This window comes from Rhamphochromis sp. 'chilingali' (assembly GCF_963969265.1).
Source record: "Rhamphochromis sp. 'chilingali' genome assembly, chromosome: 10".
In the NCBI taxonomy this organism is placed as follows: Eukaryota; Metazoa; Chordata; class Actinopteri; order Cichliformes; family Cichlidae; genus Rhamphochromis; species Rhamphochromis sp. 'chilingali'.
In genome coordinates, this window is record NC_137937.1 from 26,630,446 (window position 1) to 26,755,671 (window position 125,226).

Sequence of the window (125,226 nt, forward strand, 5' to 3'; positions counted from 1 at the left end):
GGAGGGGAGCACGGTGTCTGACATGCAGCTGACCACGCTGGACGAGCTGGAGGACCACATTGCCGACATGCCAGAGGACGACTTGAAGGAGCTGAAAGTGGACATTCACAACTTCCTGGACTACTGGCCCCATAACAGCAAACAGCACACAATTGATGATATCTCACACATATTTGGAGTGGTGCGTTTAAATGACTAAAACATATATTTGTTAGTTTTTTTTAAAGTAAAGTCTTTAGTAGGAAAACCTGATTCATAAATAAGACAGTTCACCTGAGACAACACTGTTTCTGCACTTAATGCCTTGATTCACAGCTGCCATGCAGCCTTGAATATTTACATTTGTTTTATTTACCTGTAGCAGTCTTATATGGACAACATGTATGCAAGTTCACATCAAAGATTGCCTTTTTTTCCAGATCAACTGTAACGGCTTCAGTGTGAGTGACCAGAGGGGTCTCCAGGCAGTAGGAGTTGGTCTTTTCCCCAACTTGTGTCTAGTGAACCATGACTGCTGGCCCAACTGCACCGTAATCCTCAACCACGGCAAGTAAGTTAACAAAAAATACTCTTCATGACAACTCATTGTTATCTACAGCTCCAAATTCCTCAAAATTGATTAAAAAGTGAAAAATACTTAACGTTTTCAGAGCTTCTGTGCACGTTTATGTGCTGTTACGTGTGAATGTGTGTGTGTTGGGTGTCACTTGGTGTAAAACTGCTTCCTGTTTGTCTTTCAGTCAATCGGCTGTGAATACTATGTTTCATTCTCAACGGAGGTGCGTTGCCTCATCCTGAGCCTTTGAAGTTTATTATTAGAGCACCCTTTAGACTCTGTCATTAAACAAATCATTACACTTAACAATCTGTTGTAAAAATTTTTTTTATCAGCGAGCAGTGTTCTGTGGTGAGCACTGCATGTTTGATGTGACTCGAATATCACCTCAATACATGTTCACATGTGCTACTTGAATGCTCTAACCCTTTAAATGGCTTGTTTAGTGTAACAAAAGGCTGCTAACTTTTTCTTATCTCACATTTCTTCGCCCGAAAAAACCTTTGTCGTGTCCACACAAAGTTTTATTCGAATGCAGCTGGTGTGTCACTTTGTGCGTCTGTCCGTCACACCAACACAGATTGCCGTGTGTGAGTGTAGTAGTAGCTTCTACCTTTTATACCACATTTTCCTTATTGTTTCACCTTTAACTCAGCATAACACCAAAGTAAAATAAGACAAAAAGAGCATTTTCATATAAATACAACCTTTTTGTTAGATAAAACCGATTATTACCGTTTTGCATGTTATGCAAGGAGACTGAAATTGAAACTAACTTTACAACAAATTAAAGAAAATGAACCAGATATACGTGAAATGTTTTGCCACTTAAGTGCTGTGTGAAATGGTAAATGGCCTGCATTTGTATAGCGCTTTTCTAGTCCATAGGACCCCAAAGCGCTTTACACTACATTCAGTCATTCACCCATTCACACACACATTCACACACTGGTGATAGCAAGCTACATTGTAGCCACAGCTGCCCTGGGGCGCACTGACAGAGGCGAGGCTGGCGCCACCGGCCCTCTGACCACCACCAGTAGGCAAACACGGGGTTAGTATCTTGCCCAAGGATATTTGGCATGCAGCCAGGATGCAGCCTGGGATCGAACCACCGACCTTCTGATTAGGGGCTGACCTGCTCTGCCACCTGAGCTACAGCCACCCAGAAATAAACCGACACTCACTAATATCTCACTCAGTTGAAGGATCAGTCCTTCAACTGGACTGAAAGCCACGCTGTGGAACAGGATTTCACCATCGCAAACTCAATCACAAAGCATGTGTTTCCACATCTCTGCTCGTGTTTGACTGTGATTCTCATCCCCAGGATCGAGCTGCGTGCTTTGGGTAAGATTGCAGAAGGCGAGGAGCTGACAGTCGCCTATGTGGACTTCTTGAATCTGTCAGAGGAGCGACAGAGGCTGCTGAAAACACAATATTTCTTTGACTGCACGTGTGAGGACTGCAAGAACCGAATTAAAGATGACATGAAGATTGGGGGAAGGGAAGAGGACGGAGTCAAGGTTAGTGTTCGCTTGTCTCCAGTTTAACCAAACACCCCCCACTGCGTTTAGAACTGATAAGAACAGGCGAGAAACATGAGAAGCAGTCACACAGAGACTATTTTAAGCAAAGATAAGTCTCAAGTGGATTCAGTCTTCTGTGCATTCAAACCTGCTTTTGAGAAACAGCTATTAGAAGAAATAACCAATTTCAACTTGATTTGCTGATTAATTTTAATTACTTACTTTCTTTTCTGTTTTATTTTTTAATAAAGTTTATATCCAGCTTTCAGTGCCAAATACACATAAATGTTTGTCACATCACTGAAAGTCTCAGAAGTGAGAGACACTGCTAGATGTAATCTGAATCTATGTACTGCTGTTGTAACACTAATGTGCTCTGTGTGCTTTTATAGACTATACACGGGTGTGTCACAAGTTATAAATAACTTGCCAGTAGCTATTAGCACAAAAAAATGTTTAAGGAGTTTCTGTGTTTAACAGGATAAGTCTGAAAAACTGGCCACATCTATTTTGAAGCGCCAGATTGGCTACCTAATAATAATAATGTGGAAACGTAATTAAAATTCTAACAAAGTAAATCTTGTTTGTTGTAATCAAACATCCTGTGTGTGTCACCAGCAGGTCAAAGGTCCTTTTAGGGATAAAAATAACCAGACTTTCTGTTTTATAATTCTAGAAAGTCTTACCTGCAGTCTTACCTAAATAACTCTGAAACATTTTTTTTCCACACATTTCTTTGTCACTTTTTAATACTTGACCCAAAATCTGTCCAATGTTTTAGCCTTCAGAGGAACAAGTGAAAGAGGCAACAGATTATTGCTTTCAGATGCTAGAGAAGATGGAAAAGGCTCGATTAAATGGTGACTACCATGAGGTATTGTATCAAATCACTTAAATGAAAAAAAAAAGTTTTTTTTTTGATACTGTGTAATCTTTCTTATTGCGGTTCGTCTCTTCAGGTTGTGAAAATCTGCAGGGAGTGCATTGAGAAGACAGAGCCGGTTCTGGCAGACACTCACATCTACCTGTTGAGGATGTGGAGCACAATGAGCGAGGTTCAAGCTTACCTGCAGTACTTTGATGATGCTGCAGATTACGCCCGGAAGATGGTGGAGGGATACATGTAAGTGTGAAAATACAGAGGATTTTCCTGTTATACCCATGAGCATAATTTATCTAATGTTGATAGAAAGAACAGGTTGTCAGCTTGAAAAGGTTAAAAACACAACACAAATCGAGTCTCATCCCTCTAACAGGAAGCTGTACCACCCGAACAATGCTGCTCTTGGTATGGCTGCCATGAGAGCAGGAGTGACCCACTGGCAGGCTGGGCAGATTGAGGTTGCACATGGGATGATCTGCAAGGCCTACGCCATTCTCATGGTTACCCATGGTCCAACACATCCCATCACTAAGGACCTTGATGTAAGCGTCACCTTAAAATTATTCAAATTAGGTCTCCTTAAACTTTTTAATAGAAATAAAAATTTTCCTGGCCCACTGAGTGCTGATGTTTCTGTTCTGATTTCTTCACAGGCGATGCGCATTCAGACAGAGATGGAGCTGAGGATGTTCAAACAGAATGAGTATGTTTATCACAGTATGAGAGAGGCAGCTCTGAAGAACAAACCCATGACCATGATGCACGAGCCCAAGTCTGTGGAGGAGGGAATCAAAAATCTCTTCCACCGGAGGAAGTGATCACATGACAGCAATCAGGAGAGCCCCACCCTGTTGTTTACTGTTAACAGCTTTCAGAGTGTTGATGTTAGCCTAGCCATTTAGTCACATGACCATTTTCTGCATCACTTAGTTTTTCAGGGAAACATGTCTTTTCATTAAAAAAGATGTCTTGACCTTGTGAGTTTGCTTTGAAGATGCAAAATCCAACCACAGGAGTGAATTATAAAGTAAAAAGCACTACTATCTCTGCCCTCATAAAACTTAAAAAAACAAAAACAAAACAGGCTTAAGTTAGTGCACCTGTACATCAAATAGACCCACATCCTTTGGTGTTTGCTGTGACACTACATAAGGTCAAAAGATAGAGTACAAGAAATGCAATGACAGTATGTCGCACTTTAACCCAGTGTAAAGTTTTACATTACCAGAAGATGTTGCTAGCTTAACTGATCTTTGACTGCACAGATAAAGATGCACACTGATGTTTTGATAGTTTTATTTTATAAAAATTAAAAAAAAATCTAACTGTCTTGCAGATCCTGGGCTAATCACCAACGTAAGCTGGATGCCAAATTTGGTATAAGGGCTTTAACTAAGTTCCTGTCTGTAAGCTGTAAATATTTACAGTGCAGCTTCAAAGTGCCTCAAAGTCTCCTAAATCTCCATTTTTGACAAAGCCAGACATTCTAGTGTTGTGCCAGCATTCAGCTAGATTCAAGCAAGGTCTTTGAGTATCCCGGGTTACATTCATCAAGTTATTTGTTACCACTCACTAGGAAGTAGACATCGTCAATGAAAGCATCTTTTATACTTAACTCTTCACAGCCTCCACATTTTGCAGGAAAGTCTGACAAAGTCGCAAAAATGTCACAATCGCATCAACTTTCACCTTTGCCCCAACAAATTAGAAATACACTTCAAGTCCATGTACTTTAAGCCTCATATATTACATAAGGCGTGGAAATTATTAGACAAATACTGCATTATCATTTAAACGAAATACGTTTTCTGCACAGGATTTTTTGTAAAGGTTTAAACTAATTTTTGACTGTTCTTGTCAATTTCAGGTTATTATGTTATTTTTTTTCCTTTGATTTTTCCACTTCACCTCTTGGTATTATGTATTCCCCACACTTTGTTTACCTTTTTCAACTGGGAACCTATTACCGTTACCATGTTACTGCTTATATTTGTTTAAATAAAGTTTTTTTTAATTTTTTTTTTATTAAAACCCACAAGCAAGCGAAATTTCTGAAACCAAAAGCCCCCAAATTAACTAGTTGGGAGTATTTTTTAAACCAGCTGAGGAACTGGAGCTTGTTCAGTGTAAACCCAAATGAAGCATTTAACAACAGCCTGCTGAACACATACAAGTCAAACCATGACACAGTTGCTTTTTTTCACCCTCCTTTTATTATCATGTATAGAAAGTTACATGCGTTTGCTTGTCGTCTTGTGTACAATGTTTCCAAGAGTCAGTGTCTACAAGGAGAAGAACAAAATGCATTAAATACCAGCTAGTTAATCAACAAGGAAGACTTTAAAGAAAAGAAAGTCAGAAAAACTACTTACTGAAACGAGTGTGTTTGCATCCACCAGTTCCGTGACAGACAGAATGTTCTTCAGGGTGGTCTTCAGCTTATTGCCTTCACGCTGAACCACTCCCTTCAACAAGCATGATAAATGAAGATTAAGCTCAGTGATCAACTATAACATTTAATGCAGACCAAATGCGTTATAAGTGTTTTAGTTGTCATAATTGTGTTTCCTGTAGAATTAAGTTAAGTATCTTGGCTTACCTTGACTTTCTCTCCAGTGGGTGACAGTAGTTCAGCCTCCTGTCCGATAGTGAAATTGCTGACGATGGCATTTGCGCCAGTTGTGAATGTCACTTTGAAGGTGTCACCATTCTCCTCGATCTCAGAGGTGCTCTTAAGATCTTTGATTTTCTGAATGATCTCATCAGACAAACCTGTGGCAGAAAGCAAAAAGTTTGGAAAGCATTGGTCAGATAAATTGTTATTTCAGTTCATTCAGTGCAGGAAGCTTATTAGTTTTGCACAACTCTTACCAACAGCCTTCATGAAAGGCTCGAAGTTCTCCCGTGACTCAAGCTGGTATTTTCCAGAGAAAGACATGTTGGCAGGCAGTGAAGGTAAAGAAAGAGGCGAGTATCTGCCTCTTTTATATTCTCAAGCTACAGCGGATCAATCTTTAACCTCAGGTGCCTGAAATTAAGGAAAGTCCCTACTTCACTACTTCCAGCTTGCTCGCAAAAGATGGGCGGGCAGAGAGATAAAAGACAAAAGTCTTCAGCATGCTGTGTTTATTTGTTTACTGCTTTGTTGCATGCTCTGTGCCCTTCTATGCATGCCCATAGAAGGACACAGAGAACCAAAGTGGACTGACTGCAAAGTTAACCGAAACAAAATTGGATCAAAGGTGAACAGCCTATGAGATAATAGTCCCAACTGTTGCAACAGGGATATTGTGTCACCAGAATTGCCACAAAAACACACACACACCATCATGTGGGGATCATTTGAATTTGCCAGAGATACTTTGGAGGATTATCTGAAAGATAAAGACTCTTGTGGGCTTTGTATATTTGTTTGCCAAACACAATGCCCTAATACGGTTCAAGCTGTCTTATAAGGAAAAGTATTTGGAAGGTTTGAAATACTGTAATTTTACACACAAGACTTAATCAGGTCAGGGAAAACGACAGCACTTTATACTCTCTTCAAACTTTATTTCAACATGCAGATAACAGGATGACCACAACAAGTATTCACCCCTAATTTCATACATAAAAATAGGCTATATTGACAAAGGCACTCTACAGAAGTACTGCAGGGGAAAAGAGCAAAACCAGCATCATGACAACAAACATAAAAACACAACTATGTGAACTACAAGTCCCATTTAATCCCTACAGCTCGAGAGCTTGCAGTGAGACCTTGACGTCAAGAGCAGCTCATTGGTGGACTCGATGAGGAGAACTGTGGCCAGCCAAATGCAGGAGCCTGAGGATGATGTCACCGGGGTCGCTGCCATTGAACTGGCTGGTTTGTTCATCTCCTTCCTCCTCGATAAGGCAGGATTGATCTGTGGTGCAGCTCTCTGAGGCAGGGTTAAGAACAAATCAGAAGGAGTTATTACCAAAAATGGTCATCGTCTACACTTTATGATCTGTTGTTATCAGTCTTTGTGACCTGTATTCATGGACCCTTAAAGAGCAGGGTAGGGTAAATTAGGTAAATCATCATGACCAAAGTAGTATACTAAAGCATGCAGAGCTCTATTAGGAATAAGATTTATAATTCTTGCATTATTCCTTACATTATATAAAACAACAAAAAAACAACAATGATTACAACTTCAGGTTTGGATGAAAGTCATCATGTTTACACTAGAGAATCTTTGACTTCTGCAGGTTTAGCTATGCTGAACCTTGGACCGGAATAGAGACTGCACAATTTCATGAATCAATCAAGTGCTTGTACCTGATAACCCCCACTAAAGTTTTTCAATGTTATAGCACTTTATAATTGTACTTCACTACATTTTAGAGGAAAATTTATACTTTTTACTTCATGTTGTTTACTCTAGATACTGTGCCTTTATCAAGTCAGATGTAATTAGCTTATAAAATAGGATGTATGCTTACACAGAACAAGCCACCCAGCTGTAAATATAATAATTACAATCCGCTTGACTGATCAGCTTAAACTATAAACTTTGCTGTCTTGTACTTTAAGCAAATATTGCTAATATAGTACTTCTCTGCTATTTGCTTTAGTTTGCAGGATTATTCTGCAAATAGTAGTGGTATTAATTACTTCAATAAAGGACTAAAATACTCCTTTTACTACTGCTTATATTTACATCAGGATTTTCTGACCTGCATCACAGCAGAGTCCTGAAGCAGCACAGCGTCCTCCTTCAGAACCACAGGGTCGTCCTCCTGCCTGGCAGGGGGTGAGCAGGTAGTTCTCCTCCACACAGTGAGCTGTTTCCGGGGAGCCGAGCAGGCAACCAAGACCTTCCCCGCAGCAGATACTTGGCCCGAAGCAGCGGCCTCTGTCTCCGGGGCCACACGACATGCACTAGAGGTTGAAACAGATGATTATTTTTGGTGTTGCTTTGAACGTCACCATAATTTACTACCTTATAAAGCATTTTTAGGCTTTCTCAGTTTGTATTTTCTTTCTGATGGTTTTGGCCCCTGACCCAAGTTTTTCACATGCATGTCACCTAAATCTCTCTTTAGGCTTTGCATTATCTGAATAAATGAATGAAGAGAAACATGTGCCAGTTTGCTAATAATATTGTCAGAAGCTTCAAAAGCTGCAAAGTTAAAGACCTATTGACTGACTGATTGAGCTTACCTTGCGCAGTGGTGCATCCATTATGGACCTTTTTCCTCCGATAGGGCAGTTGGAGATGTAACACGCTGAACATACAGACAGGAGAAAAAGCAGGCACACAGACACAGCAGCTCCGGTCATTTCTGCTAAGAATGGAAGAGAAAAACAGAGAAAAAAACACTTAGTAAGGCTGACCACAAAATCCACGCTTCACGGAGAGCAAATGTACACACTTGTTAGCTCAAGTTCCTCTTTAGGTTGCTCTTGGATGACTGCTGACTTCTCTGTCTAATACGGTGTTGCTGGTGTGTCTTATATACTTCCAAAGCACCTTTTGAGAGTGACACAGAAACTTAAAAGCCACTTAGAAATCCTTAATGAGGCCTTTTTAATCACCTTAGCAGATGAAGCTGACCACTGTGTGGGCCAGGTCAAAGGGCCTGGTAATTGTGTGGCCTGGTTTGCTTCTTCCTATTGGAGATCATTAGTTAAGGGCTCCTGCTGCGTGACCGTGCATGTTAGAGATGTTAGGAAAGTCAGAGAGGTCAAGAAGAGCAGGCAGCGATGAAATTATTCAAAGCAGGACGGGACAAGAGGGTAGCACCAGTTTAATTTTTTTTTAAAGAACAAAAAAAAGTTAATTTTAAGGATTCAACTTTTTATTACTACCCCTGGGAGGTCAGGAGAGAGTGAAAAAGCTGGTTTTAAAGGTTGACAGAACATTTCTGGCCTGCTGAGCCACCATGTCGGTAAGCAATGCTTCTTGCAGAGCTTGTAAACAAACTCGACAACAAAGCAAGAAACACACATACCCACAAACGTATATACACACATATGCACACCTGAAAATTTCCCTTTCTATTAATAAAGTCCTTAATTCCTCAGAGGAATTGATGCACACATTGTCCAGGGCCGAGGTTAATTGGTCTCATGAGCTAATTAACACAGCTAATGATTGGCCACATCTCATAAAAGACAGTTTCACCGTTTCAATGATATGAGCTCAATTACTGCAGCTCCCTCCTGATTTACTAACTGCCACCTCATCTCAATTAAAAAGCGGCTAACATCGTCATTGTTCAAAAACTTCTGTGCCAACAGAGACGCGTGGGATGTTAATTTACTCAGATTTCACAACCAGAGACAGGTAGCTACAAACGCTATATGATGACAAACAGGACAATAAAGTGGCACTGTAGACAGATAGGCCACTCCTGCCTCCTAGTGGCTGTGCTGACGCATGTCATCTATTTGTACATTTTTCATTGCTGCTGTTTCCATCTGCCACGTGTTTTGTGGGAAGTGGAGAAAATAATGGGAAAACTGATTAAGGTGATCCTGCAATTGATTACCAGAGCAACACACACAATGCATGAAAAAATACAATTTCAAAAGAAAAAAGAAAAAAGAAAATAAAACACATCATGTCTCACATGTTTTTTCTCCTGTAATGTGATATATTACACATTGCAGTGTCTCCCTGGCAATCTGTGATGAACATGTACATAACAATCAAGAACCTTTGACAATATTTATTTCATAAGCTCAAGAAATGTTCTATTTTATCTATTTAAAAAAAGATACTTATTTGCTTATAAATATGAAAACAGCCAGTTTTAAGATACATCTCATTGAGCTGGATTAATGGAAAGCATTGCTATCTTCCATCATGATATGTCACTTTGCAGCTATTAAACCTAGAAATTGTGCTGTTTTCAAGTGAAACATCAGCACCCTCCTCCCCACATTCCTCCAAAGGCTATGCAAATCCCTATTTCATAGAGAAATAGAGATGTCTATCTAGTGTTTCCTTATTTTTCTGCAGGAAGGCACTAGGCTTGTTGACTTCCTCTCCCCTCCCTTCCTTCCTTCTCTCCGAAGGTACTCATCTGAAAAATGAGAACAAAGTGATTGTTCCTGTTCTCTTTCTTAAGTCAGTTCAAATGCTATCCGTGGACAGGCGGCTCATTGTCAGGAGAGTTGCAGTGCGAGCAGGAGGGAGAGAAGAGAGGCACAGGTACAGCAGCAGCTACTGCAGCAGCACTTCAGCCCCAGCATCACAGAGAAAATACACACACACACACACACACACACACACTCTGCTACACTCAACTGGTAAGTTACACACGCAGACATATGCTGCAACCGCACACAGCACACACTTACATGGCACTGACTGGCACATGAGGAGGGGCTTCGGGTCTAATGGATTGTTTGGAATGCGTGGTGTGGCGAGGACAGGCTGGGGTCTCTGCACAGAGCAACTTAACTAAGAGTAGTGAAGAGGATAAAAGAGCAGGACAATGTCCAGGAGAGACCCAAAACTTCAGCAGGCGTCTAGGGCTCTTTGAAAATCCTGGAAAGAGGCAGAAAAATCCAGTTTTTGCATTTGGCATCTTGTTGTTGTTGTTGTTTTTTTTATTCCTGTAGATTGATTTTTATGAATTTCCATCCATGTATCTGAGAAAGGGAAATTTACTGGTAGAAATGTGTCATTTTAATGTTTTTCCAGAAGTAAAATGCTAATTATTTGTTGAGGTGGATTTAAATGTCAAAGTTTCACTGGTTTTCATTTCATCGTCACATTAGCTTTTATGACGTTTGTGTTGTAAGAATGCATGCAAAGCTGGATGCAGATGTTGAGCTGAAATACTTAGAAAGCTGATCCTTGATTTGAGATCAACATTTGCTTTCAATTCATCAGTTAAAATGTTTGTCAAGCAAAAATGCCAAAATGTGATGGAATTACAACCTCCACATTACGAGCTTTTGCTATTTTTTTCTTTGACTTGCGTTTCTACAATTTTTTTAGTTTTTGCCAGAAAAAATGAGAAAATGTAAGACGTCTCCTTAAATTTCTGGAAACTGTAGCAGGTGTTTTCTTAAAATTTGATACTCATAAATTGAAGCCTTGGGTATTTTTAAAATGTTTACATTTTAAAAGCCAACAGGTATGTAACCTGTGACAGACATGAAGTGGAAACTGTAGTCATGCAAGCAGTGGACTGGTACAGGTCTCAGCAGTTTCTCACTGATAAGCACTACAGTGTTAACAGGAATAGAATTAATCTGCACCACTATTTTAAATGTCATGCAGAAGTAAGATAGTTCCCCTCTGACTATCTTCATCTTTACATCCATTACAATCATCTATTCTATATTTCTATATCATACAGATGCAAACTGCAGTTTTGTGATTTTGCTTAAGTGAACTCCAGTAAAGTTTTGGCTATCAGTCCAAAAAAGAAAAAGAAAAAAAAGAAGGATGAAGAGCACAGAGAAAAAGAGATGGAGAAGCGAAAAGGGGCCAGGAGGTAGAGGCGAACTTCTCACAGATAACTTCCTAATTTCAGACAAGGAGAAGATCTGTGAGAAACGAAGAAGTGAAAGGTTTCAGGTTGAAACCTGAAAGGTGTGGGTGTCAACGCCACACCGTGCATGCGCGTGTGTGTCCGCTTGCATTCCTTTCCTCAGGAATCTTCAGAGAAGTGGTTTCATGTCATAAATAGAAACAGGACACAGTTTCATTTGATGCACTTTTGTCAAGTCTTTCTCCAAATGTTACAACTGGAAATATATGTAAGCAGTGGTGGAAAGTAAACACATGCAAGAACTGAACTTGAAAGCAAATGTAAGGTATTTATAGTTTATTTACTTCCTTATTTGTATAGATTTTATTTGACAGCTACTTGCTATTTTTCAAATTAAGAATTAAAATAAATGCATATGATGGAAAGTATATTACTGATTTTCAAACCAGTCATTCACAGTGTATTATTTTGCAAAATGGCAATGCCCCTCATAGATATGAGTTCCTGCTTAAGATTTCTGAGGTTTAACCAGCTTGTTTTTGCACCACGTTGTTTTTTGCTAAATCCTTTCTTCACCTTTATGATGTTTTCCCCCATCAATGTCAAGAAAGCATGATAAGATGGATGCATTTTTTGTGTAGTCAGTAGCAGTTATTTCTGATTGTGTCATTCTTATAAAGAGTGTATAAAGAGTCCCATTAAATACGTGTTAATGTGTGAAACATTTAAAACTAGTGGATACTGGGGACAAATGTAATATATATTTTTTAAAAACATTTTCCTCACAGGCTAATTGAAATACACTTGTCATCTCCTGATAAACAAAACACAAATGTGCACCAACTAATAGTACAACTGATATCTTGTCAATAATGGGAACAGGGCTAAAATACCTATTTTAATGCAAGAAACCAGAGTTTTACAACTGAGCCCTTGATGGGGGAAATAGTAACAGAAGAGGGTGGAAAATGTAACACTGAAAAAATACATCATACTAACTGGGTAAATCTCAAACAGAAGCAATCTTCAAAGTAATCACCTTACTAACTAAAAATGTTCAGCCTTTGTACTTTCAAATTTATTTTGATATCAGGCAATCTGTGCATTCAAGGCAAACATCTCTTTTGATTTTCCCAGCAACATTGGCGACTATTCCAGAACCAACTAGATTTTGATTCTGTGAACTGAGTTAAAAGTACATTTAACTCAAATGCACAGACGATACGATGACAGAACAATTTCTAACCTGACATACATTAATAGACATCATAGATATTAATAGATCCTACCAATAATAACACAAAAGGATCATGTGAAGAACATATTAATATATTTATTTAAAAGGACCAGAAGTGAAATATATAAAAAATGTATGTGTATGATATAATGCATGACACATGTATTGCACAAACAAACTGACACTTTCTTTCTGTCAGTAGTTCGACTAATATTGTCATTTTAAATGTAGTTTAGTCAAATATTTCTATTTTCTCATCACCCTTGTCATCACCACAGACAGACATAGTGCCTGCAATTGTAAATGTTACAAGTATCACTGATGTCACACCAATGTTGCTGACTTGCATTCTACTGTGGTTGGCGACATTGATATTAGTACTGGTTGTTCGTGTTAGTTTCTAAGATATAGCGAGGACAGAACAGATGCAAGTCTAAATGCACATTATTTGAAGGCAGCAGAAGAAAATACATGTGTAACGGTGGACCCAAGAAATACCAGCCGGAGCGACTTTGCCAATGCAGAAACCTTTTATTAAACTCGGGGTAACGTGGACACATATACTCCGCGCTCTCTTTCTCTGCTGTCACCTCCGTCTCCGTCTGTCACTGCCAACACATAAAGAGACACAATCACTGTCAGATCCCAGCACACCTGTTCACCCCGCCCCTGCGCCGCCCCGGGAGCTCACTGCGTCACGCCTCCTCTGCAGCTGGCCAAGGACCACACCCACGCCACAACATGTAATCACTCGAAGATGGTTCTGGTTTCAGGACTTGCTTCGTGTTACTGTTACTCTTCTTTAAACCAGTCAATTCCTGACTTTTACTCTTGTAAATTCCTGAAAGAAAATTCATTTTATACTGGATAAAGTATTGGGATAGTTTTTGATGCTTCAGTTTTTCTGTGTGATTATGATGAAACTGTCAGGCTCACTCAAAAGTTAAAAGGAAAACTTCAAAGATCCACATTTTATATGAAGAACTAAAAAGCCCTTTATTTTTATGTCATGTCTTGCTTGCCTTCTGCATCATCAAGTGAGCTTTGTAAGCTCACAAGTAGTTTTAACAGACTCCCTCTAGTAAAAGATTTGATTAAATACTTTCTTCCCTGTTGTTACTGGAGATATTTAACAACTTCTTTTCCTTTTTCATGCAGAAAGAAGATGGAAAAAGATAGAGTAAGCATCTCACCGCGAAGAAGTCCTCCCCTCCGAGAAGAGCTAAGACAAACATCTCAGCGCAGTTTCTACCTAAGCCCAGCTCCGCTCTTTATTCAGCCCCCCAAATTTTCTCCAGCTAGATATCCCAGCATATCACCCACCAGAGATGCCTACAGTGCTTTTAGTCCACCTCTTTTCTTTCCCATGCTTGGCCCCAGTTACACCCTCAAAGAAGGATCCCAAAAACGCAAAAGGACTCCCTTAAAAGTAGATGGCCATGAGGGAGGTGAATCTCCTGAGAAGGAGGCAGAAGAGGCAGAAGAAAGCCGCAGTAAGAAGACAGTGGACCTGCCACACATTCCCTTTTCCCTCCCACCTCGTCCGTTTCCGTCTCCATCTCCAAAACCCATCCCTGGCATGATCGAGCTCAACAGCCTGCAGCTTCAACACAGACCTCCAGATGTGAATTTTCCTGTGCAGGTAAAACAGGAGCCACTCAGTCCTTCCCCCATCTGGCCACCCTCTCCTCTGCTTCTTCACCCGCCCTACTTCCCACCTCTCCACCACAGCCTTCTCCCTTACCCCTTCTTTATGCCTGGCCCTATCATGCACCACCCCCCTGGTGGTTTCTACCCCAGAGAGGACCTCCGCCCCAGTCATAGCGCCCGTGAAGGAGCTCCTCGAAGTGGTACGAGCAGCGCTGAGAAGCTCGGTCTCAATGTTCACGTAGATGACAGCTACTATGTGGACGTTGGCGGAGACCAGAAGAGATGGAAGTGTCGAATGTGTGAGAAGTCCTACACATCCAAGTATAACCTGGTCACACACATCCTGGGTCACAACGGCATCAAACCACACGGATGTCACCTGTGTGGGAAGCTATTTAAGCAGCTGAGCCACCTGCATACACACCTACTCACACACCAGGGAATGAGGCCCCACAAGTGCCAGGTGTGCCACAAGGCCTTCACCCAGACCAGCCACCTGAAGAGACACATGATGCAGCACAGTGACGTGAAGCCATACAGGTAAATTATTTTTACATACAATATGTCAAAGAGGTAGCCATCGTGATGTTGAGTATCTTGGCAGTCACCATCTTGGTGTTCTGAAGCTGGAGGTAATGAATAAGGGGTGAAACCAAACAGATGTCGATCGCAAGCTAACCCAAATCACCTTAGCAGTTGAGTTCCCTTCCCCTTAGACTTCCATACAGTTGGACTATTTGTCAGCCTGTGGAGTGGCCTCCTGTGTAGAATTAGGCTTATAATCTACTTTTTACCAGCTTTACACCAGTTTTACTTTCATTTCCACTCATTCCAATATATTGCATAGAGTTTCTGCTGTTTAATGCCTAGATTTCCTGCTCATTCACACTTTTTCTGCACCTCCAGCTGCAGTGTGTGTGGTCGAGGTTTCGCTTATCCCAGCGAGCTTCGAGCCCACGAGCTGAAGCATGAAAAAGGTCAAGAGAATGTATGTGTGGAGTGTGGTCTAGACTTCCCCACACTGGCACAGCTAAAGAGGCACCTGACCGTCCACCGAGGTCCCACATTGTACAGGTGAGCTCATTTCCTTCCTTTCATATTCTTATGTTCATATTCTTGTTATTGTTTAAAGTAAGCAGTTAGTTGGCTTAGCACAGCAGCTCAAGCTCCACCCATTGGGGACATCCACTAATTCTTTCCAAGAAATAGATTTTTTTTTTTTTTAATTTTAAATGAGGCTAACCTCTTGCTGGCTATGGCCTCAGATTTTCTGCGCAATATTAATTATTCGTGGAACTCCTGGCACAAAAGTGTATTTTTATATATGCATTTCCCACATTGTTGAGACATTCCAGCAGGCTAACTGCAAATGTTGGTTGCTGTGTGTGCAGGTGTACAGAGTGCCAGAAGACTTTCCAGTATCCCAGTCAGCTTCAGAACCACATGATGAAACACAAAGACATCAGACCGTATATCTGCAGTGAGTGTGGGATGGAGTTCATCCAGTCGCACCACCTGAAACAGCACACGCTCACTCATAAAGTAGGTGGTTTATGAGGATTAAAAAATGAAATTTGAAAGTTTTTTTTCTCTCTTGTTTTTTAATGGCATCCAAGAATTATCAGCTTGCCCAGTTTACATTTTGGATAGTAAAAATGTCAGCCATGAAGCAGTTTCCTCTTGAATTTTGACTGAAGCTACTTTTAACTGCTTAACATCCAGTTTTTATTCTTTAGTAGCATTAGAGTTTAGACAAACCACCTTTATACACGTCCTGTATTAGCATGCCCAAGCTCTAAAATGCACAACTTATTGTTTATACCATTATATTTACAACTGTAGCAGCGATAGTTTCATCAAATAGATATTTTATATTTCGTAAATAAATGTAAATGCATTTCCACTGGCACTGCCTGGCATATTTGTTATCAGGGGACGATCTGGCCTCTCTAAAGCAAACCAGAAGAATGACTCGTCTTTCTCACACCACTACTTCCACGTTATCTTGTTCTTCAGGGGGTGAAGGAGCACAAGTGTCGCATCTGTGGTCGTGAATTCACCCTGTTGGCCAACATGAAGCGTCACGTCCTCATCCACACCAACATTCGGGCCTACCAGTGCCACATGTGCTTTAAGAGTTTCGTCCAGAAACAGACTCTAAAGGCTCACATGATCGTCCACTCGGACATCAAGCCCTATAAATGCAAGGTTGGTCGAGTTTGGCATGTGAGATGTGGCTCTTTCTTTTGGCCTTCTGTACAGCAAATTTCCCAAAGGTTCACGTGTTCGAATGACAAAGCACGTTAGTGGCCTCAGTAAGTATGACTCATGTCTGCGCTGTCAGGTGATCTCATTATGGAGTGACAAAGTCCATAGGAGAAGAAGAATATAAATTTGTAATTTAACTTACATGACATGACATCTCCCTGGCCTGTCAAAACCTGCTCTGTATTCAGTTAGTAACTGGAGGTGTTGGAGGTCAGTATGGCACATTTTGTGTCCATATGTGCGTCCATGAAGTCGGAATCAATTATTTCATTTAAATGAGATCTTTTAATTATAGAGATACTCTTATTTTTTCCTGAAGTATAGAAAAATTACCCACAGAAAAAAGTCACTCCCCTCAGCAGGAAAACCACAGAACTGGCAACCCAAGTGAAGACAGGATTATCAGTATGACAAAAAACTAGCCCTTTCCTGCCCTATCACAACAAAATCGAGCCACAGTGTTTCTACACCATATGACTGAGCTAGTTTCCAGCAGTGTTCCTCTAAAGGGCAAACTGGTAAAAGTGTAACATCACATTTGTAGGATATCATTATGAAATTGCTGTTAGCAACCACTAAACCACAGTTTAAGCCTCCAACAAAAAGAGAAAATGAAGCAAAACAGTTTGCCAGGTATGTCTGAAAGCAGTAAAATCCATCTACTGTGACTTATAAAGTTTAATATTTATCTTATCACACTGAAATGTAATCCCATGTAGCAAAGGGCTTGATGTGGAACATTTTTGGGGGGTAGAGTGAGGATAGCTATTTCCACTCTTCTTGCTAAGCTAAGTTAATGAGCTAGACACGTGTGTAATGGACAAAATGTTATTTTATTATTACATTTACAGCAATACACAAATCATGACATCATAAATGGGCCTTAAAAACATAAAACAGCTGTTAGAAAAATGCAAGCTGTAAAACATATATATTTATTTACATATGAAGCAAATACATACTTTCACTGGTAATCAGTAGAAGGCACGAACTGTAGTAAGATGAGAAGCAGCAGGTCATTGTTAGCTACAGGTCTGGTTGCTATTTCAGTTTCATTTTATGCCTTTAATACTCAGTTATTTTACTATAAGGAGTAAATAAAGGCATCTAAAATGCAAGTGTCTCCCTTTTTGCAAGCTACACAAACCAAGTCTTGATAATCACAGCCAGGAACTAGGCTTGTAATTTGTAGTGGCAGCTGCTGTTAAAGAATTTGTCTGTTTTGACCTTGGTTTTTGGTACAACTTGAGGACTGAGACGATGACCAGATAGCAGAGAGGCTTATGGGAGTGGGAGCCTCCTTGTCCATAGGAAGGATATCGCCGCACAAACTGCCTCTCTAACAATGGCCCGTTGGCCTCCCCGGAGAACAAGCCCCGCAAATAGATTTCATCTCGCTTTCTCTGCTGCTGGAGGCAGCTTCCTGTTTTCTCACGGTCCTCTTGGACAGTTTACAGTCCCTCTCTCCTCCTGAAGGAAAGGACCACCCTTATAAAAAAGAATGCAGAGGAAGGACAGCACAGGAGTTGCCCTTCCCTGTTCTCCTCCTGGCCCTGTCTCAGTGTTGCTTCCTCTCTCTCTCTCTCTCTCTCTCTCTCTCTGTCTTTTTCTTTCTGTTTTTCTTGTGTGTGTGTGTCCTTGCTTGTGTGTGAGGGGGGAAGACAGAGAGGAAATGAGGAAAATAACTATAGAAGGAGGGAGAAAGAATGTGTGTATGTATGCATGTCTGAAAGACTTCGCATTCATTCATGATTACGTGTAAACTCTGCAACTCAGCATCTGAGAAAATTAGTCATCTAACAAAGGAGATCTGGTAGAGAGAAAAATAACAGGTAATTAGGGCTTGCCTGTTATTGTTGGATGTGGACACAGTGTTTACTCACTGATGAAAAGCTAGAGTATCACCTTTAATACTCGATTCTTACACTTTGAATTTGAATCTGAGAAATATGCTTTGTTTTTAATCACTCCATTCATCTGACCACTGCAGCTGTTACAAATGAGCTTAAAATATTATTTTTATTGCAGATAGTTTATAAGGTTTGTAAGGTATTAATGCTTGTGTGTGTTTATATTATTCAAATTGTAGCAAAAATTCGAATTCAGAATTTTACATTGTATTGATAACATGTAAATTTTAATACAAAAATATCTTGGCCTTTTCACTTTTCAAGCCAGAAAATTGGCAACTGGATGGGTTGTTAACATAATATTCACTTATTTTTTTTAATGACTTGAAATAAAAGCAAGAGATTAAAATGTACTTACCTGAGAAACCTTGCGAATGATTCAGGATGCATAGCCTATGCATCACTGTTAATAATGTGTCAAATTAAACCCGAGGTCTTAATGAGTTCCTAATATCTGGACATGTATTCTCTCTCTTCTCTTTCAGCTTTGTGGGAAAGAATTCAACAGGATGCACAACCTAATGGGCCACATGCATCTCCACTCAGACAGCAAACCCTTCAAATGCCTATACTGCCAGAGCAAGTTCACACTGAAGGGGAACCTCACCAGACATATGAAGGTTAAACATGGTGTCATGGACAGAGGCCTGGATGAGAGACGTAAGTGTGCACACACTGCTGATGATGTATATTGTTTATGTATTTTAGTAAAATTTGTTGTGAAATGTAACTTTTTTTTCTCCCTGTGATTTCAGTATTTAGGCAAAGAGGGCGTTTCTGTCTGACCACCCCGATGGACCTCCTCACCCACTTCAGCCAAGAGAAACCGTTTGACCTCTCCCAGAAACCCCCGGGTCTGCCCAGCCTCCGTCTCTCCCAGTCTGATGGTGAGAGCGTCCCGGGAAGCTCCTGTCAGGAGGAGGAGGATGAGGAGAGTTTGTACAGAAGGAGCCAGTACAGCCCTGAAGTAGACCACCACGAGGAAGCAGGTGCTCAGTACATCCCTGAGCTGGAGGAAAGAAGGCAGGGATCCCCTGGTGAACCGAGGGAAGGCAAGAGACAGAAACAGCAGAAGTACCAGGAAAGTTTAGAGGATGAGACGTTTGAGAGGGAGTCAGTAGCAGAAGGTCAATCTAAAGTTCCCAGAGGTAACAAGGTGCAGCTATTGGAGTCCGAGACATCCTATGAATCAGATGCAGAATTAGGTGAGCAGGTGTGCCGCCAAAAAATGGTCCGTAGACAGTCATATGAATATGACTCAGAAGAAGAAGAAGCACATCAGCTAGAGCTAGATGAACCAAAACAAAGAAAAGAAAAGTTGGATAACTTTCACAAGGCCATCGATGTGGAAGAGACAAACAAATACGAGCGCATTGCTCAAAGAGTTTACGGGTCAAACGGTGAAGAAGACAAACATGAAGAAAAGTGAGTCAAAGACTCAGAAGATAATTAAATGTGTAGCATTGTTTCTTGTTTAAAACTAAGTGGTTGTTTTGGAGGGCAACGACAATATGCATGCTTCCAAACATCTCTGATTAGGGAAGGGTGGTGAGTAGCAGCGAATGAACTTGTTGTTTATTACCAGAGCAAAAAAATCAAGAATAACTACAAGCTGTGAAGAATATTGCATGTAAAAAACATATCAAATTATCATTAATAGTGACTGACAGAAGCTTTGGCTGGAAACGTGCGATGTAAATAAAATGCAAACAGATATTTAATGTTTTAGTTTTTTACAAATCATTTTGAAATGTTGCTTAAATATGTAACTCTGGTTTGACTCAGAATCTAATCTGTGATATTAAAATTTTAAGTGTTACTGATCACACCATTGTACATGCTCTACTCTTGTTTGTGTGATATTGTTCTAAAAGTCAGCAAAAAACTGGATGAAAAATGTTTTTGACAGACACAATTGAAAAAAAAAAGCTAAAATGATTTTGTTTTTTTACATTCTATGTCTCGATTGTTTTTTATGCACATGCTCTTTTTTGGAGATATTTCTGTGTTTTATTGCAATGTTGGTGATCTGAATATGATTCTGATGAATAAATACTGAAATAAAAGCTTGAATACACAAACTTGATGCTTTTTCTCACTAAATGCCTTATAAACATCGCTGCAAATGTCTTTACAGCATATGAGCCTAGATGCTAAATTTCAATTCTCTCCGTCTCGCACATACCGAGCGAGAAATGATTGCTGCGAGTTTCAGAAAGCTTGCCTCTATCCTCCTGCTTCTCTTTCAAAGCAGAGGAAGAGGAAGAGAAAACACCTCTCCCCTTCTCTCTTTTAGGTTGTGATCAAACAGCAGTGACGGACACAGTGGGTGTCCCAGACAAAGGCTTCATATGTCTGTATGACTCAGAATAAAGCATTGTTTCTCCTCGTTGCAGAAGTCTCACTGAAAATAGAAATACTACATGAAAAAATGTTGTACAATGCGCTGTGTGGGATAACTCGCACTTAAGATTGCTGGATTATAAAGAAATGAGCAAAATGTGACTATAAACATTACTTACTATGCTTCAGTCCACAGTATGTGCTGTGGGCTACATCTCATATAATCATGCCAGTTCAGGTAAACAGTCATTTCTTGTCAGATGAAATGCAGAACAGCAGCTTCTCTATTTTGACCAGCGACGACCACCGTGTCCAAAAGAGCGAAACTGCAAACAGTTTGAGGAAGTTCTCACATCCTCCTCTTCTTTCCTTTCCTCACCTACATGTTTCAGTCCCAGCCACTTGCCTGAAGAGAAACCACAGAGAGTCGGCCGTATCACCATCTCCTGTTCACAGTTAGCTCCTCTTTATCTAATCTCCTCTGAAAAAGCATGTTGATCACGTTGAGTCCATCACTTTTTCGTGAACTGAAACTTGAGAGACAATGAGAAGCCAAAGATGAATCAGACACAGGGGAGAACAGGTAAATACGTCTCGGGTGGGAAAATGAATCTCGTGGTTAAAAACAAAAAAACAGCTCGAGCTCTGTGAAAACACTGACCATAAGCATCATGCCATCAGTGGTTACTCAGAGACATTCAAATCACACAACCTTTGTGCTATGCTCTATAAACTGAAGAAGAAAGTAGTTGACCAACAGGAATAACCCTCTAAACCAGGGATGGCAAACTCATTTTAGCTTGAGGGTTGCATTCAGCCTACTTCTGTTGCGGGCTGGAAGAGTGAAACTGCACTTCCTGTCAGTGTTCAGTGTTCACGTCTCAGTTTTTCTACAAGACAAATGTGTAAAATTATATAATAGAATTTAAGTGTTTTCGCAGGTCTTTGCAATCAGGGAACAAAGAAAATATTCATTCTAATTAATACACATAGAAAATTATTCAGGGCAGCGCTGTGGTCCGGCACTATCACCTCCCAGCAAGAAGGTCCTGAGTTTGACTCCACCACCAGGCCGGGGCCTTTCTGTGTGGACTTTGCATGTTTTTGTCTGGGTACTCTGGCTTCCTCTCACAGTCTGAAGGCATGCAGTTAGTGGGGTTAGGTTAATTTGTGATTCTAATGCACTCATAGGTGTGAATGTGAGTGCAAATGGTTATCTTTCTCTCTGTGTTAGCCAGGCTAACTGTCCAGGGTGGACACCGCCTCTCAGCCTATGGTAGTTGGGATAGGCTGCAGTGCTCCCCTCCCCCCATGACCCTGATAAGGATAATCCTATTCCCATTTTTCCAAAACGCTGCTTTACCCAAACCATACTGTAGGTTGTGCTAGGGTTGTCATCTGTCTTAAGTCCAATAAATTATTGTTATGATGTTTTCTGTTTCATAATACTGTGATTAAAAAGTTGAGTCAAGGACTGTTTCGGAAAACATTTTGTAACTCAAATGGCTGATAATGACAACAGTTTAAAAGTCTTGGAAAGAAAATTCAACTAAACTTGTGAAAAAATAGGAGTCACAACACTTGGCTGGAAAGTTGGGCTGTATATTACAGCGCGGTTCATGTCCTGCTATCCTGTTTCATCCGGAATGTATTTGAATACTGTTATATAAGCAGGCAAATTACAGCAAGCCGTTTTGGTTTTTTTTGTAGGGTTTTTTTACACAATAAATGTTTTCGAAATCATGCACATTCAAGAAGGAACTCAGGATGAGTTGATAACCAGACTGAGGATTGGTATCTTGTAACTTTTTATAATGTGGCTAAAATTGTTTCTCCTTTTAGAGATTCTTATAATTGTCTCATTGTGTAATGTACATTTATTTAATGTCTTAAATACAAATTAAATAAAATTCAGACTATCACGCTGCTCATCCTAGCTATCCTTATATGATAAATTTATCCATTATATTTTGCAGACACATACTATTGGTCAAGCATGCATGTGTTCAATGACAGTTCACATCTATTGCATAAAAAGCCTCCCTACAAAATGCTTTGTCATTCCCTGTATAATGCAGTTCTTTTATCACATCGCACCAACCTGCACCAACGTCCTCTAACACTATGGATGAGAAATAAAAAAGGGAAGCAGCAAGGGGCTGCCCGTAAGCAAGATCCTGAAAACAAATACTTCTGATTTTTTTTTCATCTCTAAACCACAAACATACCTTTTTTTAACATGATGAGAGAAGTGTGGGTTTTAAAACGTGATTTTCAATAAAGGTTCTGTAGACTTTGTATGGCCTTTTGCATAATGGCAAAACAGAAAGGCACAAGATGATATCAGAAATCCCAGTAATGGAACTGAATGGTACACTTCTTGTTTACTTGTAGTGACTACACTGTAATGCATCTCAGGTACAAATTTCCTGTTTTGCTGGTCACTGAGAAAATGAGATGGTGCTAAAATTCTTCCATGTTTTGTTTAACAGAGTGGTCCCACCCTAGTCTCAACCTGTCACCTCCTTTGACCCACAGCCAAGGAGCTAACTGTAATAATAGCTGAGGGCTGTCCTCCTGCAGCTGAACAAAAATACTGGCTGACAAACACAGAGGTGACGGGGGCAACAGCTTTTTACGGACAAATTAATGCACATTTAGGTAAACAAAGTGAGACAACTCAACTCCACATTTATGTCCAACTTCCTGCTTAATTTTGGTGGTTTGCTAGTATTTTTGGGGCTGCCTGCAGTCTAATGAACATGAGAGGACAGATCTAGTAAGCCCTATTGAAAAGCTTGATGAAGCAGTGGTGCTCAATAACTAGCAATGGACCTCTTCATGGCTTTATGTGCAACACAGCATGGCAAAGTGAAGCTCCTTCACTTTGCCATGCTGTGTGTGTTTTCCTGTTCTGTCTCTTTCTTATATGAACAGTGCCCTCTATTGTCAAAGAGCAGGTTCTTCTCAAGTATTTCACTCTCGCTTGCAACATAGAATATTATTTATGTTTAACAGATTTTGGGAGTGACCAAAAGTAGCTTCTCTTTCATTTTGATGTGACTTTAATTACCAAAGCCAATCAAGAAATATGTAAACAAATGAATCCAAAAAATCCCAAAAATGTCAAAAATAGAATATAAACTAATATTAATGAATTACACATACATCACACCAAATGTAACAAGCTGCAAAGTATTATAGTTTATTATTTAAAGATAGATAGATAGATAGATAGATAGATAGATAGATAGATAGATAGATAGATAGATAGATAGATAGATAGATAGATAGATAGATAGATAGATCAACTATTTGTTGGTTAAATAAAAACGTTTTCAAGTTATTTTGATCAGAAAATGTTTATCGCTTTTCATCTACACGTAGAAGCTGATACCAAAGTGGAAGTTAGCAACCTTGTGGTGAAACTTGTGGTTAGTAGGCTGGAAGTGTGTATTCTCTACATTATCTGCAAGTCATTCCTGATAAATTTCAGGAAATCAAAACATTTCCTGTAAATTATTTTGTTGCTTGGTGCACACAGCAAGGTAGAACAGTAAAAATTATTAGATTAAGTTAAATTAAATATCAATAATATCTCATTTTAACTTCATTAATAATTCATTGACTCATAAACATGTACGAATTGTGTTTATAAATAAGTTTTAAGTTTTAATTTGTTTTTATAGGTAGCAACAAAAAACAAAACAAACAACAACAACAAAAACCAAACCAAAAACTTTTCTGCTTTCCTGTTGTCACTTTTGGTATAATCCACTTTTGCCGGTCATCAAACTCCCCCGGCGCCTGCCACGACATGGTATCGTCTAATATGGCAGCCTCCGTGTTGAAGCGATGTGCGACTGCTGCTGTCAAAGTTAAAAGTTTATCTCCGTCTCTTTCAGGTAGACACATCATGCATTTGGTTAAGACTCAATATAGAGTATGATTTAATTTTAGTTTCATGTTTAACGTCTATTTTTTGTTTTTTTTTACGGTCAATATTTGAATGTTCATAGAGGTGGAGCTAAATGCCCTCAGTTCATGGTAACGTTAGCTAACAACATGAAGCTAAACTAACCGGCATTTGAGTTTTCCTGTAATTTTAAAGCCATGAGCAACTCATTTTCCCAAATATTTGACTGATGTGTGCATTTCTCTTCACAGCCCGACGATGGTTGCTTTCAGCGGCTTACACAGACAGCAAAATGTGGGAGGCGAGAGAGAAAGATCCTCAGAACCTGGGTAAGAGTTAAATCTCCACATTACACAGTACATAATGAAAAGACAAGCAAACAAAGGGCTTGTCAAGATTTGGATCATTATCCAGGGAAACGTAACATTTTTCCACCAAGTCAAGAAGTGTCAAACTAATATAGCAATACGACTGACTATAATGCCCTTAATTCCAAATAATTATTAAAGCATTAATAGTTTATTACCTTTAATAAACTGTTTAAAAAACAGATCATAAGCAGCCTGAGATGTGTAAAGAAACGTAAGTGCCACTTCCACTAAACATGGCACTACATTCAGTTTACTGCACTTACAGTGCAGTGGTTGTTATTATTGTTTATTTATTTTTTCGACCCCTACACATTCACACATGCTCACTCTCAATTGGGGCAGCTTGAGGTTCAGTATCTTGCCCAAGGTTTCTTCAATGTGAATGGAGGAGTTATGAAGTCAGCCACTGACCTTCCAGTTAGAGTGGGTAGAGTGTGTAGGATACTATCTTCTGTGGCTCAGGAGCAGGTTGGCTTCAATATGGATGGACAGGATTAGAAATGAGTACATCAGAGAGACAACTCCAATCAAGCAGTTTAGAGACTTTGGGTTGGATATGTAAAAAGAGTAGATAGTGAATATATTAGACACATGATGTTGAGGAAGGAGCTGCCAGGCAGGAGAAAAAGTGCAGACCCCAGAGAAGGTTGATGGGTGTAGTGATGGAGGGCAATCAGAGGGTTGGTGTGACAGAGGAGGAAGTTAAGTATAGGGTGAGTTAAGTATAAGTATAGGGTGAGATGAAGGCAGATTATCCATTGTTGTGGCCCCCAAAGGGAACACCAGAAAATCCCCCCCCCCCCCCCCCCCCCCATCCATCCAGTAACCCATAGTTGTACAAATATAGAATATTATTCTAGTACAGTAAATTAGTTTGTCTTGGGAGAATTATTAAAAAAGAGAATTTTTTTTCTGGAAATATTTACACCATTTGATGCTCATTGCAGAAGTCCAGCATCAAATACTACTGTGTTTACACTTCATCAACACAGGGTGGCAGTGTAGCACTGCAGCCTCATGGTGTTACAGACGAAATTTACCTGCTTCACAAAGTGTACATAATTTATACTCGTAGTTTAACAAAGTTTAAATACAATTTAATTAGATATTACCGAAGTTGTGAAAAGTTGTAAATCACCATAATAAAACTCATATATTAAAAAAACAAAAACCAAAAACGTGTCAGCAATTTATTCTACTCTGGAAAGCTTATTCTCTAGTTTATTTTACTATAATTCTGGTATTTTTTTTAAATCCTTCTTAAACTTGCAGCTGTACTCGCCAACACTATGGACAGGACATATGACAGGAATCTCCCTGTTAGCTCTCTGATTATGTCACGGGTAAGCTGCATCTACATTAAATGGACCATATTTAGTTTTTTTATTTATTTGCTGTAAACTTGATTTTTCATGGCACACTGTTTTCTGTTTCAGTTTGTGGACAACATATCATCCCGGGAAGAAATTGATCAAGCAGAGTACTACCTTTATAAGTAATCAGATATCATTTTTACATCTCCTGCATCTGTGCCAAATGTCTGCTGCTGCTTTTGGTTTTTGTGGTACCAGTCTGTGTGTTTTTGTTGGACTGAACTGTCTGTTTGGTTTGTCTGTTTTGGTTTATATTCAGTCACATGCTCTTCTTTGTTCGGGGCAACTCCAGACCTTTCCTGTTTACTCCTTCCTCTGGAATCTGCACCCATTCTTGTGATGGCAAGATTTAGTGTGTTTCCCAACTGCACTCTAGTTCAGGGCACATTCATTTTCATAATCGGGAAACACTGAACGAATTTAGATGTGCTTCTGCTGATATATTCTTATTCCTATCTCTGATTTCCAGGATAAAGTTGTGGTTCAGCAGCTGAAACTGTTTACTGTATATTTGTCATGTGATTTCCTCTCTTCCTCTTGTTGTTGTGTTTGTATCTATTTCTATTTTAAAGCATGTGAAAGAACTTTTTTTTCCGTAAATTTCTTTAAGGTTTCGTCACAGTCCAAACTGTTGGTACCTGCGAGACTGGACCATTCACGGCTGGATCAGACAGTGTCTAAAACATGGGGCTAGAGATAAGGCCTTGCACACACTTAAAAACAAGGTACACTATAATATTCACTCAGTTTATTCTTTGGGAAATAAACTACGCTGAGAGCACTGTTTGGGTCTTGCATATGAACCTTATCTCAATGATCGGAGAGGAAATCTGATCAAGGCTGTCATCATGAGACAGCACAGACTCATTGTGAAGCACTGAGGCGTGTTTTCAAACCGATCTGACCAGCACAAATAATGTTAAACGGTTAAATGGTTGACATTTTCAGCCCAGCGCTTTTTTTCAGTTCCTGAATGCGTTATAGTATCTGAGCATCCCTGAATTACTCCAGAAACAGATGTCAGGTAGCCAGTGACGCGTTTACAGTGAGGTAAAAGCGATCACGGCTGTAGTTGTTTTGATTGGCGGCATACAACTCTGACGCAAGAGCTTTCATTGTCACTAATGCACTGAGAAGCAGTCTTATTGCTGCATGTGATATACACCTTCATCATTAAATAATGTAGAAAAAAATTGATGTTTTTCCATGATGCCAATATTTTGATATCTCTGTGTGCAGATCCAGTATGGAATATTCCCAGATGACTTCACCTTCAATCTCCTCATGGATTCCTTCATTAAGGATGCAGACTTTAAAAGTAAGACTTAGTTTAAAAATCATTTTTCATTTAATCTTTGGGAAGCATAAGCACCACACAGACTGCAAGGCCAACCCCTTGCAGGTTTCCAAGCACATTCTTGTTTGCTTGAAATGTTCAAATCACCAAAATCTGATTTCAACATTTCTTTCCTTGTTTGTAAAAGACGGGGGTAAAGGGAAGCTTGTTGTTTCTATTTATTTATGTTTTCTATAATAACATTAGACCGTAAATAATTGTCTTGCAGAGCCGCTGTTTCAGTTGAATGTGAAAGTTTTGATTCCATTCGCTAAAAGTGCTTATATGCTGCAAAGTTTCAAAACAGTAGCTCAGATCTGATGTTGCTGAATTACTTTTTAGGTTTCGTCTGTTAGTTTCCTTTATTAGTGGTTTACAAATGTCGCTATTGTGACGTAGCTCAACAGTTTACAGCCTTGCCAGATGAACTCTCAATGCCCCGTCATGTTTTGTACAACAAGTGATTTGGATTAAAACCGGGTGGGCGCATAGAACTAATTTTGGGTGGTTTTGGATCTTTTGCCATTAAAAGAAAATTACAGTGTCCTTAATTATATACTCATCCACGACACTCCAGTTGATGGTTGGCACATTCTATGTAAAGGACTATATAGTGAGCTAATGGCCAGCCAAGATTTAACTTAGTTAACAGTGCCTAGAAAAAGAATTTGCACAATAAAACACAACGCATCAAAAATCAGCTAAAAGAATCAATGTCCTGCGAATATGCTGAGTGTAATTAATAAATAGTAGTTAATAAATACTTTGGGGAACTTCATGTTTCAATACATTGCTGTCATACACCTTGCTTTCATTTTGCAAGTTGTATGACACCTTGTTTGTGTCATTTAGCTTTATGCACAGTTTACAATATACTATAGACCACTGGTTTTATGCTCCTTTTTCTGGGATACCAGGATTCTCTGCTATACAGGACATAATCATAGTGCAGATTTGGACACCATTGTAAAATGGTGAACTCACCAAATACTGGTAGTTTATCATACAGCTTCTTCTCACTTCCAAGAGTTTATGGCGCAGAGTATGGCAGCCTCATCGCGAGCTCCCCCAAGCAACAGCTGGTTTTAGTGTTTAATTTTCCTTTTCCTTTATTTTTTCTCCCATTCTTATATTTTGCTTGTTCTTATGTTATTGTATTGTATTTTGCTCACCCCTGTTGCTTGTGAAGCTTGGACACAAGACTTTCACTCGCATGTGCTGTACCAGTGTACCCGCACATGTGATGTGACAATAAAAGTATCATTTATTTAACAAAAACTAAGTGCAGTGTAAGTTTTAGATTTCTCCTAGCAACCCAAACAACTCAAACTTATTTTTTCTTGTTTTTTGTACTTAACTTGTCATGAACATTAACATTTAGCATGCTGAGGCCTGCAGATTCTGAGATGTAGCTCTTGGGTTTCTCTGAGCATTGCACAGTGTTCGCTTGGGGTGAGGCTCCTGAGAAGTTTGGCACCTGTCTTGACGGTTTTTCACAAGTAATTAATCTTTTGTGTGAACTGGCAGAGTTCAGATTGTTTGGAAATGGCCATATAAGCCTTCTCAGATTGATGGACAACAGCAAGTCTTCTCTGAGATCAGTGCTGATGTCTTTTCTGTGTGGCATTCTGTTAACACATATCTGAATGAACTGCCAAATCCTCTTTTTTTTTTCATCTCTAGACCAAAAAATATAGAGGCGGTCACACATATAATCAAATAGTTGTGTGCATTTGATTATGAGTACCTGGCTGCTACTTATCCCCTTAGTTCTTATGTAAGCAGTAAGAGTTTACTCAGTTTTTCACACACAAGCTTACTCCTATCCAGATTATGAAACTTCTGTAATATAAAAAATGTTTGTCATATAGAGATATTGGGAAATGTTATCTGAGAATGTTTGTTTGTTTTTTATAATTGTTCAGGTGCGTGTTCTGTGGTTGAAGAGGTGATGCTTCAGGAGGCTTTTGATCTTCCCTCCACTCAGATCCTGTCTCTGTATGCTCTGGGCAGTTACCTAGCAACCAGACCACAACTTGCTGTGAGTGAATCAGCAGCTCTGAAGGTGTTTAGGACAGCTGATGACTCTAGAATATTCTTATGACTGGAAATTGCAAAATCAATTTCCTGTGATTCAAAAAGGGGCATCTTAGGGGGTTTCATTCTAAACTTTTATACATTTTTGTAAAAAGAGATGCCCGATGCTAATTAACATGTTGCAGTAGAAGTAATAAAACACTTGTTCTTTGCTGCGATCAGGTGTCAGAAGAACGGGCTCTGGGGGCATCGCTGCTTATCTGTGGACAGAAGCAAGACAACACCATTGGCCTCAGTGCTCAGCTGCTTGGCAATGCTTTCCTCGGTAAGTGCTTGAGTTTCTTTTCTTGCATTATTTTAAGTAATTTTTTTTGCTGTGATTGATAGTTTTGTTTTTTCTCCTGTAGCCTTTCATTATGCCACTTGTCTCATTTGTTTTCCTCCTTCTTCATCATCCAGGCAAGGTAGAAAATTTAAAGGGCATACATGCCGTCTTCAAAGGGATGCCTCTCTTCTGGGGTCGAGGATATCTGGGCAGAGCGCTGGCCATTATGGAGAGAGTGGCTGCTGCTTCTAGTGATGTCAAACTGTCCAAAGATACAGTAAGGGCAAACAAATCGTGCTTCATTTTGTGTGTTTTGTGTTAGGGTTGAACAACAAATTCCATTTTTTCCTGACTGGTGTTTCTTAGTATATTCACAGAAAAGTTTGTGCAGCTTGTTTTGGAAGAGACTTTAAAACCACAGATGATAGAAAGAAGTGAGATGAAGGACACATTGCAGCCTCTTATTGTACAGATTTGTACCTGAGCAGCAAAACATAAGGTGCACAGCTGACACCAACTCATAACTAAAGCAAATCTCCTTTTTTTTCAGTTTCTCTGTGCAAGTGGCAAGTTAAGTCCAAAAATACCAAATGCTATTTCCTTTGAGCACAAGGCCCAAAAAAGGAACTGAAATGGACTTGATGAGTTGATGACAACTGATTTAGTTGTTCAGTTGCCTAACCCTTGTACGTATCCTGTCTTACATAAGTATATCCTCAGACTAGAGACGCTTTCCTGCAGTATTGACATGGTGCAACTTCTTTATTTTAAAGATCTTCTTCATTTATACAGTTAATTTCACAATTTAATTGGGTATTAATAGGGCTTGTGCAGTTCAGTTCAGCACATCTAAATTAATTACTGGCGCTTTTCTGGCCCTCATAGAAATTGGGAGCAGAGGATGTGGTGTTTTTATTGTTTTTCTCTGGGAGTTCTGGTTTCTCCCACCTTCAAAAATAAGCTAGGTCCATGCTGATAATGTCATCTGAGGACACTCTTCTTTTTATGTCAAAGTTGTATCGATCCCTGAATTGGTGTCTGAGCCAGCACTCACCTCATTAAGCGTCTCAGGGTAACGCACAATTTGCAAACATATTTAAATATCAAAATCAGTAATGAGAGAGCAAAAACATTGAACATTGCAACCCCAGATATCCTTGATTATGTCCCATGTGTCTCTGATTAACTTTACAAAAGGTACCAATGATGGCATACATTATTCTTTCATATAGGCAGAAAAATATCAGTAAGACAACTGCTGCGTAATACAACACAAACGTTCTGTGCTCAAGCAAATGCACAATATGCTAGAACTGTTTATAGTTATATAGTTCATAACAAACAACTATCCGAGCCGTACCAGACAGCATTGCTCTTTGTTCTCATTTGGGCGCCTGATATCAGCCCCCTAACTGTGGGTTTGATGTCAAACGGATGTATTTCTTAACGTGTTCATTTGCTGTTGTAAAATGAGCGTGGATTAAACTGCGTGCAGCATTGCAAATAGTCCACAGGCTGCTTATTACTTTCCAGGTAGGCTGCTTGGCACAGACAGCATTGTGTGACACACACGCTGTCATGATTTTGCAATTTTTACATATATGCGCAGGCTGTAGCATCTCTAATCCGCTCTCTGCTGTCCAGTTCAATAGTACAGCTTTGTCTGCATCTAATGAGATTTTGAAGAGCCTGGAGCTCTGAGGTTGTCTTTGACAATCACTGCAACAGAAAGTGAACAGCCTGCGTCACACAGCAGCACAGCAATAACGTAGACAGAGAAGATAACGCCATAGGACAGAGAGGAAGTATTACATCTCAATGAAGGTGCTGCTGCCTCAGGTCACAGTTAATCTTACTTCTTCCTAAGATTAAGAGGTGACTTGTCAAGTAAGGTGTATAACCCTGCGTCATTAAATGTCTGGCCTGTTTTCATTCCAGTAAGAGACTTTACTTGCATAATGTAATTTTCAGCAAAAAGACCAGAAAACAGTTGTTTCAGAACATGCTTCATTACAAAATTTTATCTTTCTGCATAAATAACATTAATTTTTGTGATTATTTTTCAGCTGGGATATGTGAATGACTTGCTCCACGACCTGCCTTTGACCTCAGAGTCAGACTCTTCTGGAGAAGAGTCAGGAGGTGAAGAGGACAAGAAAGAAAACACTGTAGATGAAGACGATCAGGCCGAAGCTGCTAAGCTACCCGAGTATGTCAAGAAATTCAAGGTCGGTCTTTGTTTGTACTTAAAGCTCAAATTTGCATCAAATGTAATTATAGGGGCATGCTGGTAAAAACGAGGTTATAACTTAGAAGTCAAGCTGCTGTGAGCAGCATGCTTTGTTTTTTTTAAGGGACAGATTAAAATATAATTCTAAGGCAAGAGGTGGGGCGGAAGTATGTTTTCCCTCCCATTTGTCCATCTTTCAGCAAGATTACACAACAACCACCAAGCTGAAACCTGATGGAAAGGTGTAGCCTAGACAAAGGAAAGACCCATTAAAAATTTGATGTGGATCCAAAAATGCAAAATACGCTGTTGGGTTATAGGATACGCTTTCTGACTGCGCTCTAGTTTAAAAAGTTTCCCCTTTGCAAACAGCATAAGATGGGTTTTTTTTTGACTGTCAGAAGTGCTTTTCTCCATTCTGCCTACTGTCTTGTATTACCACTGAACTGATAATAAAATAAAAATAATAAAATTATTATTTTCCACTTATTTTTGAATAAGTGGACTGTTAATTAGGGATTCTTACATTTGTAGTTACGTTGTTGATTCTCTAAACGATAATTTATATATATATATTTTTCTCTTTAAATTAAAGCAAAGCTTCTGTTTGCATTTGTCGTTGCTCACTAAGGTGTAGTGGGCATGTTCTTGAGACCATGCTGAAAACATTTCCTTCCTCATAGAACATTTTCTTCCAAATTTTCCCAGCTGGCATTCTTCTTCTTCTTTCCTGGCTTTGTAGATCCATTAACGTTCCTGAAACATAGCTACCACCTGTAGATCAGCGGACCAGTGTAAAAGCCTTAGCTGGGATGTGGATTTTATCAGCTGCGTGCATCAGGGTTTATAATGCTTCCTGGTGCACCTACAGGAGAACAAAGAAAACAGAGTCCAGTTTGCTGTAAAGGGGTGGTCAGAGCTTCTTTTTGCAAATCCAGATGTTGAGCTTTGACTTTCAGTACATTCTGATATCAAATGCTGTAGAATATGTGCACACACATAATTACTATTGGATACATGAAATATCTGCACCTGCCAGTGTTTTTATCAAATAGCTGAATCTGAATCATTATTGAATTCATTTTCTGCACTATGCATCCTGACATGCGCTGTATGTATCCACATAAAACCAGGTTTAATTTTTCAGTCTTTATTTTCTATTTATTTTAAACTCATAGATGTCAAATTATTGTTGTGTGTGTAGTAATGATGCAAATGGATATGCACTTATACCACAATCATAAATGATTGACCTTCTGAATAAAAGTAGGTAGGCTTACAGAGAAACTTTGATCCCAATACATATGGCATTATTGCCACAGGGTAAAGATAAATTTCACTGGCTGACAGGCCAGGTGCCCCCTATAGGCATGTGTGTGGCTGCATCCAGAGGGGGATTTCCCCTCATGGCCAAAATGTTTGCTGGATGAAAATTTGGAACAAAATAGCTGCAACTGTTTATTTGACGTATGCGCATCATAAAAAAACAAACTACATTTGGTCATAGATTTAAGGGATATTTCAGACCACGAAGCTAAGATAATAAACACTGGAATTATTGGAAAGTCCGGTTGTTCTTGAATGCATCATATCTTGACTGTTTTTCTGTGCAGCCATGATTCTCGGTGTGCGTCACATATTGGAAGTGACTTTTCTGGGTCACAGGGTTTCACCCAAGTCATTTAAATGAAGTGATGAGATCATTCCTTTGTGCTTTCAACTTTTTTTGTTGCCCTGCCTCTCCAGGAATTGAGCAGTCAGCTGGAGTCTCAGGGTAAAGTAGAGTCAACCTCTTTCCAGGATTTAGTGACCGCTCTGGCCCAGCAGAACCTGGCTGCTGCCGAGACACCGGACCTCGAGCAGTATGAGAGCCGGGTGCAGGCCTGGGAGGCCGAGAAGAGGCAGCTGATCCAGAGAGAGAAGGAGATGAGGGAAAAGGCTGAGCAGGAGAAACAGGAGCGATTAGCTGCCATGGCTGCAGCTCAGCAGGTGTAGAAACTTTTTACATGGAGCCAACTGTGACTCACTGAACTGTCCGTCGAGTACGTACTTTAAAATGTGTATACTTGTGAGTGTATTATTATCATTGCACCGGATTCTGTCACTTATTACTTTTGTATATATCAGTTATTGTGTTTGTGGCTCTGTTTTTATATAATAGAGCTAATATAAATAGGCTGTCAAAATAAAACACACTTTCAGTTCTATCACATATTTGTATTTCACATTTATTGTTTGTCTGTCGTGGACTATGGGATGATATCATCACTGGAACTTATGCTCACATCAATTGTTCAGCCCGATCGTAGGGTGACCTCATGTAAGCAAAAAGATGGAAAAGCTAGGGAAAGATCATCCCATCACATCCTCCCACTCCTTTTCCTCTTTGCCTGCAGTCGTCTTTGTCACATGTTTGTGTGTTTTCTGTGTGCGCACGTCTGTCAAAAGCATCTTGGGGAGTTTTTTCTCATGGGCCACATTACACAAGATATTTGCTGATAGCAAATCTAGAGAAAAACAAATTATTTGCCTAGAAAGGAATGCAGTTTTGACCAGAAACCTTTCCGTTCACATGAAAAAGCCAATAATGTTGTATAGCTCCTGATAAATGTAAGACCAGACAAAGTGCACATCAGGCTAAATTATTAGGAAACTATCTTCATAAAAGTTCAATGTCAGCTAATACAGAAATATCACTCTAATAGCAACGACACGTTAACTAACAAATGAAGTTTGGACTCTGCACAAAAGATAAGATAATAGATCTTTGGGGGGGGGGAAATGCTGTTGTGGTAGTGCAGATAATGCATTCATTCTACATTATGCTGCAGCTATTCAGTATTCAGAGCACGAGCTTGGGAAACAGCCTGGTATGCAGTCCAGGATGAATGAGCAGCACAAAACGCTGAAACAAGAACCATTGTGATCCCGAGGCACCTCACTAACAGTTCTCAGAGTGGCCCTGCATTCATAGTTGGTGTTTGCTTAATAGTGTTATTGCATAAATTGGACCGCCTAGAGAAATATTAAAGCACGCAGGTGTTGAGTCACACTTTCAGCTCTGGCTCCACTTACTGGTTTATAACTGATTATGAATTAAGACTTTGCGTTCTTAAAAGAAAAGGGTTACTAAATCAAGATTTTACAGTTTTGTGGTGTAAATGTTTGCACCACCTGATGAGGTGAGGGGACTCAGTGGAGATTTATAAACTTAAAGAGGTGGATTCACTGACTTTTTACTTGAATATCTCCTTTTATTTACATTGCACTTGTTATCATTAAGTAGAGTATATTGTATAAAGAGGGGTGGTAGATATACTGAAGAAAGGATGTTGAATGCGGAGATGCAGACCACAGAAAGGGTTCATGATATATACACATATAGCTCTTGCAGAGTGTTAGCGAATGCAACACAGTGTATATGAACCATCTTCATCAGTCTGACAGTTGGCTTTCATTCCTGCTACGCTTAGACCACCTTGACAGATGAATTTTCGGTCACATTCAAAGTCGCTTAAATCGCCTTTCTTCCTCTCTCTGATGATCGATTTAAACCTCAGCAGAATGTCTTAATATTTGGATAAAGAACTACCTGAATAGGTGCACCTAATAACCTGGCAGTTGAGTGTACACTACAGGAGAAATTCAGCTGATTCTTGGATGCCTGCACAAAGTCGCACAGTGGTGAAATATGTGCCACTAAAGTGTAATTACCATAAAGAAAAGTGCTAGTGTCCTTCTTCCAGCTTATCAGTGAAGTCTTTCTTCTTTGTACAGTCACAGATTATTTCCACAGATTCAGGCCTTTTTTTCTGTGTGTGATGCTTATCTCACAGCGATAAAGCTGTTGAAAATATATTAGCTCTAATCCTCATTTAAAAAAATTAAAAAAAGGTGGCCATCAGTCATTCTTTGGCAGGTTAAACATTGCTGGTTAACAGCAGTGACAGGAGTATTTACTTTCTCTGCTGTTGTCCCAGAAGCCTTTTTCAGGTGTTTGAGCACCGCTGATCAAGTCAAACAGGTGAGATGTCAGGAAGTTTGACATTCATGTCACTGGTTATCCGATGCCCAGAGCCTTTTAAGTGTGTTAAAACACCCATGTCTGTTTTCTTGGAGGAGAGGAGGACGTTGGCTAGCTATGATGTCATGGTTTATTTGAGATGTAAATATTAATCTCAAAGAGAAAAGCGTGTGCATTAGACATTATCAGAGCTGGGCTTGGATACAGAGGACTTGCTTCTATTTAAACCTTTTCTTATATAAAGAAACCTCCCATGCCTTTGTTGGTCAGTAAATTTGTAAACAAGTCAACACGTTCTTATTTAATCTTTTAGGTTTAGTACGTGCTATCTCTGAACACCATGTTCTAATTGTATCTACGTTTGGGAGAGTTTTATCTTCCTGCAGATGCATTTTCCTTGTTGCATGCCCCCCCCCCCCCCTTCTTTTATATTTTGCTCCTTTTATTGATTAAGTTTGATATAAACATCTATAATTCTCCAAGGTGGGAGGGCACAGGTTGGTCCTTCTCTTGTAAAGCAGAAAAGATGCAAGATAAGATGGGTTATTATTAAAGACTTCTCACTGAATCTCCAGAGAAAGATGTTTATTAATCTTTCGTTATTCATCAGGGTCACTCGCTTCATATTTAACACTTTAAAAAGATAAGTGAAAACAAATAATGTTTAATTCATCTGTCCATTTGTTTAGAGGGCATGCATGGCTTTTATGTGTCCTGACGCTGGCGCATTGTTCCTATATTAAACGAATAAATTAAGGTGATGTGCAACGGCAATTAGACATTGGATTTATCTGCTGTCTGATTTATTTGCCTGTTATTTTGACACCGTGAGCTGAAATATATGACCTTATAAGCCAATTAAAATGCAATCAAAATAATGTTTTGCTCTCAGCCATTAGCTACAGTTACATGGTAACTTTAAAATAATACTTTCTGACTTTGAACACCAGACTTTGACAGTGTGTAAGTTGGGTCTTAGTTAAACAACGCGAAATTTCCATCTCAGTAAGTAACAAGCAGGATTAAGCAAGTGACCAACGAAGCAGCAACCTTCAGCGCTGCAGTTACTCAAAATGAGACCGGCCTCTAAAGCAAGTCAGTTCCCATAGAGGCTCATGGTTAAATTCCCAGCTTCACAGTAGAAATAAGCACGTTTACAGCGTGTTACGACACACCTGTACAGGTAATACAGTTTTGTATAACCCACCTCTGCAAATCTATTCACTTGGCTTTAATTTGAATCATTAAGATGATAATTTTTTCCTAAAATTGCTTTGAGAGGATGGGAGTAGGGGATTTTTTAAATTGCTGCTTTAAGGCTTAAATTTATGCATAATTAAAGGCACCCTGCTCCAAGTGATGCGTGGGTGCCCTGTGATCTCGTCCAATGCTTGATTGTGTTTAATTTGTCCAACAAGTAGGCTGTTTTTAGGTTTTAAGACAGCTTTTCACTGCTCAAATTTTGCATCCTGTTTAACAGTCAGACAGGGTTAGGATGATACAACTTGCTAATCAAACTAGCTGCAGGATAGTGCTTACTTTAGTTCTTAACTTCTGATCTTTTGTGTAAACATGGTAACTTCCAGTTTCAAAAGAAGAAAGACCAATGGCTAAAGCAGTAAACAAAAGGCTTTAAGACCAGAGTTAATACAGTACTTTATTAAATTAATGCTTAACATTGAAATTTGAAAAGTCATGGATAACGGTAATTATATTTTTGCATAAAAATGCATAATTTCATGCTTGCACATAAAGGAGTAACCATTACAGAAAGATAAGCTGGTTGTAGCTGTTAACTGTGGTACCCATCTTTCATTAGGTGGTAATCTAGTATATTTGTTTGTAATGAATATGCTCTTGCACCTTTGTAAGTAGTCTCAAAATCCAGATTTGAATATCTGGATTTTTATTAAGCTGCTTGAATGGGAAATTTTTTATTTTAAATATCAGATGTAGCTGCACTTGAACTTATGTTTTCCTTTTATCTACGTCTAAATTGTTGATGTTTGTGAAAATCGTCATGCGTCCTGTTCAAAGACACCAATGACATCAGTGCAACGGAAATGATCTAAGTTATTCAGCAATCACGTGACATGACAGGGTAAACACGAGTTGTGTCGTAAAATCATTACAATTACAAATTATAAACCAAATAAAGTCATATTCATTTCTCCACAATAGAGACAAATGATGAATACTTGTTATTTATAAGGACTGTTGTTGCTAGGTATTCCTGTGTCTGATCACAGGCGGCCAAAACATTTAATCAACAAAGCTTTTTAGAGTCACATTGACCAAGCAGAGGTGGATGAACCGCATCTGAGCGTTCAGTGATGACATGACTATTTGGCAAGATGTCTCACAGCTGTCCCACTGAACTGATAAGCATGAAGAAGCGCAGTGGCTACAGCCATGATGTTGAAGCAAAAATAGAAGCAGCGGGATGTTTTGATATGAATCAATCCTCAAATACTGGAAAGAAATCTCACGTGCTCCCACTTCCTGTGACAGGACCATGTGAGGATAGCTGGCAAAAGTTTTCAGCAAACGTTATTCAAAGCCAAATGAAAAAATAGAATAAAATTAGAAAAAATAAAATTGTGTGTGTATATATATATATATATATATATATATATATATATATATATATATATATATATATATATATATATATATATATATATATACACACACACACACACATGTTATATATATATATATATATATATATATATATATATATATATATATATATATATATATAACATGTGTGTGTGTGTGTGTGTGTGTATGTTATGTAATATAATATAAGTATTATATATATAGATAGATAGATAGATATCTGAATGATTTGATAAAGCTGCTTCTTAATGGCGTAAGCATCAGTAATTTGAATGGAAGGTTTCCATTCAGTTACCTGCATTTCAAAGAAATGACACAGCAGGAGCTCACAAACAACATCCAGCATGTCCAAAACTATTTCGTAGACTCAGGGATTGGAATATAAATAAGCTAATTAAACGGTGTTCCTCATTTGTCTTGCTTTTGCCCTTTGGCTATAAGTTTGCTCCATCAGCAATACAGCTTCCTGCAGACTTTTTCCACTGTGCTCTAGTGGCCAAATATAGTCATCCGGTCATTTAAAGATTAGCAGAAAAAGTCCTTAATGTCTCTTTGGTTTGCTTTCCTTGCTAATGATTACCATCATAATGTCTTATGCGCAGCTTAAGAGAAGTAAGAGCTACAGTTTTTCCCAGGAATATCAATTAGCTGGATTAACGCTTCAACTTACCAGAATGTTGTTGTCTGACTGTTGCTACGATGAGTCACATCTACTTTGGAGAAAAACTTTCTGGAAGGAGAAGTGCTGTGTAACGTGTAAAACACAGACTCTTATTTGTCATTTTTATAAACTAGAGTGAGCCTCCTTCTCTGGTGTGGTGCGTACCAGCTGAGGAATAAATCACCCTATGAAGAGATATGTTCACTTTAGATGGATGTTTTAGTCTCGAATCTGACTGAAGGTCATGCTTGCAGGAACTGTGAATGAATATTTTTATAAGGTACACGTGATTAATTATGACAACTTCATCGACAGTCTAAACAAACTGGCAGAATCTGATCTAAAAAAACAAATCTTCAAGAAAAGGGACTTGTTTCTGTTTGCAAGTTGGCAATTCAGTGCCAGTTCAAACAGTTTACATGTGATTCTCTGCGCCGTGGCTTTGTTATGCTGAAGGAGATCGCATACGGATGTTATCTATAAATCAACCAGACCTCAAGATAAACACATCCTTGCTATTTCTAAACTTTACATTTAAAAACAAGCTGCAGGCAGAATGTCCTCAAGGACAACAATCCCGTCCACCTGGGCTTATTCCTGGAGATGCTGGGAATCTTTCGTCTGGTTTAAAGTAACTGTAAACTGCTCTGTTTAGAGCTACCAGGTCAGCCCCTTAAGCTCTGTGCTATTTGTTGATACATTATTGGGGGGAAAAATCATAAAGTAATTCAATAAGAGTTCCAGAACTTCAAGGCCAAATTGTCTGCCTAACCAAGACTGTAAAGCGGAGAGTAAACTGCAGTCTTATAACTGTTATTCTGCCCTCGGTTGCAACCCAAACACGTCTGATTCAGCAGAAAAGAATCGCAACGAACAGATCGTGAAATGATAAAATGTTTTTGAATGTTTAACACAAGCACTGCTGAGTCATAAGCATTAGTGCTGACTGTTTGTGGGTTTGTTTGGCTTTTTTTATTTTCCATATATGGTTTTTGTACTCCTCCCTATGACATTGCTGTATGGTAAACAGATTAAAACAGTTCTCAGTTTAGGAACAAGTTGACTCAACTTTTAAATGACTAATTAGAAATCTGGGGAATTATTTTGTCAGAGAAACCCATTCTTACCTCCTGTTCTATTTAATTAGTGAGATTTCCACCCAGAGGTCAAGAAACAAGTTGATACAAAAAAAAAAAGGTATGCAGTGGCCTGCAACCTGCAAAAAATATTGATTGAAGTTTAATTTCAAATATTCCCTGCAAGCATTTGTGTTAAATTCACAAACAGATCTGCAATTGTAGGAACAGTGTTTGGACATTTTGACACATTAACTGCTCGTTATTCAAATTAATTTAACTCTTTTTGTGAAGACTTCTGTGATGCGTGAAAGTATTCCAAAATAATCAAAAATATTATACTTGAAGTTCATTTTCACTTCAGCAATAAATCCACTCAGTGTTTAAATAGTTTGGCAATTTGAGAAATAGGTTCTGTCCCTTATTCATCGAGTTGGAATGAAATTAACAATACTCTCTGAAGCCCAGAGCTTAACGATGCACAAAGTCCAGGCCTTGCCGCGTTTTTTGATGATTATCTTACAATAGCTCCCAGCTAAAGTTTTTTCATACAGATTTAACAACAAGAGATAACATGTTTAACATGAGCGAGCATTAAAAGGCTGCTGAATGGATTTAGTTACCTTTAGAAAGAGTAGCACAGAGTACTCTCTCACTCCAACTCAAACATAAACTTACAGCTGTTAGTTATGGCACATCTGAGAACCTGTCAAAACCTTTTCAAAATGGTGAACAAGCACATTATTACAAATTGCTGAGCTTTTCATGTGAGGCAGTGTGAGAGAGAGAGACAAAAGTGAGAGGTTACATATTTTTAAGCAAACATCTGCCTCTCCAAAGCTCTAGAGCAACATTTGTCAGTTATGAAACTGGTGGGCGTGTAGGCAGCTCATCCCTGCGTACAGGGAATTAAATAAGGAATGAAGACAGTTTTCTTTGACCCATCCCCCGAGCTATCAAATCTGTCTCTACCTGTCCTCAGTGATCATGCCGCTCTACGGGTAGCAGTCATAATCTTAGAGCCAGCCTAACAGTAAACCAAAACACAGGAGCATTGTTGCAAGGGAAATAATCCAGAGCAACGCCTACTGTAAATGCTGTAGCAAATACAGAGTGCCACACACCTGTAATAGCAGTTTTTCTTCTCTATAAATGACTGTTCTGGGAAACAAAACCATGGGAGAAAAATGTGCATTCCCTCACCCGTAAATTATAATACTTTGAGGACATAGGAATCTATAAATCCTTTCCACAACACAATGTAGTAATTGTTTGGCACAGGAATTAAAGCAAGAAGAAATGCTTTTGGGAAGTAGGGTTTTTTTTGTGTGTGATTTGCTTTCTTTAGACAGTACAGCTCACACAAAAACAAACGTACAAATAGAAAAGCCCATGCAAAAACCACATTGTGCAATGGTCTATCTACAATAACTATCTACAGAATTGTTTTTAGAGGAAAATTGATTATTTCAGTAGTGTTGGTGGTTATTACTCTAAGTTACAGTGCAGCTATGCTGCAGGTTATCTGACTTCAATACACAAATCCAGGAAAAGCACATTCATGTGAAGCCTAATCTTTCCAATCTACTTACAGCACATTCGGATAGCCCTGAAACTAAACATAACTTCAGAGAAACAAACAACTGGAAGTTGTAGGGTATGAGTATGTTCACGCACACAGCTGTGTTTTCTGGTCGGGCTGACGTGTTAAGGCCAATTATGTAATACGGACTACATATGAATGCAATGCTAAAACAAACAAAAAAAAAAACATTTTCAAGGCTGTAAAATGTCTGTAACTTTGACAGCAACAGATTGTGTTTTGATGGGGTCACTATAACAGGATGACGTCAGATAAGGGGACTCAAGGTCTCAAGAGTTCAACGTGTTCTGTCACAGTCTAGTTAAAAAGAAGCAGTAGCCAGAAGTTGTGGACTCTCCCCGTGTGTGTATGTGTGTGTGCTTTTTTTAAAGGCTTGCACATTCACAGTAATCTTTACTTATTAACTTAAAACAAAAACAAACACCTTCCATGCAGACAATTTGTCCGTGCTGGTTTTGCACAGGTGACAGGTAGCTCAGGGTTAAGCACAGCACAGGCGACAGTCCGGCTGCATCTACAAGTGCGCCCGCACACTGACTGACCCCACCCACCGAAGCTAAGTGGCAGAAACTGTTTGTTTGTCAACAGTCCTTTATAATCATTCCTTGCCCTCACATGCAGTGCTGGGAAAAGGTATTTTCCCGCCTTCTGGTTTTTTGCATATATGTCCTAGTTACGTGTTTCAGATCATAGAACTAATTTCTGTATTAGACAAAGACAACCTGAGTACACCCAAAATGTGAAACTAAAAAATTTAGAAAGATTCGATTTATTAAACTTTGAAGTTTAAATAATTAAAACTACCGTAGCTAAAGTGACCTAGCCCCTTGTTAAATCATGGATTAACTGCTGTTAAAGAAATCTTTTGAAAAGCTGAGCTCAGTTTTTCTGGCCACGCCCAGGCCCAGATTACAGGCAGACTTGCTGTATCAGCAGTGTAGGTTAGTTGTCATTTACTTCAAGTTCAAGTGAACACCAGTGATTTCCAACACATTGTCCTGACTCAGGTTATGTAAGTGTATCATGGAAATACAGTGTTGAGGTCGGTACCTAAAAAAAGTAATGTATTACACATTACTTGTTCCTTTTCTTGAAAGTAATCCAGTAGCATTCTTAAAGTTGGGTGGATAAAGTGATTCATAACACTCTTTATGTGACTTTCTCATTACTCTGCAAAATGAACTGAAAGGCTTTGTCACATAATTACCAGTTAAAAACATAAACCTTAGCTACAGTCCCACACACCACCACAAATCCCCATCTACAGGACACACATAGAACATAAAGCCAAAAACACAATGCAAAGATGAAAGAGATTTCAAAGCAATCGCTGCCATACCGACGCTCTTCTACTTTGAGCCACTGAAGTTTTGAGTGCAGCACATTAGGATCAGTTGTAACTTATCGCACAATAGCAAATATACATAGAAAAATGTGTGACTGAAACACACACCCTTAGTAATTTAATCTAACAGTATTTTTGCTGACTGAATGGTACGACAATAACTAACTATGAGTAGCATGCGATTAGATGTGCATCTGACTAGTTTTTAAGTTGTTGCTATAAATACTCCAAAAATATATATACATTGTTGTGCTCACACTCATAGTAGGTATAAAAGATGAATGCACTGCTTGGGGAATTCACGCTATGAAGCCTCAAGCCGAGCATTTTGCAGTAAAAATCCTCATATTAAAAAAAACTGATGTGACAAGTGAACTGTGAACCAAGGGGACTCTGCATGCTCATTGGCTGACGACTTCTGTTTGACAAATCATTAGCCAGTTAGCATACTCTAGAAAATTACTCTAATACCAACCATAATTTAACTTCACGTACTGTTCAGTATGACCTAAAATTAGCAACTCAGCTTATAAAGCCATCACAGAGTATTTACTGAGGTGGCACGTGAAGGAGGCCGGGATTATTATCCCATAGATTTCTGTACAGCTGATTGTTTGAAACCAAGACTCACCCCCTGCTGGCCATTAAGTAGAATGCTGGTAGAATCCTACATTCATCTACTGACAGTGATCAAACCTGTTTGATTTTTCCAGTACAGATGACAACATTTTGATTTTTCTGTTATTTCAAGTAAAGAAAAGGCTACCAAACTGGCCTACTGTTGCCATTTATGCCTACAGTATATAGTCAGCTAAATCAAAACATGTAGAATTCTTTTCCAAGATAAGGTAAGATAAAGATTCCTTTATTGCCGCTGTACATAGACATTGTACACTTCAGCTGGCATTTACTCGCCAGCTGAGGTTTGACATAGCAGCAGGTTGAAGGCTGAATTGCATGTGATTGTGGATTGTGTTCCAGTGTATCAAGTAGTAGTATTAAGTCACAGAAAACAAACATAAAAATTGCATAAATATTGGTTCTCCTAAACTGGAAGAACTTTCACAGATCGTGATGGACTCACAGACATTTTCATCTTGAGAAATGAAGAATCGGTTTGTGTGGCTCATCTGATAAATTTCAGAAACTCCGGAAACCCTTTGTAGACTGGTAAAACTTAGCTATGACTAACACTTTCCACTATTTATATGTATTATATATACCTGACGTTCTTAGACAACTAACTACCTCACTAATTCATCTCTACAGATTAACTACCATGTACATCTGCTGGTTTGTTTAAATGTCACTTTTGTTTTGATGTGTTTTGTGTTTTTTGACAATTATTGAAAGGAATTAAATAAAAAGAAGACTACTGCTCTCACCTTACCATCGTGTTTATGTACTCCACAGTGAAAATGATGGGTGCTTGTTTTGCCTTTAATTGAAACAAAATGTGTTTGGCGGCTGAATTTTAAGTTACTAATAAACTGTTCTCATTAAAATATGATCATAGGAACAGAAAGTTTTGTTACAGCCTTATTCAAAGAGGCTGTTTGTTTGACATTTTATGACACTCTTATAAACATATGTGATCAGAATTAGACTGGAGACTAACTGATGTCACTGGAGCCTTTTCACATTTTGTTGATTTTTATCAGTACCTAAGGAACAAAAAGACCCTTGAACCAGTAAGCAAAATATGAAATGGTTGTAAGGAAGTCAGATTATCAAAGTATAACCTTTAGTTGAATTATTGTCTTATTTCCCATCACCTAATCTTGCGTGTTTTCATGTGAATCGTTTGGTTAATCTTTGCGATCAATCATTTCTCAAAGTAGAATCCACCCTAACAGATCAAAATGTAAGAAAAATATAGATTTTTTCCTTTTCTTCCTCCCTCCCTCTCTCTGTCCTGAAGTGGAAACTTTGAGAGCAAAAAACTACACTTTTATTTTTCAGACTCACTTTTGTTTTGTCCTTTTCCCCCTACCTAATAATGTTATACCATGGTGTAAAGAAATTGCTGTGAGTTGTGGTTAATCTCTGTGTTACAAAATGTGACCTTTTTCCTGAACTGCTGATTAGGGCTGTGAAGTAAAATGAAGGGGAGGGGCTGAGCCCAGCAAGACGCCAGAAGGCAGAGCCTCATTTCAATGAAGTCACTGGTGTTGCTTGCTTTATCTCTCTGGCGTGGTGAGTGAAATCTGCTTCTGTCTTGCACAGCTAGCTGAGGATCTGATAAGAAAGCACCACGGAGTTGTTGGTTACCACAGAGGCGGCATGCGGAGGATGCTTTGGGGGATTTTGTAAGTTTTTTAAAGGTTAGTTTTCAGATAAGAAAAAACTACTTTCTTATTTTGAAAATGCTGCCCAGGCTTCTTTCACTTGTAGGTAAGTTTCTTGCTCTGGACTGGAAATACAGGCGATAAAACGAGTTGCTTCACTTGTCTTGAAGTGCGTTTGGACTTCACAATGAATAATCAAACCACAGGGAGGACCATGGTCCCCACCATTCCGTCCATTATGTTCATTTTCGGGGTGGTTGGAAACCTCATCGCCATCGTGGTCCTTTGTAAATCTCGGAAAGAACAGAAAGAAACTACGTTTTACACGCTGGTGTGTGGCCTGGCGATCACGGACCTGCTTGGCACGCTGCTGGCCAGTCCGGTCACCATCGCCATTTATGTGAAAGGCGCGTGGCCCGGAGAGGACCCGCTGTGCCAGTACTTTGGATTCACCATGCTTTTCTTCTCGCTGGCAGGGCTCAGCATCATATGTGCCATGTCGGTAGAGAGATACATTGCTATAAACCATGCCTATTTCTACAACGACTACGTGGACCAAAAACTGGCGGGACTGACTCTAGTAGCGATCTACATCTCAAATGCTTTTTTCTGCGCCCTGCCAATTATGGGCTTTGGGCAGGTGAAGAAACAGTACCCACAAACGTGGTGTTTTTTAGAGTGGAGGAGCAACAAGACCAGCGATGCCGCCTACTCCTACATGTATGCTGGTTTCAGCTCTCTTCTTATTCTCTCCACTGTCATCTGTAATGTGTTGGTGTGTGTGGCTTTGATCCGGATGCATCGACGCTTTGTGCGTAGGATGTCGCTTGGCACCGATGTGGGACGCAGCGTGGACCCGCGAAGAAGAGCACGCAGCTTTGGTCGTCTGGCCGGTGCAGAGATTCAGATGGTTATTCTACTCATAGGCACATCGGTAGTAGTCCTCATCTGCTCTATACCACTTGTTGTAAGTTTAATTTTTTTTTCGGTTGCATGTTACCATTACGCACGCTTTACGCATGGTTCTTTTTCACACAAAAATGTTTTTTAAGTGCAGAAAACTGTTTAGTTAGGTTAAAAAAAATGTGAAAAAGAATAACTTTTCCTTTTACCTTTTCAGCCACAACACTTACAGTCCAGATTAATCACACTTACTCAGCACAGCTGCTGTATGCAGGATTATGTAAAAGTGTAAAACAGTTTACATTAGAGGTGAACTGACTCTCTTCCCTTTCATGTTTATATTAGTGGCCTCTCAAACATACGCATCCATATCTTTTCATTCAGTCACTATTCTCCTCTCCCCTGCAGGCTCAGGTGTTTTTAAACCAGCTTTATAAGACTCCAGTGGAGGTGCGGCTGGACAAAAACCCTGATCTACGGGCAATACGTTTTGCCTCTTTTAACCCTATCTTTGACCCCTGGATCTACATCCTGCTCCGCAAGGCTGTTCTCATCAAGCTCATTGAGAAAATCAAGTGCCTGTTCTGTAAAATGGGAGCAAGGAGGCAACAGAGACAGGGAAACTTCCCCTGTATTGATGCCTATCAGCTCTCCTCTGTGATCTCTAACAGGGACTCTAACTCCTTGGTGTCTAGTGACCAACGAGATAGCAACAGCACCTGTCAAACCTTCCTCTACTATAAAGATAAAACTGAGATGTGCACTGAAAAATGTCCTAAGTCAAACAAACTCTCTGCTTCACAACCACCTTCAGCAAGAAATTCACAAGCTTCTTACTCATCCCAAGAGGGCAGCGCTGAGGATCAGACCAGAGACGAGACAAATGCAATCACAGATCATCCATCATCTCCATGCCCTAAAGATCCAGCACTTCAGGTCACGCTGAACACCGAGACAGTAAAGGAGAAATGCATCTGACCCAACCAGAGAAATACCGTTTTATTTCTCTACAACAGACCTTTTGAAGAACTCAAAAATGGAAGTAGCACATAAATAATAAGTAACTCTTCTATCTAGTAGAGCCCATGCAGTGGGAAAGAGATAAGTGCTGTGAGTGATATCGTCCCGTTGTTTGTTTCAGCACCCAGCAATCTCTGTGATGACTGACTGTGTGAGCAGATTTTGCCATTTTGCCTAAGAAAGATGTTATGGTAAATGGTCTGTATTTGTATAGCGCTTTATTTGGTCCTAACACAATCATATACCCATTCACACACATGGGTGTGTTAGCTGTGGGCACTGACAGAGGCGAGGCTGCTGGACACTGGCGCAACCAGGCCCTCTGACCACCACCAGTAGGCAACAGGTGAGGTGTCTTGCCCAAGGACACAACAACACAATGACCGAGACTGTCAGAGCCGGGGCTCGAACCGGCAACCTTCCGATTACAAGACAAACGCCCAACTCTTGAGCCACGGTCGCCCCTATATATGTTCGCGCGATCGCCCCTATATATGTTCGCGCGATCGCCCCTATGTTAGACACATAACATTGATGAAAAAACTTATCATTCTCAATTTCATTTACTTTGTTCAACCATTGTGGAAACCTTTACTGTAAAGCTCTATTTACTGTCTCCAAACTGTGCTGACTACAAGCTTGTGGTCAGTGTAGTAAATGAAATAGTCCTGATTGTGCTTCTTGTGAGTAGTCACTATGAGTATTCACATAGTTATTGTTAGGACTGATTCATTTGGAAACTCTACTGTACAGTGAGTTTTGAAGGGCACAGTCATGTTAGCTCCATGACTAATGTAGAGTAGAGTTTATAAGGTTGTGAAAACAGACGTTTTTCTTCTATAGCCCGGAAAACACACAAAGATACTGTCTCAAATTATTAAAAAAACAAAACAAAACACAGCGAGGGCACAGAGGCTCTTGTTCCACAGTAGACTGGGAAATTTCTGCATAATTTCCACAGCTACAGAAAATGTTCTATAAATCAGTGGATAGATGCTGATTAATGAGATGCATTAAGCGGTCAGCTTGAGAAGAATCAAGTTCTAAATGAGCGATCTTGTGTAAAATATTTTTTTTGTGATATATAACTATTCTTCTCTAAGAGAAGGTCAAAATGAATAAATTCCAGGTCCAAAAGGATTACTCGTCCAAAAGACATATTTATGCGCAGTTATAAATTGTATCAGTCATGCAGTTTGATCAGTATTTACACTCACAAATTGTTGTCTTTCAACATCACTATCTATAAAGTCAGGACTCAAAATATCAAAGAACCTATTGAAAAATGTTTTGTATTAGTTAGGACTGAAGCTAAAGGTTAAGTTTAGGAGTAACACTTCTCTTTGAGTGTAATGTTTAAAGTGAGATGTTCAGTTTTGCAGGAAACCAAAGTTTTTGTTGTCAAAGACATGCTGTTTACAGTGAAACAAAATCAGGAAAAGTCTGATGATGCTCACATTTAAAAAGATGGTACCAGCACCTTTTTCCTCCTTGAAAATCACCAGATACCACCCAATATCAGATCTAATATGAATTATCCAAGATCACAAGTCTAGATTTAAATATTATTCTCAAGTTTCATGTGAGTATACAGCGTAATCCTCCTCTCTGTTGCATTTATAAGGCAAATTCTCCATTTTAATATTAAAAGTTAAACCTTCTGGTATTCTAACACTATACAGACTGAACTTTTGAACTACTGCTGGTTTGAAGTTTTTCACTCAGATTTTCTTTTTGTCTGAGTTTGAACATGAACATTGTAAACATTGTACAGTGAGGGCAAAAGTTAGGGATTGACATACTAGTTGAAAACTTTTAATTTATTTTGAGTCATTAAATTATGCACTTTATGCTCAGTTGTGGTTCATATTGTATTGCAGAGTGAAATTTGTGTACATGCATATACTGTATGAGCTTTGAATTTATTTGCTGTGGTAATATATTATATCTGTAAATATGACTTGATGTACAAGAAAAAAACTGAGTGGAAATGACTGAGAACTCCTGTCTGATAAGAAATATATATGTCTACATTTATGATGCAGTTGTAAATGAACACTAACTGTTTCAGAGCAAACATCGCCTTTGACATGTTGTCATATTTTATTACCATAAAGCAGAACTGCTTAATACGAGCTTTCTTTCTCACAGTCACATTTTCCTTGTTTATATTTAGTGAGACCATCTCATGACCCCCATTAATTCAGACAAATGACCCTGAGAAAAGCGTGCTACCACTTTCCCGACGTTTATAGATAAATAAACACAAATGTGATTATTGCTAGTCTACAACAATCTTACTGAATCTTGATTGTGTGAAAGACACACACACACACACACACACACACACACACACACACACACACACACACACACACACACACACACACACACACACACACACACAATAAGAGGAAATCAGAGGTCTTTGCTCTGATGGAAAAGAAAAATCAGGGGTCTCTGGAAGTAGAGGTGCCCCAGAGCACTTCTCTCCTGAAACAATAAACACAATTGAAAGCTCCAGTTCACTGCAATTAAGCTTAAACAAGCATTGCAGTGGCTTAAGCAAACACCGGAGTGTGAGAGGATCCTCCAGTCTCTGGGAACAAGACGCGTTAATTTAATTAAACTGTGAAAATCAGGATTGTACCATAGCGGGAGATGGTGATACGTGGAACATTCATGAAGATTCTCAGTAATTTGATCATCTTTGTTCACCAGAGTCTGCAATACCCAATTAAATGTATTAATGGAAAAGCAACAAGACTGATATCTACCATCTGGGTGAACAGGTGCACAAGCACAGCCTGCACAAATGTTCAGGATTGCTTCAATAACCCCAAACAGGCAAACAAGTAAGTGGTGACGTCTTGATGCATTCTCAATCATCCAGATAAGTAAATCTCCAAAAATTGATTCTGTTCATCTGGACGTTTTCAGTGGGAGAAACGTTTCGTCACTCATCCAAGTGACTTCTTCAGTCTCAGCTCAGCTGACTGCAGGTTTCCTCAATCGGTCATTATGGAAGTGTACTGTTTATAAGACAGAATCAAATTTTGGAGAAGTAAGTGGTGAGACCATCAGCTTTAAATTTCAGCTGTGAAAGAATATCTCTGTGATGCTCAGAGAATTTGATCTCATGTGTTGCACAACTTGACATGTTGTGTAAGTGGCAAAGCTGTGATGCTGCTTTATGTCAGCGGGGTCCTCTAGTGACAGTCTGCACACTGTCACCTCTGTGCTCATTGATAAACAACAGAAAGCACCTGTTGCTCAACAGTGTCTGCTGTCGCCCTCGGTTAAGGAGGAAATTAAACAAGACGAGTCTGAAAATATGTCAGAGCCAAAGCGGAGCTGAAGCAAGTCTTAGTGCAGGCGCTTCATCCCTCGGGTGATGGTGAAAAGAGAAATTAAATGTAATTCAAAGGGAAAATATGATCCTCTGTAGTGTGTTTGGAGCCATTCTTTTCACATCAGTGTGACAACCATCCTTTCTCCATGTGACATCAGTGAAGCCACACAAGCTAAGTGCTAATCTCCTCTTTTGTTACAGCAATTACATTTTTTAAATAAAGTTAAACATACAAATGCAAATAGATTAAACAAACAAATGGTATAAAAAAATTAAAATATGCTATTGTAAAACAATATTTTGATGAGGTAAAAATTAACCCAACATCAAAATATGGACAATAAAATAAAAGACATACAAATTGAAACATAGACATAAAGTTACAATATAATATACAACAATTAAAATATTTTAATTTCAACATAATTTTAAATGGCTTACTAAAAAAAATACAAAAATATATTTTAACAAAGTACTGCGGTCTGCATTACCTTAGGCTATAGCCCAATGTCAGCTCCTATATAACTCTGAGACCCCTTTGGGTCTCAGAGTTATATAGGAATTTCTTGAATGTAAATTTTTTTGTCTAACGATTGCTTGTTTACATTTTATTTATTTTATGCTGAGAGCACCACAACCAGAATCTGTTATGATGCCGATCATTTGCAGGCTGTATTATAATATCTAAGTTAATAAGAACAGCTGACGCAAAAATTTTCCCGTTGTGGGATCAATAAAGTCTTATCTTATCTTATCTCTTATCTTTGATGTGGAAATTGAAAGACATACTGGAGGTGTTGGATCATCAGTCCAAAATTATTAGCAACTGAAAGCAACTTGACAACTTTCAGTCTTCAGAATTTTTTGTGTCAGTTTTGATTGAGTAGGTTTTTAGCTTTGGTTAGCTAATACTACAACACAACATTTTAAATTCATATCTCTGGCTGGGATCATGATTGTGGGGTTTACTGCCTGCAATGTCAAAAATAAAGGGCCTGATCTTTTCGAGTGGTAGCAAAAATCTCAGAGCTAATCAGTAAATGTTCTGCAAAACGTTTGCACGTGCATACCTAAAGATGACGATATTTTATTTGATATTAGTTAACTGACTTCCAACTAAAGCCTTGCTTTTCATACTTGAGACATGCTTTTTCATGCTTATAAGTGAAAATAAAAAAATACTTTAGTACTTAGATGACCACCTAGATTTCTTTCTTTTTCCCCCCCAAATTCTGATTATTATTGTCACATTTCATTCCATAGAAGACGATAGTGTGAACAGCTCCAGGGCAGAAATTCGTTAGGATTGGGCTCCAGACTGTGTTAAATCCCACACAAATATACAGAATGCAGGGCAACTTATTTCAAAGTTTTTTAAAACAGAATTATTTACAACAGCACGTTCCCATGAAACAAGCAACTAGTAACTTTGATCTCTGCTGTTATACAAGCAAATAGGAAAAACTTAACCACATGAGGTGACCTGTTAGGCAACAGACAGTGGAAAAAAACAACACAGTATGTCCTCCAACATATTTCTAAATCAGTTTTGTTTTTACATGGGAAATGAAATACTTCAACAAAATAAAAGTCTTACTGCAGTTACTTATCTGAATACAATAAATGTTGCTGGGAAACGTTTTACACAGTAGACAAAAGTGTGGAGTAACAATGAAAGTGTTACACCATGTGTTACTGTTGCTCCTCTGTGTGTGTGTGTGTGTGTGTGTGTGTGTGTGTGTGTGTGTGTGTGTGTGTGTGTGTGTGTGTGTGTGTGTGCCATGTTTGCATATCTTTGTGGGGACTAACAGCCTTTATGGGGACAAAATATCCATCCCCACGGGCTTGAAAGCATTTTTGAGGCTACGTCCACACTAATGCATTTCGTTTTGGCCTCCCGTCCACACTGAGACGGCATTTTCACTCAAGGAAAACGCAGCGTTTTGAAAACGCTCTCGAGGACGCATACATTTGAAAACAGTGCTTTCGCCTGGCAGTGTGGACAGCGAAAACTGAGACTTTTTGAAAACGATGACACATTTTAGTCATGTGATGCAGTCAAGTGACCAATTAAACTAAGAGCAGTAGTTTTGTTTGCTCTCAATTTTGACAGCCCTATTAAAGATTAATATCAGTTTGTACATGCTCCAGATAGCTTTTCTTCAAATTCTGTAATTCTTACTCGCTTTTGCGACTTTGTACTTTTGTGTTACTCGCAGCAACAACTCCATCTCATTGTTAGTTCATTTAAAAAAACCTGTGCTTTTCCTTGCCATTTTGCTGCACGTTTCAAAGAGCAAAGTAAATAAACAGCAGACAGAATTGAGGCAGGTCAAATCAACTTGCGTTTCAGGCATGCGCAGGACTGGAACGTAAGCGTTTTCAGCCGTTTCAATGTGGACGCACAACTTTGTGAAAACGACTGATAAACAATAGTGAGGACGCGGAGCGTTTTCAGACGAAAACACCGTTTTCAAATCTATCTGGGCTAGTGTGGACGTAGCCTGAGACTCAAAATGTGGTTTAAGTGCCAGGATTACAATTAGGTCGTGATTAGGTTTAGGCTAAGGGTTAGGGTACGGCATTCTGTTTTGATGGTTAGGGTTAGGGTAAGCGGCTAGGGAAAGCATTATATCAATTAGATGTCCCCATAAAGATATGAAAACACGACTGTGCATGTGTGTGTGTTTGTGTGTAGTCCCCAGAGTCACATTTATCAAAGAACAGTAGGTCATTCCTGCAAGTTTAGAGTTCACAGAGTCAGTAATTTCCAAATGTGCATTTCAGATGAGTCACAGACCACCCAAGATTTGCTTTATTGCTTGCGCAAACTTCATATTATTAAGGAAATTAGCTAAAGCAGGTCAAATGTAATAATAGCAGTTAAAATAAGTGAGTCACCGACACTTGTAGGGTTGTTTATCTGACAAAAAAGTGTTGGTTTTTTTGGTAATTACAGCATGTCAAGATAGACATTCGCTTACTCAGGGCACATACTCCTAGTACCAAACCTCCACATCCTCTCCATGATGTGCCTGACAGTCAGAATCAGAATCAGAATCAGAAAGGGGTTTATTGCCAAATGTTGAGCAGGTTTACAACATTAGGAAATTGCTGCGGTGCTTCAGTGCAAACATAGTGTCATAAATAGCACTTAAATAGTGTCATAAATAGCACTTAAATAGACATGAAAAAATAAAAGTAGGGATAAGAATTAAAAGTGCTACGTAGAAAGATATGTGCATGAGCTATACATGAGATATATACATGAGAATAAGAATTAAGAGTGCTACGTAGAAAGATATATACATGTCACAGGAGCATGGTCACCAAAAGACCCATTTAAGCCATCAGACAACTTAGCAATAAGTAATAAGGTACAGTGAACCCGGCATTAACAGGGGATTCATACTTCTAAGTTAAATCTATACCGTAATTACATCATATTCACAGACCCCTCTGAAAATGTACAACATAACCCATATGTTGTGTTGATACAGCCTTAACCTATTAGGATGTTCAGTACTATTGTGTATTTCCAGCTACTTCGTCACCACAGTTTTAGAATTTATCAGTGACAGATGTCACCAAATTCCTGGAAGGATATTGCCAAGTACAAAGAGGTGGAAAAAACTAAAGAGACAAATATGTTTGCCTCAAAAAAGGGGGGGAGCTAGAGAGAGAAAAGATTAATCCCAGGAGGGAAAAAATGCCAAAAACATCACACAAAAACATGAATGCTGGTAACAATGTTGTAACAGTGTTGACCAGTTACATGGGTTATGTCATAGGCACTACAACATTCACCACAGAAGTGTAAATAAGCCATAAAGACGGCAGGAAGAGAACAAAGACAGGAAGTAAAAATACAACATGAAGAAATAACATTCACAATAAAACAGGGAGGAGTAAAAAGAACATGGAACTGTCATCCTGATTTATCAACACTACATTTATTAATGAATAACTTCAAACAGGTAGTCATTTATTAAATTTGAAACTTAAAAAGGGAAACAACAGAAACCAGCCCAGTAGTCCAAACATAAAGATTGTAAAATCTTTGCCATGGCCAGTAAAAATCTTCAAACTCTTAAAATAGCACCACATCACTGAGAAATGATTTATTAAGACAAAATTAAGTGTCTTATTATAAGTGTTCTTATTATAAGTGTTATTATAAGTGTTATTATAAGTGTTCTTATTATTAAGTGTCTTATTGTCTTAGTATTAAGTTATATGTGGTTTAACCCAAAAAAATGCAATACTAGATTCTCGGCTCACCGCTTCAGGTCATCAGGGAGGTGCTCCAACAGAAAGTCACATGTTCACATACTGGAAGCTAGCAGTGCTTCCCAACTCTCACCGTTGTTTCTGCCAACTCTGGGGCCTCACTTAATGATTCTTGCAGCTCTCAGCTGTTTTGTTTTCTTAAGTCACCTAATATAAGTACATTTCTCTGTTGTTTTTTAATATAATAATTAGCCCCTGTGATCACTTATTACATGCTGAGTGGAATGACCCCTCATCGTTTCATTGCACCATTAATCACTACAAACATGTTTATTCGACTTCAAAAGCTTTACCAGATATTCACTGCTGAACTGCTTCGCTCTCCGGGAATCAAATTACTGAATCTCTTTCTGTGGGTTTTCCTTTAAACAAATGTTGCTCTGAAACAGTGTTGATAGCTTAAACCTGTTTATATCCTGATTTGTTTTAAAGTTTCAACGTCTCATAACTCAAGCAAAGCAGCACAGTGTGCCATAAATATTTAAACATATTTATTAATCACAGGCAGACGTACTGACGCAGCGAATGTGGTTATGAATCACAGAGAATGAATGTCCTGGTGTTTTTCTCACAGTTGTCTTGAGTGTTGTTATTTAAAAATATGGCTATTTTGTGCTGGATACAAGCTGAAGATTTACATGACAAACTGTTGTAAATTTGTTTGGTTTAAAAAAGAAGTGCTTGTCACATTAAAGCCTGTCAGGGGTATTACAACATAGCAGGCACCAGAAAAAATAGTGTAAATGAAAACAGGTTTGCAATTTGTAGAGCAATCCTCTAGCCATACTGACTGCTCTAAATGCTTTACCCGTTCATACAGAAGATCATTTATCTTCCCTCTTCACCTACAGCCCAATTAGAATCATCAATTGCCTAACACATCTTGGAGATGCTGGCAGACGGAGAATATGCAAACCTAGAGTTTACCACCACGGCACCACCAAACAGCCCAGGTTCATTTATGTGCACAGTGCTGACATTATACACAGACATTATCTCTGCTATCCTTCCCTATATGTGTATTATTCATGCTGATTTATTTAATCTTTATGTCTCAGTTTATTATAGGAGACAACTTTCGCTGTTCAGATTCAAAGACAGCTCCCTGTCTCAGAAACCTAGGCACATTCATGAGGTCCTTTTTGACTTTGACCAGGAGTCATGATTCCACAATTTCACTACAAACAGCACCGCCAGGAGTGCCTTTGCTGTTTTTTTCCTACTTTCACATGGCTCTGCAAAGTGAATTTGACCCCTAGGGTCAAACTGTGAACATGCAAATTTTCTGGACTGCAGTGTGTGATACCACGTATACGTTTTTTGGGCCTCATCAAGCTAAATGTTTCTTGGATACCTGAAAATGTAAAGGGTGCTGCTTTGACATATTTCAGAACATCCAGAGTACTTTGCAGAGGTTCATGTGCAAGTCGTCAGAACAGAGACTTTTTAAAAAGCCGCCCAAAGGAGACTAGTGGTAAGGGCAAGTGGACAGATTTAAATAACACATGGTTTTGGAATTTCTGTGGGGATGCACATTCCTGATCACACCTTGCAAATGGTCCTGTCCTTGGGCTAACAGATGTAATAAATTGTGGCAGTTCAACACACTACATCATACTTCAGTTTAAGATCAATAAGTCATCTTAAATATCGCTGAGTATATATTAATGTTGGGTTAGAGCTTTACTAGATGATGGTACAGGGTAAAGTGATTCAGATTTGAGGTATTTTACCATGATTTTTAATTTATCTGGCTTTCTTCAGGTTACTGTGATTCAAACAAAAAATCTGCTAAAACTTTGAATCACTGCAAATGGGCTCTTTAAATATCTGTTGTTGCTGCTGCACTAGCCGACTATTTGAAAACCATCTGTAGCTTAAGTAAGTTGTGTCTCTGAGCCAGCAGCATGCATGGGAACTTCTGATGAAAGGTAGCTTATTCTAGCATGATTTAGTGGATGGTTCATTTAGGCTGCTGAAATAAAACAACATCCACAGGTCATAAATCTGCTATTTTATGCCAGTTTGGAAAGGTTTATGCAATCTTCAACTTCAATAGGGCAAAAAAATTAGTGGGAAAAGTGCACCCCTCTGTATTTAATGAGTAAATTACTCTCAAAAGAGTACCTAATAGGCATGTTATTAATCATAATAAGTGTGTATTGCATGTGTTTTTGCTTGTTTCTATGTGCATTTGTGTGTAAATGGGAATTGCCCGCACTGCTCAGGTTTCGTGCTCTTGTGATTCTTGGGTTCAGTTTCTTTTCTTCTCACCAAAGGCAATGAAACGGTATCCTCATTTCAACTGCTCGGAACGGGGACCACTAATTGTTGACGGCACGGGTCAACATTTGTGTAAGTGCTTTAGCAGAGACTATGTATAAGCATGCTCATTTGCACACACTGTATCAGATGTCGCTTCTAAGTGCACTTTCAGCAGGCCCCCCCTAAAAAACTAGCAAAGAAATGATGGCATGAAGCAGTGCAGATGTGGAGCAAATGCATTTATATCAAATCTGTTTCTCTTTTGCACCCACACAAATTTCCAAACCATTCTCCGCAGAGGAAAAGGAGTGCTTTCGTAATGCAATTCTTATATCCTTTCAGGACATTAAATAATTAGTTTAAAAAGCCAAATAAACAGAACCTTTGTGTCAGTCGTCCAGCAGTTTTCTGTAAACTGGATCAAGTTCCATGTAGCATTCAAATACAAACCCAGAAAGGCTTTTGCAGATAAACAGATTGAGTCACACATCATAGAATTCATACTAACTATTATGTTAAGCATGATGATTTCATTTTGAAGTAAATAATTTATTTACAGAATTTATTAACATTTTATAAATTAGTATTTACCAAGCTGCTCGCTTTGCTGGACAGTTTTTTTTTTTCACTTTACTTTTCCACCCTGAACCTCAACACTTATTTACAGCACTTTAAATGATGCATAAAGGGGTTTTTGGTTAATAATTTAAGTTGTGAAAGACCAAATATTTGACATTACATTGGAAAAATGGAAAAATGTGTATTCCTGCTCCATGACCTTCTCTTTGGTACACCTCTTTTTCTGACACTCACCTCTGTAAGATCTAATAAATACAAAACACCATCATTTTCTTTCGTAAAAGCCACATCTCACCCTGAGAAAGTAATCTCCTTGAAGTACCCGTATCTTAAATGCTGAAAAATAACAGGAAGCCCAGACTGAAGGTTGAAAGATGTTGATTAAGTAGAAGTTTGAAATAGATACTAAAGCTTATCTTCAAAGACCAGGATGTCTTTCTGTCTGGGCTTTGACGCTGACAACTCCACATTCTTCTTGTTTCTGCTGGTCAAGTCACAAACTGCTCAGAGCAGGGGTGCCCAATCCCGGTCCTCGAGAGCTACCGTCCTGCAGCTTTTAGATGCATCCTTGTTCCCACACACCTGAATCAAATGAATGGCTTGTTATCAGGCCTTTGCCAAACATGATGGCATGCTGAAGAGATCAAACCATTTGATTCAGCTGTGTTGGAGTAGGGATGCATCTAAAAGCTGCAGGATAGTAGCTCTCGAGGACCGGGATTGGGCACCCCTGGCAACATACTTGTGATAATTTTTTCAAATATTTGGAACAGTTTTCAATAAAAGACAATTATTTTGGGGCAACCCAAAACTAAAAGATAAAGTTAAATGAATACCTTTCTTCATATGAATGTTATGAAGTGGCTTAACATTTAGCTTACTACTACAGTTAATAGCTATCAAATAAACCAGCAGCACCACCTGATTTCATTCTCAGATGTTTGAAGTTGTTTAGAGGACTAGTTATATGTGTACAAATACCGGTTAAGTTGGCTACCTTTTCTTTGTCACTGATTCTGTTCATAATTTTTATGGACAGAATTTCTAGGAGTATCCAAGTGGTGGAAGGCTTCCACTTGGGCGGATTCAGAATCGTCTCTGCTTATCGTGGATGCTGTGGTTCTGTTGGATTCATTGGGTGAATGCCTTCAGCTCGCACTGGAACAGTTCGCAACCGAATGTGAAGTGGTGGGAATGTGAATCAGCACCTCCAAATCTGAGGCCATGGTCCTCAGCTGGAAAAGTGTGGAATGCCCACTGCAGGTCAGGGATGAGTTACTGTCCCAAATGGAGGAATTTAAGTATCTCGGGGTCTTATTCATGAGTGATGCGAGAAGGGAGTGGGAGATCAACAGGTGGATTGGTGCTGCGGCTGCAGTGATGCAGACGCTGTACCGATTCGTTGTGTTGAAGGCAGAGCTGAGTGTGAAAGCGAAGCTCGTGATTTACTGGTCGATCTACATCCCTACCCTCATCTATGGTCATGAGCTGTGGGTAGTGACCGAAAGAACGAGATCACAGATATAAGCGGTGGAACCAGCTAGCACCTGTGTTCACTGAGATATTCAACATCTCTTTATCTCAGTCGGTGATCCCCACATGCTTCAAAGAGTCCATCATTGTTCCTGTCCCGAAGAAACCCCACCCTGCTTCTCTCAATGACTATCGCCCTGTAGCCCTCACCTCAGTAGTGATGAAGTGCTTTGAATGCCTGGTCAGAGACTTCATCATTTCTTCACTACCAGACACACTGGACCCACTACAGTTCGCTTACCGTCCAAATCGTTCCACAGACGATGCCATCTCTCATCTCCTCCACACATCACTCACTCACCTGGACACTAGAAAAGGGAATTATGTTAAAATGCTCTTCATCGACTACAGCTCTGCATTTAATACCATAATTCCCTCCACACTCACCACCAAGCTGGAGCACCTGGGACTCAGCTCATCTATGTGTCAGTGGATCTCCAACTTCCTAACTGGCAGACCACAGGCAGTAAGGATGGGCAGACATGTCTCAGCCTCCATCACTCTCAGCACTGGAGCGCCCCAGGGGTGTGTTCTGAGCCCCCTGCTGTACTCTTTGTACACATATGACTCAATCTACAGCAGGCGCTGCTGGACCAAGGCCAGGAATATCACGAAGGACCTCAGCCATCCCAACAATGGACTGTTCTCTCTGTTGAGGTCAGGAAAGCGATTCCGCTCCCTGAAGACCAACACAGAGAGACTGAGGAGGAGCTTCTTTCCACAGGCGATACTGTCTCTCAATCACACCACCACATAGTACTGACCCACACATATGGTTTTTACACACACACTGGACATTTGTTTACACTAGTGGCCACTGCACAACTACACTGTGTGGTCATTAAATCAAATCACTCTATCACAAGTCACTTAAATATGTGGATTGCAAAACCCTGGACATTACATTTCTTTCATTACCATTTATTACTCATACAGCTGCTCTTATTGTTCTATATTTCTTCATATATTCTTATATATTTTCTATATTTTGTATTCTGTTGTACAGTTATTTTATTTTTAACTTTAATTTTTGTATTTTATTTTATTCTTTCCTAGTTAAATTTACCCTTTATTTAAATTTTCATATTTATTTCCTATCCTATTCATAGTCTTTTATTTTAGGTCACGAGCAGCTGTCTAAGCATTTCACTGCATATCGTACTGTGTATGACTGTGTATGTGACAAATAAAATTTGAATTTGGAATTGAGTTTCCTCAAGGGTGGCTGGCCTCTCCCTAAGAGATAAAGTGAGGAGTTCGGCCATCCGGGAGGGGCTCAGAGCCGCTGCTTCTCCATATCGAAAGGAGCCAGTTGAGGTGGTTCAGGCATCTCATGCGGATGCCTCCTGGGCACTTCCTGGGTGAAGTGTTCCGGGCATGCCCCATCGGGAGGAGACCCCGGGGCAGACCCAGGATATGCTGGAGAAATTATATCTGTCGGCTGTCCTAGGAAAGCCTTGGTGTTCCCCCAGACAAGCTGCAGGAGGTGGAGGAGAGGGAGGTCTGGGCTTCTCTGCGTAGGCTGCTGCTCCCACGACCCGGCCCCAGATAAGCGGAGGAAGATGGATGGACCTTTCCAATGACCTTTTGTGAAAAGTATCAATCATATACAGGTCTACTGCTGTCCTCGATTACTCTAGCTGATTGAAGCTTGCATTGTGATACTAAGTGGGATTGTAAAAGAGAAAATAAAACCTGATGTGAGTTGTACTCAAAAATGTTCTCGCCCAATTTCTGTCATAAATCCCACTTTTAAGTTTATATTTGATCTGTGTGCAGATGGTCAAGAGGAAGGAGATCTGATGTAACCATGACAACTGAGTTATTTGGGGTTTGTTTGTTTCTTTCTGTCTGTCTGTCAGTGAAGACAATGCAAAAATAGAGGAAATGCTGTAGAACGGTATCATTAATCAAATCAGTTGAAGTTAAGTCAGTTTTTATCACAAATGCTTGCATCTGGTGTCCTCAGATACTGTGACTGTGTTCATAATTAATAATAAGTATTCAGTTTGTTTACTTGCTAACATCCAAACATGCTGCTGAATGCTGCTTTGGTGCCACTGATGACTTTAGACCAGGAGTGGGAAACATTATTTCTCAGGGGCGTGAACTGACGGATAAAGCATGCAAAGGGCCACAGCTGGGTTAAAATGTAATGCACAGAGCGCTGAATAACAAAAGAATAAGTCAAGTCAGTGAAAGACTTTTCAAATGTAAACACTCTGAAGTTAAAATAAACCCACTGAAGTGCTCCATCAACCTTTAATCCTTTTAAACTGTTACGTTGTCTTCAAACTAGCATTTGATAAACTTTAGCTTTTAGCATGTTATGCTCAATATTAAGTTGTGCAGGGTTATGACTTAATGACTACAGAATTGAATTCATTGCATATTAAAGTATTTCATTATCGGTACATTAGCAGTGCAGCACTTCATCATTTTCCACATATACTGTGTATCATGCACACCGTCCCGCTTTGTTGATGTTTATCATTAAAGATATTTTTAAGTGAAACTGTAGTCTAATGTTCAACCGCAGCCCACAGAGACTGGGCAACGCTACCCCCAGAGAAATGAGGAATATGGGCTACATTACTATAAAAATATTGGCCACTTTAAACAAGAACATCTATGTGGGTGGACTGTGAGTGTGCAGAGGCATTAATTGTTGCAGACAAAATGACAGTTAGTGATTAAGCACGAAGTAGAATTGATTGCTAAAATGAATTTAGTAAAGCACCAGATGGGTAATTATACGAGCTCTCAACAATGATTGCTGCCACTTCAGGTGAGCCGACAAATTGGTATTCGTTTTAGTAGTTGTATCGGGAGGTTTCTGGCTTTATCTGTGGAAGAGTAAAATAAATTGGGATCAGAAAAGTGAAAGGCTTGTGATGACCTCTTCTTCGTCACCATCACCACAGGGCTGCATTTCTAAAAAGGAGAGAAAGCCTGTAATTTCCTGATGTCTACATTAGCTAGATTAGGGATTTAGTTCATTGTTAATGTAATTTCTTTTTACTAAAAGGTGAAACTATTAAACGTATTCTCTGAAAATATTACAGGATGTCACCTCCATTTTGGAAGAAGGGCAAGTTTAATCGCTGCTTTAAGGAAGCCCAAAGTATCAAGTAGCACCACCGATTGCCTCTAAATTTCCATGAAAGCATGCCGTCACACGATTGTGATGTTTTAGGTGCTTTACCATTGCACAGTGTTGTTTTGTACCCTCCTGAGCACAAAAGGGCTTTCCGGCTTGCTTGCCAACATGACACCTTTAACTTTGGTTTTCATTCTCATCTCTCCTTATGCCACCTGTCGGCCCCAGTCATAATACTATCAGCACAAGCTGTGACCTCTTTCCCTGTTGCAAAACCGCCACACAAACAAGTTGCTCTGAGAACGAACCAATCACCTTGTCCTTGTCAAATAAATCAGTGTTTAGGTTTCACCACAATCTGATCCCCTTGTCACAACATAACACGACCACAGTCATGGACTGAGGTAGCTGACCGAGCAACATGACAGTGCTGTGTTCCTCACGTATCCTTCTGTGGAAATCGATTTCCTCTTCATTTCCTCCTGAGCATCCTGCGTGAACCCACAAACCCTCCAGTGTGTTTGTTTTGAATGACTTTGCGGAGTGTCTTCTGTGTCGCGAAGCCACGGCTGTGTTATCACGAATCTCCTTCTGGATGGGATAGAAAATAAACATTTGAAGTTTGGGAAACCAATTAAGCTTATAATCTACAGGCTACGAAAGGATCTGAAGTCAACATCACTTACAGGAGGATTTCAGACTCCCACAAGAGTTTACATTTCTTCTTGATGTTTATATCTCTAAAATAAATCAGGGTCAATCAGTTCATTTCCAAAAGTTGATAATGAATCAGGGTGTCGTGGATGTGCAGAGAGGAAAGATGCTCTGTTTGCTTTTTTTAACTACCCTCATCTTTTAAAGACACAAACGTCAAGGATATCACAGACTCTTGTGATTCTTGGGTTCATAGACTCTAAATTGTTTAAATAGATTAAGCTGTTTTCTTAAGTAGCGACCTGCGTTACACAAATGGCAACCACTTAAAATTAAGTAAGATCAGTAAGACAGTTTTAATCACTTATAAAATAATAAAAAAGTCACAAATATTCATCATAAAACTTCTGTGGAATCCTTAACCCTTGTGCCCTCCTCAAATTTTACACTCTTTTGACATCTTCGTGGACAAAAATGTACACACAAAAAATCTGCCATTAAATCCTCATATAACAATTGTTTTTTGTTTTTTGTTTTGTTGCTTTTCATAAACCAGTTAATCAACTTGAGTCCATATCAGAACGATCAAAAATTACATTATTTTCAGGATTTTAATCATTTAAATGCCAGTTCAAACACTGGAATGATTAAGGAAATATTTAAACAAGCATAAATTGCACACCTTATTTGTTTTTTTACTACATAACAAAATGTTTTTTCCCACGATATAACTCCATTTTGCTACTAACTAAAGAATACTAAATACATTTTTAAAAAGTGCCCGATTGGAGGCTCCACTCTGCACACCTCACCTCACAGGTATAACTGAAGCTTGTTAGTTTGGTGTGGTGTGCACATCACAGTTGAGATGCTTTCAATTGCTTCTCTTTAAGTTTAGGAAGAACTTCAAAAATTCTAAGACCAAGCCTACATTTAATTAAGAAGTAAAGTCATTTCTGGGCTTTCTTACCCGAGGATGACCGCAGCAGATTCTCTTGGATATGGATTCTCAAGAACATAAAGCTTTTCTTCTGCTCCACCTCAGGTCTGCCTCAGCTCATCTGATACAAACAGTTTGTCTTTGTCACATTTTTTCTAATGTCAGCAACCATTCCCTTATTTTTGTTGCTGTTGAGCAGTAGATTACAGGATTTTCCTACCGGTCACGACATGGTCAAATCTCCATGTCTGGGGGTGCATTCATGGTTGACTCTTTTTATCCCCTTGCTTAGGGCAAATGGATTTTACTAAAGTCATATTGTTTCGAATCAGTAGTTATTTACTTATTATGGGGTTTTTTGCTCCACACCTGAAATTTTCTATTAATTTGCTGTATAATGTCACTTTTCTTTTTTCCCAGTTTTTAAAACCCAATGATATTAACGTTGCCTCACATTTTGTATGAAGTTTGACAACAAGGTAGTGAATTTACTTATGAGGGGAGTCTTGCTCATTGAATCAAACTAGCATCCCAGGCTACCTGGAGCCTATCCCAGCTGACACTGTACAAGATGCAGGGTACACTCTGAAAGTTGCCAGTCCATCACCGGGCTAACACAGAGAGACAGACAACCTTCCTCACCTATACATACAGATCCACACATCCTCTATCTGGATAAGCCAACCGGCAGCTTCTTGAACAAGAACAACTATAATATGAGTGACCTTTAGTTGACTCCAGTGAACAAGCAGCAATAGTAATTGGCTGACTGCTGTACTAAGCTCTGAGATTCAAACTCTTTGAATCTATGTTCAAAGACATTTCAGATAAATGCTGAGTTTGATGTCCAGTATTTGGCCCCTGTGGACACAGATGACAGCTGATCTGCTCCTCTGTAGCGTAAACTTCTTCCTCTCTCAATGAATTCGAAAGAAATCTGTATTGATTTAGTGCCGTGAGCTTGTTAAGGTTGTCAGGACTGTCATCGTGAACTCCTTTTCCTGGATCCTTCACTGATATGGATCTTATAAACAGCCTCCTTACCCAACAGCTTTCCAACTGAGAGACTACACAGCGAGGGAGTGGGTCTCAATTATCTCTCTTCTCTTTTAACATGCATTTTGTTTATTTTACTGGTGTTTATTCAGTCAATAAACAGCTGTCTCAACAAACTAATGTTATAGTCTAGCCACTGAAGTGACAACATACATCTGCAGAAACAGTTTAACTGTTATTTTTTGTGTGTGTAAGCTGTGATTGCATAGTCATCAACTAATGAGGAAAATTAGGTGAGCAAATTGAACATTAGCTGTAAAATTAGACACGTTCAGTGGCCCAAATCACAGAATGTGAAACCATTTAAATAAGGCTGTGATCGTAAGTTACAACGTAACTGCTGCAATGAAACGCTAATGTGCCTGTTTCACAGATGCAAACATTAACATTTAGGTACTTTGAGTGAGTTTAACTATTTTGAAAAGAATCAGAACTGCATCAAGAGAATGAGATGTTGGGGGAAGAAGGCGGGGGGAAACAGAAGGAGGAAGATGAGGACATGGAAGAGGAAGAGCTTTCATTGTGGCTGAGCCCATCGTGTAAGGGAATATGTCTGCTGTACAGCCAAAGGAAACATTGCTGAAAATGGAGAAAAAACATTTGCCCAGACAGAAAATGAATACAGGATGAAGCTTTTTTTTTTTAACTGCTTATGTTGCAGTGAACAGATTCTTTTTCCAGTTTGTTTAAAACTAAATTTTCATTACAGATATTGTTTTACTTATTACAAGCAGTTTGAAGCACATTGTGATTTTAACTTCATTTATTAAAACCAGCTGGGATAAGCTCCTTTTGATAAGTCAGTCTGGATGACAAAAGCAATGGTCATCCTCTGCTGAGTGGGTGCAAACACAAAAAGCACACTTTGAACGCTGATCCAAACGTAAATATCTCCCTCTGCTGGTTGCAATTAGAACTACACGTACAAAACAGTTTTTTTCCCATTGCAGTATCTGTTTTTAATATCAATTTAAAACTTTTATTTTTTTTAAATGGCCTACATTAGCTTAGGACGTTTCTATTACTACATGTTACTTCTAATACATTACACTTTAGAGAGAAAGAATTACTTTCCACTCGATTATATGAAGTCCGAATTTGGCAGGATATTTAAAAGTTTAGGATGTTTGATGTTTAGGATGTTTGCATGTCAAATATATCAATAACTTGCACATATTAGAGAAACCAACATTAGCTAAAAACAACTGATTAAGCCTGTTATTTTAAGGTTTGTACAAAAAATTATGATTGTCTAACAAACTCAATAATTTGTGTAATGTTCAGCAGTTAGTTGATAATATAATAGAACAAAAAATCCTTAATTAAAAATTAATTTAAAAAATTAATTAAAAATACTCTGTTCATATTTTGTTTTACTGTTTTAGAGCATAAAGAGAAAACAGAATCTGGATGCTAAAAAAGAAACCTGCACATGCGAAACAGTCAACATCTGTTTTACTGTTGAATAACACATAACCATAAAATGTTGTTTATATTTTAATAACAGGCTGTAATATAATACCAGTCATGTAATACTCACAGGGTTAGTGACCTGACGCATATTTAACATGTATCAGTCATTTCATTTATTTACTTGCTGCCGTTGATCTGTAGGGACTTTTCTAGCAGGTCTCCATTCTGGGAGGGAACCTGCCCTATGCTCTGCTCAGGTTACTTCATCATTTCTCATGAGGTCATGAATAAAGAGGATCATCCCCAGCCACCTACTAAGAAACTGTGTAAACTCTGAGTCAGACTTGTCCTAGCAGTGGGTCATTCCTGTGCTGTCACGGGTCAGTTTAATCAAGTTTCAGCCACAGGAATTGGCTACGGTTACAAGGTATTAAATAAATTAAGATGTCTACAAAAAAGAAAAAAGAAGTCAGAGAGCAGTGGAGGAAACCTAACAGGTTTTTCACCAGATGAGTAGATGAGTGAGTCAAAGGAGACTGAAGAAGAAGAAGGACAAGGATGAAGCAGGATGTAATTCTGACTAATCAGGGTCTGATATGAGGAGCATCTAGAAAAAAAAGGAAAATCAGGTTAAGAAGACAAAAGAGTATCCAGCAACAATAATGAAGTTAATGACAGCAGAACCAAGGGTAGCACGAGAGGAGAAAAGTTTCCTGATGTGATTGAAACCACAAAGAAGAAGTCTTCAGTCAAAGATGGGATCAAAGGACAAAAAATCCAAGAAAGAGGAGGACCCTGAAGAAGAGGAAGGGAAAAAGAAAAAGAAAGACAAGAAGAAGAAAGGTTCAGTAAAGGGAGACAGTGATGAAGACACCAAGAAGACAAAAGGCAAGAAGAAGAAGATTGAAAATTATGTTGAAATCTATGAGAAAGAGCTTCGTACCTACGAGCCGGAAAAAGTGGAGAACTACGAGGATGAGTATCACAAAAAGAAAGGTAAACTTTTTTTCATCTCTTGTAAAATGCAGAATTCAAGATGAGGGAGCAGCAGGTGTAAAATATGTATATTCAGGAGAATCAAGGACAATATAATGTCAGTTCTGCTTCAGGAAAGTTATTCGACACCCAGAGGACAGGTGGATCTTTGCAGTTTCAGGAGTCTCACTGTCTCTAGCAGTGTCGCTGCCTTAGTTTAATGTTCATGAGGCGGATGGACATAGTGGCGTAGTGAACATAATGTCGTTAATCTTTACGTGGGGTGGTTTCACGTCCATCCCAGTCCACAACAACCCAAAGCAAAGTCACACTGAACTTAACAAAAAGAAACATCATCTTACAAAAACAAAGAAACACAATGAAATGCACCACAATATTGTAAACTTTAAATGTTAGCACTTTATTTGAGTGTTTAGACGGCTATTCACACTCACATTCAAGCAAAAGAAGTGAAAGAAAATGGATGGATGGATTTTAGGTTTATCTTTAAAGTATTTAATTATATAAATAAATCTTATTGTTTCAAGAAGTAAGAAATATAAAGATATATATTTGAGATTTGTTTCGTTTTAGCAATTTAATTTAGATGTAGTGGAGTGGAATCAAAAGTCATTTGAAGAACAATTAAGCTTAAATCTTGTCATGTATTCGACTTGTGTGTTGTTTCATCATTAAATATTTTTTCATAATCTAAGTAAAACTCAGGTTAACCAGTTACATGTCATGATAGCAGCTCTTAGTTGTGCCTGTCCTCTGGGTGCTCCTGTTTCCTCCCACAGTTCAAAGACATGCTTGTTGGGTTAATTGGTGATCCTGAACTGGCTGAAGGTGTGGATGTGAGAACGTAGAGTAACCTGCTCGTTCCGTACCCCTTTTTGTCTAAGGATTAGCTCAAGCCCTCCCCAACAATTCTATTAGTAAACATAAGAAATGGAAATCTAGATTTAAAACACCTTCAACTTCATCAGATAAACACATCACTTGAATAGATCTTCATTATACCTGGTTCCAATGATAACCAACCAAAATGATGGACAATTTTGAGAGAAAAATAAGCAATAATCATAAGATTTGTATGTTTTATCTTGGATAGTGTGTCACAGTGGATAACTCCATGCCTCATATAGTCCAAAAAAAAGGACACATCTTAACAATTCATAGCAAATGGTCAGACATGTGGCCACTAGTATTATTCTTGGCTTACTTGCCCAGTATGATATTTCTTTTTGACCAGTTCAAAGCAATACTTATTGCTTCATAATCATCTAATTGGATACGGTGACTATCCTATATAAAATATTTAAGCTTCAAAGTATCTGTGAGAAACTTTTGAATTAGTGCATTAAATTTGGCAACCTATTGTCTTATCTGAAAACATAACTGGGAACATCTGTGTGGGTTTGAATAAATTAAGCTTACGATAAGTTTCAGAAGGCCAGAAGTACTAAAACACAAATGCACACTGTCACCTAGTATGTATGTATTTATGTTTACCACAATACCTTAATGCATCTTCACACTTTACTTGGTTTTATTGTTCTCTTCTTTTTGAACCCTGTAGTGTACGAGGTGGTTGCCATCACTGGTGATGAGAGAGGAGCAGGCACTGATGCCAATGTGTTTATTACTCTTTTTGGAGATTATGGCATCACACCCAAAGTCCACCTGGCTAGCAAGTAAGTCACCTTTAAAGATTAGTGGAGTTTAGATGTAAGCTTGTCTGCAAGCGTATAAACAGCAAAGAGTGATTACTCTAAGAGCCTCCAGTTCAAAATAAACCCTATGTCATTTCAGTATTTATTTTCTATATGAACTAAAACGATGTCTTTCCTCCTCTTTCACAGCACAGAAAAGAAGTATGTATTTATTGTTGTGTTAAAAAATTGCTGTGACAGCTTAGCCATCAGATTGTGCTGTGGTTATTGGTGGCACCATTTACTGCATGATTTTTTCAAAGTTTGCATGACTTTGGTAATTATTCTCCTAGATTTACATTTTTACTTCTGATTAGTTTGTATTTATTTTTTAGTGAATAGTATGATGTGTCAAAAGAGGATGACGTTCAGGTGACTTCTGAATTTTAACCTTTTTTGGTATTTCAGGAGTTGCACAGCATTCGAAAGGGCCAAAACAGATGTGTTCAGAATTAGAACTCACAATGTTGGATCCTTGAAAAAGATACGGTTTGTTAGACATGAGATATTTTTTAACACCCTTAACCATTTTTTTTTTGACCAGGAACATGTAATTTATCCACATGTTTCTGTTTCTCCAGGATTGAGCATGACAACACTGGCCTTAATCCCAGCTGGTTCTTGGACAGAGTCGTGGTAACGGATGTGATTCGACCTCATCTGAGGTTCTATTTTGCTTGTAATAACTGGCTCAGTAAGGTAGAGGGAGATGGCCTTTACATCAGAGACCTGCTGGGCAGCATAGACCCCATGGACATACCCAAATGTATGTATGCATAGATAAAACCCTCTAAGTATCTGGTTGGCATTAGCAGCTGACATGCTTTTAAGAAGTTTATATATCAGGTTTGTCTTTAAACTCTGCAAAAATTGTGACTTTTTTGTACTTTTTCTTAATTTTCCAGATAATAAATTTGTTGTGAGTGTTTTCACTGCAGATGTAAAAGGAAGTGGCACAGATGCAGATGTCTTTATTAACATCTTTGGGGAGTTTGGAGATACAGGTAACACGTGCAGCATATCTGGTCACTTAAGTTTGAAAGAAGCACTTTAATGAAACTATAATGAATAAATGAAACTATAATATGTTTGCTATAATTTATTTATTTATTCATTGATTCTATTTTAGGGGAGAGGCGACTTGACAACGACAAAAATAACTTTGAAAAGGGCACAGAGGACAAATTCACCATCGAGGCACCGAACTTGGGCAAAATTAGAAAGATCACCATTGGACATAATAACAAAGGCTCCTCAGCAGGATGGTTTGTGGAGAAGGTAAGAAACAGGCACATAAACAGACAGGACAGGTATTGTTTACAAGACTGTTCCCCTATGAGTCTGTAAAATAAAATGATGTTGACATGATTCTAATGGTCAAAAGATATGCCCCTTTGTCAGTTTGCATTGTTAATGAAAAATGACTTTCATTTGTTATATAATACATTAAGGATTTTACTGTACATTATCTTGAAACAAAAGAGTCTTGCTGTGCCGCTGCCCTGCTTCTGCAGTCGTACTTAAGACATGCGATCTCCTTGTTTCCTGTCGGCCGTCTCATCCGAGACCAGCGTCCCTGCACCTCCAACACATACAGTGAGAGATGAGTTCATTCAAACAGACACGCGAAACACGCATGTCTTCATTCTACCTGCTGTGTAAAGGGACACCATGCCCCATTAAGAGATTGCCTTACAGCAAACAGACAGACGAGTCGGTAGATTTGTTGGTTACTGCAGCACAGGCTGACACCAAAGATCAGTAGTGACAATGTTACTGAGTCATATTCTATTTGCATTTCAAATGTGTTTTGTGCAGCCACTAAATTACTTATTACACTGAGATAAATTCTGGACTAAAAGATTCTGAGCATTTATTTGAGGCTAGCTTTGTTTTTGTCATTGCTACTGAAACCTCTATAAGCAATATACAATAATTCAGTGTTAAATAAAAAAATGGACATTTTATTACAGTTTATCAGAAAATATCAAAAATACATTCATAATCAAATCTAAGATAGCGAGCACATATAAAATAACTGCGGATGTTTTAAGACCGATACCGATATTTGGTGATTTATCTATTTTATCAAAAACATTTTAAGACACATGAAACACAAACATATTTCCATAACATTTGTTATGTGAAGTTAATTATGAGTCCTTACTAAAATAATATGACAGTGCAGTTAAAAGTCATCTTTTTTTTTATTGTTCCAAAAAGTTCAAGTTCAATTCTGGTCAGATTAGCTGGTTGTTGTGTTTGTGGTATTCTTCTTTGCTTCATAAATGTACATTTATCAGCTGTTATATTACCAATATATTGACAAATGACAAATATACGCTGATACATATGAGCATGCTTACTTAATAAAAGCTAATAATGATTTTTAGTCTACAACATAAAAGGGAGGAATAGCTAGTGAGAATACAGGTGAAGTAATACTAATTGTGCACCATGCCCCCAAGACTAACCAAGACTAATCCCCTAAAGCTTAGGGGAAGAAATACGTAAAGCTGATACAAATATCTATATATATATCATATAAAAACACATGTCTAAGGATTGCGGTGCAAGTTGCACACACAACAAAAACACTGGTGCCATAAAAAGAGCAGTCCAGTCCTCCTAGATTAAGTTCTTGCCTAGAGCATAAAGACAAAATGGATGCTAAAAAGGAAACCTGCGCATGCAAAACACATTTGAATAAAACAGTCAACATCACATTCAGCACTCTAGGAAAGGAACAGCCACTAAGTGGATACTGAATGACAATCTTGCATGTTTCACCTCAGCAGCAGACAAATGTGCTCAGTCAGCTTTCCAGCCTTTAATTAAGAAACTGTAATTTGAAACTCGGACTGCTCTGCCTCATTTCATCCTTCTACTGCAACTTTCTCTGTAAGACTGATCATAGCATTGCACTAATGTGACCTGTACCGAGCAAGCACATGAGAAGATGAAGCACCACTATCTCATTTTATTTAGGTTTTTTGATATTTGTAGTTTCTGGTGTGACCAGTTGTACTGAATATTGCAGTTTTTTTCTACAGGTGATAGTAGATGATCTTGGAAACAAACTAGTGTATGAATTCCCCATCAGCCGCTGGTTTGCCATCGATGAGGATGATGGGAAGATCCAGAGGGATGTTTTGGTTGGAGGGAGTCAGCCCACAGGTGAAATTTGGAAAATTGGTTTTTAAGCCTGAGAAAATTCAACTGGTTTACACGATGGCAGCTTCAAGGATAGTTGACAATTCGGAGCTGTCTTACAAAATAGTTTCCCTCAGTTTTAATTAATTATTAACTATTAATGAATAACTGCAGACTAACCCTGCCAGAAAGCTGTGTAAGCATTACTTCTTGGATCAGACTACTATTGTTTAGATCTGGGTTATCTGGTCCTGCTCATATCCTTGGGAGTACGGGTGCTGTGAACCATGGCGACCCACTGGCACTACCTGTGATAAGCTAACATGTAACTGTATCCATCAGGTATTGTGTACAATGTCCAGATTGTGACAGGAAACATCCGGGGTGCCGGGACCAACTCCAAAATCCACATTGTGATGCACGGCACGAAAGGCTTGAAGAACAGTGGGAAGGTAAAGAGGAAATACAAGACACAGGACAGAAAGCATTTTACTAATAAGTGTTGCAGGAATCATTATTTTCATTTCCAGGAGGAGAGATCGTTTTAAGGAACTGAGCATGATTTATTGAAATAAATAAAGTTTTTGGCAATTAGACACCAATGAAGCCAGATCTCAGAGCAGAGTCCAACTGTGGTAGGAAGTAGGACAGGACCTGTGGAGACTTGATAAGGATCTCTGTCGGGCCAGGATGAATTGAAGGTGGAGTCTGAAAAACAGAATGACATAAGAGCGCTGAGGTTTAAAGCACAGAACAGAGGCCGACTGACTCGCAGAAGGCGGGCAAGAATATAATTGGACCAGAGTGATGATGACAGAACTGAGTTTGACAGAATAGACTAGCAGCCCAAACACCCAAGAATCTAGGCAGATGAGTCAATGCAGATCTTCCTTATTAAACTTTTGCCTTAAACTTGATTCATTTGAAAACAGAGTTGTTAAAAGTGGCCTTAACTTCAGTGGGTCTCTGCAGGTGTTTTTCTTTAACTCAATGATTTTCTGGTCTAATGCAGGGCACTTTTTATTCTGATTTAGTCCCATTTTTTTGCGACTACCTGAATCTAAAGTAGATATAAAAGAGGGATCATTTTGAAGACTTGAGTTGAGAGACTGGTCCAGTCAAGTGGCTCCAATTAGCTGAGGTGCTGCCTCACCGCTTTCACTCTTCTTTTGTCACTCAAACCATCCCCACCTAAGCACGAATTAATTACAGATGAATCCACTATGGTTGATTTTACTCTCTATAGCTGCCACAGCCATACAGAGAGCAAACCCCTTTTTCCTCCCAGGCAGCACATTTTATTTATTCTATAAATTCTTTGGCATTGTAGGATTTAAAGAACTTTTTTTGGTCACGTTTGCCAGTTTACCAAGGTTGCCTCTTAATGTTAAAAGTTCATCACTTTCATTTTTATGTATTTTTGTAATAAATGTACTTTTTGTGTAATCAGTGTGACCATTTTATGTATATTTATTTAAATCTTGGAAATATGGTATCTAACCAGATACCAACTCTGGATGACATTACCTTGGCCTCCAGGAACCTTGTGAGGAATCATGGAGTCATTTTTGACCAGGATTAGTCCGTCAATGCACATATTAAACAAATATATAGGAGTATTTCTTCCTTTCTTTGTGGACAAACCAGACTTAAACTTTTCCCTGTTGTGCTTAATCAAGGTCTTTTTGGAAGGAGGAAAGTTTGAACGGGACTTAACAGACATCTTTAATGTCGAGCTTGCTGCACTCCTCAGTCCCCTGAGCAGAGTCACCATTGGACACGACAACAGAGGGCTTAGTACTGGGTGGTACTGCGAGAAGGTACATTTCCACAAGCACCCTTAAATGCATTAAAATGTGTTCATTTTCAATTAAATAGTTTAACAGAACTTGCGTTCTTTGCAGGTTGTGGTTTACTGCCCATTCACCGGAATAGAGCAGACTTTCCCATGCAGTAAATGGCTGGATGAAAAGGAGGGAGATGGGCTGATAGAGCGAGAGCTCTACGAGATGGTCTCACTCAGGCAGAAGAGACAGAAAAGTGAGCTGAATGTCAGTAATTACGGCTAGTCAGCGGTGGCAGCTAATGCTGTCATTTCCACGTTTATTTCCTGAACCACTCAGTAAATGAACTAACACAAATTTGCATACTGATGCAGTAGGCAGCCTGTCTTTATTCTGCTTTGTGTGAAATTGCCAGTGAAATTAAGTCCAATATCTATTTTGAAGACATGTAACCGCTGATTGCATTTGTTATGTATTATCTTAGTTTTCTTCTGGTTGACAAACATAAACAGCAGAAGTTTATTATTTCGACATAAATTTGTAAAGTGGGCATTCCTTCACTGCCCGGCTTCATGCCCATTCACAATCACAAAAAATCACAGTTGGGAGCTGTCTGCTGCAATCACCTCAAAATGGTAGTTTCCGTCCTGAGAAGATTTTTAATGAGCAAAAATGCATTTTCTGCTGCTCCCCTGACATCTTTAAGCTCTTGTCAAAAAATCCTTCCAGAGACTTCGTGTTCCTACTGCCCTCAAATGTGTAAAGCATACTTTATTTCACTCTGCCAAAGCAATCAGGGAGAATGGATGAGCTCTTAGTCACAGTGACAAACAAATTATGATGATGAAAGTGGGACACCATTAGTTTCTGAGGTATGAAAAGCTATGGCAGTCCTAATTTAAGATGATGATTTGAGTTCACTTTTCCTCAGAGCATCCCTGGTCGCTGTGGATCTGGACGTCGGACCTGCCCAGCGCAGGAACCGATGCTGATATCTCATTCCAGGTGTACGGAGAAAAGGGCAAGTCAGACGAGATCAGGCTGGACAACAAAACAGACAATTTTGAACAAGGACAAGTTGACAGATTTATGGTAAGTATCCTACAATTCAGTGCTACGCACATTAGTATCAGCACATCAGATATTGAGGCTGCACACAGTAATAAACTACTTTTACCTTGACTTAAAATCACAGGTTGAACTTCCTGATTTGGGAAAACTGACCAAACTCCGTATCTGGCATGAAAAGAGGAATCCTTTTGGAGGATGGCATCTAAGCAAGGTGAGAATTTCTCAAATCTAGTAATCGGATAAATTATCTCAGCTGTGACATTTCCATACCTATTTCTGCTAGTGATTTCATAAAAATCCTAAAATCTCAAACAGCCAGTTTTTAGACATTCTAGCCTAGCAAACACAAGAATGGTGCTAATATAAAGAAATCAGCATCCTCAGCTCCAACTGATACAATCAAAAATCAATATCATCTTTATTCATTCAGGCAACATTAATGAAAACATTAACGAAGGAGAAGTATACATTTCCTTGTGAGCGGTGGCTGGATAGTAATGAAGATGATAATGAGGTTGTGAGAGAGCTTCCCGCCACCGGAGAGCTTATTGCTGAGCCTCTGCCCTGTGTGTATATCCACATTCACCATGAACAATCCAAATCTTATTAGCTAAACAAGAAGAAGAATGTAAGTGACGATGAATTATGTTATTGTGCTCTGCAGTGATTAAATACAGAGTAACTGTCTGCACGGGGACGGTCGGTGGTAGCGGCACAGATGCATCTGTTTTTCTAAATCTAATTGGAGACCAAGGGGACACCGGAGATAGGGACCTGATCAACTGCAAAAACAACGTCAACAAGTTTGAGAAAGGAAGTGTATGTATATTTAGCACTGCACTGTTAAACATAGAGCTCACGAAGAAAGCTTCACTTCGTTTTGTTTTTTCATTTAAAAGTCACATGACTGATCTTCATCCAATCTTATTGTGTGTTTTTCTAGTTGGATGAGTTTCTAATTGAGGCGGTGGCCATTGGGCAGATCCGCAGGGTGAGAATTGGACATGATGGCAAAGGTGGAGGCTCTGCCTGGTTTCTTGACAAAGTGATTGTAAGAGAGGAAGGACAAGCTGAGGCAAATGCCGTGGAGTTCCCCTGTAACAGGTGCTCTCATCAGTCACAGTTGTTGCGGGGAAATAAAATCGACACTAACTAGTCACTTTGTTAGGAACACATCTTTAAAGACAGCCTGCCTCATTTCTTTATTTTGATGTGCACATAAACTAAAGATCCTGATCCTGAAGATTTTATTTGCTGCAGTGCTGGCACATGAATGAATGATTGGATGATTACATGTTCCTAAAAACATGTTTTGTATATACATAATAGTTGTTAAACTGTGTGTGTGTGTGTGTGATGGATGAGATAATAGTTTGTTTACTGAATGTGGCATGCAGATGGCTGGCCCGCAACGAGGATGATGGACAGATTGTCAGAGAATTAGTTCCGTTTGCAGAAGGACAGCGTCTTTACAGTAAGTTAAAGGAATCTGACATTTCAGTAACGTTTGAATTTTATTGTCATGCTTATATTTGTTCTCTGTGTGTGTCAGATACCAACTATCACATCGCTGTGAAGACAGGTGACATCCCCGGAGGTAGCTCTGACTCTGATGTGTTTGTGAAGCTCTATGGAGAGAAAGGTGACACCAGTAAGATGATGCTGGTGGTCTCTGCCAACGACCTGGGGAACTACTTTGAAACAGGCCGCGTTGACATCTTCACAGTGGAAACCTTTGACATTGGACAGGTTTTTGTCATTTGATGTTGATGCCAATGTAAAGTACTATGCATAAGTCTTCCCCTTCAATTCTTTATATTTTTTTTCCATGAAAATTGACTTTTTTTTGTAATTTTTTATGCACCAAAAGGTGATTCCCTTGTTTCAATTGTACAGACTGTGTTTTAAGCACATATTTTCATGTAGGTTTGCACATTTTTCAATAAATCTCTGCACCTATTTTCCAAATTTCCTTGCAAATTATAAAGATTATAAATAAGAGGTGGCTGGAGACTTTTACACACTACTGCAGTATTATGAAAAGCTTTACTAAAGACCTATTCTCACTTATGAAAGACACATAGCCTTTTGTGATTCATTCTATTTTATTATAGGATAATACTATCCGTATTCTAATAAAAAAGATCTTAACTGTAGTCTAAATGCATTTGTACCCTTACTGCTAATTACTGTTGCTTAGTTACTGTTACAAACACATCATAGAAACAATGTTTGTAGTGTCTGTTTGTGGACAGTGGCTTAGCAACAATAATTGTCAGTATTATTATGATTTTTTATTCAATTTGCTCCAAATATGAGAGGATATTTGCTAAAGTAAAATGGAAAAAACACATAACACATATTCTATTGTTTTGTTTTTTCCTGTGAACTTTCAGAATTTCTGCGTGAAACGTCTAAAATGTAATTGGTGTCATTTATTTATTCTTCCAGATCAACCGTCTGTTGATTGGCCACACTAACAAAGGCATGCGTGCGGGCTGGTTCTTGGACAGTGTTCAAATTTTGGTTCCAGTCCATGGAAAGAATTACATGTTCCCCAGCCACCGCTGGCTGGACGAAGATGAGGCCGATGGCAAAACAACGGTGGAGCTCTACCCAAGCGAGATCCTGGATGTAGAACAATGTAGGCAACACATTAAGCACAGGAAGAAAAACACTAATAAACAGTATTTAAATGAGTGAGTAAGTCAAAAGTCAAATAGGGAGTCACCTTCACCTACCAAGGTTAATAATGGAGTCTTTTCTTTCAACCAGTCCCAGCAAATAGCTGCCCCTCCCTGAGGCTGGTTCTACTGGAAGTTTCTTCCTGTTCAAAGGGAGTTTTTCCTTCCCACCATCACCAAGTGCAAGCTCATAGGGGGTTGTCTCTTTGTTGGGTTATTTTAAAATTATTATTATTATTAACCTTTATTTAACCAGGAAAAGTCCCATTGAGATTAAAAACCTCTTTTGCAAGGGAGTCCTGGCCAAGAGGCGACAACACGTTGAAATTACAAAGTTACATACATATTATAAATAACAATTACATTTTAAAAACATTTTTCTCTGGCTCTCTCAATCTGGACTTAAAAGCATTTAATGAAATAAGATCTGCTATCTTCCAGTCTTTTTGCATCATGTTCCATGTGAAAGGGGCAGCATAAGTAAAAGCCCTCTTTCCCAGTTCAGTTCTGGCAAATGGAACATTGAGCAATAAAAGATCGCTTGAACGCAGGCTGTAAGAAACAGTACTTCTCCGTGTGAGCAGATCGCAAATGTAGGTGGGCATTTGTCCAAGCAGGGCCTTATAAATAAAGATGCACCAGTGAGCAAACCTCCTGCACCAGTGAGCAAACCCTACAGTCTAAAATATTTTTTAGACTGTAGGGTTTGGGGCCTGCAATATAAAGTACCTTGAGATAAAAGTTATTGTGAATTTCCACTATTTAAAAACAATTACACTGAACTGAATTATTATGTAAGGCGTTTTAAATATATGAGTTAAGTATATGAGTATGTGTTAACACCATTGCTGCATGAAAAATACTTCTGTTCACTTTCACATTCATCGATCTACATTTTCTAGTAATAAACTATGAGATAACAGTCGTGACCGGAGATGTGGTGTTTGCTGGCACAAATGCTGTAGTCTTCATCCAAATCTACGGGGACAAGGGGAAGACGGAGGTTATCACACTGGAAAGCAGATCCAACAACTTTGAACGGAATACCACCGAAATATTTAAGGTTTCAAATCTGGATTTTATGATTTCCAAAACTCCAACTCTATTGCAACAATTTAACGTGAATGCAGAATTAAGTGTCCAAATGTTGAATCAAAACTTTTCAATTGTTTGACAGATAGAGGCCAAAGATGTCGGAAAGATCTTTAAGATACGCATCGGTCACAATGGCGCCGGCATTGGATCTGGCTGGTTCCTGGAGACAGTGGACGTGAAACATCTCATCATGGCCTTGGTGCCCAAGGAGAAGAAAAAGGAGGACAAGAAAAAGAAGAAGAAAAAGAAGAAAGAGGAAGATGAGGATGAGGAGGGTGGCGAGGAGATGCAAGAAGTGGTGCTGACATATCATTTTCCCTGTTCACGCTGGTTGGCTGGGGGAGAGGAGGACGGCGAGCTGGTGGTGGAGCTGCTGCCTGAAGATGCAGAAGAGATGGAAGGTACTAAATGAACAAGCTAAATGAAAGTTTTAACTGTTTTATTTAACACAGTTCATGATGATGATGATATATGTGATAGTAATAATCATCATAATAGTAATTCCCGGTAGTTCAGTGGCCATGGATTTGCAACATAGTACAAAACAAAACCCTTTTCTCCGTGCATACTCCACAATAAAAATGCACCAAAATCACTCTTTCAAATATACCACCTGCAACAAAATGGAGCTGCTATTCATGCACGGATAGAGTCAGGCAAACACAGCTTTGTTCGCTGGTCCATGAACCCTCTCTTTAAATTATATCAAAAATGCAACAGCATAAAATGCATTTTTAGAAATTGCATATGTTCTTTAAACACTTCTCTGAGTTTGGAGCATATTAAAGTTTCAATGCGTGAGATTTTCATTATAATTTTTTTTATATTATTAATGACTTTTTGCAGTCTCACTGACTGTGTGCAATCCTTAGTTACCTCCCTATGTGGAAATCTAGTCATGGAGGTAATCTACCATCTGCACTGAATTCAAATGCCTTTTCACATGAATAATGCATTCAGAGCAAAGGAAGCATACCAGTGCTGGATGAAATTCATGATTACATTGCACGTAATAATATTATTAAGTCAACCAAAACTAAAAGATTTAACATCATGTCTTTAAAGTTAGAGAGAAGAAAAGGTCTGTTTTATTCAAAGAGCACCTCTTCTTCCCATATGCATCCCTTCTCCTCACATAGTTAATTAATTTAAGACATAGGCTTAAAGCAGATGTATTTTCTATCAGTTTTCCAGTGAGCACCCACCTGTCTGCATTTATCTTTTTGAACAAGACTTCCCAGTACCACCTTATCCCATTTTTAGTCATTTAAGAAATTTCAATTAGCTACAGCTAATAAGCAATAAAGAACTGAAATGTATTTTTATTTACGACATCTTCATTGTGTCTTCAGTGTTGTGTTTTAGCCATAATTGGTTCACACATTTACTTGGAGGGCATGTATGACAGGTTAACAAGGTGTTAGTAATTGAACCCTTGTTTTGTCTGACAGTCAACACCTACGAAGTGTGTGTCTTCACTGGTGACATGATGGGAGCCGGGACCGACGCCAATGTCTACATTAATATTTATGGAGAGAACGGAGACACTGGAGAGCGCTGCCTGAAGAATTCTGACAACATCAATAAATTTGAGAGAGGGCAGGTAATAAAGGAAATACACAATCACTTCTAAATTTGTATGATTATAAAAATGATGATTTAGATTTAAAGATGTCGCTTGATTATATTTGTGATTATGCTCTATTGTGGCAAGTTCTACGAATTGATATTCTTAAAAAAATATCTTAGTAGCTTTCATCACAGCTGAACACCTTTATACATTTGTTCAAAAATGTGTCATGCTGAAAATTAACCAGCAGTTAGTCAAAGATTCAACCATGTTCGCGCAACATGAGTCTTCCACTGAGGTGTGGGTGGGAGCATATTCTGGTAGGGTTACAAACACTCCTGCAGGCAAGCCGGCTTGGACTCACAGGAGTCCTCTGCGTCATTGAACCCGTCCTACTTTTACTCCATACTTTATCCACACCTGTTAATTAATTATCACAGCTGGCCCTGTAAGAACATAGAGCTCACTTCAGTGGAAAATGGGTCTGTTTCTAAGACACAAGTAAAAAGTCCATTCGGTGAGTGGGAATGTTTGGTCTGTGGCTGACAGACATCTACACCTTTTCTCTGTTTAGTTCTGTTTAAAATCGTTTTTTTCATTAAAGATACTTTAAGAGGCATATATATAATAACAAAATTTAAGAAAGAGAGTTTATTTATGACCAATTAAAGCTCCTGAATAAACAGTGTCACCCTCAGTTCTGTAAAGGAATTGTTCTTCTTTTTTAAAAAATAAATAAATAAATAAATACTTTTATGTGATACAATGTAAAAAAAAAAAAAATACTATATTTTACTCATGAGTGAGTGCCTTAACAGTGAAATAAACTGAATATTTCCTCAACAACCCCACCTCTCTTTCTCTCTGTCCTTTTCTTCCTTCCTTTTTTGCTTTCTTTTACTTTTTCTTGTCACACTTGGTTTGTTTCGTTTATTGCTAGTACCTTTTTTTTCTTGAGCTATGCCATCACCGGACATGTTGCTTGGGAGACCTGCTCTGTTTTCTCGACCCCTTATTACCATTTTTATTAAACGTGCTGCAGTTGCATGACGACCGGAATAACAACAACAGACATCCCTGCAGAAATCAGAGGATAACAAGCAGGGGATGTGGAAGTAGAAGGAAGCTACAAGGGAAAAGAAACAGGCCCAGAAAACAGACACTGTCATGCCTGTGAGATGGCTGGACCACAGAGAGGCTAACAGCTTTTGTGAGAAATGAGGGGCTCTTCATGTGTGTATTATACTGAGTGTCACAGAAACACATCTTCAAGAATAATTCAAGATCCCGTCACTAACATCAACTGTTTTCAGATGATTCGGGAAGACAGAAATAAATCCAGGAGTGGCAAGTGGAAGGGAGAAGGGAACAAACGAATGGTGCCATCTTTGTCACATTACCATGAAGAAATTTAACTGCAGCTCACATATTCATTTAACTGTTTTCTGTGGAGTATGACCAGCCGTCTTCTCCTTTTTTAACATAATAGGAAAGGTGAAAAAAATGAATTGACTTGCAAATCACTTAGTGTATTTAATTAAAAATGATAAAAATGATGGAAAACATGCCCATCACTTCCTCCTCTCTAAAAATGTGAGGAACTGTATGACTTAATATTAGTGTGCATTCTAAAAGCATGAGTAACTTGCACATGGTAGGCACTGTTAAGGCTGAAGAGTACATACAAGTTATGGAGAAACATATGAATCCCACCAGATGATTCCAAATCATATGCAGCCATACAGATGATGATTTCTCAGGACAATGTCAAACCACATATAGGTACCTCTGTGACGTGAACAACATGACTCAATTGTAAAAACAAAAGTAAAAGAGTCTGTTTGTTGAACTACCCTGCCTACTTTCAAGACTTTGGGAACATTATAATATACATATCAAATTCAACTAAAGTTTTTTTTAAGTTGTCTTTGACTTATTTTTAGGTAAATATGGGATTTTGCATTTTGTTCTTCTCTACATTTTACACAGCATCGCAGAAACAGGGAGTTTTCATATTACCTTGTTTTTGCTTACATGCTTCTTCTAATAATATATTTGTGATGTGGTCAGATATACTGTAGCAACTCTGGATGGATTGCATTCCATTTTCATATATTTGTGCCTTTTCTGTCTTTCCCTTGTAAAGTTTCAAAGCTTTCATATATTTCAGTACTGTTTCAAACCAACTTCTCTTCTATCAGTTAACACTCTTGTGAGTCCCGATTCATTTCTGCTCTGGTATCACTTTGGACTATCAAATAAAAACAGTTAAATTAAAAGTGATTTGTAAAACATCTAGTTGCTGCATTTTGCAGGAGGATGTTTTCATCGTGACAGCCGTTGATTTGGGCCCTTTGAAGAAGCTACGAATCCGTCATGACAACTCTGAGTCTTACTCCTCTTGGTACCTGGATCGTGTTGAAATAGTGGACACAAAAGAGGATACAACGTAGGTGCCACAAACATACAGCCATGTGGGTTTTGCTTAGTTATTCAGCTGGATTCCAGAAAAATCCTACAGCAAACAAGGATTAAAGATTTTGTGTGATTAGGAGAGTAAATTAACAAGATTATATCTTGGAGTGTTGAACAGAGGTGTTTCTTCTGTAGATACTACTTCCCTTGTAACCGCTGGCTTGCAGTTGATGAAGACGACGGGCAGATAGCGAGAGAGCTGGTTCCCGTGGATGAGGCCTTCATGAGGAAGGATGATGATGATGAGGGCACGAGTGGTACTCTGGGCCTGGAGCAGAAATGTAATGAAGCTTCAAAGCTTGTTTACGCCTCAGTGGGATAAGATTAGTGGAAGACCAATATGACAAGTTTCATGTACTTATATGATAAATTTATCCTGCAGCTATGTCTACTACATATACTCTTAAGATAAAAACTGGAGAAAAGAAGTATGCTGGAACTGATTCCAACGTCTTCGCCATCCTCTTTGGTGAAAATGATGACACAGGTGCGATAATTCAGCATCATCCCTGCATTATGGTGGCATCCCTGTTACTGGCTAAATATCAGAATTTTAAAAAAATCTGCATGTCACCCACAGGGATCATCAATCTAAAGGCTTGTAAAAACTACAAGAATAAGTTTGAACAGGGGATGATCAATGAGTTCACTGTGGAGGCCGTGGATCTGGGCGACCTGGTAAAAGTTCGAATCGGGCACGACAACTCAGGTGGGGAAAGAACGTACTGTCCAAAAACAAACAAAGCAGTCATATACATAAGCACTGCACTGTACAAAAAAAATAAACTTTTTTTTTCTGAATCAGGGGGTTCATCTGGTTGGTTCTTGGACTGGATCGACATTGATGCCCCTTCACAGGGTCAGAGGATGCGCTTCCCATGTGGCCGTTGGCTGGATAAAGGGGAGGATGATGGTGCAACTGTGAGGGATCTCTATCCTGCTGACTTACAGACTGAATTCTACACACCATGTGAGTGAACAGCAGTGATATAAGCACTCAAATCCATTAGTAAACGTAGAGTAGGCTTATTGAGAAATCGTCCTCTAAAAGTGCTTTATGCAAAATTTCACTCTGATAAAAGAGCGGAAGCATTAGCAGTAAAATGTATTTTAAAGCAGTCTGCCTGAAGAATGGTGCTTGTCAGACCATTAACTCCAACCTGTAATGAATGTTATAAAGCTGCAGTGGTGTCCTGTCTTTTTATTATCATTCCTCCAATGAAGGCTTGTTTCTGCCCTTGAAAAAAACATTTTCGATTGGCAGAGCTAAGTCGAAATTTCAGGTTATTTTCCAAAAAAAGATTATGACTTACTCACTCAAACTTTAGACAAAATTACTCCGAATTTAAGTTATTTGAGTGCAAATGGTTGTCTGTGTCTGTGTGTTAGACTGGCGACCTGTTCAGGGTGTACCCTGCCTCTCGCCCTATGACAGCTGGGATAGGCTCCAGCCTCCCCTTGATAAAGTTATTTTCTCATTAGTTTGAGTTAATAAATCCAAATTTTGAGATAAAGTTTGAGACAACAGCCCGAAATATTGACTTATAGAGTATAGTTTGTTTTTTATCAATATGTATGCAAACTCAACTTATGCATTATGATCCATTCATGTCAGTTAGTTTATACAAACAACAAGAAAGTAAATAAATAATATTGCAGTTTATAAAGCGGGCTCAAAGACTGTTATTATTTAATCAATGACGATAATTTAATGCCCTTCAATATAAGGGCATTTTTATAAAGCAGGCTCTAAAAGTTCAACCAATTTCAGGATATTATAGTAGCAATTATCTATAGATATAATTTCTACACATTACTTTGTATTTTCATTCAGTATCTTACCAGTTAGATGTTAACTATTTAGGACAGCAAATGTATTAAAAGATCAAATGATTCCTTTGAGTTTCAACAACAAGTTAACACTAAAACAGAAAAATGTCATCAGTGACAATAAACACATTTTAAGCCAGCAGTTATGCTATCAGCTAGCACAACTGTGATCCCTCTCCACAGATAAATAACCACATATACTACACGACTTTCTTCCTAAACTTCTTGCTTTTAATTGCTTATCAATGCTTGTAGTAAGAATGATGGACAGTTATTACAGTTAGATAGTTTAGTCTGATATGTTTTCTGTAAGGCATAAAAGCACGTCTGGTATCATAACTGTAAACGTTAGCTGTGAATACTAATATAGCCTTTCCTAAAATGCAAATGTTTCTTATATAAAAGACTAGATTATATGCCAGCCTGTCCTCCACCTTCATCCATGACAGCCTGGCATGTTTCCCACCCACACTGTCCTTCAGTGAAGAGCAAAAGGGGTAGCTCTGTTTTGAGCAAGGGTCTTACTTCTGAAGCACTAAAACCAAATAACAGACAAGTAATCAAGGTGGGATAGAAACAAAGACTATTATACACGTTTAATTGTGGCCTCTGAAATTCAAAACGCAAGCTTTTGAATATTAAGTTGAAATATACCCACTCCTACGTCATCAATATGAGTTAACCATGATAGTGTTTGCTCATCAATAAATGGTGAAACCGCCAAAGCAGTTTCAGTCTTTGACGCACTGACATTTTTTTGTAGTGCGTCTAATACATCCACAACAAGATTGTAACACCTTGTTTTCTCTTTTTCATGCAGCTTTTGTGTTTTACAAGTCTTAAAATAGTTGTTTTCTTTGCTGACTCTTGGTTAAAAAGAAGGAAAGGAAATCTGAACACAAGTGGTCAGCTGTACCTGACACCTGATAAACCGAAGTGTAAACGATGATGGGACCAGTGTGTGTACGGCTCAAAAAGGGTTCTTCCACCTTACCGGTCAACAAAAAAGCTTTTCCATTTTTTTCAGTTGTGCCTTATGAGATAAAGATATACACCACCGATGTATTTGGAGCGGGAACAGATGCTGACGTGTTTATAGTCTTGTATGGCCATAAGGGGGTGTGCACTCAGCAGAAGCACCTGTGTGTCAACAAGAGAGAGCGACGCTTGTGCTTTGAGAGGGGAGCTGAAGACATGTTTATTGTGGAGGTAAGTGTAATGTGTGGCTACTCACTGATAGAGCTTTTCAAAAAGTGGCGGCCGGTTTGCGAATGATAAGTTGTCTTTAAACAGCTGGAGGACATTGGTGATGTTATAGAGAAAATCAGGATAGGACATGACAACAGCGGCACCAATCCTGGATGGCATCTTGACAGAGTGGAGATCAGGCGACAGCTCAGGAAAGGAAAGGTAAGCAAAAGCCACATGAGATGACACCATAATAGCGGCATTATATTGCCAAAACTATTCACTCACTCATCCAAATCATGGCTAAGGTGTTCCAGTTACTTCCATGGCCACAGGTGTGTGTATAAAATCAAGCACCTAGGCATGCACACTGCTTCTACAAACATTTGTGACACAATGGGTTGCTCTCAGGAGCTCTGTGAAGTCAAGCACTACTAAGGATTCCACATTAAACTTTTACTGTTATTATTATTAAGTGGAAGCGATTGAGGAATGACAGCAGCTCAGCCACAAAGTGGTAGGTCACATAAAATCACAGAGCACATACCGAGGCACATAAGGTTCATAAAAACATGGATGAGCGAGTCTGGTGTGAAAGAATTTGATTGTCCTGTACAGAGTCCTGACAGCACCCTTCTCATCCAACATCACAAACGCTCTTCTGGAAGAGTAGTCAAATATTCTCATAAAAACACTCTTAAACCTTGTGGAAAGCCTTCCCAGAAGAGTTGAAGCTATTATAGCTGCAACATCATGTTCAACCCTATGGATTAAGAATGGGATGTCACTCAAGTTCATATGCCTTTGAACGCAGATGAGTGAATACTTTAGGCAATGCACTGTAAGTGCATCGTTAAGAGATTTCTTGTCTGTGGCCTCATTAAATTATTAACAAATTAATAATTTAACATCTTCTGGCTCACACAGTTCATTGAGTCTCAGCTAGAGAAACATAGCTGGTGCCAGACTGAAGAGTTGTGTGTGTTTAATGGCAGGGTTCTGAGACGACTATATTCCCTTGCGAGCGCTGGCTAGCTAAGTCTGAAGATGATGGTGAGACGGTGAGGGAGCTTGTCCCCTCAGACATCATCACACAGAAACTCCTCAGGGATGGGACACTGAAAACGACTGAAACTGAGGTGGAAGATGCTTTGGAAAGTAGGTTGAAAGTTATGTCACCGGTGGAATGTAACTACACTTGCTTTCAAGTGCTCTGTCTAAGGAAACATTAGAGGTGCTTATTTGTATTTCAGCTGTTGCATGGTGAAGATGTTGAACTAGCATGGAGCAATATAAGCCTTGGTAGATTTTGCTTTTCAGCATCCTAATATGCTCTTCTAGCATGCACTTTTTCAAAGCTGAACTCAGTTTTGAAAGGGTTAGTGGGGAGAACGGTTTAAAGTCCAATTTTGAGACATTCTTCTTCTTTCAGCTGCTCTCTTTAGGGGTTACCACAGCCGATCTCGCACTATCCAAAGCATCCTCTTCTGTCACACCAACCCTTTGCATGTTGTACAAATTTTTTTGAGACATTTTGCTGTATAAATAGACACGCTGTGAGACTGGAAACAACACAGTTGGGAAAAAAAATCTATTAGCAAACAAGGTCTGCATTTACCGACTTCAAAATTTTTCCTCCCTCACAGCTCACACATACACGGTGTCTGTGCGGACAGGCGATATGTACGGAGCAGGGACCGATGCCAACGTTTTCCTCACCATTTATGGAGATTTGGGAGACACAGGAGAGCGGAAACTCGCCAAATCTGAGAATAACAAGAACAAGTTTGAGAGAGGAGAGGTATTAGAGGAGAAGTGCGAATCGTTATGTGATGTTGCACAAAAATAAATCTAAATCTGTTCAATTCCTTTTGCCTTTTAGGTGGATAAGTTCAATATTGAGGCCGTGGATTTGGGGCAGGTGTTTAAGATTCGTGTTCGTCATAACAACTCTATGATTGGGGCTGATTGGTACCTGGACCAGGTGGAGGTGCTGGATGTGGAAACAGAAGAGGTATACATGTTCCTGTGTGAGCGCTGGCTATCAACGAAGAAAGAGGACAAACAAATAGACAGGACCTTCTACGTCAAGGTTGTATTTAAAGACAGTGTTTTATTATTTTCTTCTTTGTATGTCAGAGTTATTCCAGAAAAGAAAATTGATAGCTGTGTTTATTTTGTGCCTGTTTCAGGGGTATGAGGGTGAAAGAAGCTCTGATCCATATTCCAAAATGATTGCTCAGGCCAAACTGGGACTGGACAAGAATGCCAACAAGAAGAAAAAGAAGAAAAAGGCAGTAGTGGTTGAAGAGGGTCCAAGTAAGGTCTATTCATTGTGTCTCTTTGTGAAATGACGTTTCTGGAAGTGGACACAAATATCAGGAAAAAATACTGAAATTCAACATGATAAATAACCACAATATCAACAGGAAGAATCAATGCAAACTTATAGAAATTTGATAAATATAGGTAATATCAATCAGGTCATAGTTCACCCTAATATTTACACCAAATTAACCAACATTAAAGAAATTTGTGCTTGGTGGCTTTCATTTTAAAGTGTTTAACTTACCAAAGTTACGCCTTGTGCCTGAACTCACTCACCACAGCACTCCTAAAACTGAGACTTCTGGAAGTCCTGCCAATGCAGTTCTGACTTTTTTTAGTGTGGAAAGGAAAGCAGAGACATCCACAAAATTGTAGTACGCAGACCTACAATTGCTTCAAAAAATGAGAAAAAAAGACAAAAAAGATAGCTTGGCTCAGACACCTTTTGTAACCTCATCCTCTATAATCCTCTTTGTACCTCTCTACCAGGGATGCTAAATGAACTGGTACTTATGTAGTGCTTTTCTAGTCTAAGTGAGCACTCAAAGCAATTGATTATTACAACCCACATTCACACACACATTTGAGCTATATTTTCTGCCTCTAAGGACTTTCAAACACACACACGAACACACTTTTTGAAGGATGCACGGGGAGGCGGATTTGAGGGTCAGTATCTTGCCCAAGGACACTTCAACGTGCAGAATGAAGGAGGAGGAGGGATTGAACAACTGACCTTCTGATTAGTAGTGGAACTGCTCTACCTCAGGCAAAATAAATCTCTGATCTGAAACGTTGCTGTTTCTGTTCTTCTGTATGATACAAGACACAAAACAAGCATCCCTCTGCTCTCTTTCTTTGGCTGCACATGATAGTATGTGTGTGCTAAAGCACTAGAATAACACTGATGTAGCCTTAATAAAAGAAAAGCATCTACAAACACCTTAAAGGCTCATTAATTAACACAACATGTTTCGTCTAAGAAGAACAGCTGTATGCTTTTACAGTGTATAGTGATGAAGGATTATTTCCTGACTATAAGTCTTCGTGCTATGCTAAGGTAAATGGCTGCTGGCTACAGTTTTAAAAGAGTGCTAACAATCTTCCACCTTAATCTGACTTTCTGTAAGAATACACCTTTCCCAAAATGTCAAACTACTCCTTTAAGATAAACTTTAATATTGTCTCCATCCATATTTGAAAAAGATCAAAAGGTCACACTCAGCCTGGAGCTAGATGATAGTACTAATATTAAAGAAGTAGGAATGGTCTCTGAAGTGGCTGAGACATCAGACTGAATTTTATATGTGGAAAAAAATCTCAAAGCAGTTTTTCTCTCTCACCCAGTCATCCCTTATCACTTCACCCTGTCCACGGCGATCGAACAAGATGCCAGCACCACAGCGAGGGTTTATGTCATCATCATTGGTCCCAATGACGTCGAGACAGACCGGCTGTGGCTGGACCTGCCAGAGGGAAAGAAATCCTTCACAGCTGGCTCCATGGAGCACTTTGTGTGCTATGGAACTGACGTGGGAGAGATCAAGAGGGTGGAAGTGAGAATCTGGGACTCTTTCTGTAGCTAAATCTGTGAAACTGTCTCCTCTCTGCTGTCTCTTCAGATGCACTGCTATTAAAATTTTAATAAAACCATTCTAGCTCAGCAATAATTAATTCTAGATGTGCCTAGATCAAACAAAAATCAAGTGATATACAAATTCCCTCTCCATCTCCTCTCCCTTCTCTTCCCTCTCAGCTTGGCCATAATGGTGTCACACCAGAGAGCTGCTGGTTGGTGGATGAGCTGTCGGTTGCCGTGCCAACCAAAGGTATCAAGTACATCTTTCCATGTAAGTGCTGGCTGGCTAAAGACAGGGGAGATGGTCTGACTGCCAGACTGTTCAATGTGCTGGACTCCAGCACGATCAACATTATCCGCAAAGTGAGTCACCGCACCTAAAATATGAAGTGTTGGAAAACATTCAGTTAATGTGTTACATAAAAACTGTATCTGTATCTCTGTGTACTGTATTTTTTTAGGTTGTTTATTCAGTCACGGTTGCCACAGGTGACATTCAGTATGCAGGAACTGATACCAACATTTTCCTGACCGTGTTCGGAGCCAATGGGAGCACAGAGGAAATGCTTCTGCCCAAAAATGAGGATAGGTGAGTTCACAGTGATTACTTATCAGTAAAGAAACAGTTGATACTTTCAGTGCAAATACTGGAAATGTGGGATGCCTGAGTTTAAACAAACAAAATGAGCTCATCAGCACCTTTAAAGTTCAATAATATATGTGTTGCATCTCATTAATGTGACCTAATTATAAAGAAATGTCACTTATTGTGTGGTATTTTGGATCAAAGCAGTGATTTCCTTTATTGGCACTAAGATCGTAATAACAAAGAGTCTGCCATATAAATGCCATAAGCACCACATGTTTCTGAATAAACACAGTGTTTTATGTTAATCTGTGCTGTTGCCTATGGACAAAATTGGACAGGCTGTTTCACTGTTTATGCCGTTTAACCTAAGATAATCTAACCAGCTGCTGTGTACAGCTACAAAGGCATGAAAGTTAAAATGCAATTAAATGTATCTTCAGAAAGGTTAAACTATTTAATTAGCACAGTCATGTCTTTAAATGCAGCTTAATCCATATATATTGGTTCATTCAGGTTTGAAAGAGGGCAAGAAGACACATTTACCTTGGAGATAGATGACATCGCTCCTTTGAAGAAGATCAGAATTCGAATAGATGGCACCGGAAGCCGCCCAGACTGGTTTCTTGACAGGGTAATGCAAAGAGAGTCTGATGCAACACGTCTGGTATTAGAATACAAAATGTAAGAAAGAAGGAATGATAAGAAATAATTTGCAATTACCGGAAAGCAGATGCACATTTTGAGGTAGCACAAAACTTTCACATCAGTTTATCATAAATATTACGTGTTACACTCATGTGCTACTTTATAAGGTACAGTTTGCTAGATCCCCTTTTACATTCAGAACTGGCTTAATTCTTCATGGCATAGGTTCAACAAGGTGGTGTATACATTCCTCTGAGATTTTACCCATTACTGACATGATACCGTCAAACACTTGCTGCAGACTTGTTGGCCCCACAACCATGATACAAATCCCCCGTTGAGCCAAATCCCAAAGGTGCTCTGCTTGATTGAGATCTGGTGACTGTAGAGGCCATTTGAGAACAGTGAGCTCATTTTCATATTCAAGCAATCAGTTTGAGATTACTTGAGCTTTGTGATATGGTGTGTCATCCTTTTGAAAACAACCATCAGAAGATGGGTACACCGTGGCCATAAAGGGATGGAAATGATCAGCATCAATTCTCAGGTAGGCTGTGGCATTTCAATAATGCTCAGTTGGTACTAAGGGGCCCAAAGCATGCCAAGAAAATATCCCCCACATCATTAAACCACCACTAGCAGCCTGAACTGTTGATGCAAGCAGGATGGATCCATGTTTTCATGTTGTTTGCAACAAATTCAGACACTACTATCTGAATGTTGCAGCAGAAATCAAGAACTCATCAGACCAGACAACATTTTTCCAATCTTCTGTTCTGTTGATCCCATGTGTATTGTAGCCTCAGGTTCCTGCTCTTAGCAAACAGGAGTGGCACTCAGTGTGATCTGCTGCAGCATTTGATATTTTGTGCTTTCAGAGATGTTTTTCTGCATACCTTGGTTGCAAGGTGTGGTTTTTTTGAGTCACTGTTGGCTCCCTATCAGCTCAATGCAGTCTTTCTCTGGCATCAAAAGGCATTTTCACTGCACAGAGAACAATCAGATCACTGGATATTTTATCTTTTTCTGTCCGTCCTCTATAAACTAGTGATGTGCAGATCGATCCTGAAATATCGATTCCTCCGATACCAATCATTTATGTTCTAGAATCGATTCTCACATTAAAATATCGATATTTTAGTAGTTTAGAGTAAATTTGTAGTTTATCATTAACAGCAACACAGTGGAAAGAAACTATAACATTCGGATTGTCTACATTCAAAGGCACTACTTCCTCTTCCGCCTTTCATAGTCATGTGCGAAATACGGCTGTATAAATGTCTCGCAGCCGCTGGCGTGTGCACTCACAACAATGGCTGAGCATAATTGGAGTAATTTGCGGACGTATTTTACATCCACAAACAGCCAAGACGTGGTTTGCGATACATGTGGCAAAAAGTGAGGTGTTGTGACCATACTTGCCAACCTTGAGACCTCAGAATTAGGGAGACATTCAAAAAGGCTGTTGGGGGGTTGATAAATAAAGTTTACAGTGTTTATTTATCGGATAAAATACGTTAAATGTCACCGTTATTATTGGCCGGCCCGGAAACAGCGGGGGTGTCCAAATTCAGAGGCTGCTTCCACCTGAGACTCTGCTCCTTGCTATCTAAAATATAACAGGGCGCTGACTTAAACTCTCGACCGTCTCACACTTCTGTTTAAACAGTTTTCTGTTTGACGTTTATTCAGCTGTGTGAAAACCCCGGAGGAACCCTCTCGAGGGATTAATAAAGTTTAATTTAATTTAATCTAATCTAATAACTTTATTCTCAGCCAAACCGATTTACTCGCGAACAAATAAAACACTGAAAAAGCCAAACAATAACATTTTTAAGTTATCAAAGTGACTTATATATCATGTTTAACGACCGCGGGGGTTTGAAGACGATGTGTCGGTTGGCTCAGATATTTGAAGTTTACACAGCTACATTCTCACCTGAAAATATGTTAAAAGTTTTTTTGCGACCCAGAAAGAGAAATAAGAGTAATATTAAAACTAAGTATCTGGAAACTGGAATAGGCTGGGCCGCGCCGCGCTATGAATTCTGCGACATGGTTTTTCAATTTTGATGTCCGGGTGGAAAATCGGGAGAAATTCGGGAGAATGGTGGCTCCAGGAGATTTTTGGAAGGGGCACTGAAATTCAGGATTCTCCTGGAAACATCGGGAGGGTTGGCATGTATGGTTGTGGCAACATCACTAACCTTGTCAAACACCTCAGAGCAAATCATATCACAGAATATGACGAGCGTATGTTGAAGCGAACTGAAGAGGAGGAGAGGGACAGGTGCTGCTAGGGCGAGACTCTCACGGAGTCCTTTAGTGATGCAGGCAGGCAAGGTGTTCAAATAGCGCACAACTTCAGTTTTTCTATTTCTATATGATGAACTCATCTGCATTATTAAGTGATAAGAACAAGAAATCTGATGTCCTGTAATCATTATGATGCTATAACTTGAGATCAAACTATCGGTATCGGATCAGTATCGTCGATACCACCCTGAATATTAATTGGTATCGGATCGGAAAGGAAATCAGTGGTATCGCACATCACTACTATAAACCCTAAAGATGGTTATGTGGGAAAATCAACAGTTTCTGAAATACTCAGACCAGCCCATCTGGCACCAACAACCATGCCACGGTCAGTTACTTAAATAACTTTTCTTCCACATTCTGATGTTCAGTTTTAACTTTAGGAGGTCATCTGGACTATGTCTACACACTTAAAGGCATTGAGCTGCAGCTGTCTGACTTACTAATTAAATATTTGCATTATTAACCGGTTGAACAGATGTACCTAATGAAGTAAGTAATGATTGTACAGTATTTGTGAAATTATATAAATGTTCCTATTCAGGTAATGAAATGAGGTGGAACACTGAACAGTTTTCACAAGTTAGTAAATTTCACTTGCGTGTTTGGTATATCATTGCAGTGGATGGCGCTGTCTCTAAGCTGTAATTAAAACAATAACTCTTGTGATTTTTAAACCACAATCTTTTAATTTGCTAATTTAATAATGAAGCAATTTCTTTTTTCAGCCTTCGCAAATACCGTTAATTAATCAGATTCTTTTGCAGTGGAAACAGATGAATGCTAGGTTAACTTTAGTGTATTTGTGGATTGTTTAACATTTTTCAAGCCACAAATATACATTAATGCATTTATTCCAAAATCACAGTCAATTTCCTCCTCCTCTGCTGCAGCTAAATAGTAGATTTCACATGTGGACATTTGTTTAATGCGAATTGTGAGGTCATCGTCTGATTTAAAATGTTAGATCCTGATGAGAAACCTGACCACAGAGGAAGAGTACCTGTTCACCTACGAGAACTGGCTGTCCAAGACCAAAGGGCCCAAGAGGACAAAGGTGTGTGAGCTGGCGGCTATGGTGGATGACGAGGAGATGGTAGAAAAAACAACTTACATCATCCAAGTCCAGACTAGTGACGTTGCAGGTGGGTCACAGAATGTTTCCACATATATTTAGAAAGTTGACCAGGTTAAAGAAACTGTATCAGTCAATTTTAACTTAATTTGTCTGCTTGGAATAAAGTTTAAAAAAATAAATAAATAAATATCAATATTCAAAGTTGGGTTTTTTTTCTAATCATCCCAGAGCCCTCTTTAACTGCACAAATTTCTTCCCCAAATTTTACGTTTGTTGAACTTCTATGAGTATTTTACATATTTTTTAAGTGTTAAATAAGACACTGAGTGCTTAACTTTAACAAGCATGTTTACAACTACTAATAGATTTTCTCATAAGTTAAAGTTTATTGGAGTTCTGTTCTCTGATCTTTGCAATATTCTAGGTGCTGGCACTGATGCCAACGTGTTTCTGATTGTGTTTGGGGAGTATGGAGACACAGGGACGCTGCCTCTGAAAGAGAGCACCAACAGAAACAAGTTTGAGCGAAAAATGAAGGACGTGTTCAGATTTCCTGACATGCTCAGTCTGGGCGAACTGTCAAAAGTCAGAGTGTGGCATGACAACAAAGGTAAGGAGACAAGGAGAACTACAGTCATAAGTAAGCACATAAGAAAGGAAGGAAAGTTTTAGCAGTTTGGAGTAATCTGTGACGGCCTCAGAGGTTTTCTAAGAGAATACTGGGAGCAACAACACCATGAAGTCCAAAGAACACACCAGACAGGTCAGGGTTAAGGTTATAGAGAAATTTAAAGCAGGCTCAAAAAGATTTCGCAAGCCTTGAACATCCCACGGAGCACTGTTCAAGCAATCATTCAGAAATGGAAGAAGTATGGCACAACTGTAAACCTATCGAGACAAGGCCGTCCACCTAAACTCACAGGCCGAACAAGGAGAGCGCTGATCAGAAATGCAGCCAAGAGGCCCATGGTGACTCTGGACGAGCTGCAGAGATCTACAGCTCAGGTGGGAAAATCTGTTCATAGGACAGCTGTTAGTCATGCACTGCACACAGTTGGCCTTTATGGAAGAGTGGCAAGAAGAAAGCCATTGTTAACAGAAAACCATAAGAAGTCCCATTTGCAGTTTGCCACAAGCCATGTGGGGGACACAGCAAACATGTGGAAGAAGGTGCTCTGGTCAGATGAGACCAAAATGGAACTTTGTGGCCAAAATGCAAAATGCTATGTGTGGCAAAAAACTAACACTGCACATCACTCTGAACACACAATCCCCACTGTCAAATATGGTGGTGGCAGCATCATGCTGTGGGGGTGCTTCTCTTCAGCAGGGACAGGGAAGCTGGTCAGAGTTGATGGGAAGATGGATGGAGCCAAAACAGGACAATCTTGGAAGAAAACCTCTTGGAGTCTGCAAAAGACTTGAGACTGGGGCGGAGGTTCACCTTCCAGCAGGACAACGACCCTGAACATAAAGCCAGGGCAACAATGGAATGGTTTAAAAACAAAACATATCCATGTGTTAGAATGGCCCAGTCAAAGTCCAGATCGAAATCCAATCAAGAATCTGTGGCAAGATCTGAAAACTGCTGTTCACAAACGGTGTCCATCTAATCTGACTGAGCTGGAGCTGTTTTGTAGAATCTCTACATGTGCAAAGCTGGTAGAGACATACCCCAGACTGGCAGCTGTAATTCCAGCAAAAGGTGGTTCTACAAAGTATTGACTCAGGGGGCTGAATAATTACGCACACCCCACTTTGCAGTTATTTATTTGTAAAAAATGTTTGGAATCATGTATGATTTTCATTCCACTTCTCACGTGTACACCACTTTATATCGGTCTTTCACGTGGAATTCCAATAAAATTGATTCATGTTTGTGGCTGTAATGTGACAAAATGTGGGAAAGTTCAAGGGGGCCGAATACTTTTGCAAGCCACTGTATATCAACCCAATTGAAATGCCACAGCAGGGCCTTAAAAGAGCTGTGTATAAGCAATGAATTGAAGCAAAGTACTTTTTTTATTTTCAACTTTTTGACTAAAAAAGCTGACAAAATGTCTTACAAGGATACTTGGAAGATGGAATAACAGAATCTTGCTTAGATACTGCAAGAGTGGATGTACAGCACAGTGTTAATGTTAGCTTGTTTACTTCAAATCTATTTTATTTATAAAGTACCTGTTCACAATAGTAGTCATCTCAAGAAACTTTATACTATATATACTTTACCTTTTTTTTGTTAAACAATGGAACAGGAAAATTTAGATCAGTGGTTGAGATAACATTTGTGCACAGATGGAATAAATTCACCATTGACTGTTGCTCTTACTGTAAACAGGCCCTGCTCCTGGATGGCACCTGGAGTACCTTGACGTGAAAGATGAGGCCCTGGACAACACCTTCAGGTTCCCCTGTGACCGCTGGTTGGCAAAAAACGAAGATGACGGGCAGATTATGAGGGAACTGGCTTGTGCCAACAATGATTTTGTAGACCTCAGTGACAAAACAAGTTAGTAATCCTGAGAGTCTGTAGGCATAATCATGGGTTGTGTAATTATCTGAGATGAATCACTTGCAGTAAATTACAACCATTTGTCACTTGTAAAATAATGCAGCAATTTGTGTCTCTGTGCATGGCCACAGAATATGAAATTGCCACAACAACTGCTAACGCAGATGACGCCTCCACAACGGAAAATGTCTGGATCCTGCTGGAAGGAAGGAAAGCCCGTTCCAAGGAGTTTGTTCTGGAGAATAAGAAAAAGAAGTTCTTAAGGTAGGTCTTCAGAGAGTCCAGGGTTCACGACTCATGGTAAAACCCTCTAATGTGGTCTTACATAATCGCCCTCTTTTACACATTTTTTTCTACCCCCTTTTATCTTGTAGCTTCATTTTCTCTTTACTCTCAGGAGAGATAATCCCATGAGGTGAAACAGAACCTCTCAGGCAGACCACAAAATTTAACAGTTTAAAATCAAAACCCTACACACACTTCTCTTGCACCCTTCCACAGCGGTGCCACTGACACGTTTGAGTTCTCGTCGAAGCACGTGGGGGAAATCGCTAGCATCTGCGTTGGCCACATCACAAAAGACGGCAAGAAGGTGAAGAATGAGGCTTTCTGGCATGTTATGGAGGTGGTGGTGACAGAAAAGGAGCTGGGAAACAAGTGAGTAGACTCTCACAACATGCATTATGTTATATAAAACTGATGGTGCTGAATCAATGCATCCTCTTGTGGTTAGGTATTTCTTCCACTGTGATGCACAAATTCCCCTGGCAGCCAAAAAAGACCAGTTCCAGACATTCGAGTGCTATAAATCCATCGAGAGCTTTGCAAGCAAAGTCCGCAACCTGGTCCCTGTCAAGTATGAAATCATCGTCATCACCGGGGACGTCGAAGCGGCCGGCACAGACGCAAATGTTTTTATCACCATGTATGGCGTCAATGGTGACTCAGGCAAGCGTCACCTACGGCAGAAGTTTCGCAACCTTTTCGAGCGAGGGCGGACAGACCGCTTCGTTCTGGAGATGCTGGACCTTGGGGAATTGCTGAGGGTCAAAGTGGAGCACGACGGCACTAGACCCAACAGTGGGTGGTATTTAGAGTGTATTGAGGTGACCAACACAGCCAATTCAGTCACAACAATCTTCCACTGTGGAAAGTGGTTGCACACTGCTAAAGCTGATGGACAAATTCAGCGAGTGCTCAATCCCAGATATTAGAATAATGCTAGAAAGAAAGAGTGGGTGAGCATTTGCTTTTTCCTGTTTGACTCATTTGTTTTGTTGGGGGTTTTTACCAATTGTAAGAGAAACATTGCACGGAAAAGTTAGAGTTAATCCATCTGAATATAAATGCATTTCAACTTTTTCAGGATAAAGCCAGTTTTTTGTTTTTGTTTGTTTTGTTTTTTTTTTTAAGTTTGTGCCAACTGTTTAGGCTGTCACTCTTCAGAAAAAGCCATTTGCTTCCATCTCGCACAAATAAACAGAACTGAATATTACCCAGCTCACCACAACAAATATTTACCTTCATTTTACTTTTCCTCACGTCTCACTGAAAGGTTTCATACCAATGCCAATCACTTGAGGGATAAAGGCAAAGCTGGAAAACAGTTCAGCAAAAATAAATTCATTTGCTTAAGCATAATATATGGGCATTGCACTCCAACAGGGGTTAAAATATTCATTATGCATAAATTTAAAAACCCTTTTGTAGAATGATGGGTAGTATTACACAGGGATCAGGGAAGGCGAATAGCCAATCGTAGCAGCAAAAACAAAGACAACTCAAAAAAAAAACGCGGAATGCTGTTTAACATGTAAATAAAAAAACGAATGCAATCATTTCCAAATCTCATGAACCCATATTTCATTCACAACAGAACATAGAGAATATATCAGATGTTTCGACCAAGACATTTTACTTCACGACCATCTGCGCCCCCAGTCTATGGATCACCTGTAACTTAAAAGGCTGTAAGGTCAGACACCAACAGGTGATTCGGGCGTTGGCATCCTGCATGTGATGGAGCCACTGTAGCGGAGCGTGATCCGAACAGAGGATGAAAGGGCAGCTCAGGAGGTAAAAATGAAGAGAGTCAACCACCCAGCAGATTACCAAGCACTCCTTTTCAACTGTGCTGTAGCAAGCATGCAATGGCTGCTGTTTTTTACACCTGAGGGCGCACCGGCCCGCCTCCCAAGCGGTACCCCAAATACTGTACCTCCCTCCGTCCAACCGTACACTTCTTCTGGCCGTGAGCCACACGTGCCTCAGGGACTCCAGGACCGTGGCCACCCACTGCACATGCTCCGCCCAGGTGTCACTGTGGATGATGCCAGCCACAGTGACATCCGGGTAGGCGGCAGCATATGCAGCCTGCGGATGCAGCACCCAGTCCATGAGGAGTTGGAAAATGGCTGGAGCTCCAAAGAAGGAAGTGTGACAAATTGGTACAACCTGTAAGGAGTACACAAGGATGCTTTTTCCTGGGAATCTGCCAGTAGCCCTTGGTTAAATCCAGAGTTGTGAAAAACTGAGCAATGCCTAACCAGTTCAGGAACTCGTCAACCCGGGACATGGGGTAGGCATCAAACTGTGACACCTCATTCACCTTGCGGTAGTCAATGCAGAACTGTATAGACCTATCTTTCTTCACCACAAGGACCACGGGGCTATACCACCCACTGTATGACTCTTCTATTAGTAGAGATATCATCTGAATTTCAGGAGCAGGACCACTCTTCCTTCACGCCTCAGGCTATAAAAGCCCCCCTCTCCAATACCTGCTGTTCTCATTTTCATGCCCCATGCCCCCCCCCCCCCAAATTTTCCCCTCCCTTCTCCTCCTCGAGAGCCTTCGCCAGTCCCCTTCGAGGCCTTCCCCAAACCGCAGCACCAGTTCACACTTCCTCATCCCTCATCGCCCATCATTAACGAGGATGTGGTCCCAGCTAGTGAACTCCAAGCTTTAGCATTTCAGCCATTTCCCTCTGAACAATTAGCCTTTTATGTTTAGGAAACCTGCAGGGCCATGAACGCACCATCACGCCTGGGCATATTTCAAAATGGTGCTCTATGAGATTGGTATGGCTGGGCAGGAGGGAGAACACATCTGCAAAATGCTGTTGCAATGCAGCAACATCCGCTCTCTGGGCCTGTGTGAGATGGTTATCACAATGAATGGAGGATGGAATGGTGGAATTTGGCATCTCTGGTCCTAACTCATCTGTCTCCTTCACCAGAGTCACCAGAGAAGCAGTCTGAAGGTAGTGGATGCTGGTCCAAACAGACCAGTACCTACCAGTCAGTCAGTATCTCTTTTGGGATGCCAAATCAGGAGACGACCTGAAACAGCGCCTGCGCTGCACTCTTAGAAATAGTGCACAGTGGCACTGCTTCGGGATATCACGTTGCATAATCCACCAGAACTAATACACAGTGATGCTTCATTACATCACAGATCAAATTTTGTTGACCGTTAAGTATGGACGAGATACACTGAACGTGACACGTGAAACAAAGACAAAAGGAGAACATATAACATTTGTAGGGGGATGATGAAATAAACATAATATAAACCAAATTCAAAACAATGTATTCATAATTTATAATAAATATTACAAAACTTTTTTTAACATACAGATTCCATGTTTGTGCAGTCTTGTTTGGATTGGCCCACCTGTTGAGGAGTAGTAGGAGTAGGAGTAGTAGGGGCGACCATGGCGCTGGGGGTTGGGAAGCGCATCTGTAACCGGAAGGTCACCGGTTCTCTCCGGGCTCTCTGTCCTGGTCGTTGTGTCCTTGGGCAAGACACTTCACCTACCGCCTACTGGTGTTGGCCAGAGGGGCAGATGGTGTGATATGGCAGCCTCGCTTCTGTCAGTCTGCCGCAGGGCAGCTGTGGCCACAACTGTAGCTGCCTACACCAGTGTGTGAATTTGAGAGTGAATGAATAATGGAATTGTAAAGCGCTTTGGGTGCCTTGAAAAGCGCTAAATGCAATCCATTATTATTATTAGATAAAGACCTACACATACACATAATCACACGCATAATGTGATCATTAGAGTAACATTTTACATTGTCCCAGTTATTTCTTTATATGTTGATTGTTATTTTTAAATAAGTGTATCACCACATGGACATTATCTATGATTTTCAGATTTCAGGTAATCTTGGATTGCATAAGAAATACAAAAAACAGAACTTCATTGTCATAAGTAGCTCATCTGGCTTACTGTGACTATTGTCTATAACAATTTACAAGGTATTGTAATCCGTGAAATACAGAAAGAAAGCGATATAGTAGGCTTCCTTGTCATTGTGGCTATATTGCACAAACTAATCAGGATGAAAATCCAGTGAGAACAATAAATGTGACCTCGAGCTTGACCGTGACCACAATATGGATGAAAATCCACTAGGTGATCAAATCTGACCAATACTCCAGGAGGATTAGTGAATCTTGTCAGCTGTGGATGGACAGATGACGGACACCTAGCCAAGGCATGACTTTATCGGTCATGCTTGTCTTATTAGTGAAGATACTTTAACAAGTGGGCAATATATTTGTCAACTAAAAAAAACCTCCACTTTAATATCGTCCTGATTTTTCTGTTTCTTTTAGCTGCTCCCTTTGGGGGTCGCCATAGCAGCTCGTCTGCCTCCATCTCACCCTATCCCTAGCATCCTCCTTTGTCAAGCCAGACCTCACACACCACACAGAGCCTGTTTCAGATACTCCCTCTCCTCTGCATTCCTGATTCTAGACCTTCCACTGTTTAATAACATCTTGATTGCTTAATTTAAAATCCAATACAGTGGTGTACAGAGGCAAGTTTGGAAAGATTGTGCCGTTTTCCAAAATGTGTGGACCCACTGTATGCTGTTACAGATCTGTCTGTGATATGTTGTCCAACACGTGTAATTCAGATAGCTTACAGTTCCATAAATGAAATGTTTTTTCTAAATTAAAATGACTCCAAATGACACACGGATCAGATTAGTTCTCAGCATTTTAGGCAGTTTATTTGAAAAACACATACAAAAAGATCATATACAAGACAATAAATAAAAAAGAGACAGAACAGTTTGGGTTAAGCTATGCAACTTTTTGCATCATCATTAGTAATAAATACAGTACAAAATCCACCCAGAGTGAATCTAAAGATTTTCCACAATATTCACTGATCATGTTATTCTTCATTATGATTTAGCTATTGCTTTCATATTATTGATACATACTTCTACTTTTCTATAAAATACTCAAGATCATAAAACATTGCGCGGTTACAGCAAAACAGCAGTGTGTTGTACAAAGATGGCCACTTCCCTTTTTCACTGGCAGGTTAATAATCAACATTTTTTCAGCAGCAAAGAAACATCTGAAATATTCAAGAAGGTACAGCATCATATTAAACACATCTACAGAGCTACTCCCACATACACATAGGAAAACCTGAGAAGGACATGCATTAAAAAGCTTGTGCTTTAAGTTCTACTGTTCATTCCGGTTCATCAGCTTGAGTTAATACTATGGCTACTGTCCAGTTCGCTCTGGAGTTATGGGGTACACTGTGGAGGGCACGGGGTAAGGCCAGTGAGAGCACGAAATGAAATCATAATAGTAAGACCAGCCAGCTTCATTCCAATCCAATATATGTTATAATAATTTGCAGGATTAGTAGAGTATTAATAAGAAATGCACACCGAAAACGTAGTTAGCTTATTATACCCAGGTGTAAAACATCTATATTGTATAACCACAGTACACCAGAAGTTTGCTCAATAAGATCAATGGCTCAAGTTAGCATGTTAGATATACGTTCCATAATCCCACACAAAGCAACTGCCAGCAACAAATAATACAGCTTGTAATGTGGGTCGTAAAGAGAAGCACTAAATTGAGACCCAGATATGATTTATATTGTGGTCAACTTAAAACGTGGAAAAACTAAAATAAATGTGACTGATTATGACAACAGAAGCGAGCTAAGACAAAAAACAAAAAAAAGGGCTGCACCCTGACATCTGCTTTGCATCAAAGCAGGGATGATGTCTAGAAAGTAAAACATTTATTAAAAAAGAAAAATCGAGAGATGATATGAATGGAATGTAATCCAGATCAACAGCACCATGCTGGCTAGAAAAAATGTGTCGGGGGAAACAACCCCAGTCGATTTTTCAACAAGTTTCTTTTTTTTAATCTCGCCTCCGAAAAAAGAAAACACAGACGGCATGCAAAAGCATCCCCACCGACCAATGCATAATGAGGTATTCTTTTTTTAATATTTTGTGTTATTTTAAATAAATATATTGATTAAATTGCAAAGTTATGAGATAGAGACATTAAATATTCCACCACGATAGCTAGCTAGCTACAGTTAGTAATAAATAATGATTGTTAAATACTTAAGGCATCTTTAATCACAGCATTCTATGTGAACTAGCAAACCTCCATTTTCATCCATCTGTAGTTTTTTGGATGGAGGTTTCATACGAAAAGAAAGGAAAAAAAAAAAAAAACGAAAAAAACAAACGCAACACAAACAGTCAAGTTACCCTCCAATAATACACAAGGAAGCATGAAAATATTTAACTGAACTGGAACACAAACTCTAGGACAAGAAGAACCCACACCACCAAAACAAAAAAAGAAAAAAAAATCAGGCAACTCCATATTATAGTGCATTTACAAAACACAAGCTACATTAGAACAACAATAAATATGTTTTTGCAGCATTGCAGCTTTTTCTTCACTATGGTTAAAGTGGACAAGGACTCGGCATATTAGTACCATGTCCAGATTGGCATGTGAGCAAAACAAAAAGAAAAAGAAGGAAGAAAGAAAAGTGTACAGGTAATAAAAAAGAAAGAACGAAATGGCAGGGAAAAAAAGACAATTAAAACAAAATTAATGTTAAGAACAATTGTTTGGTATTTTTCAAATGGATGGCTTTTTCTCCCTTTCACCCTCCTTCAAGTGAACTACGCCAACATGGTTCATGCATGATATAGAAAAACAGCTTCTATCACTGAACGTATCACAGTTGTTCTAGCAATACCATACACTACGACCATGGGGGGAGAGGGGGTGGGGACAGTCATACACATTCTAGCACATATCACAGGCAAACTAGTTTGTATTGTCCCTGTAACACCAGAAACAGTCTTTTTTTTTCTTCTTTTTTTGTTTTTAAATCAAACAGTGGGAGCAACTCAGATTGAAATGAAAGGAGCCGATACACAACAGAGGCCATTCACTGGATATAGAAATCACGTGTGCTTGTTCGATAGGCAATAAGGTTCTGGTGATAGGTAATACAAATGTCAGGTACTCTGATGGCAAGACTCAGGCACTGCATCCTCAAGCCCATGCCGGCCTCTCATGATCACGAGCGTGACCATGACCATGAGCGAGGCCACAGAGAGGAGTTGCTGTTAGACACGGATCCACCGGCAGCTCTTTGAGTCCTGTTAGGAGCGCAATGCTTAGCTGGTCGGTGATCAGTGTCTAACGGCAACTTTGGTCTACTCGGGATGAGTGGGGAAGGGTGCGGGGGAAGGAGTGGGGAAGGGGGTATCAGGTGCATTCTTGTCCTCCTCTATGAATGAGTGGGATCATCAGAGTCATAATATACGGTTCACATGCACAGACACAGTCCCTGTTTCTACTGCTCCACAATATTAACGACACAGCCCAAGCCTGCCATACAGCATGCACATCAGAGGCCTCTGCTCTAGATTATAGAGGCCCGACTACGACACTACACAGATCACTGGAAGCCATGCCTGCAGTTAGCGTTTTTAGCATCAACTCTGATGGCATCTACTAACTGTAAATCCAAAACCATGTTAGACAAGAAAGAGGGATTTTTGGCCTTTTTACATGACTAGCTCTTTCTCTGGTTGCCTACGATTAAACACACTGAATATTCTTACTGTTAGAGCTGTATTCACCCTCTCTGTAGGTTTTATTTTTCACAAACATATTTCTCAAAAGGCTTTTGCTTGCTACACAACACTGTTACTCTGTAAATACTTATTCAGTACTATACTCCATTACACCACAAGCGTTCAGCTACAAGAGTTCACACCAAACAACCTCATGCTAATCATTTGATAATGTTCTGTACAGATGTGCTGAGGGCTTGGGCAGAGTGCAGCTTCAAGGATTTTTCACAGGCCTGGGGAGAGGGATGGGGCAAAGGGTTTGGTTATAGTGGCAGAGAAATGGCCTTGATACACCACACTGAGCTGGGGAGGTTGGTCGTCAGAGTACCCTTTCTCTTGGCGGCTGTATGGAGAAATGTACACAATCTGACAGAACTGTGTGAAGCCTCAGCACATCTGTCCATACACGTCCACTCCTACCTTTAACATCCAGCCAAGTCCATTAAACCGAACCTCAGTCCAGGCGCCTATCTGTGCATCAACCCCCCCGTCCCTCGTTGCGTTGTAGGTGAGTGTGCTTTGTTGATCCCTCTGTCACAGCTGTCTCAGAAGGCAGGCTCGTTGAGTGATGCAGAGGGGAAGAGGGGTGTTTGGCAGAGCCTCTCCCCCTGGAGGGAGGGCAATGGAAAATTAACAAGACCAAGATCCATAGCTGCAGAAGTCAACAGGAGCTATCAACTGTCGGGGGTCAGCTGAGTCTCAATGTCCACTCTGCAGATGGGGCATTTCCTGCTGGTGGCCAACCACTGGTCCACACACGCCTGGTGGAAGAGATGCATGCAGGGTAATCTCCTGAGGAGACAGGAGAGACAAGGTCAGGAATTTAAAACAAGCGTAAAAGCGTCCTTCCAAAATGTCAAGCTGTGTAATAATCCCAGAGGTTTACGGTATAAGTGGCTGATTGATCACCAAATCTAGACAAAAGTCATTTTTCCTGGAAAAAAGAACATTCACAGAAATGTTGATTGCACACCACTGCTTTCTATTTTACAACCACAACATAATCAGCACGTCTTGAGAAGATGTTAAAGAGCAATTGCAGTGAAAGTTTTTTCACAGTGTGCCAATTACTTGCTTTTAAAGTAAGTGATTACACTGCAAGATTATTTACATACAAAATCTGAATTTCCTAATGTTTTCTAATGCATTTACTTATGCAGCTGAATGAAGTTGTTTTTTTTTTCATCTGTCTACAACAGCTGTTAAAGTTAAATTTGATATTTCACTAATTGTTAAAGAAAAAATACCAAAAAAACACAGAGCTGCTGCTTCGTCAAGGTGAGAATTTGCTGTTTTTCTTCACCAATGAGTGAAAGTAACTAAAGCTTTTTGACAATACAAGCACACCATTTTCTCAAATAACAAAAACAAAACTATAAATGGACATTTGTATGATTTTTTTTTCCTCTTTACACCTTTTTTTACACTCTTAGGTTGAATAATATTTAATATTAAACATTTAAAGGTGGTTTCCTGCTTGATGTGAACCCAGAAGTGACAACAAGCTTCATCCTTCAGCTCAACTAACAGCTGGATAAAACAACTGTTGTTGCTCTGCTTTGTTACACAAACTTCACGGTCTTTAAGGCTTCCACATGCGTATGATTCATAGGTCTGTCATACCCAGGAATCCATTTGTATCCAGAATAAATCCAGCCATTGGACTATGATTCACGTTTGACATCTGAAAGCAGCTCACATTTGACTTTCATATGTGGGGGGAATAAGCTTAAAATGAACGTTGTACGTCATAAGGAGGAATTCTGTGTTTGAGGTACAATAATGATATATTTACTGTAGGTGTTCCCTCATATCAAATCACCCGATATGTATTTTAGGACCACACGTGCCAAGATTTGCTTGTGTCATAAATAATGGAGGATTTTCAACATAAACCAGAGCAAACGTAACACAATCAAGCTGAGATGTTGGGTGTACGCTTTATTTGAATAGAATTAAAGTCTACTACCATATCACAGCTCCATCCCTCCCTTAAATGCAGAAGATTCTGTTTATTCTTGCCTCTTTTCCGCCTATTCAGTGGGTAAAATAATATGCTCTGTCACTTCTGAACACATCACAACACCGGACACACATCAAAAGATTTTGCGAGAAGCTAATGCTGCCCGCGGGGAGGGTTTTTAAGATGAGGTGCTGGGAGAAATCCAGTGATGGGATTTTAAGACATGAAGCTTTTTAACTTAGGTGGCAGAACCAGTTTAGGGTTTAGAAATGCTTAGATCCTGTGTCTTTATATCCAGTTTATGGGAAAGAAATGTGGTTAAGGATAAATTAGTAAATTAACCTCTGAGGACTAATCATCCTGAAAAGCATTTACCCTGACAGGCTTTGGGAGAAATTGTTTTTTAGAGGGGTAACTAAACCCAGTTGTCTGTGAGGGTAATGCAATTAGTTTTGTAGGTATTAATATAGTCATGAACCCAAGTTAAGGGACACATTTAAGTTTAGTTAGGAGATGAGCAAAGTAATTCAGATTCCTCCTGAGGGGGACATGAATGTGTAAATTGAAATTCAATGCAATGCATCCAAATCCACAAATCAACCTCAACCTGCTGTTACAGGCACTAATCATCTAACTGAACCACAGTGGTACATTCACTGAATGACAAACAGACTGATAATGCGATACTATTTCAGGATGTGAGAAACAAATACATCCTTCTAGGAAAAAAAGCGCTTTTATGCGCAGCCTACATCAACATCTGCATAACCAACCAAAGAAAAAGCAGTACCTGACATCCTCGCCATCCTCCAGCATCGACAGACATATGGTGCATTTTTCATCGGTGTCAAGCTCCTCATCATCCAGACACATCTTCAGGTCCTGTGGTATTCTCTGCACAGAAAACCACACAAGAGCAAACACACTTTAATTACTGAAGTGTGCAGTGTTTATGCCACAGGGGTCTCTGAGTCAGCTCAGGCAGAATAAAAAAAAGTCTTTGAATTATACTTCCCAGAAAAAAATAGACATCAAGATGGAAATGACTCAATTACTCCTGCTCACTCAAAATGTACCAAATAATCTTGCATTCTGAGTATTTGGGTCATATTTGGCATAGACGTTTCTTTAAATTCATTCCACATACATATCTGCAGACAGCTAGATGAGTCATCCAGCGCCTTGAACTGTGAACACTGCAGCCCTGTCTCACTAATCTGGCAACGGAAATTAGTTTGACCTTTGAACTACAGTGACAGACGTGACCTTCATTCCACTCTCGTCTTTGCTCTTTGATCCTTTCAACCTGCTGCTGCCTTTCGCTATCCCTTTCTTTCGCATCTTCAGTTCTTCCCCTTTACCGTACCACATCAAAAAGGTATATTTAATCCAGCAAGGAGCTAAAGAGTCTCCAGCCCTACCTTTTTGTACTTGTGGGGGAAAGTGAATCTCTCAATGGTGGTTTGGACCGCTCCACGGTTTACGCTGCCCAGTCTGTCCTCCAGCTGCAGAAGCTCCTATGAAAAAAAATCCCAGTTGCCTTTAAAGGAAGGACCTTTCTGTATTTTGCCACTAAAATAACAGAAATAAATATGCACAATAAAAAGATATTAAAGTGTGTAATGTAATCAAATCGGTGCCTTAAGGAACAGGACACCTTGCTTGAAATGAAAACAAATGACATGAGATTAAAGGCAGCTGGACCATTTAAAGCATCTGGAGCCCTGGGTAATTGGAAATAAGAAAATCAGCTACCACTCAAGCCTATCCAGAGATTGGTCACAGAGAAAACAATGATAAATTAGTGTAGACTGGTGCGTCTGCTGAGGAGAGCGAGGAAATAGGCGCACAAACCTCATAGCTCTCTCTAACTGCAGATGCGTGGCGGGAGGGGTTGAGACTCTGCAGAGCCAGCAAGTGCAACTGGGGATATGGGTAGTTTCTGATCTCATGGACAACCTAGGAGATGACAGATAAAAGAAGCTAGCGTCAGCTTTGCAGCAGAAATCAGAAAGAACAATAGGGACACAGGTCATCCCCGGTTGCTGGGTGTTGAGATTAATCTCAGAAACCAGGAGAAGAGTCGCCGTGAGTTCATCGAGATGAACATGATTGATCGTATGGAGGCAGAGGGGAGCTCACCACTTGCGTTGAGGCATTGTTTCTAGGGAAGTGGTGCATCCTAGGAGAGGTCAAGTAGTGCTGATAGTGCTGCGGCAGCGGGTGGATGTGATACTGGTGGGGGGGAAGCCCAGCGTCCACACTTAGATCCCTGGACAGAAACGGAAAAAACAAATCAGCCAGTGGAACACTGCGAGGTCTCTGGAACACTGAGCTTCGATAACAGCAGACTTGTGTACTTCTGTAGCTGCTCAATGGGTAAATCTTTTAAACGGTGAGATTGTAATATGATTTTTAAAAAATATATATATCCCCATACCAGGTCAGATACAGCAAATTTGATTACATGAAAATTGGTTATCGTGCAAGCAAATGTGTGAGAGTTGATATTATAAAAGTAATCAATACACATGGACCAGCAGAAGGTAAGTGGACAAATGGCTGTAGCACACATAGCTAAAATTAAGCGATGAGCTACTTAAATAAATACATTAAGAAGAAGTTTGGGAACTTCTTGATTTTTTGGGTCATTATTTTGTGTTTGTTTTTTGTTTTTTTGGTCTTTATAATTTGTACTCTGTGATTTCACTCAAGACTCCCATTGACAAGAGTGCTACAACAGCAATTTATTTGCTTTCAACTCTTCATCTTGAACTCATTCATTCAAATCTAAAATGTGTCTGTAACTGACATTTATCTTAAATGGTCTAAAGATGAGCTGGTAAAAAATGCTTTCACATTACGAAATAAGGTGTCTGTTGATGTTTCCTCTAAAAAAAATAGCTTTTTGCATCTGTGGCGCTGCATGTGTCGTTGAGAGAGATGCACTGCTTACCAGTCTGTGCCCTCAGCCAGGTAGCGGGGCTGCTGAACCACAGGCTGCGGAGGGACATGGAGGGGGGGAGCAAACTCATAGCCGGGTCGCAGCCTGTGGGGTTGGTGAGGAACTCTCTCTGGGGTCCGTCTACTAAGACAAATAACTAAGCATTTGAAAACATCCTGGAAAATAAGAGTTTATCATTTAAATTTAAAATGTCACTGCACAACTCCAGTAGTTACCAACGAGGTGCTTAAACTAAATATTTTGCCTTTTCCTCTCTATTTTTTTTTTTGTACCATAAAGCTGTGTGGATACCTGGAGGGTGGCAGGATGTGTCGGTGCTGGGCCTCGAGGATCTGCTGCTGGAGGAGGTATTGCTGGTGTAATGCCTGAGGTAGGAAGGGAGGGGCAGGGATGTCCTGGAACTGGGGAGCGGGCAAAGGGTTGAGGGGCGAGTGGAGCGGAGGGCCGTGTTGGTGGCTGGGCGGGGCCAGGTGGGGGTTAATGCCTGACTGTGGCTGCCCTGGGTGGGGCATGGGGAAGTCCATGGGCAGCGGGGCCTGAGGACCTAACTGGAAGTGCCGGCAAGAGGTAGCATGGCTGTGCTGCTGCTGCTGTTGTTGCTGTTGCCGGTTGAAATGGGATCCTGTGGAGTATAAGGAGAAGTTGTCAGGTACCTGAGGGGGGAAATTAGATGGAATTAATAGTAGGTGAAATGTGGTGTCACTGTGTGTGAGATATAGCATGTTAATGAAGCCCTACCTCTTACCTAGGGTGAAAAATACTTCTGTGGGGGTGGGAAAATGATGGTTACCACAAGTACCATGAGAATGAAAACCATTTTTGGTGCTCCACACAAAGCGCAAGCGTTCATTTCTTTAAATGCATTTCCAGCCCCTGGATCGACTCCTCGTCTTCACAGACAAAGGAACTGGATCAGAACAGAAGAACCGTACCCCTATACAGATACCGACGTAGCTCAGTTCTTGTAAATTCTGCAGCTGACAGCAGGTCAGTGCACTCAGAAGTAAACCATTATTACCTCACTGCCTGTAAGAAATACATTAAACTGTTTCTCTGCCAAGTCTCTATCTACACAACTGTAAAGAACAACCTGTTCCATATAAAAAAATTAAACTAGACATTAAATTCACATTATAAATGTGCTCTACTGAAATCAGCTGTCTCTCTGTGTTATACACTTCCAGTAAAGCTCTGCTATTCTTCTCCCATATGAACATTCAGGAGTTGACAGGAAATAGCTTGAATGCTTTTTTTAACTCTCTCCAACCACAGCTATTTGGCAACTGCAGCGAACAGACTGCTGTCGAGACTTGACAAGGAGTGGAAAATAAAGACATAGGCTAGCTTGTGCTGTGTTGCAATATGGTTTTAATACCCTGGTTAAGCTTAAGGAGACCTTTTTGTATCATAGTGGGACTGAGAATAATTAAATTTAGCTTTGATCAGATTTTGGGGGGAGGGGATCTCTGCCAGAGGGAACCACAGTTATGCTCTGCCATGTCTGACTTTTAAACAGTTTCTTATAGAAGTGCAAAAGACAAGACTACTTTGCTCGTAAACACTTGATTTCTCCAAAAAAATAAATAAATAATAATTTATGAAGAAAAAGGCAAAGTCTACATTGCATTTACTCGGAGCACGCTTGAAAATTGCAGTTTGAATTTTAAATACAGGAAAGACAAGCAGTGTAGCTTTCCAGATTTCGCATTTCAGCTTGACAGTTTGTCAGCGTAGCCGAGCAAACAAGATATGACCTTGCTGCCGTGGGTCAAAGGCTCAGAGTCTAGACTGCAAGTAGCACACTGCGTTTTCAAGCGTCTCAGTGAGAACGATCACCATGAATGACAGCAGATAGACTCATTCAGGGCCCTGCGATGAAGTAAGCGTGGAAATCGTCTATCTTTGTCACAGCAGGAGAGGAGGTGGGTAGGTGGGTTGGTGGGGACAGGGGTGGAGGGAGGGGAAGGAGGGGGGGAGCAGATAGGGGACAAGGGAGAGGGAGGACAATAAATGGAAATCAGCAAGAAGCACACTGAAGGTTAGGAAAAACACTATATTCTTTATTGAAAAATATTAGTATTTGTGGAATTTGTGTTTTCTTTCTTGTTTGTTTGTAATAATAGTATAACTCCATGCAACAAAAATAAACAACATACACTGAAGGCAAGGCCCACCATGCTCCATATAGGGTTAAAAAGAACAAAAGCGGCATCCAATGAGCAGACGTGTTGGCTACAGCACATGATTTCAGTACAGCAGGGTACATCTTTTCTACAGAAAGATTACATTGGATTTTTCACTAGTCAAATGTAGAAAAAACATAAACAAAAAATTATGAATCATAAATGTGACCATGCATTGAAAGTACTATTACCAGAACAAAAGGTAAAGAGAAACCACAACCAAACAATAAAGACGTTATTACTAATAGAGGATCTCTTTAGCAGTGCAGGAAAAATAGGCATCCCTGTGAAATGGATAGCATTTTGGTCTTATGTTAGTGGGGTAAATTGAGAAGTGATGAACCACCAGTGAGCATGTTTTCCTACTTAAACGTTTAGAGTTTCAGATGCCTGTAAAAGGGCAAAACAGGCCCTGACAATTCAGTGTGATTCAAAGCTTGAAATTTGCAAAAAGGGAACAAAAGGATTACACAAAAAAAATGGAGACAGTTATGGCAGGTTGTTGTGTGGAGGTGCAGTGTACCTTCAGTCATTTCAAGTGACATCGCCACTGATTTAAATGTTACGTTTTTAACAGTAAAAAATGGCATGCGCGTGGTCCCAATTTGCATGCTTTAATTTATTTATTTGTTGTTGTTTTTTCAATCGCAGGTCACTTTAATCATGTACATTGCACCTTGTGTGAAGAGAAGAAAAAGATGAGCCAAATTCTGGTGTTCAACAATGCAGTGCAGTATTTGAGATCATGCAAAATGTATCCACTTTACAGGAATTTACAGCATGTTGTCTATCAAGACTGGATGGGAGGTACACAATGACATTCAACTGATCTAGAAAAGAGCTAAAAATGTTTACTCAGTGCTACAGCAATTTGACAGAAAAAAAGACCAAAAAAAAGGTGCTCTGTCCTAGGTGTTAGATATTGTTTTAGTCTGTTTAACATGGAAAGTCTATGGCTGAGTACATCTTGGGAAAGGGGGGGGGGTGCTTTTTTTAATACCAATGTCGTCTTCTGATGGAAAGAGGAAATGAAGAAGGGATTCACAATACAGCTAAATGCAGAGAACAGGCAGAGGCCACGCCACACCACACAGCAGCAGATGATCATTAGCTACACAATGGGGGGGGACGACAAAGATCTGATAAATGCAGAATGTAGAGCCAGCCTCCATACTATGAAACAGGGAAATAAGAACAGAAATAAAAGCACAATGAAAATCACTGATGCCACTGTTGTGAAATTAATGTTGCACTGTAGCTTTATCATTGTTTAACTGATACCCCACACTCGATTCTTTTTCTTTTTGCAATTCGGCAGCTTCAAACAAACAGCTGCTGAATTGCCAATTAGCAAATGAGAGAAAAGGGCGACGGATACACTGATAGCCCGGAATTAAAGGCTCCCGGTCGACTGGCCACTTATCGATTAGCACACTGGCCAATTGAGAGGGGTAATAATTGTAATAACTACTGGAATCACGGTGGAAAAAACGGCGAGCGTTAGCAGAAGCAGATGATCTTCAAATGACATCATCCGTGCACAGATAAGCTGACTGGCTGGACAGGCTACGTCTATTTTGCGGTATTTTTCTTTACAGCACAAACACGGTAGTTTCGAGGAAACGTTGAATATTTTTCTTAAAACCTCACAAATAAAAATGCACCGCACGTTAATAAAGACGTCTTTTTATGTAGGAATGTGTTTCTTTTTCTTTTTTTTTTTACATGAGGCATTTTGGCCGCATGTCGCGTGCATGTGCAAGCCTTTGTGAGAAATGTTTCAAGAAATAGTCTGAGCCCAAGAAGCCAGTTAGCTTATCTGTAGCAACGAAGTTAATTTTTAATTCGCTGTATTTGCACCTAGCAAACCTTATAATTCGGTGCCTTATATTAATCTGCGACGGATGCGAATATAAAGCGTTATCGCGTCGGCAAGCAATTTGACCATTAATTTCATGCTAGCTAACGGGAGCTAACCCAACGGCGGAGCTCGAGCTAGCTAGCCCAATAGCTGCAGTGAATATTAAGATAAACAGGGCACATGTTTTGGATCGATATGAATATTAATACCGTACCTCTGTTTCTTACTGAGCCGAATACAGGAAGAACCAGATATCCGACATGCACTAACACCATCCTGGGATCCTTATTTTATGATTCCGCTGGGTTATTTGGAGATATACAGTGGTAGTAGCCCATGCGGATCTACATTCAGGCGGCTGGTTGTTGCTGGCTGGCTTGGCTAAACACTACAGGCGAACCAAACCAAATGACTGTCTGACTCGCCTGGTTGTCGTTGACAAAAGCAGACATGTCATTTGTTCTACGGAGCAAAAGAGGGCGATGTTGCAGCGCTACATGCCAAAGCTGCAGCTATCTCTGGGTTAACCTATCCGACCTTGCAAAGTTAATCTTTATAGAAACAATGTAAACACATTAACAGGCTTAAAAACGCAAACGGCACATTGAAGTAACTTGTAGTCTTGACTTTAAATAATGAAATCTTCACTTAAGGACCACTGTTGTTTATTAATGTATGTCCGCAACATTAGCAGACTCACTGGAAACCCATTTGAAAGAAATGGTAGAATATACATATAAAAATAAACGCATTAGAGGCAAAGATGTCCTGGCTAGATGCGCTAAGGCCTACATTTCCCATGATTCAACGCAATTGCTCTTTTCTTAAGCATTCGCAGAGAGTAGGAAATAATCAAAAATATGATTTCCCTGTTAGCAAAAAAAAAAAAATCACACTAAGGTACCCTCAACTCGGAAAAGCAAGTTAATAGATAAGATAAATAAGTACGTATAAGAATGTTATCGCGTGCACTTCAATATACTCACTGGCCGATTTGTTTGGTTTTGTTTAGTTCCCTGTTAATGTAAATAATCAGCCAATCACATGGCACCAGCTCAAGGCACTGACCTGCTGAAGTTCAAATAGAGCATCAGAATGGGGGAGAAAGCGAATATAAGTGACTGTGAAAGCGGCGTGGTTGCTGGTACCAGATGAGTTGGTATGAGCATTTTACAAACTGCAGACGTTATGGGATGCCTTGTTGATTTTAGAGGCCAGGGGACTATGTTCTGGCTGCTTTGAGATTATAGGAAGGCAACAGTAACTCACATAACCTCTTTTAGAACCAAACTTGGAGAATAGAAGTTCTTCTGATGGCTGTTATCAACAGGAGCTTTCATTGTACTCAAATGGTCTCCACATTCACCAGATCTAACTCCACTAGAACACTTTTGGGATGTGGTAGAACCAAAGATCAACTAAAGTAAAGCATTATCTACTATTATACTGGGAACTGCTTTTGACTGGTTGTTTAAAGGCATTAAATTAAAAGAGAGGATTATCTTCACATGCATCGAAAATATATATGCATATAAATGCACTAAATTCAGAACAGCAATGTACCAAATCCCAGTCTGTTTTGTTAGTTGTGCCTTGCTGTTATGCTTTATATTTCTCTTGTTTTTTATACGTCCCTCTTACTTGTTTATATTTCTCCTGTTTACTATTTATTCCTGCTGTCTACTATTTATATTTTATGTTGGCACAGTTGGTGCAAAGCACCCACAGTTGTACATCTTTTTTTTTTCTTTTTGCCATTTTCATTTAAGTTAAGTTGGTTTGCACAAAATAACGTTTTTATTTTGTGTAACGTATAATTTCCGCGTCAGTAGGGGGCACCGATGAGTATTAAAGTGGGAACCAGGACCAGAGTCGCATTAATAGAAGAAGAGTTCATTCAGCCATTACATTCACTCACAGGCAGGTCGGAGCTGCTAACAGTTGAGGACAGGTCATTAGCAACCCGAGAAAATGCTATCCGTTAGAGTTGCAGCAGCTTTGGCCAGAACCCTGCCTAGAAGGGCTGGATTCGTAAGTACTTTAACCAAGCAAGTTGCATTTATTAAGAATATTGCAGTAAGTTTATTTAATATCCGTGCGAGCATTTATGGGCGTGAAGGGTAACGTTAATGCCGCAGGCCGCTAGCTAACCTGTCACCGGCTTACGAATACCCTTCTAATAAGTCCTAGTTAATAATCGATGCTAAAAGTCTTGAAATTGGATGTTTAATCGTGTTTTTTTTTTAATGTTGCCCTTGTGAAGTGACTGATTTCGTCCTGTAGCACTAAATGTAGCACTCAAGCTAATGCTAGCTGTCAGCTAACAGCTCATTCAGCCACGCTTTGAAGGTCAGAAAGCCTGACAGCGCAACTCCTCTCCACTGCACAAACTTACATTTGCCTCACTGCAAGAAGCGCAGTTGTAATCCTTATTTAAATGTCTCTTAACTTTCATTTGCGCTCAACTTTTAATTAAGTGCTTGTTATTGAATCCAGGTGTCAAAGACTATTCCGGCCGCCTGCGTTGGGGTCAACCACCTCCACACACACAGACCATGGCTGCAGAAGACAGGTGAGAAAGTCAAAAACAACAGACCAGAAACTTCATCCTGTACAATGCAGGGCATCTCATAAAGGCGACTTATTAAAATAATTGGTTCTGCTATGCCGGTGAAACTGCTGTGTAATCCCTGTGTGTACGTCTAAGAACACCTTATCTTAGAAAAGGCATCATCAGTGTTTGGTGTTTGAGACCCACATAACTCTTCATTCTAATTATGTCATTTAGAAATTTAAACCATGCATATTTTCATTCTTTGGTTTTGTTTTGTTTTTGTTTGTTTTTTTGTTTGTTTTTTTGGTAAAAGCACATTGAGGTAACAAAATTAATCCTTTTTGCAGCATAAAACCATGAAGGTTTCACAACTGTTTCTCAACTGTTCCTCTACTTCTAAGTGTTTCAATAGATTATTGGGGAAAGCTTTTCCAGTCATTTTAACATCCAGTTGTATTTATTTTTTGACATTTTGTCTTTCACAGGCACAGCCGAGGTGTCCTCCATCCTGGAGGAGAAGATCCTGGGAGCTGACACCTCTGCAGACCTGGAGGAGACAGGGCGTGTGCTGTCTATTGGTGACGGTATTGCCAGAGTGTATGGACTGAGGAATGTCCAGGCAGAAGAGATGGTGGAATTTTCCTCTGGCCTGAAAGTAAGTCCAAAGGCACAAGGTTTCTCTCCAACCTGCATATCTTTTATATATAAAAATGGTTAAAGAGGAGCGCACCGTGGGTTTGTCTTGTTGAACAAAATTGTGAAACTAAAAAATGCTAACAGTTTCAATTCAGTGATGTTATGTTTTTTCAAGAAACCATATTTATTATCCTCCAGGGCATGTCTCTGAACTTGGAGCCTGACAACGTTGGTGTTGTGGTGTTCGGTAATGACAAGCTGATCAAGGAGGGCGACATCGTGAAGAGGACCGGTGCCATTGTGGATGTTCCTGTGGGAGAGGAGCTGCTTGGCCGTGTAGTGGATGCTCTGGGAAATGCCATCGATGGGAAGGTAATTTAAAAACCTTTAAAAAATAATTTTTTGTTTTGGATTGTGACATTCAAGTTGATTAACTAGGGCCTTTTTAAAGAACTCATCACCAGACATTATCTTGTAGAGCAGCTAGATTACCTATTAATCAGCAAAATTGCCAGTTTAAGTTTTCATAAATGACCTTGTCTCTCATTAGTAAGCATCCACGAGTTATTTGGACCAGTGACGAAATCTTGCCTGTTTTTTTTTTTTTTTTTGGGGGGGGGGGGGGGTTGTTTGGTTCTTTTTGTTTTTCTACCTATTCATGACTAGTTCAGTAATTAAATGGCAGTCATTGCAACATGACTTTTATTTCCCACCATTATAGTACTTGCAACCATTTTGATGTTGAAGTTTGCCTTAAATTGACATTCTCTCTCACTCTCTCAGGGTCCTTTGGGCTCCAAGGTCCGTAGGCGTGTGGGTCTGAAGGCCCCAGGTATCATCCCCCGTATCTCTGTGAGGGAGCCCATGCAGACTGGAATCAAGGCTGTGGACAGTCTGGTGCCCATTGGCAGAGGCCAGCGTGAGCTGATCATTGGTGACAGACAGACTGGGTAATTATCAAAATTCACAGATGGTTTTTAACAGTGGTTTGGTCTTGATAGGAGAGCTGTAGATGAGTGGAATATTTTTTTTAAGTTCAATATTCCACATTCCAGCAAAACTGCCATTGCCATCGACACAATCATCAACCAGAAACGCTTCAATGACGGAACTGATGAGAAGAAGAAGCTGTACTGCATCTATGTTGCCATTGGACAGAAGAGGTCTACTGTGGCTCAGCTGGTGAAGAGGCTGACTGATGCCGATGCCATGAAGTACACAATCGTGGTCTCTGCCACTGCCTCTGATGCTGCTCCGCTGCAGTACCTGGCTCCATACTCTGGCTGCTCCATGGGAGAGTACTTCAGAGACAACGGCAAGCATGCCCTGATCATCTATGATGATCTGTCCAAACAGGTGAGGATTTGCAGATGAATCTGCTAACTTTATTCATCACTAAAGTTTAGCATGTTGTGCAAATGTCACTATTATTCTCAAATTGAATAATTTTCTTTCTCCCACAGGCTGTTGCCTACCGTCAGATGTCCCTGCTGCTCCGCCGTCCCCCTGGTCGTGAGGCCTACCCAGGTGACGTGTTCTACCTGCACTCCCGTCTGCTGGAGAGAGCTGCCAAGATGAACGACAATTTCGGTGGTGGCTCCCTCACCGCCCTGCCTGTCATTGAGACTCAGGCCGGTGACGTGTCCGCCTACATCCCCACCAACGTCATTTCCATCACAGACGGACAGGTTTGTTTGAAAAGTGTTCGGAGCTGATGTTTATCTGTTCATGTTTTGTATTGCACCTCTGACTTCTCCATGTCGTCCCCCCCCCTTTAGATCTTCCTGGAGACTGAGCTGTTCTACAAGGGTATCCGCCCAGCTATCAATGTGGGTCTGTCTGTGTCCAGAGTAGGCTCTGCTGCCCAGACTAGAGCCATGAAGCAGGTAACATCTGGCTGACCTCCTTTTTAAATGTATTCAAGAATAAGAATTGCATATAATTCAGCCGCAGGGCTAAAATCTTAGGTTCTCTCTCATTTCATATTTTCCTAACTTTATAGGTGGCTGGTACCATGAAGCTGGAGTTGGCCCAGTACCGTGAGGTGGCTGCCTTCGCCCAGTTCGGCTCTGACTTGGATGCTGCCACCCAGCAGCTCCTTAACAGGGGTGTCAGACTCACTGAACTGCTGAAGCAGGGCCAGTACTGTGAGTTACTATTATTATTTTTATTTCTCTAGAAATCCTCAGGGTATTGTACAGTGCAACTAACTGTCTTTAATGGTTCTTCCAGCTCCCATGGCCATTGAGGAGCAGGTAGCAGTCATCTATGCTGGTGTCAGGGGTCACCTGGACAAGATGGAGCCGAGCAAGATCACAAAATTCGAGAAGGCTTTCTTGCAACACATTTTGAGCCAGCACCAGGACCTGCTTTCCAACATCAAGTAAGAAGAAAAACAAATCTGTATGTTTGAGCCTTTAAAAACCAAAATTGTTCAATCTGATCTCATCCGTTTTTCGTTTCAGGGCTGATGGCAAGATCTCAGAAGCATCAGATGCTAAACTGAAGCAGATTGTACTGAACTTCCTGTCCAGTTTTGAGTAATAGCACTTCGATTGATCTTCAGTGAGCTAACTGTCTGTGTCCCCATTCTGCTTATATATGTGAACACACTGAAGGCCAAAACCTCCATGTACAGATTTGTCCAAATAAAATTTTACAACCCTGCGGTGGTGTAAAACTCTTCTGATTGTTTGGTCAGTTTGGAGTTCAAGTTGGTTCCCTCTAAACAGTTTTCAGTTTGACGAGAACAAAAGCAAACATGTTTTGAATAGATCTATTTAAATATATCGAAATGGAGAGGGTGATACTGCACATAATGAATTCATGAATGCTGTTTACTGTAAGTCGTTCTTAATAGGAGCATCATATTAAAAGGGGCTGATAAATGAGTATAGATTGACTTAAATGATTTTCTCTGCTGGTTTCAGAACTTGGAGGGAAATGTAAGCCCAGTTTCTCAACTGTAGGGGGAAAATGCTTAAATAAATTCAGTGACGCTGTCATGAATCAGATCCCTGAGTACTGTCTTATGTTGAGAGATTGAAGAGACAATGTTTGTCTGCCTGGCTTAAATCAATACTGCATTTTTTACAGCTCAACGTGTATTTATGCAGTTTTTAAATCTCAACAAATGACTACTTAAAGGAGCTGCAACAACAAAATGTTTCATTGTGTATTGACTTATTCTTTGAAATGAAAGTTCCTCACAAAAGGCAGTGCCTTCTAGCTATGCTTTTTCTTAACAAGCTATGTCAGTGGGAGAAATGAAAAGTGGTAAATCTACATAGGTTTCTCTTCATGTCCAGCAGGTGGCCATAAAATCTTAAATACTGCTGCTAATGAGGCTAAGAGGTGGTTTACCACTAGATCTTAGCTGTTGGCATTGTTGACCTGGAGTACAAAAGAATTGTTAGAAATTACAAGATCACTGTTTGATGTAAATTAAAACAAATGCAATGATTCGTGTATCTCATAAACCAAATTTTATTCACTGTAAAATATGAAACTAGTGTTTAAACTAACACATTACTAACACATCTGAATAAAGTTGGGACACAAGGCTGAAAAAGTAAGTGAAGTAGAAGGAACATTTCACAGCTAATTAGGTTAACTGTTAGCAGGTCAGTACTACCTAGTGTAATACCCAGTATTATTGGGTATTTTAAAAAAAGCATCTTAGAGAGGAAGAGTGAAGACTTTTACTATCTCATCATTTACAATTACATCATTTAATATCATCAAAGGGCTCTGAGAATATGGAGAAATCTATGTAGGCAATGGACAAGTTCAAAAATCAGTGTTGGATGTCTGTGACCTTCAGGTGCTCAGACAGAACTGCATTAAAAAGCCATGATTCTGTCATGGAAATCACTGCATGGGCTCAGGAATCCTTCAAGAACTCAGTGTCTGTGAACACAGTTCTCCATGCCATCCACAAATGCAGGTTAAAGGTCTTCTGTACAAAGAAGTACCCATATTTGAACATCCAGAACACCACCATTTTTTCTGGGCCAAAGCCTATTTAAAATGGAATGAGGCAAACTGGAAAACTGATCAGGTGGAAAAAAAATAAAATAAAATTCATTTTGGAAAACATGGACGCCACATCTAAACTGAAGCAACGAGTCACCATCCAGCTTATCAACTTTCCAAAAAACCTGCATCTCTGATGGTATCAGAGTGACCAGATATCCCTATTTATGTGTTAAAAAACAATTCAGTAAGATATGCCGTTTTAATTGTTAAGTTAGATATGGACAACTCTCAGCACTGTCCCACACAATTAGTGCTTTCCCCAATCGATGCTGAAAACTATGTACAGGTAGAGCAATATATGGACCCATCCAGATGATGTTGTTTTATTTGCATCTTTTACCAAGACAATGCTAAACTGCATACTCTAGCAGCAGGGTTTCACTGTAGAACTGTAGGCAGGCTTAACAGGCTAAACTGGTCTGCCTGCAGTCCCAGTATGTTATCAGTTGACAACATGTGATGCAGCATGAAACAAAAATATGACAAAGAACCCAGGACTGTTGAGCAGCTAGAATCCTGTGTCACACAGGAATGGGACAGCTTTCCTCTCCCAAAAGTCCAGCAGCTGGTCTTCTAAGTTTCCAGACATTTCTGGACTGTTGTTAAAAGAAGAGGTGATGCTATGAAGGGTAAACACAGTCCTGTCGCAACTTTTTTGAGACATGTTGCTGCCATCAAATTCAAAGTGGCCTTATTTTTCCTTTAAAATGTTACATTTTCTCAGTTTAAACATTTTTCTAGGTTCTATTGCAAATAAAATATGGGTTTATGATCCTCGAAAATCATTGCATTCTGTTTTTTATTTACATTTTATACAGCGTGCCACCATTTCTGGAAGTGAGTTAAATTTTGCAGCTGATCGGAAAGTTAAAAAGTGCTAACGTGAATACAAACTACCGCATACCATTTCTCATTCATAGATGTCTTTCCTGACATACCACTGCAAATCTACTGCTGATAAGCTGCCTTTTTCTCTTCCTCTCCTGAGCGGCTGTGTTTCTCTTCCACACTTCTCTGTTTGTCTCTTCTTATTAAACAGGAACAACATTGGACAAAAAGTACATTTTTTGCAATTAAGAACTTTGTTCTCTTTTGGTTACCACATCAAGAACCAAAGTTTATCACAACGTTGGCTCTCATTATTCCTTCATTTTCTGTAGTTTTTTTTTCTTAGCTTGTTTTTTTTCTTATCCACATAAATAAATTCTCCTGAATTTTTTAACTTACATAACATCATCTTTTTTTCACTGACCGCTCTTAAAAAGTTGCCATTTCACATTGTGCTCTGAGTCGCTTGTTCCTCCAACAGCATCACTGCCTGGCAAGATATAGTGAGACATGTGACAGAGAGTGAATGGAGATGCTTTCAATAAGCGCTATTGTTGATGTCAGTGTGACAAGAGAGATTAGGGTGACCAGATCTCAACAAACTAAATGTAGGACAAATCCAGTGTTTGTCTGAGACAAAGTGGGACATGTCAACAATGCTGGGCGGTAGACAAGTATATTTTATTTGAATGCAACTTTTCCATTACCATTGTAAAGGAAATATAATAAGAACAATAGGAAGCTGAAGTTTGGTCTCATGCAATAGTCTATCTCTAGTGACAGTCTTTGGGTTTCAGTAGGGATACATCCATTGCTTGGCATACCTTTTTTGAGCTATATCTAACAATTGTAGCAAGTTTTAGCCGAATATGACACACACATATTTTATCATTACTACATACTGCTGCATCCTTTTATGTGTCATAGTTTCCGTCATATTCACCATAATCTGCAAAGCTTGTGTCTTTTTGGTAACTTCCCTGATTGGCATAGCATTAGACAGGCTAACCTTAATTTGATTATAATAACAAGCTTTCCCTCCACATGCACTGGGAAAATAAAAATGCAGTTCTGTCCCAAATAAACATGGTCATCTGGTCATCTTAAAATAAATTTTAGGCAACCTAATTGGTCAAATGTGAAGCTTTTAATCACCAGATACACTTGAACTATCTATATATAATAGTATTACTACTATTACTACTTATTATCCTTTAGCAGTCCTACATGCCAAAACTGTGAAACACCAAATCATAGTCCACCTAGAAAGCAAAGTGTGTCTCCAGTGTGCACAAAGGAGCAGTGTGCCCCTAAATCAAATTTGCTCTGTGGGGTTAGGAGTTTAGTCAAACGAGCAACAATAGTCAGCTGTCTCTGAATTTTTCATATCATCACATTCCTCAAAACTGCCACCATGTGTATGTTACTGTTTATGAATATCCAAAATTATGTGGGAATTACCGAGTCTTTAACAGGAATTGAAACTGTACATTTGCACGTGAGGTGATTTTAGACATTCAGGAAGGAGGAAGTTTGTCTCTAAGTGGAAGTTAGAGACTGATCTTTGTACAAAATATAGTTATTAGACTGCATTAACAGCCTATGAGACTGATTTGAGGTCAGGTTAGTATGTAGGTTTGTTTATGTCATCTACCCATTCTGTCATACTTGGAAATGAAAGCTAATATAGACTTCTCCAACCAGCAGTGGTTATTCCATAACCCTGGCTGGTAGAGTTCCATGGTAGTTACTATATAACCAGAGACACTATCAGTGATCCTTTTAGAGAAACTTTGGTGTGAGTGACCTTTGGTGTGCTGGATCCACCACTTAGAGATTAAACAAGTTGACAGAGCTTTGTTCAAATTACTTTATTGGACCATTAGCAGCAGGTTTGTTTTTTTTATTTAAACTTTTTGTGATAATTTGTAGTCATAGAATTTATATTTTCAGATAACTAAGCTGCTTGGTTGCGCTGGGGGGCTAATGCATCTCAAACCTTCTGTTTGAGAGGGGAAGCAAGTGAGGAAAACAAAGCTGTCTATAAGGTAGAGATGCTAAAATGGCTCTTTTAGACAGGGGGTAAACACAGGGCAAGGAATAAAGATCAGTTTGAACTGTGAATCCTGCAAAGCTACTCAGTTACTTTTGGCTGCTTTCTTGTTTCCCTAACAGAGCACCACAGGAAATGGATCCACATGTTTGATTTGGCACAGATTTTATGTCACAACTCTTTCCTGACACAGCCCTGCCATGGGCTTGGGACTGGTATTAGAGTCACACCAGCTCGTGTCCACCTGAGGGTGGGTTTGTGTGTCCAACGGGTCTTGAACTGGAGTTCTTTCCATGCTCTGTGCAATATTTTTGGCTCATGTGCAATATCCTTGGTATGTGCAATATTTTGGTCCCAGTAGAACTACCATCTCCACCCTAAATGACCATAGCCCCTCCACCCTTATTTATTTATTATATTATATAACTGCCCT

General features: G+C 39.5%; 9 protein-coding genes across 16 annotated transcripts in view; 6 read left to right on the plus strand and 3 right to left on the minus strand.

The window, feature by feature from the left end:
- Positions 1–3,903, plus strand: part of smyd1b (SET and MYND domain containing 1b) — a 5,645-nt gene extending 1,742 nt beyond the window's left edge. Inside the window, exons 3-10 of one of the 2 annotated variants that reach the window (XM_080893655.1) lie at positions 1–181; positions 420–550; positions 741–779; positions 1,887–2,082; positions 2,867–2,959; positions 3,045–3,208; positions 3,342–3,510; positions 3,622–3,903. The exon at positions 1–181 is cut by the window's left edge and continues 33 nt beyond it. In XM_080893655.1, coding sequence (XP_080749781.1) covers positions 1–181; positions 420–550; positions 741–779; positions 1,887–2,082; positions 2,867–2,959; positions 3,045–3,208; positions 3,342–3,510; positions 3,622–3,786 — 1,138 coding nt within the window. In that variant the 3' untranslated portion in view covers positions 3,787–3,903. The remainder of the gene's footprint in view (positions 182–419; positions 551–740; positions 780–1,886; positions 2,083–2,866; positions 2,960–3,044; positions 3,209–3,341; positions 3,511–3,621) is intronic. The other variant, XM_080893656.1, reaches the window with a different exon arrangement.
- A 1,266-nt stretch (positions 3,904–5,169) lies between these two features.
- On the minus strand, positions 5,170–6,104 carry LOC308403868 (fatty acid-binding protein, liver-type-like). Its single transcript, XM_080893657.1, has 4 exons — positions 5,840–6,104; positions 5,568–5,740; positions 5,341–5,433; positions 5,170–5,250 (listed from the first exon to the last, which is right to left on the minus strand). Exons 1-4 carry the CDS (start codon positions 5,904–5,906, stop codon positions 5,200–5,202), a joined length of 384 nt encoding a protein of 127 aa, XP_080749783.1. The 5' UTR covers positions 5,907–6,104; the 3' UTR covers positions 5,170–5,199.
- A 412-nt stretch (positions 6,105–6,516) lies between these two features.
- Positions 6,517–8,477, minus strand: LOC308404644 (isotocin-neurophysin IT 1). 2 transcript variants are annotated; one of them, XM_080894795.1, is made up of 4 exons: positions 8,372–8,477; positions 8,160–8,284; positions 7,673–7,877; positions 6,517–6,891 (listed from the first exon to the last, which is right to left on the minus strand). In XM_080894795.1, exons 2-4 carry the CDS (start codon positions 8,277–8,279, stop codon positions 6,746–6,748), a joined length of 471 nt encoding a protein of 156 aa, XP_080750921.1. In that variant the 5' UTR covers positions 8,280–8,284; positions 8,372–8,477; the 3' UTR covers positions 6,517–6,745. The 2 variants fall into 2 exon arrangements, with proteins under 2 accessions (XP_080750921.1, XP_080750922.1); XM_080894796.1 differs by having other exon boundaries at positions 8,160–8,281; positions 8,372–8,474.
- Positions 8,478–10,071: 1,594 nt separating this feature from the next.
- znf366 (zinc finger protein 366) lies at positions 10,072–20,539 on the plus strand. 4 transcript variants are annotated; one of them, XM_080894053.1, is made up of 7 exons: positions 10,072–10,155; positions 13,845–14,876; positions 15,243–15,410; positions 15,728–15,878; positions 16,353–16,544; positions 19,000–19,174; positions 19,270–20,539. In XM_080894053.1, the coding sequence occupies exons 1-7, from the start codon at positions 10,082–10,084 to the stop codon at positions 19,941–19,943; spliced, it is 2,466 nt and encodes an 821-aa protein (XP_080750179.1). In that variant the 5' UTR covers positions 10,072–10,081; the 3' UTR covers positions 19,944–20,539. The 4 variants fall into 4 exon arrangements, with proteins under 4 accessions (XP_080750179.1, XP_080750180.1, XP_080750182.1 ...); XM_080894054.1 differs by having other exon boundaries at positions 10,105–11,774; XM_080894056.1 differs by having other exon boundaries at positions 10,105–11,769.
- A 4,135-nt stretch (positions 20,540–24,674) lies between these two features.
- On the plus strand, positions 24,675–34,655 carry mrps27 (mitochondrial ribosomal protein S27; the record flags this gene model as incomplete). The annotated part of the gene is made up of 11 exons (XM_080893126.1): positions 24,675–24,762; positions 25,025–25,102; positions 26,417–26,487; positions 26,581–26,639; positions 27,128–27,242; positions 27,757–27,835; positions 29,779–29,894; positions 30,113–30,215; positions 30,350–30,492; positions 32,282–32,443; positions 34,192–34,655. The coding sequence occupies 11 exons, from the start codon at positions 24,675–24,677 to the stop codon at positions 34,438–34,440; spliced, it is 1,263 nt and encodes a 420-aa protein (XP_080749252.1). The 3' UTR covers positions 34,441–34,655.
- An 11,300-nt stretch (positions 34,656–45,955) lies between these two features.
- ptger4a (prostaglandin E receptor 4 (subtype EP4) a) lies at positions 45,956–50,210 on the plus strand. Its single transcript, XM_080894819.1, has 2 exons — positions 45,956–47,031; positions 47,376–50,210. The coding sequence occupies exons 1-2, from the start codon at positions 46,252–46,254 to the stop codon at positions 47,943–47,945; spliced, it is 1,350 nt and encodes a 449-aa protein (XP_080750945.1). The 5' UTR covers positions 45,956–46,251; the 3' UTR covers positions 47,946–50,210.
- Positions 50,211–67,924: 17,714 nt separating this feature from the next.
- On the plus strand, positions 67,925–98,976 carry loxhd1b (lipoxygenase homology PLAT domains 1b; the record flags this gene model as incomplete). The annotated part of the gene is made up of 43 exons (XM_080894076.1): positions 67,925–68,165; positions 69,727–69,841; positions 70,010–70,021; positions 70,268–70,348; positions 70,441–70,625; positions 70,765–70,863; positions 70,989–71,137; positions 72,913–73,036; positions 73,355–73,464; positions 74,692–74,832; positions 74,917–75,052; positions 75,728–75,888; positions 75,992–76,078; positions 76,298–76,433; positions 76,532–76,686; positions 76,811–76,971; positions 77,265–77,341; positions 77,420–77,616; positions 78,319–78,511; positions 79,454–79,614; positions 79,729–80,047; positions 81,098–81,249; positions 83,532–83,665; positions 83,827–83,972; positions 84,074–84,178; positions 84,272–84,400; positions 84,497–84,661; positions 86,549–86,730; positions 86,815–86,931; positions 87,705–87,867; positions 88,356–88,510; positions 88,592–88,801; positions 88,902–89,028; positions 90,385–90,593; positions 90,794–90,979; positions 91,078–91,205; positions 91,719–91,836; positions 95,137–95,314; positions 95,672–95,857; positions 97,589–97,759; positions 97,894–98,026; positions 98,264–98,419; positions 98,496–98,976. The coding sequence occupies 43 exons, from the start codon at positions 67,925–67,927 to the stop codon at positions 98,974–98,976; spliced, it is 6,771 nt and encodes a 2,256-aa protein (XP_080750202.1).
- Positions 98,977–104,250: 5,274 nt separating this feature from the next.
- On the minus strand, positions 104,251–115,361 carry ark2cb (arkadia (RNF111) C-terminal like ring finger ubiquitin ligase 2Cb). 3 transcript variants are annotated; one of them, XM_080893772.1, is made up of 8 exons: positions 114,899–115,122; positions 110,932–111,262; positions 110,632–110,760; positions 109,818–109,947; positions 109,530–109,634; positions 109,097–109,192; positions 108,466–108,569; positions 104,251–106,504 (listed from the first exon to the last, which is right to left on the minus strand). In XM_080893772.1, exons 1-8 carry the CDS (start codon positions 114,957–114,959, stop codon positions 106,387–106,389), a joined length of 1,074 nt encoding a protein of 357 aa, XP_080749898.1. In that variant the 5' UTR covers positions 114,960–115,122; the 3' UTR covers positions 104,251–106,386. The 3 variants fall into 3 exon arrangements, 2 of the variants coding, with proteins under 2 accessions (XP_080749898.1, XP_080749897.1); XM_080893771.1 differs by having other exon boundaries at positions 110,632–110,763; positions 114,899–115,121; XR_013973021.1 differs by lacking the exons at positions 104,251–106,504; positions 108,466–108,569; positions 109,097–109,192; ... (2 more) ...; positions 110,632–110,760; positions 110,932–111,262 and adding an exon at positions 113,730–113,996 and having other exon boundaries at positions 114,899–115,361.
- Positions 115,362–116,558: 1,197 nt separating this feature from the next.
- On the plus strand, positions 116,559–120,888 carry LOC308404126 (ATP synthase subunit alpha, mitochondrial-like). Its single transcript, XM_080894000.1, has 11 exons — positions 116,559–116,715; positions 117,181–117,256; positions 117,724–117,893; positions 118,073–118,246; positions 118,658–118,824; positions 118,930–119,230; positions 119,338–119,562; positions 119,653–119,760; positions 119,877–120,021; positions 120,107–120,257; positions 120,340–120,888. Exons 1-11 carry the CDS (start codon positions 116,656–116,658, stop codon positions 120,416–120,418), a joined length of 1,656 nt encoding a protein of 551 aa, XP_080750126.1. The 5' UTR covers positions 116,559–116,655; the 3' UTR covers positions 120,419–120,888.
- The last annotated feature ends 4,338 nt before the right edge of the window (positions 120,889–125,226 follow it).

Bases quoted from the DNA above. Each gene is read 5' to 3' on its own strand.
- ptger4a (XM_080894819.1), top strand. From the start codon at position 46,252: ATGAATAATCAAACCACAGGGAGGACCATGGTCCCCACCATTCCGTCC. The intron at 47,032-47,375 runs GTAAGTTTAATT...TCTCCCCTGCAG, and splicing joins TCTGCTCTATACCACTTGTT to GCTCAGGTGTTTTTAAACCA.
- ark2cb (XM_080893771.1), bottom strand. From the start codon at position 114,959: ATGGTGTTAGTGCATGTCGGATATCTGGTTCTTCCTGTATTCGGCTCA. The intron at 109,635-109,817 runs GTGAGCTCCCCT...GTCATCTCCTAG, and splicing joins ACAATGCCTCAACGCAAGTG to GTTGTCCATGAGATCAGAAA. The intron at 109,193-109,529 runs GTTTGTGCGCCT...TTTTTTTCATAG, and splicing joins CAGTTAGAGAGAGCTATGAG to GAGCTTCTGCAGCTGGAGGA.
- LOC308404126 (XM_080894000.1), top strand. From the start codon at position 116,656: ATGCTATCCGTTAGAGTTGCAGCAGCTTTGGCCAGAACCCTGCCTAGA. The intron at 119,563-119,652 runs GTTTGTTTGAAA...CCCCCCCTTTAG, and splicing joins TTTCCATCACAGACGGACAG to ATCTTCCTGGAGACTGAGCT. The intron at 120,022-120,106 runs GTGAGTTACTAT...TGGTTCTTCCAG, and splicing joins GCTGAAGCAGGGCCAGTACT to CTCCCATGGCCATTGAGGAG.
- LOC308403868 (XM_080893657.1), bottom strand. From the start codon at position 5,906: ATGTCTTTCTCTGGAAAATACCAGCTTGAGTCACGGGAGAACTTCGAG. The intron at 5,434-5,567 runs GTAAGCCAAGAT...TGCTTGTTGAAG, and splicing joins CCACTGGAGAGAAAGTCAAG to GGAGTGGTTCAGCGTGAAGG. The intron at 5,251-5,340 runs GTAAGTAGTTTT...TTCTCCTTGTAG, and splicing joins ATGCAAACACACTCGTTTCA to ACACTGACTCTTGGAAACAT.
- LOC308404644 (XM_080894795.1), bottom strand. From the start codon at position 8,279: ATGACCGGAGCTGCTGTGTCTGTGTGCCTGCTTTTTCTCCTGTCTGTA. The intron at 7,878-8,159 runs GTAAGCTCAATC...TTCAACCTCTAG, and splicing joins TGGATGCACCACTGCGCAAG to TGCATGTCGTGTGGCCCCGG. The intron at 6,892-7,672 runs GTCAGAAAATCC...ACCCTGCCTCAG, and splicing joins AGGACTCTGCTGTGATGCAG to AGAGCTGCACCACAGATCAA.
- znf366 (XM_080894053.1), top strand. From the start codon at position 10,082: ATGCTATCCGTGGACAGGCGGCTCATTGTCAGGAGAGTTGCAGTGCGA. The intron at 15,879-16,352 runs GTAGGTGGTTTA...CTTGTTCTTCAG, and splicing joins AGCACACGCTCACTCATAAA to GGGGTGAAGGAGCACAAGTG. The intron at 19,175-19,269 runs GTAAGTGTGCAC...CTGTGATTTCAG, and splicing joins CAGAGGCCTGGATGAGAGAC to TATTTAGGCAAAGAGGGCGT.